We start from the raw sequence: 144,179 nt of genomic DNA on the forward strand, positions 1-144,179 counted from the left end.
ACCCCATGTAGCTGAGTTGTTAAAGGACTACAACTAATTTCGACATATTTTACCATATTTCATATTTTCAAAATTGTATGAGATCTGTTTACCTACCACTTCAGTCCAGTGAGAGGAAGGCTTTACTTTGCGTTATTCTGAATCAGTGTCTGCTGAGATTTAGTTTAATCACTATGTTTGAAAAGATAAGCACTTTCTAACTGGAAAGAATCAGGCCAGAAGAATTTACAGCAGCTGAAGATGGTACAGTCACTTGCCCGGTTCCGGATCACTGCTGTAGTTTTTGTGCCGCCATTTCTCGTAATCAGCACGAATAAGCTAATACTTGGTACCAATGGAAAGATTGATGTTTTGTCTACAAACGACCACAAGCTCAACCAGATCCAGCCGTCCTTGTGACCAGCAGAGGAATCAAAACATCCCAGTGTCTGCGGTGTGTGCTCTTTTTCTGACTCACTCATTCCTGCAAGTTTTAAAGTAACGATCTCTAAAACGTAGCAAAGGTGAGTTAGCTGTTTGGTGTTTTTGGTTCTAGAGTAGGAAAATACTTACTGACTTGGGTAGAAAATGTCAGTGTGTTATGTCTTGCTGTTTAATTGCTGCGCGCATTTATCTCCGACGTGAAAATTTGCCAGTTCCGGATCACTGAAGCAGCAGCCTCGTGTCTGTAGTTGTGAGTCATGTGGACTTTGGGGGTCATCGCAACATCACGAATGGACATGAATGTGGGGGCTTTTACTTTTTAATTCGGGAGAAATCTCACCTCCACACTTAATTTTTTGCTTGTAAAAAAGTATAACGGCGCTTTTCGAAACGAAGTAAATTCTCATTTAATAAGTATTATTTCTATCATTTTGTGTTCAAAACACATTCTCGGGCACACTGTGTATCATTCTGCATTAGAAGGGCTCCAGCCAGATGCCAGGAATGACCCCAAAGTGACGCAGAGTGTCGTGATCCGGAATTGGCAAAAGTGATCCGTTTCTGGCAGATGTTTGCACCACACATAATGTGGCTTCACACTTTAAGTAGAAGCGCTACTCCACCCAGACTTTTTCAGCTAAATAACATCCAAATACCAAATACAACAATACACAATAAAGGACATTCAGTTGCATTATGGCTCCGTATAGCGGGACTTTGAAAAAGGTGATCCGGAACTGGGCAACCGTCTGTATTATATCCACAGGAAGAAGGCCTGCTTAGATATAAATTTGTCTCCTGTGGTTTGCATCTTCTTCCACTCAGGTGGAGGCCTATAATCTGAAGAACCTCAGCTTTCTGAAGGCCTTTCTTGTCACATTCCTGGACACCAGACACACATCTGCCTTGACAACAGCAATGCCAGTATAAATAGCAATATTACACAAAAGAATCAGCTACAGGGATTAGTGTTTGATGTAAAGTTGATGTTGTTGTATGCAACAAATTTTGTATGCAAATTTAATTAAATATGAAATTTAATTAAATACATCAAAAGGGGCACCACCTATGTACGGCAGGAACTTGATCATGTTATGATTGATATGATTCAGTTTTTGATGTGAAAGTCATAAATTCTGGACATGACTGATTGAACATCTGTCTTCAACTGGAAACAAGACAACCAACTGGCATAACAGTAACAGATTTATTTAAATATGTGCAGGTACAAACAAAAGGGACTGAGGTTTTGACAATATGGGAAATGAGCAGAGATGGGACAAAGTCACTGTCAAGTCATTCTCAAGTCATTAATATGCAAGTCCCAAGTCTAATTTCAAGTCAGCTTGTAAACAACTGGTGGTCATTATGACTTGAGACTTGACTTTGGACTTGCTGATTCATGACTTCATGATGGCTTCATCCCACCTCTGGAAATGAGTCATAGTTGTCACTGTGATGATATGTTGATGATGAGACATGGAAAGCAAGAAAAATGAAAGACCAAAACATAGAAATTTAATAAGAATAAAGATCATGGGAATTTAGTGGTGAATTTTGGGTTCAGAAATTATTATTATTAATAGCGCGTTACCGGTAGGGATCCATGGGTTTGAGATTGGGTAGTGTTTATTAAATAGGTAGCTGACATTTTTCAAGGGTGGTAATAAATTGTGCAAAGTTTCTATAATGAGTTGGAAAGACATGTGAATCCAGAATGTTTTTAGAACCTTAGACCTCAACAGTTTTTTGAAGAAATCAACCCTTTCATTTCCTTGTAATTACATAATGTGTAATGTTAGTTAACTGTTTTAATATTTATGAATTGTTTAGATTCTTATCATATACACACTATTATTATCATAACTGTTACATTACTATCAGTATTATTATTCTTAGAATTATCATTTTATATTTACTTGTATTTTGTCCTTTTAGTTTTAAATGGACCATAATGGAAATAAGTGTTTTCACTTTCTTGTGTCATCCATGCATTTATTATGGATTTGCAATTATATGATGTACTTTCATTGAACTTCCTAAATGAAATCACACACACACATTTTTAAGAGCCAAAATCTGTAACTTTCAAATGGGTGGTGATGTGTCATGTTGACACATCACCACCCTAAAAAAAACTTCAATGGCCTACTGAAACATGATATATCATCCCCTTCTATAAACCATTCCAGAGTTACAGACTATGGCTCTTAATATATAGAAGATTTACCTCCCCAACTGGATTGGCATGTAAGTCCAGAATGTAAGTATCAGTGTCCATTGTTCAGTGTTGTTAGCTAATATAAGTGGCTCCTATCAAAAAAAAAAAGAAAAGTGGCTCCTATCAACGGTCGGTTTTGGATACATAATACATAAGGATACCAAATAGCAAATGTCAGCTCTCCCCAGTTTGTGCAAGATCAAATTTGCACATGTACGCACGCACACACGCCCGCCCGCATGCATACATGCATACATGCATAGCTGTTTTTTTGCATTCTGCTGTAAGCAGGTGCTTTGACAAACTGAAATGGTGGCGAAAGACATTAAAAGCAACACACATTTCACTCATGGTACCAACATAACACAGCTAAACTGACTAAACCAATTGAACTAGAAAAACACAAGAAATCAATAATACTGTCAACGCTGTTTAACATGAACCACAATAACATTTAAAACCCCCAAATCCCATGATGCATTGCAGCATAATGTCCATTTTTTATTCATTACCTAACATTGCTAATTTCTCCAAAAATATTTGTCCTATCAACGTTCAGTTTTTGCAGCATTCATCCTTGATGTGTAAGCATACCAAATGGCAAATATTAGCTCTCTTCAGTTTTTGTGTGATCAAAGCCACACACACACTCAGAGGCCACTTGGCTATTATAATATAGATTATTATAAAGAAGTTAAGAATATTAACAAACAAATCCACTTTGCATCATTGACAGCAATGACCATCGGACTACTTCAAGGTTCACTTATCTGGGTTCTTTGGATAGGTTAAAGTAAGCGGTCTGGTCCAGTTCCTGGTCTCCTTTAATTGACCTGCTTTGAGATAAGCCCACTGGGTCTACCAGATGATGACAGCCATGGAGCCTTCTAAAACTTGTGGAAGGCCAATCAAAAATCTTTGTAAAAATGTAGAAAAAGTTCAAGACTTTACAAAGAAAGTTGTGGAGAAAAAAAAAATCAAAGTTAACAAAAACACTTTTGGCATTGAGCGGAAAAATAAAGAATTTGGAGACTCGCAAATTTGCTCTTAATTTGAAAACTCGGCTCAGAAGTTGTCTTTAAAATTCAGAGAACTTGACTCATGCTCTAAAAGTTAATAAAAACTGTGCATCAAACAATGAAATTTGCAGAACAAAAAGAAACACAATGAAACAAAAACAATGATACAAAAGAAACAATGAAACAAATGAGTCTTAGAGAGTGAGGAAGAGAGCCAATGAGAATGGCGATCGGAAGAGAGTGAAAAAGCAAGATTAGAAGAGAATATTTCAAAACATAAGAAACATAATAGTTTACATTGGAATATAAATGTTGTCTTTGGTTAACTATAACAACAGGAACAGAAATTATAATTCCTCTCTTTTGTTAAAAGAAAGTACATTCAGGTATTGCATGGTCCATGTTCTTCCCAACAGGAGGCACTGTGGTTTCATCCCAGTGTTGGCTGTTTTTATGGCATTCGATCTTTTGTGTCTGGCTGGTTGAGATTCTAGGTTTATTGAACTGTTATCTGTAGGGAGCATCCTGTTGGTCCTGAGACATCCTCTGACTTTCGACAAGTTTAATTAAACTGACTAATAAATTCAGTTTGAACTGGACTTGTCCTTACCCATTTCAACAAGTATCTTTGATCCATAGGGACTGTTTGTTGAAGCTCTCCTGAGGTGTTGTAAATTTGGTGAGGGGATATTTTGGAAAACAGGTCACATTATGAGAAGGTGGGGGCTTTCTGTGCCTGACCCCAGGTCAAGTGATAAGAGTTAAGAATTAAGGTAATTTTTGATTCTGTAAAGATATGTTTGTGTCAGTATTCACAACAAGAGTTGTCCTGAAGCCACTGTTGATATTTTGGCAGTGTGCTTTGGGTCATTGTCCTGTTGAAGGATGAACCGTCGCCCGGCAGTCTGAGGTCAGGAGCGCTCTAGAGCAGGTTTTCATGAACTTTCCCTCCATCCTGACTAGTCTCCCAGTTCTTGCCACTGAAAAACATCCCCACACCATGATGCTGCCATCATGCTTCACTGTAGGGATGATGCCTGGCTTCCTCCAAACATGATGCCTAGCATTCACGCCAGAGTTCACTCTTTGCCTCATGAGACCAGAGAATTTTGTTTCTCATGGTCTGAGAGTCCTTCAGGTGCCTTTTGACAAACTCCAAGTGGACTGCCATGTGCCTTTTATTAAGGAGTGGCTTCCGTCTGCCAGCTCTACCATACAGACCTGATTGGTGGATTGCTGCAGAGATGGTTGTCTTTCTGGAAGGTTCTCCTCTCTCCACAGAGGAATTTTGGAGCTCTGACAGAGTGACCATCGGGTTCTTGGTCACCTCCCTGACTACGACCCTTCTCCCCTGGTTGCTCAGTTTAGATGAGCAGCCAGCTCTAGGAAGAGTCCTTGTGGATCAAAAGTTCTTCATATTTATGGAAGATGAGGTCACTGTGCTCATCGGGAATTTCAAAACAACGGAAATGTTTCTGTACCCTTCCCCAGATTTGTACCTCAGGACAATCTTGTCTTCGAGGTCTATAGACAATTCATTTGATTTTATGCTTAGGTTGTGCACTGACATGCACTGTCAACTGTGGGACCTTATATGTACACAGGTGTGTACTTTTCCAGATATTGTAAAATCAACTGAATTTACTCCAGGTGGACTCCAATTAAGCTGTAGAAACATGTCAAGGATGATCAGTGGAAACAGGATGCACCTGAGCTAAATTTGAGCTTCATGACAAAGGCTGTGAATGCATTTGTACCTGTGATTTATTAATTTATTATTTGCTATAAATTTGCAAGAATCAGCAAAATTCTGTGATGCGGTGGATGCAGCTACGTATGTCAAACCCACTGAGGTCCTTAGTTTGGGTCTCATTAACATAAGGTCACTGTCCTCAAAATCATTGTTGATTAATGATCTAATTATGGATCATCACATAGATATGATTGCGTTATGTGAAACCTGGCTGAAACCTACAGCTGTCCTCCCCTTAAATGAGGCCTGTCCACTGGCGTACACACTCAGTCACGTACCTCGTGATGAGAAACAAGGCGGGGTGTTGCTCTTAAATATAAATCTAGATTAAGTTTATTAGCTGTTGGGGGTCACAAATATAATTCATTTGAACATCTGATTGTCCACTCTGCCTACGATGCTACGTATTGCCAAGGACAGAAGAATAAAAATCAGTCGTATTACTTTGTCACTGTATATAGGCTCCCTAGCCCATACTCTGAATTCTTAGATGAATTTAGTGAGTTCATCTCTAACTTGTCAACGAGTGCAGATAACATTCTGATTATTGGTGACTTCAACTTTCATATAAATGATCCCAATTTCAATTCAGTTTCAATTTATTTTCATTTATATAGTGCCAAATCACAACAGAGTTGCCTCAAGGCACTTCACACAGGTAATGTCTAACCTTACTAACCCCCAGAGCAACAGTGGTAAGGAAAAACTCCCTCTGAGGAAGAAACCTCAAGCAGACCAGACTCAAAGCGGTGACCATCTGCTTGGGCCATGCTATAAACATAAATTACAGAACAATTTACGGACAAATACACAAGAAATGCTGTTGGTGCACAGGACAGGAGGGTCGCCCACACAAATACAACTCCCATCTCTGGATGGAACTGCACCTAAACTGGGAAGTCTCTTTATGAGTCCTGCATCTCTGATGGCTTCCACGCCTCTTCGACCCCGCCCTCTTGAAAAAGACACACCCAGGACAGCCACAGACTGCACCGATCTCCTCCACGGGCTGGTCCGGATCGGACAACTTCCGAGATGCAACAGCAGTCGTCTTGAATTCATTTTAAAAAATAATAATTAAAAATATAGAGAGGAAGAGGCGGCGAACTGTCTACAATCACCAGACACAAAACTCTGATGTTAGCGGCGGAGCTGATGATTGTGTATGTGTGTGTTCGAGATGCTGCAGCAGGCCCTCTGCAAATCATTTATAGAAATTATGGATGTATTAGGATTCCAGTGATGCATTCAAGATTTGACACGCATTAGTAGAAATACCCTGGATTTGGTTTTCGCAAGAGGTATTGCTGTCACCAATATTGACATCATGCCTCTTGCATCAGTGGTCTCTGATCACTCACTTATTAGTTTTACAGTGGTGCTGTCGTGTTTAGTGGAGCAACAACCATATTTATCATTGTGGCGACAAATCAATTCCTCAACTACTACAACTGAATTCGACGCTAGACTGCCTGATACCTTAGCTTCACATTTGAAAAATGCTTAATCAGTCTTGTGGACAGTGTAAACTCAGCGCTCAAAACTACAATCGGCATGATTGCACCACCTATATTAAAACCACGCCCCCCAAAACACAGTCACCTTGTTTCAATGATCACTTGGTTGACCTCAAGCATAAGGTTAGAGGTCTTGAACGAAAATGGCGCAGTCAAAATTAGAAGCTTATTTGATCCTATACCAACAAAACTGTTTAAAGACCCGTGGCCCACTCCAGGGCTGACTGTGCTAGAAATTATTAATTTCTCATTAACCTCTGGATCTGTTCCTAAATGTTTCCTAAATCTGCAGTGATTAAACCATTACTTAAGAAATCTAATCTTGACATAGTATATTGAAAATCTACAGGCTGATATCAAATCTATCATTTTGCTCTAAAATTCTGGAAAAAGTGGTTTCATAGCAAGTCGTGGACTGTCTTACTGAGAATAATCTTTTTGAGCCATTGCAGTCTGCTTTTAGAAAATATCATTCCACAGGGACAGCTCTCAATAAAGTGGTGAATGATCTGCTTGCAATGGATTCGGTCACCACTATGGTTCTGGTGCTGTTAGATCTTAGTGGTGTGTTTTGATACTGCAGTTCATCATATTCTACTCAATAGGCTGAAGATTAATTTCAGTATTACTGGGAATGCCCTTGCATGGTTGAAATCATATCTGACCAGTCGTTCTCACTGTGTTTTGTACAATAGCACTACCTCTACCCTTAGTGACTTGAAATTTTGGGTTCTTCCTTTATATAGCACCCTTTGGGCACATATTGCGGTGTTTTGGGATCACCTTTCATTGCTATGCTGATGATACTCAGTTATACATGCTGATAACTGCTGGTAATCTCATCCACATAAAATCCTTAGAAGATTGCCTTGCATCAGTGTAAAGCTGGATGTCTAGCAATTTCCTACTTTTAAACTCTGATAAGACTAAAATGATGGTTCTTGGTCCAGTGAGTCATCGGCATCAATTTGACCAGCTAACGCTTAGCCTAGGGTCGTGTGTCATTCAACACACTGACAAAGTGAGGAACCTTGGAGTAATTTTTGATCCTGCATTGTCCTTTGACCTCTACATTAGAGATATTACAAGGAGTGCTTTCTTCCATCTGCGAAATATAGTGAAGATGCATCCCACCCTGTCTATGGCTGATGCTGAGACCGATTCATGCATTTGTTTCTTCTAGCTTGGACTACTGCAATGTTCTATCTTCTGGTTTATCACAGTCCAGCATTAGTGGTCTCCAATGGGTTCAAATTGCTGCTGCCATACTTTAGACAGGAAGCAGAAAGTATGACCACATTACACCCTGTTACTAACCTATAAAATATTCATGGCCTGGCACCTCCCTACTTAGCTGACCTAATTAAACCCTACGTACCAGCCAGGGTCTGCGTTCTCAGGGTGCAGGACTACTTTGTGTCCCTAGGGTGAATAAAAAGTCTGAGGGTCACAGAGCTTTCTCTTGTTGTGCCCCTGTTCTGTGGAATGATCTCCCTGCATCAATAAAACAGTCAGATTCTGGTGAAACTTTCAAGTTCAGACTTAAGATGCACTTATTTTCCCTTTCGTATGGCTAGCATACTGGCATAGTATGTTACTATGCTTTTTACCCTTTAAATTAATTTTATTAGGAAACAGACTGGGTCGCGGCCTCAACTTTATCTAAAGTCTGGGTCTTTTACTGAAGTTTAGTGCTAGTGGCCGGCAATCACCTTAGTATTTCTTCTGTTTTTCTTGTTGCTTAATGCTGACACATTATACTGTATTTGTTGTCTTTCTGTTGCCTGATTGTTTTTTTTCTCTCTCTGTTTGAGGTGTGGCTTCATCCAGATGGGAGTGGTGTATTCTCTAAGTCTCTCGTCCTGTGCACCAGCATGGACTCCCAAAATTTCCTGTATATTCATATTGTCAATTTTGTGGTTAGCATGGCCCAAGCAGAGGCTCACCCCTTTGAGTCTGGTCTGCTTGAGGTTTCTTCCTCAAATTATCAGAGGGAGTTTTTCCTTACCACTGTAGCCTGTGTGCTTGCTCTAGGGGTTGGTAAGGTTTGACCTTACTTGTGTGAAGCACCTTGAGGCAACTTGGTTGTGATTTGGCGCTATATAAATTAAATAAATTGTAAATTAAATAAATTGTATGTCACCAGAACAGCCTCCCTCGATCTTTGGATAGAAACATAAGGGTAAAAAGCGAAGACCGTATAAGAAATGCTCCTTTTAATTAGTTTTTCCACTTATGGCCTTAGAAAATGAAGGGACTGCATCTAAAAAATGGCTGTTATTCCTCATTAGTAATGCAGTATTTTTGTTGAACCCTTTGACTTATCAGTTCTGGTGGTATAGAATAACACTGAAGTGTTTTATTGTACTCTCCTGAAACCGTGGAATCTTCCACTCTTTTTAAAACTCAGTTCACAAGATATATGGTAATAATTTCCAAACCTTCATCTTGAACCAACTGACCAAAGGTTTACAGGCTGAAAGAGCTACAAATATAAAATTTGCATGGAATACTGAAAGAAGTCCTGAAACAAACAAGAATTTAAATCTACCACACATTTCAAACAGGGTAATTATGATGTTTAAAAAGACAAACACACCACAAATGGAGAAAATTGATGGTACGATCATCTCCGGTGACTTTTTTTTTATTGCCCTGACACCTTCAAAAGCTCAGAGTTTCAGAAGCATGCAGCTGAACAGATGCACTGCCTGGATGCTCATTTTTGTTCCTCGGAGCGGATGTTTTCCCATTTCTGTTCTTTCAGGGATTTATGTTGTTAATCTAAAATGCAGCATACATAGGTATATCCAAGATCAACTTAGTTTTGTAGATGTAAAGTTATGAAAAGAAAATTCAACACATTCATTTTGAAAAGTAAAATTTTATTTCATGGAATTGTGTCATTTCTGAGCAATATTAACCCCATTTTAAATTAACATGTCAGTCCATTGGGATTTGTCATCATAGATTTTTATGTGCTTGAAGGTAGCCTAGAAATATAATTTTGGATCAAAGTTTGTATTTTGCATTTGTTTCTGAACACAATTTCTGAATACAGTTTCTGTACTGAAATTGTAGGGGAGCTAATAAATATGGCCATGTTGGACAGTATGCTCCATGACCTTATCCTTCGGACTATTTGATAACTTCATATCTCCTCTGGGGCGACAGGCCATGATGCATACTGCTTTTTGCTTATCACGCCACACAGACAAAACACAGTTTTGATATGACACATGCAGTTTCAGATAAACAACACAAGTAGGTCACCTGCATATAAAAATGTCAAATGCAACACTTTTCAACCAATCACATAGCTCTACTGATCCACGCACATGACAAAGGCCCACCCACTTGGGGGTGGGCTGAAAGCAGGCTTAAAAAAGGCAGGTTAACCTAATGGCAGGGCTCTTGTATGCAATGTTGTGTGGAACATTTGCTGCTGGAGTCCAATGCTGTCGTAATGACTCTCTTTTCATTCTGTGAAGGGACCTCTTTAATACACTCAACAAAAATATAAATGCAACACTTTTGGTTTTGCTCCCATTTTGTATGAGATGAACTCAAAGATCTAAAACTTTGTCCACATACACAATATCACCATTTCCCTCAAATATTGTTCACAAACCAGTCTAAATCTGTGATAGTGAGCACTTCTCCTTTGCTGAGATAATCCATCCCACCTCACAGGTGTGCCATACCAAGATGCTGATTAGACACCATGATTAGTGCACAGGTGTGCCTTAGACTGCCCACAATAAAAGGCCACTCTGAAAAAGCAGTTTTATCACACAGCACAATGCTACATATGTCGCAAGATTTGAGGGAGCGTGCAATTGCCATGCTGACAGCAGGAATGTCAACCAGAGCTGTTGCTCGTGTATTGAATGTTCATTTCTCTACCATAAGCCGTCTCCAAAGGCGTTTCAGAGAATTTGGCAGTACATCCAACCAGCCACACAACCGCAGACCACGTGGAACCACACCAGCCCAGGACCTCCACATCCAGCATGTTCACCTCCAAGATCGTCTGAGACCAGCCACTCGGACAGCTGCTGAAACAATCGGTTTGCATAACCAAAGAATTTCTGCACAAACTGTCAGAAACCGTCTCAGGGAAGCTCATCTGCATGCTCGTCGTCCTCATCGGGATCTCGACCTGACTCCAGTTCGTCATCGTAACCGACTTGAGTGGGCAAATGCTCACATTCGCTGACGTTTGGCATGTTGGAGAGGTGTTCTCTTCACGGATGAATCCCGGTTCACACTGTTCAAGGCAGATGGCAGACAGCGTGTGTGGCGTCGTGTGGGTGAGCGGTTTTCTGATGTCAATGTTGTGGATCGAGTGGCCCATGGTGGCGGTGGGGTTATGGTATGGGCAGGCATCTGTTATGGACGAAGAACACAGGTGCATTTTATTGATGGTATTTTGAATGCACAGAGATACCGTGACGAGATCCTGAGGCCCATTGTTGTGCCATACATCCAAGAACATCACCTCATGTTGCAGCAGGATAATGCACGGCCCCATGTTGCAAGGATCTGTACACAATTCTTGGAAGCTGAAAATGTTTCAGTTCTTGCATGGCCGGCATACTCACCGGACATGTCATCCATTGAGCATGTTTGGGATGCTCTGGACTGGCGTATACGACAGCATGTACCAGTTCCTGCCAATATCCAGCAACTTCGCACAGCCATTGAAGAGGAGTGGACCAACATTCCACAGGCCACAATTGACAACCTGATCAACTCTATGTGAAGGAGATGTGTTGCACTGCATGAGGCAAATGGTGGTCACACCAGATACTGACTGGTATCCCCCCCCAATAAAACAAAACTGCACCTTTCAGAGTGGCCTTTTATTGTGGACAGTCTAAGGCACACCTGTGCACTAATCATGGTGTCTAATCAGCATCTTGATATGGCACACCTGTGAGGTGGGATGGATTATCTCAGCAAAGGAGAAGTGCTCACTATCACAGATTTAGACTGGTTTGTGAACAATATTTGAGGGAAATGGTGATATTGTGTATGTGGAAAAAGTTTTAGATCTTTGAGTTCATCTCATACAAAATGGGAGCAAAACCAAAAGTGTTGCGTTTATATTTTTGTTGAGTGTATAACATCTGATTTTGAAGTCTGTTTCCTGTCAGTCTTTTGAGTATTTGAGTTCACTCACAACATTAAACCACCGGGGAGGGGTTCTGGAGGCAGAAAATCCCCTACAACCAAGATTATGATTAAAGACATGATCAGGATCAAAGATCTGTAGTCACAGTAAAATAAATTTTTCCTTATATTTTGCTCCTAAATCATAACATAGCCATGTTCATTATCTGTGAAATGCTTGGATTAGATTATGTTCTTAGGAGTGCTGGAGACACAGTATGTACATGTCTGCTAAAACCCATGTGGGAAGAAAGATCATTTGAACTATATTCATCATGGACATAACACACTGTCATATTTGCAACAGTCATTCACTGGACCTGCTGTAATGAACATGCAGCTGTGTTTTATAATGTAGTTTGCATTCTCTGTTCCCCATTAAATCCATTCCTCGAGACAGACTTCAACTTGTGACCCCTGTATTAGCCCTTGTGTACCCGGCCGAGTGATTAGAGGGACATTAGGAAATTAAAAGTAAATTGCATTACTATACAAACAGATGGAGTTGGTGCTGAGGAGCAAACATGCACGACATTAGACCTAATGACTTTCCATCCTTGCATCAGCCAATGCCAGCTCATATTTGTCAGATGACATGTTCTATTATTTTCTTTGAAATGTATTTTACCTGTGGTAACTATGGGGATATGATGGAAGATCTCATGTGGCGGTTCAGTTTCTGGCTATTCCTGTCTTTATGTATAAGTGCTCTGAAGTAGAAGAAAGAAGTGAATGAAAGTGAGTGAGCGTGACGCGTCAATATACATCGTAAGGTATGAATGCAATACAGAATCGTTCTTGCGGGATTTGACGCAATATTAAAGTAGAATTTATTTAGTAAGTTAAACTGACTGATATGTGTATGGTCCATGTTAAATGTGTTTAGACGTCTGTGAAGAAATTATATCAAGCAATTTGAAATAAGCAGTTATTTCAAATTGCTTGATATAATTTCCATATTTTTTCACTGTATTAACAAACCTGATTAATAAAAATCTAAAACTCTAAGGTAGTTAGTACTTTTAATAATACAGTCCCAGTTTTTCCTTCTAAGTGATATATACGAGGGCTGTCAATAAAGTAACGGTCCTTTTTATTTTTTTCAAAAACTATATGGATTTCATTCATATGTTTTTACGTCAGACATGCTTGAACCCTCGTGCGCATGCGTGAGTTTTTCCACGCTTGTCGGTGACGTCATTCGCCTGTGAGCACTCCTTGTGGGAGGAGTCGTCCAGCCCCTCGTCGGAATTCCTTTGTCTGAGAAGTTGCTGAGAGACTGGCGCTTTGTTTGATCAAAATTTTTTCTAAACCTGTGAGACACATCGAAGTGGACACGGTTCAAAAAATTAAGCTGGTTTTCAGTGAAAATTTTAACGGCTGATGAGAGATTTTGAGGTGATACTGTCGCTTTAAGGACTTCCCACAGTGCGAGACATCGCGCAGCGCTCTCAGCCGCCGTCGTCAGCCTGTTCAAGCTGAAAACCTCCACATTTCAGGCTCTATTGATCCAGGACGTCGTGAGAGAACAGAGAAGTTTCAGAAGAAGTTGGTTTCAGCATTTTATCCGGATATTCCACTGTTAAAGGAGATTTTTTTAATGAAAGACGTGCGGACGGGTCCACGCGTCGGGACGCAGCTGACGCGGTGAGGCGGCACAGGAAAAACACCTCCGTGTTGATAACCATTTGTAAAATCCAGGCAGCTTTTGATGGCTTTCAGTGGAGTGAGTATATGAGAAATTGTTTAACAGCAGGACATGTTCCAACTTGTCCTTAAGGCTTTCAACAGAGGTGTTTTTCCTGTGGCGGAGCGTCGCGGCGGCTGCGAGCCGACGCGCGGACCCGTCCGCACGTCTTTCATTAAAAAAATCTCCTTTAACAGTGGAATATCCGGATAAAATGCTGAAACGGACTTCTTCTGAAACTTCTCTGTTCTCTCACGACGTCCTGGATCAATAGAGCCTGAAATGTGGAGGTTTTCAGCTTGAAACAGGCTGATGACGCCGCCTGAGAGCGCTGAGCGACGTCTCGCACCGTGGGAAGTCCTTAAAGCGACAGTATCACCTCAAAATCTCTCATCAGCAGTTAAAATTTTCACTGAAAACCAGCTTAATTTTTCGAACCGTGTCCACTTCGATGTGTCTCACAGGTTTAGAAAAAATTTTGATCAAACAAAGCGCCAGTCTCTCAGCAACTTCTCAGACAAAGGAATTCCGACGAGGGGCTGGACGACTCCTCCCACAAGGAGTGCTCACAGGCGAATGACGTCACCGACAGGCGTGGAAAAACTCACGCATGCGCACGAGGGTTCAAGCATGTCTGACGTAAAAACATATGAATGAAATCCATATAGTTTTTGAAAAAAATAAAAAGGACCTATACTTTATTGACAGCCCTCGTATGTATGTAAACCTTTTCCTTATTTATTTATTTATTTATTTGGTTATATTTTGTGGTAGTAGTTTTTGCATGGACCTGTCATCAAAATGTTGAGAAACATTTTCATTATTTCATTATTACGAATTTTATACCTGATCCCAATCCATGTGAATTTAAAATTGCTGATACGAGTCCCGATCCGATACCTGCATCTTGCTAGATAATACACTTGCACAGGACATGCTGTGAAAACATTAAAAACCCAAATAAATAAAAAAAACTGCTTTTTATTTTTTATTTTAAATAACAAAGTAACCATTTTTTTTAATATGGCTCATATTATTTGCACTTAGTACAACATTGTAGAAGTATTCACTTCAAAGAAAGGGGATGTGACAATTATGGTGTTGTAATAGATAGCAATGTTAATTAATTGTGATATGCTTGAAGAGAAGGTAATAGTAGTATACGCACCTGGCCAGTGACGGTCAGTAATGCACTTACAAGTTGCCAGAACCAATAAACTCCACAGAACAACAAAAAGAAGAAAGGCTAGGAGAATCTACTGTGAGTCAGACTTGAGGTGTGAAGTTATTGTGAAATGTGTGAAGCCCCAGAACGCCTGAAGCTAATCCAAAATATTGACTGCTATTGGCGTACTTTCAAACAATTTAGATACCAAATTATACTGGGTACCTGAGACTAGACATGAAGGCAGACACTTCTGTTAGCAATTTGCGTCCAAAATGGAACACAGACACACTGTGGTAACACTTGTGTTTAATAATGCCAACACTAGTTGATTAAAATTAATAAATAAGTAAATAAATAAATACAAAACTTGTTTTGAGCCAATGCCGGATATTGTATCAGGACATCTTTATTAATTGTTTATATAATGAGTTCATTATTGTCTCTTATGATGTCAGTTATGCTGGCACACTTGGTTACTCTGCTTCCTTGCAAAACACAAGGTTCCTGGTTCAAGACCCCATGTTTCCTTTCTCCATGTAATGTGGGGTGTCCATACAATCATAATTACTGCTATGATAGTCTAGGTTCAACCTGTACACATTGGATGCAGGCCAGTAAAGTTTTTTTTTTAATTACATTAAGTTTTACAGCTCTGATGAAGTAGGCACAGGTTAAAACTGTGCTGCAAAGATTTTGAATGCTCATTGAATAGGAATAATTACAAAATCTACTTCATACCTTATACATAAAAAACAATTTCCAATGCATCTTCACTGCAAATGCTTTTCCACCATACTTTAACACGTGTATCTGCAGCAAGGTTTAAATTCATGTAACCAAAATTCTTCACATACTCCACATAAATTGTGGCCTTGCTCTTTATAATTGTGTTCATTATCAGTTTTGTGGACTCACAGGATAAAGGATATCTTTGTTATGCAGTTATATGCTCTTAGGTCTTACAAAAACTAATAAATATGTATTTGTAGTAGTCTGACTTGGCTGGTGTTGAGTGCCTGCAGTTAAGGGAGTTGTGCTGGCTCATTAACAGTGTGACAGGTTTAGTGCTGGAGGATTGTCAGATGCCTCTCTTGCCAAATATTATCCTCAGTATGTACTCAGAGATTTCCCCTGAGCCCACATCTCTTTAAAAACATAATGGCAGCATAACTGTTCAACCAAGGTGACATTTGTAAACACATGTTAAGGATTAATTTGCAGGTCCCATATTGCTAATCTGTATCTATACACATATCTGTATAGAGGATTTTCATTTGACATATCGGTCACGTCATTTTGTGTCCCGCGCCCATTCTGGATTACGACGTGGTGGCCGCTGCGATACGCTACGTGTATTTGGTGAACAACTGCAGAAGCTTCAACATCGGTGTGAAGAAGCCTCACGGCACCATGGCGCTGAGAGAAATCTGCCACTAACAGAAATCCACTGCTACCAGAATTTTATTTTATTTTATTCAGCAATAAAATTATATAAGAATACATAAAAAATACTGCTGAGGATAACACAAGAACACTTCTAGTACGGATGCTTATTTACATTGTGGTCCTCGAGCACCGAGCTGCTGATCCACAAGCTGCCCTTCTAGCGCCTGGTGAGAGAAATCGCTCACGACTTCAAGACGACCTCCCCTTTCAGAGTTCCGCTGTGATGCTCTGCAGGAGGCCGGCGAGGCTGACCTGGTCAGCAGCTTCCTAGTTCACAATATAGCAGTGTGACACTGTCGGCCAGTTTGTTACACCACTAAATTCACTATCTGGTATAAGATACGGATTCACTGAACCAACTGCTACACATCTATCACGATAAATAGCTTTATCTCGAGGCTTTAAAGCATCGTAATAACCATACATTCTCTTCATTTTTCTATCACGCGCCAGCCTCCTTGTAATCCAGAATGGAGATAGCACCTGTCCTGCAGAAAATCGGTCATGTGATTGAAAACCCTCTATATGAAGCTGCTCGCTTGCAGCTATCTCTTTAAGTAAGACACTGTGTAAGGACAATGTCTGTTTTCATGTTTTTTTTTTAATTTTTTTTATAGTAATATATTCTATCAGGTGAATGCTGCATTTAAGTCACCAGTACAAGACAAAGATGAGTCAAACTAACTCAGTGATTCATAGTACTGGAAACAACTGTGCAACAAAGATGCTAGCAGTATCATAAAGAAATGTTTCTAATTGCCATTCAAAGATATAGCAATTGATAAATGTTACTTAGCAGTGAGTATGAAGAAAAATTAAGAGTTTGTTTGTTCTCCTGATAATTTCTAACACTGGTCAGGAAAATGTTTGGTAACTTTGCCTGTAATGCAGTGATGGTATGCTAATTCTAGTGGGAGAAACATCTTGTTATAAATAAGCTCAAAGAATAGCTGAGGCCTACTTTAAGCCCTGCTCTCAGTTTCACTGATACTTATCCCAGAAGATCATGGTCTGTAACCATTACAAACTTGCACATGATTAGTAATAAGTGTGATTTAGCCCCATGTTTTATGTCGTAACCTCATGAGGTTGCAAACTGTGACCTTCCAGAGTACATGTGAAAGTGAAATTGGGGCTTTACACTCATCCAGCCTTTGTTCAAGTTAAAACTTGTACTATTTTTGAAGTATAATGTACCCTGCATGTACATGTCACATGCATGTCTGAACAAGCTGTTTTGGGCACAAATTTTATTTTGAAAAGGGTAGTTTCTAGACACAAAGACGTACAGTCAAGGCACTTTCAGCTCATAAACATAAAACCCCAAATGTATTTTACTCTCAAAGCTAAATAAAGCCAATTTTCTGCAGTATGGCCTCTTTAAATCCCTGTCATCTGCCCATTTCATCAATCCCTGATAAACCTCAAAGAACATGTAGGCCTTTTATAATGATTTACCCAATATGTAAGATCAAAGTAATAAATTCTTCCTCTTATTTACTGATGATTGGGTCACTTGCATATGGCTACTCAGAGTGCCTAGAAATGTGTTTGTGTGAATGCGATCTGGGTGAGATTGGCGAATGCAAAGACCCATGGCAATCACCACTCAGGGATAAGAGATAGCTTCAAAGTAAATCAAAGTGAAAAGACTCTTTCTTTCTTGAACATGTTCCCCCAGTGATTTTAAGCCATTTTATGGGGTTTTACACACACACACACACACACACACACACACACACACACACACACACACACACACACACACACACACACACACACACACACACACACACACACACACACACACACACACAAAAGCAGGAGGTTGTTTACCCCTCTCTTGCTTCCACTCACTTATTCCATCTTTTTTGTGCATGTGCATGTATACATCCCCACTTCAGTTTGCCTTAGTCAGGAGTTTTTATATATTCTCAGTGCATAGTGCCTTTGTATTAAAGTATTAAGACTCTATTGGTCCCACAGAACCATCTAATAGCCAATTTCATGCAAGAACGATGAAGACAAAAGTGGATGGTTATTAGTGGAAAAAGGAGAATCGTTTGGTGTCACACCTCAGGGACCTTTGATAAAATGTGAGCAGGGATAACTACGGACGGTTGATTGCATAACTGTCACTGGCTCCTTGTAACTTTGTGACCATGTAAATAAACCCGCAAGCAGGTGGAGACATGTCCTTCAGACACACACACACACACACACACACACACACACACACACACACACACACACACACACACACACACACACACACACACACACACACACACACACACACACACACACACACACACACACACACAGGAAAGGATTGGTACTCTTGTGGAGCTACTTCCTGGGTTGACATTTTAAAAAAGCACTGGTATACCAATTAGCCTCTTTACATCACGATACCCGTGAATGAAGAGTACACAGAACAAAGAAAAGCACTGTTGAAGGTACATATAAAGCCTTTTGAACAAAGCAGCCAATTTTGTGAATTATAATTAAAATATATTCATCAAAAGACATTTTGATTTGCTGCCAAGAAAAATCATACTCTAATAGGCATTTTCATGATGTTGATGACTTCTATCTGATGGTGAGTCTTGTCCTCCTAAATATGTTACTCCATTATTTATTTCAGTCCCAACATGGACATCTTTATATACAGCATTAATGAATGCTGGATATTACATATTTCATCCTGGGGGATGTTATTCTACAAGTGGGTGAGTGCCCTGTTCAGTTTTCTTCCTGTTTACTTTTATCCTCTGTGGAGTGAGGCTTTTGTAAAAGTATTATTTATTTATTATTACTTTAATATTATTTACAAGGTTGTTCCTTACTGGGTACAGTCGGGGGAATTTCCACACTGTCTACTCGCATAATAGCAGGATTGTAACAGCTGAGCGCTTGGTGCACAGCGTGTCATCATTTCAGCTGTGAGTGACAATAAACCTCTGTGAGATTGCCACACAGCATTCCCGTGCAAATCAGCATATCCTTGTAACTGTGAAGGCTGCACTTGACATTCCTGAGAGTGCAGCATGGCATTCGAGCAGCACTTTCACAATTTGTATGAAGACATCTTCGCTGATAGTCCGTGTGAAATATGGGTGACATTCAGACCACGTGTTGATGTGTCAGTTGTACCACTTCAGTGAGATATCAACTGAATTTGTTTCGTAGTTGAATGTTTGGTCACTAACTCGCATCTCCAACTACTCTCCTATGTATTTGAAGGTAAGCAACAACACTTTTGATTGATTCTAATTTATCATGGAAAATTAATATCTACATTAAAAAAAGAATTTTATTGGATTACATCAAATTGTTAGTTCTTGCCATAATAAAAAGTATTGTTCCTGAGTTGTATCTTGATGCATATCATATTGTTTTATAAGAGCTGCACACTCTAAAATTTATTGTCTAATCTCTGTTATTCCATGATGTAGTTTTTAATTCTTTCATTTTCTATACCCACTTACTCCAATTAAGGGTCACAGGGGAGCTGGAGCCTATCCCAGCGGTCATTGGGTGAGAGGCAGTGTACATGCTGGACAGACCCGTACATCTTAGTGCTACACCTAGACAAACTCATTTGCACTTTCGCACACAGCTACAGTAAATTTAAAGATTCTAATTCACCTCACCTGCGTGTTTTTGGAAGTGGGAGGAAGGCAGAGTACTGAGAAAGAACCCACACTAACATGGGAAGAACATGCAAACGCCACACAGACGGGACCAGGTGGGAAATGATCGCAAGTCCATTTTGCTATGAGGCAACAGTACTACACACCAAACCACCATGGTACCCTTGATGTTATTTTTGCAACTTTAAACCATCTTTTATATGCTTATATATATATATAAAAAAAATGGTATCAGGAAAAAAAAAAAACGTTTGGTCATTCAATGGGCCATATGCAAAGTTTGTTACCTCTTCTGGTTGATCTTGATGGATTTGGTTCCAGCAGGGACTTCATTGTCTCTTAATCGTCCTGCAGATGTGACTGAATTCATGTATGGAAGTGAAAGCAGAAGAATGGTGAGCTTCTGTAATGGATGGGTCTCATTTTTTTTCCTTTGAAATTAATGGTCTCTGAGACATCAGCCCATTTAGCACTTTCCATCTCGTCAGAAGGCAATAGCCAACATGATCAATGCAGCACAATGTTCATTTAAGGGCTCATTCTTAAAGAGAATTAAACCCATAAATAAGATATTCAAGGACCACAAACACCAGGAGTTTGATTAGCTCCCAAACAATGTGCATTTTTCATTCAGGTTCAAGTGCATGGACTAGGCCTGAAGATGCCATCTTTGACACAGGTTTTAAGATTGGTCATGAATGCATGCCACTCACAAAATAAAAATTAAGAGCAAATAAATGATTTGTTCATTGAGAAAGGGCTGAGAAATGATGGCAAGTGTCACAATCCATACAACAAGCTCAAGCAAAGGGACAGGAAAACCAGAACAAATGCCATTAGGCGAGATAACACAATCACTGACAACATAACTTACTAAAGGTTGAAAAGATGCAGAACAAAAGCAGAGCTCACGGGAGAGGTTGCATGGCATACCCCAAGACATCAAGCAACATAATCCAGCAACTAACTAACTGTGATTAAACAGGGATATGTGGGTATGAGCTGAGGGACATGGAGGAAGTCGGTGCAAGTAAAAAGGAAATGAAGCTCATATTAAACAAAAGAAAAAATAAAACTCATTCAACAATGGAGCATGATTCATTAAACACCAGAGTTTGTGTCAACATGTTTGTGTTTATAAAACAGACAAGAAGTTGACATACATAATGCAGTATGATAACACTGCAGTATTTAGTGATACTCAAAAACCCACAAATTGGAAAGAAAGACCAATAAACAAAATCCAACAGTACTAAGTAGTCAAGTAGTCTGATTTAAGTTGTGAGAACCATACACACACACACACACACACACACACACACATATATATATATATATATATATGAGGAAAATTAATTTCATCCATTTTGGAATAAGGTTGTAACATATAAAAAGATGTGGAGAATGTACAGTGCAGTGAATACTTTCTGGATGCACTATAATATATATATATATATATATATAGAGAGAGAGAGAGAGAGAGAGAGAGAGAGAGAGAGAGAGAGAGAGAGAGCTTCTGTGCAACAAGTGATCTGTTGAAAATGAAATGTTTGCACATTTTCTTCACTCATAAAAATAATGAATGTTTGAGTTCAGTGGTATGAATATTCCTTTTGCCTCGTTGACTGGTATGTTACAGCTTTCAACTCATGAAATATTTGTTCCATTGAAAGAATGTAAAAACATTCATTATTTGTTTTATATAATGGCTAAAATAGGTCCTTGTCATTTTATGTTTTAATTTATAAACAACAGAAAAGGGGCTTACATTTTGGTGCTCCACTGCTGCTGAAGTCCAAATTGTGACGTGTACTCCAGCGATGCTGTGCACTGACTTTGGACTTCCATAAAAAAAAGATTTTGTGTAGTTCCTCAGTCCAGCCAAAAATCACGTCAGCGTTTCATGTGAACAGCTCTTCATGCATCCAGATGGCTGTTGTCTTGTGCGTGCATGTGTGCATGTGTGTGCATGCACATACTCGTGCACACGCACAAAATCACAAGGATGTGCGCATGTGAGTGAGGCAGAGTGCAATGGTACCAAACGTATGGAACCAAATTTGCACTCTAAATGGAACCAAGCCACACACTAAATGCAATGCAACACAAATGGGATGAATTAATCCATGTCATGTGACATACAAAGCACCAATCAAATGACAAGGACCCACTCAGCTGTTATATACAAATAATGAATGTTTGAGTTCAATGGTACAAATATTTCATGAGGTGAAAGCTGGAATATACTATTCAATGAGGCAAAGTCGAGTTGAATAGTATATTCCAGCTTTCACCAAATTAAATATTCGTTCCATTGAAAGAATATAAAAACATTCATTATTTGTTTTACATAACAGCGAAAATAGATGCTTGTCATCTGATATTTTATTAATTTATAAACAGAAATGGGACTTACATTTTGGTGTTCCACTGCTGCTAAAGTCCAACAAGATCTTTAAATAGGAGTCCAAATTGTGACGTGTAGTCCGGTGATGCTGTGCACTGACTTCGTACTTCCAAAAAGACTTTGTGTAGTTCCTCAGTCCAGCCAAAAATCACGTCAGGTTTTCATGTAAACGGCTCTTCATGCATCCAGGCGGTTTACAGCGGAATGGATTTTGTATGTGTGTGTGGTGTTACAAGAACTAACACTGTCAGTTAGCTCAATCAAATTGTTGTCCCGTGCTCACACAGCCGGGACAGCACTTGTGCGCATGTACGAGGTCTGTTAGAAAAGTATCGGACCTTTTTATTTTTTTCAAAAACCTGATGGATTTGAATCACGTGTGCTTGCATGAGCAAACCTTGAACCTTCGTGCGCATGCGCGAACTTTTTCATGCCTGTCGATTGCGTCATTTTCTGGTAAGCAGCCTTTGTGTGGGACGTGTGCTGTGTGCTCAGTGGATTTTCATTTCAAGGAAAAAGACGGAACGACTGGAGCAGCGCCACATCAAATTTTGCCAGAACCTGGGCGACAGCCAGGTGGAAACCATTTGAATGATTCAGACGGCTTTCTGTGACTTTTCAGTCGTGTGACTATCCAATAAATTGTGGAAGAGGTGAGCATGGCACAACATGTCCTGTGAGACTTCAACACGGAGGTGTTTTTGTGCCGCCGTCAGCAGCAGCATGAATTTCACCACCAATCTTTTCATGGCCAAATCTTCTGTCACAGTGGAATGTACCGAAAAAGTGCTGATGTCCACCTGTTCCGCAATTTCTCGGATAGTCATACAACAGCGTTCATTTTGGAAATGATCTGGTCATTTCAGCATGTTGATGGCCGACCGGAGCGTGGCGCGCTCTCCACCATTGTGCGGCCGTCTTTAAACTGGTTGTACCGCTCCTTAATCTGTGTGATGCCCATAGGATCGTCACCGAAAGCCGTCTGAATAATCCGAATGGTTTCCACTTGGCTGTTGCCCAGTTTCTGGCAAAATTTGATGCAGTCGCGCTGCTTCAGTCGTTCCGTCTTTTTTCTTGAAATGAAAATCTGCCGAGCGCACTGCACATGTCCTCACACAAAGGCTGCTTACCAGGAGATGATGCAATCGACAGGCGTGAAAAAATTCACGCATGCGCACGAAGGTTCAAGGTTTGCTCATGCAAGCACACGTGATTCAAATCCATCAGGTTTTTTTAAAAAATAAAAAGGTCCGATACTTTTCTAACAGACCTCTTACTACCAAAAAAAAAAGATTCAGTGCAGCAAAACAGTCCAGCTTTTCATTCTAACGTCATGCTAACAGCCAGATGTCTTGCAGCGCAGTGGATTTGTTTGTGTGTGTATACAGAGTGCAATGGTACCAAACGTATGGAACCAAATTTGCACTCTAAATGGAACCAAATTGCACTCTAAATGGAACCAAATTGCACTCTAAATGCAATGCAACACAAATAGGACAAATTATCCATATCATGTGACATAAAAGCACCAATCAAATGGCAAGGATCCACTCAGCCGTTATATAATCCCATATACTGTAAGTTGTACTGTGTGGAGGTCTGGGTAAATGTCTATAAAACAGACCTGATAATTGTAACTCCAGGAAAGCGCTATTAGAATAATCAGTAAAGCTGGTTACTGTGAATCGACTAAGCTGTTATTTATTGGTTTCTACACCTTAAAATGTTTAGATACTGTGCACAGAAAAACATAATTTAGCGTTCTGAGTTTGGAATAAAACTCTGTTTGCATTGGGAAGAAATTAAGGGAAAGAATTATTGATTAACAGAGTGGTGTATTTTTAAAACATGTAAAGTGACACTGTGAGCCAATGTGTTTTTCATTACTTGGTGTTAACATATGAAAAGGATTGTTGTAAAAAAAATATACAATTTAGGTTTTTATTCACATAAATTATGTTTTTCTTGTAATTGCTGTAATTAATGAAGTTACAATATTTCAAGAATGTAGAAAAAACGTCTATGAGCATTCATCCAAATATTTCAACATTTAGGCAGAAGGTGCATTTTCTTGAACTATTAAAATTTTGTGTATATGTTACACGAATTAGTATTTTTCTCAGTTACTACTGTAATTGCACTATACACACACACCAGAATTCATTTACTTAAATTTTACAACAATAGTTAAGTTTTAGTTGTATTTTGCTGCACAGCTGTTGTGTAGCAAATATTTGTAATAAGACCATGCAGACTAAATATATTTTGGCTTGTCCTGTTTTGCTCAGGGCGGTCACATCGTATTTATCCACATGTCGATTTGGTGCAAATTTTATGACAAAGCCCTTCTTTTTGCAGTTCCAGAGGTACTTGCGGAATGGGCCAAGAGTGCCCCACTGGAATTTGCACATTTTTGAGATCAGTTTAAAAAGAAGATGATAAAAAGAAGCCACAGTACAGTCAGCCACAGTATACAGCCCATCCTGTTTCTGTATAAAGCGAGTGGGTAACTCTTAGTTGTACAAAGAGCAGCATGAAATGCAGCTGCTGTCTGTCTGAGAGAGAGTTGACAGGATTTCAGAGCATGGAGAATGGAAATGAGAAGTGCCATTGGAAGTGGCTGCTTCCTTCCTGGAGGAGTTATTGGTGTCTTCTCTCTGCCTCTGATTACCTCACAAGCCATATTTTCACAATTGCATGTGTGTTTACAGCCCATTTTTATTTGTATGGCTCATCAAACAATTTTTGTTGTATTTCATAAATACACGAAAATAGAAATTGTGGGTTACAAAGTTGAAACATGGAAAGCATTCTAACATAGTTTGTGCAGTACTATGCATCCATCCTTCTTTAATTTTAAAATGGACCTGGATTTGAATATACAGTTACGTTCAAAATAATAGTAGTGTTTAAAAAGGTAAATAATGCTCAAAATATTTCTAATAGCTTTTTTTCCATATACACAAATGCAGTGGGCACAGCGCACATTATATTTCAAATAAAAACATGAAGAAAAAATTACGAGGTCTATTAGATAATAAACCGACCCTTTTATTATTTTTTTTTAACCATATGGATTTGAATGACGTGCGATTACACCAATCATGCTTGAACCCTCGTGCGCATGCGTGAGTTTTTTCACGCATGTCGGTGATGTCATTTCCCTGTGGGCAGGCCTTGAGTGAGATGTGGTCCCGCCCTCTCAGCTGAATTCCTTTGTTTCACACGCTGCTCGAGATGGCGCGCGTTGCTTTATCAAAATTTTTTCTGGACCTGTGAGGAATATCCGAGTGGACACTATTCGAGAAATTAAGATGGTTTTCGGTGAAAAGTTTAACGGCTGATGAGAGATTATGGGGTGTTTCTGTCGGTGTAAGGACTTCCCACGGAGCGGGACGTCGCGCAGCGCTTCCAGGCGCCGTCGTCGGCCTGTTTCGAGTTGAAAACATCCTAATTTAAGGCTTAATTCACCCAGGACATCGTGAGAGAACAGAGAAGATTCAGAAGAGGCCGGCATGAGGACTTTATGCGGACATTCCACTGTTTAAGGACATTTTTTAATGAAAGACGTGCGCAAATTCGCCGAGTCCTTTCCGTGACGACTCGGCAAATCTGTGTGCGCCGCGACAGGAAAAACGACGGCTTTTGATGGCTTTCAACAAGTGAGTAACTGAGAAATTGTTTAACAGCTTGGGCATGTTCCAACTTGCCCATTAAGGTTTCCAACGGAGGTGTTTTTCCTGTCGCGACCCCCCGCGGTCGGGTCCGGCCCGACATGCGACTCTGCCCGCACGTTCTTTCATTACAAAATGTCCGTTAACAATGGAATGTCCGAATAAAGCCCTCATGCCGACTTCTTCTGAAAGTTCTCTGTTCTCTGACGACTTCCTGGGTCAACAGAGCCTGAAATGTGGAAGTTTTCAACTTGAAACGGCGAGACGCTGCCGCCTTGAAGCGCAGATCGCCGTCAGACGCCGTGGGCCGTCCTTACGGCGACACTACCAGACCAAAATCTCTCATCAGCCGTTAAAATTTTTACCGAAAACCAGCTGAATTTATCGAATGGTGTCCACTCAGTTGTGCCTTACAGTTTTGAAAAAATTTTGATCGAACAAAGCAGCAGTCTCTGAGCCATTCCTAAACAATGAAAAAATCGACGAGAGGGTGGGCGACTCCTCACTCAAAGACTGCCCACAGGCGAATGACGTAACCGACAGGCGTAAAAAAACTCTTGCATGCCCACGAGGGTTCAAGCATGTCTGATGTAATCACACGTGATTCAAATCCATATGGTTTTTGAAAAAAATAATAAGGTCGGATACTTTTCTAATAGACCTCGTATCAAATTTATTACTTTGCAGAAAGTAAAGAAAAAGCAACATTAGGCTGTTGCAAAAAAAAACAAAACAAAAAACAGTGTTTATCCAACAGTCATAGGGCGAGCGGTAGGGTACACCCTGGACAGGCCACTAACCTATGGCAGGGCCACATATAGACAGTCATTCACACTTACACACACCTACAGTGCATCCAGAAAGTATTCTCAGTGCTTAACTTTTTCCACATTTTGTCATGTTACAGCCTTATTCCAAAATGGAATAAATTAATTTTTTCCTCAAAATTCTACACACAATACCCCATAATGACAATGTGAAAAATGTTTTTTTGAGATCTTTGCAAACATATATATATATATATATATATATATATATATATATATACACTGTATATATACTGTATATATATATATATATATATATATATATATATATATATAAATCACATGTACATAAGTATTCACAGTCTTTGCCATGAATCGCAAAATTGAGCTTGGGTGCATCCTGTTTCCACCGATCATCCTTGAGATGTTTCTGCAGCTTAACTGGAGTCCATTTGGGGTAAATTCAGTTAATTGGACATGCTTTGGAAAGGAACACACCTGTTTACACTAACGAATTTTAATATTTAATAATTTGGCCTCTTTAAGATTAAGATGTGACTCACACAGCAGCATCAAAATAATGTAATGATTTCAATAATTATTAATAATTTGGCCACACATGACGGCACTATAAAAATGTAGCAATTTGAAACATTAGTAATAATCTTTAAGATTAAGATGCGATTGACTGTGCCTCACATACGAGGCACCAGAAAATGTAACAAAGTTTAATATTTAGTAATTATTAAGATCAAATGGGTGGACCAGAAAATGGAACACTTTTCATATATGTATTAATATTTGATATTGAAATGTCATCCTTAAGGGGACCTGGATGAGTCATGCATTATTAGAATTATCATTAATATTATTAATTTGGCAAGCACTGATGTGCTCATCATAAATTTATGTAATAAAAGTTAATACACTATTTAATTAAATATGAAACTGAATTAAACCTCAAATATGGGGGCACCACCTGTTTTAAGCACACAGGAATTAATCACTCTCTGATCTGACGAGTTCCCGATGCGATTGACCAAACTCTGTTTCAGCTGAACACAATCAAACCACTGGTGTAATATTTACACATTTATTTACATATATACAGGTATAAACAGGTGACTGACATTTTGAAAATATGACTGATGATTCATGATTTTATTACGACAAAATCTGTTACTCATGAGATGTTAGCAGTGAACAATAAAGTTTTTAGGAAGCTTTTAAGAATATAGGGAATAAATATTATTGGAATTACTGGCGTATTTGGTCACCAATAATATTATTAAGAAATTACCAAACAAATAAGTCTAAAAAACACTTTGTATCCATTGACAACAAAGCCCTGAGGAACCTTATTTGAGTCACTTAGCTGAGTCTGTCAGCTTGGAGGTTGTCCTGATGACCGATTTGGTGTGATTTTGTGATGGGCCTTTGTGGCCTAGCTTGTCTGTGTTTGGTTAATCCACCAGTTTTCCCAAGAGGCTACAGGCATTGGTCTGGCTTAGTTTGCCGGCAGGACTGCCCAATGCTGTGTGGGTCCATCAGTTGGTATCAGTTGAAGCAGCCCAGTCTCACATTTTTTTTTTTTTTTTTTTCGTGCTCCCGTGATGAAATGAGTCAAATTTTCGTGATGGAGCTTTTTTTAACTCACTATTCCTAACCCTACTCCCACCCCCAAACTTAACCTTAACCATAACCTAATCTTACGCTTTCCCACCACCCTAACCATAACCCCCCACCGCTTCACTTTTAATTTTGTGCAGGGATCACAGAATGAATTAGAATAAATTAGTGCTGCTGTGATGAAAATGAGGCACTTTTCGTCACAATATCACGAACCAATAGATTAATGTATATTTTGTGCTGCTGAAGCACGACTTGCCGTGAGACCAGGTTGTGTGAAGCATGCAGGAACTTTATCATCCTGAGAGGAGCCACCGAGTAAAACCAGGCTACACTAGGGGAAACTTTAAAATTACACCAGACAGACACTCAGAATTCAGGGTTTCTGCCTCCTTCTGTTTCAGTTAAATCTTATTCAGTTTGTTGACAAAGGGAACTTTGTGAAAAACCTGAGTCTAGATCTGACAATCCTCCGCAAGCTTGAGAAAAAGCAGAACACTAAACGGGGTTCTTTAAAAGTGTAGCATCATAAGGTGCTTTTCCACCGAGGATGAGCTACATATCTATAAAGTGTTTCCACTGCAGGAACCAGGTCCAAAATTCTGATGTATCAGATAAATTTAAGGCTTACTGTGCACCCTGATTGAAATGAGTGGAGTGCAAAGCACAAAATAGCAACAAATAAGAAACCAGAACTAATTTAGTTGCTTACATAAACACAAGAAGGGCATATACGAGGTCTGTTAGAAAAGTATCGGTCCTTTTTATTTTTTGTAAAAATCTGATGGATTTGAATCATGTGTGCTTGCATGAGCTAACCTTGAACCTTTGTGCACATGCGTGAATTTTTTCACGCCTGTCGATTGCGTCATTTGCTTGTAAGCAGCCTTTGTGTGAGGATGGGTGTAATCTCTTGTCATTTTTTCTTTGCAAGGAAATGGCGAAACGACTGGAGCAGCTCGACTGCATCAAATCTTGCCAGAAACTGGGCGACAGCCAGGTGGAAACCATTCGTATTATTCAGACGGCTTTCGGTGACGATCCTATGGGCATCACACAGATTAAGGAGTGGTACAACCGGTTTAAAGACGGCCGCACAACGGTGAAGAGCGTTGAAAGGATCACCACTTTTGTGAACAACTGTGTGAAAAAATAGTCCATCAGTTTAAGAACAATGTTTCTTAATGTTCAATTGCAAGGAATTTAGGGATTCCATCATCTACAGTCCATAATATAAAAAGAACATTCACAGAATCTGGAGAACTTTCTACACGTAAGCAGCAAGGCTGAAAACCAACATTGAATGCCCGTGACCTTTGATCCCTCAGGTGGCGCTGCATTAAAAATCAACCTCATTGTCTAAAGGATCTTACCACATGGGCTCAGGAACACTTCAGAAAACCATTGTCAGTTTACACAGTTCGCCTCTACATCTACAAGTGCATGTTAAAACTCTACCATGCAAAGCGAAAGCCATACATCAACAACATCCAGAAATGCCACCGCCTTCTCTGAGCCCGAGCTCATTTGAAATGGACAGACGCAAAGTATAAAAGTGTGCTGTGGTCTGATGAGGCCCCATTTCAAATAGTTTTTGGAAACCATGGACGTTGTGTCCTCTGGACAAAAGAGGAAAAAGATCATCCAGATTGTTACCAGCGCAAAGTTCAAAAGCCAGCATCTGTGATGGTATGGGGGTGTGTTAGTGCCCATGGCATGGGCAACTTACACATCTGTAAGTTTTGAACAGCTGAAGTCATACATCAAGCAAGAATGGGAAAGAATTCCCCCTACAAAGCTTCAAAAATTAGTGTCCTCAGTTCCCAAATGCTTATTGAGTGTTGTTAGAAGGAAAAGTGATGTAACACAGTGGTAACATACCACTGTCGCAGCTTTTTTGAAACGTGTTACAGGCATCCATTTCAAAATGAGCAAATATTTGCACAAAAACAATAAAGTTTATGGTTTGAACATTAAATATCTTGTCTTTGTGGTGTATTCAATTGAATATAGGTTGTAGAGGATTTGGAAATCATTGTATTCTGTTTTATTTACATTTTGCACAACATCCCAACTTCACTGGAATTGGGGTTTTGTATATATATATATATATGTGTGTGTGTGTGTGTGTGTGTGTGTGTGTGTGTGTGTGTGTGTGTATTCTATGGCCACAAGGAGTGCATATACAGTGGCTTGCAAAAGTATTCAGTATTTCACATACAAAAATGTGAAATACATATGTATTTCACATATTTTCATTTGTTTATGGCATTTCAAATACAAAAAGTAAATCAGGCTTCTCAATATAAAAATTTCTAAAATTATCTTAGACTCAAACTGAAAACAAATCTCTACAACTTAATATAAATTAATTAAAAATATAAAAGCCAAGATGATGGGTTGCATAAGTAATCAGCCCTTTTGGTATAATACCTGTAAATAATCAGTTAGTAATAATTATTCAGTGGATGGATACATGAATATTTCCAAGCCACTGAATATGTCTTGGACTTTATTTACATCAGTTATAAAAAAATACAAACGGTATGGCACTCTATGGTAAATCTGTGTGGAGTAGACAGTTCTCAAAAACTGAGTGACTGTGCAAGAAGGAGAAGAGTAAGTAAAGCCACCAAGACACCCAGACAACCCAAAAGAAGTTATAGGCTTCTGTGGCTGTGATTGGAGAAATTGTGCACAGTGTAAGCATTGTATTTTATATCCCCAGTTATACAGCTTCATGATGAAGTGGAGCAGAGGAGGATTTTCTTAAAAAGAAGACCTGAAAGTTCACCTACGATTTGCCAGAAGGTACATCTGAGATGCAAGCATAGATTTGATGTTTTAGTGAAAGAAGACCCTCGTCTATACCACTTCATCATGAAGCTTGATAACTGGAGATACAAAACGCAGAATTTGCACTGTGCACAATTTCTCCAATCACAGCCACAGAAGCCTAAAACTTTTTTCTGGGTTGTCTGGGTGTCTTGGTTGCTTTGCTTCTTGCAGAGTCACTCAGTTTTTGAGAACTGTCTACTACACAGATTTTCCATAGAGTGCCATATTGTTTGTATTTCTTTATAACTGATGTAAATAAAGTCCAAGACATATTCAGTGACTTGGAAATGTTCATGTATCCATCTCCTGACTTGTCTGAAGAAAAATGGCAAGTGGCAAGTGATTATTTACAGGTATTATACCAAAGGGGCTGATTACTTATGCAACCCATCATCTTGGCTTTTATATTTTTAATTAATTTATATCAAGTTGTAGAGTTTTGTTTTCCCTTTGAGTCTAAGATAATTTTAGAAATTTTTATATTGAGAAGCCTGATTTAGTTTTTGTATTTGAAATGCCATAAACAAATTAAAATGTGTGAAATACCAAGGGGCTGAATATTTTTGCAAGCCACTGTATTGTGCATTGGAAGTTAGATTAAGGTTAGTTTAAATTCCCACTAGATAAGATTAGATCAAGGTTAGATCAGTTGGTATTAGCATCACTAGTCTTAGTTAACTACACCAAGACCTGGAGAAACTGTATTTCGTTCTGCCTGTAAGGGTCGAGTGACAATAAAGTGAGCCTAAGTCTGAGTCTGAATGAATGAGTAGCTACTTTGATAATAATAAAGGTACAGTGTGAGTATTTGTAGGAAATTGAACTGTTAAATGCAGTGAACAAATAAAAGGACATAGAGTGTCTGACATCAATAGAATGAATTGTCTAGAGTGTTGCCTTGAAGAGGAAATAAGTATTTTATCCCAAATTATTTAAGTTCACTCTGTATTGCTGAGCTTTACTCAGCTACCTGTTCTACCGAGTCCTAGGTTTCAATCCCAGTCATGCTGCCTAACTGTGGCCTTGGACAAAACACTTAATCTGCATTGTCTCAGTCCACCCAGCTGTAAATGGGTAGCAGCCTTGGCTGGGAAAGTAACCTGTGACTGACTGGTGTCCCATACAGGCGGAATCATAGACTTTCAACTGGTTGACACCACAGAATCCAGAGGTAAGCACCAGCACCAGCGGGCCTCAAGGCCTATACAAGACTTACTTTACATGGGACCTCTTCTCGAACTTTATTGCAGCTATTTAAAGCGGCAGTGTGTAGGATTTATTGTCATTTAGTGATGAGGTGGTGAGGTTGTGAACTGCATTATGCCATTGCTGGTCGTGATTTCATTTCCCCTTCATGGTTTTTGCTTCTTTGGCAATGGGGATTCATGCTCCCTTACCTTCTCTTGTGATAAGGAATATGTATGATCCTCCATTTCACAAAAATGGTTGTTCTCCAATGTGTTAGCCTGCACTAGCAACAAGTAGGCAGTGTATAGGGGAGTAACCATTGATTCTTCTTGATTTGTTTCTTCAGTGTTTTGGCCACACTGCAAAATGAAAAAGGCAGAGCTCCTTTTGGGCTATTGTATCATCTTGGTAGTGCAACTTGGCGGCTTCCATGAGTGGCCCCTCAAGCTCATGAAAAAGCATTAATTCATTGTTGCATGTAAGTACACACCAATGAACTGATGGTTACGGATGCTACATTGCCTTTGTGCTAATAAATACACCTAAAGCTTACACACTTTAAGTTGAAAATTGTAATATTTGTTGATAACATTATTTGTTCTTACCTCAGAAATCCACAGGGCAAACATCAATCAATCTTAAACATCCAACAAGACACATTTGATCCAACTGGGAGGAGACCCAGGAGCAGACCAAGACCACACTGGAGGGATTACATGCCCCATCTGGTGTGGAAACAAGTCAGTATATCCCCAGGAGTATTTGTATGATATCTAGTCAACTGTACTCAACATGTTGTTACTGCAAACAGGAGATTGAACCTGAATATATGAAAGCCCAAACACCTTTCTGAGGAGAGCCTGATCAGCATACAAAAGGGTTGAAATATTATCCAGTGCTACCACCCTGCATAACCTGCACTGCATCTTATATTGAAGGAAATAGTGTGGCATAATATTTTATGTCTGATCTGGGCTTCGACAGGTGTGTTGAAGCTGAATTAAATTATGAATGGCAGAATTGTTTGTACTTTACTGACCAGTATGTGCTGTATTTCATATTGATATACTAATACCATACTTTGTGTGTGTGCATGTGTGTGATATGTGACTTTGTTTAAAACAAAGAAAAAAAAAACAAGCATATAAATAGACTTTCTTTATCATACACTCCTTAAAATTTGAATGGTTTTCTTTGTGATCCTACCAGTACCCAAAGAAAATTCAAAAATTTGCATCAATGGGGTTGTCCCTTCTAATATCAACTGCCAACTGGTCCACAAAATAGAGGCAAGGAAATTAAGGCTCTGCATCCACCTCTTTTCAACACTAAAGATGCAAAGAAAGAAAGAAAGTGTGTCCTAAGACAGCAGGGTAAGAGAATAAAATAGTTTTGTATTGTCATTGTACTTTATGGCCTAAAGTACAATGCAACAAAATTGGGGGTGCACCCACAGAACTACTGTACACCACAAAAGAAGCAAGACATCATATACACCATGAAAAATTGTTTAAATATGAAATATACTGTATACTGTATACTTGTGTGTGTGTGTGTGTGTGTGTGTGTGTGTGTGTGTGTGTGTGTGTGTGTGTGTGTGTGTGTGTGTATATATATATATATACATATACACACACACACACACACACGCACACTAGTGTGTTGCCCATGGGTGGGCTCCGGATTAGGTAGTGTTTATAAAATAGGTAGCTGACATTTTTCACGGATGATAATAAATTGTGCCAATTTCTATAATGAGTTGGAAGGTGTGTGAGGCCAGAATGTTTTTAGAGCCTTAGACCTCAACAATTTTTAGAAGATGAACTCAACCCTTTGATTTCCTGTTAATTATGAAAACTTTAATGATAATTTACTGTGTTAATATATGTAGAAATTGTTTAAGTTCTTATCATGTACACTTTATTACATCCGCCAAGGACTTAATAAAATCATTGGCGTTTATGTATTTGTCTGTCTGTCTGTTAGCAGGATTACGTCAAAACTACTGCATGGATTTCGACAAAATTTTCAACACAGATACATTTTAGGCCATGGAAGAACCCATTCAATTTTGGAGGCGATCTGGATTCTGGAACAAGTTTCACTTTATATAGGCTTTGAAGGATTATGTCAAAAGTACTTCATGGATTCTCATCAAATTTTCACCACAGATACATATTAGGCCATGGATGACTCCATTAAATTTTGGAGGTGATCCAGATCTGAATCTGGATTCTTGATGAAAATTCATTTTGTATAGGCTTTGAAGGATTATGTCAAAACTGCTTCATGGATTCTCACCAAATTTTCAACACAGATACATATTAGGCCATGGAAGACTCCACTGAATTTTGGAGTTGATCCAGATTCTGGATGAAGATTCACTTTCCATAGGCTTTGAAGGATTGCGTCAAAACTACTTCAGGGATTGTCACCAAATTTTCATAACAGATAGAGCATGGAAGACTCCACTGAATTTTGGAAGTGATCCAGATCTGCATCCAGATTTCTCTTTAATTAGGCTTTGAAGGATTACTTCAAAACTACTTAATGGATTCTCACCAGATTTGCACCACAGATAGATATTAGGGCATGGAAGACTCCACTGAATTTTGGACGTGATCCGGATCCGGATTGACAGACGTCAGAAATCTCTGATTGCTCTTGTTATCATGATTATTATTATTTTATTTCATTATTACTTCTATTTTGACATTTGATTTTTAAATGGACCACCGTGGAAATAAGTGTTTTCACTTTCTTGTGTCCTCTATTTTAACGTATTTACAATTATATTATGTACTTACATTGAACTTACTAAATAAAATCACACACTCACTCACACGTTTAATATAAAGATGATTTAATGACCCCTGTTGGAAAGCCATGTGGGTCCAGACTGTAGTTAGCAATGTTAGCTAATATCCATAGCTTCTCCAAAAATATTAGTCCAATCAATGTTCCATTTTGGCGGCATTCATCCTTGTCCAAACATACTGTACATAAGCATACCAAACGGCAAATGTCAACTGTCCTCAGTTTCAAGCATGCAGAGCTTTTTGTCTTTTCCACATTCTGTTGTAGGCAAGTGCTTCGAATTTTAGACAGAGATGCTGGCAGAAGACATCAAAGGCAACACTGTTAAACTAACATGAGCCACATTAACAACATTTATCACCTCCCCAACATTTGGGGAGGTGATGGTCTAGTGGTTAAAGCATTGAGCTTGAGACCAGAGGATCCTCGGTTCAGCCCAGCCTGACTGGAAAATCACTAAGGGCCCTTGGGCAAGGTTCTTAATCCCCTAGTTACTCCCAGTTGTTCTTAATCCCCTAGTGAGCGTCTTGCATGGCAGCAGCCTCACATTGGGGTGAAGGCAGTGATGTGTAAAGCGCTTTGAGCATCTGATGCAGGTGGAAAAGCACTATATAAATGCAGTCCATTTATTTAAAACCCCCAACTCCCATGATGCATAACAGCACAATGTCCATTGTTTACTGGATAGCTAAAATTGCTAATTTCTCCAAAAATATTTGTCCTATCATCTTTCCGTTGTCGCAGTGTTCATGCTTAACCCAAAATACATAAGCATACCAAAAGGCAAATGTCAGCTCTACCCAGTTTCTGTGTGAACAAAGCCATACACATGCATCCATGCCTGCACGCCCCCTGAGGCCACTTGGCCATTACATACAGTAGTGTTCAGAATAATAGTAGTGCTATGTAACTAAAAAGATTAATCCAGGTTTTGAGTATATTTCTTATTGTTACATGGGAAACAAGGTACCAGTAGATTCAGTAGATTCTCACAAATCCAACAAGACCAAGCATTCATGATATGCACACTCTTAAGGCTATGAAATTGGGCTATTAGTTAAAAAAAAAAAAAAAAAAAAGTAGAAAAGGGGGTGTTCACAATAATAGTAGTGTGGCATTCAGTCAGTGAGTTTGTCAATTTTGTGGAACAAACAGGTGTGAATCAGGTGTCCCCTATGTAAGGATGAAGCCACATAGTCACATAGCACTACTATTATTCTGAACACTACTATATATATATATATATATATATATATATATATATATATATATATATATATATATATATATATATATATATATGTACTGTTAAACCAGCACTGTCCTTATTCTCATTTATTCTTGCCATTGCAGGAGATGGAAAAACTTAAAACTATCTTCCAAAGGCATGGGTTTGCAGTATTAGTTGTGCAATTTTTGGTGCGTCTGTGTTATGTTTGCAAAGAATCAGTCATCCTGATTACCCAGCTGGACCAACTGCACTGAGTACAGAGGACTGTCTGTGGAGATTCCAAGTCAACCAGGTCATAGTATCTAACTTGGGTGAATACTTAATCCTTTTACAACATATCACTCTTCATCCAGAAAAGCTGTGGAACTGATGCACAGTTTCTGGATGTAAAGTGAAAAATTACTTGACCTGACTCAACCGGCTATGATATTTGAGCACAGAGTGAAGTAAGATGACAGGTTGTCCAAAAAAGTCATGCCAGCTATCGAACTTTTTTTTAATTCCTTCATTGGAAAACACTGGTTGGATCTCAGAAGAGCTTGGTCCTTTTCTGTATTTACTAAAAAGCTTCACTTCAGCCTGACCCAGAGTATACCAATCCAAACTGAAAACTCAAACAGAATGTTGCAGCTGCGAGGTTTCCCAGAGTTCCATTTCACTCCTGTAAGATGCAGTTCCTTGAAGCCTTGCACACAGCTTTGTCCTGTCTTGATCAGTGCATACAACATTTTCAGCTGAAGTTTGATTCCTGGGCACAATATCTGTCTGTGTCCTTGGACAAGACACTCTATCTGCATTGTCCTAGTCCACCCAACTGTAAAAATTGGTCAAAACTGGTATCCTGTGCATGTGGAGTTGCAGACTCTGATGTACCAATGTTTTTTTACAATCAAGACAGTGTTGAACAATACTTTTTCTCCTTCACGTCATATATAGGACACAAGGACAGGCCCTGTGCTGCTGGTGTAGAAAGACATTTTGCTGTTTTAAACTAACCTTTGCATGAGAGTATGATCTTGCTCTCAATAATTTTCATGAAATTGTCATCTCACACAAAAGCGGCACACTTCAAACTGCAAAGAAGCACCACTAGAACGCCAAAGCCCAGAGGCAACATCAGCTGTCAAACAACCTCTCCACATTCCATCATTTTTTTCTCAAAGCAGTAAATGCAGATATGCTTGGGTCACTTGAAGGAGGTTTTCTTTCTTTCTTTCTTTTCTTTTTCTTTCATACCACTCTTTTCTCTTGGTACACTGTAAAGGAAAAAAAAAAAAACAAGAGTATAGAATTTTCCAACAGCCATTTCTGATTACAATTTTAAAACAGCAGCTAAATCTAGTTTAGCTGCTGTTTGAATTCATGTTTTTAATCATATATGAAATGTTCAGCATTTGCATCCCCTGTCTTTCAGTAGCGCTTCTTTTGCCTTAAAAATGAAGACATTGAGGAAACAGTGACTTCAGGTAAGAAAACAATTTCTGTTTAATTTGCAGTTTAAAGACTGCTGCAGAGGGTCAAAACTGCCCTCCCAGGGATTCTTCTTGTGTGGCTTTCACAGATGAAGGCAGCCATATGTTTTTCCTCACTGTCAGCACTTGAGAGTAACCCCTAAGAGAAAACTGGAACAACAGGTGAAGGGAAGTGTTATCAGCATGAATGAGGTTATTTTGCCCACATCATTAGCAAGAGGGACATTCTGTGCATGTGATACCTTTCTGGACCCAGTCACATGTCTTCAAAGTCATTGTTTCATATCCCTTTTCGACAGGACCCCTGCGTAGGTGCCGATCAATTGTCTTTTCTCTGTCCTGTATGTATAAAGATGTTTCTTTCTTTCTTTCTTTCTTTCTTTCTTTCTTTCTTTCTTTCTTTCTTTCTTTCTTTCTTTCATTCATTTAAAAGAAAAAAAAACAGAAAAGCAGAAATAAAGCATCACAAATCACCTGAATGAAAAGGAGCAGAGAGATCAGAGAGAACAGATTGCATTTCTTTGACTTGTCACATACCACTGACTTATTTCATAATTATGACCATTATTTAGTAGATTACATATCTGACAGGTTACATTTTAAACTTAAAACATTTTAAACATTATTAACAGATTACATTTTTTGGCTTTCTCATAGCCCACTGACTTATTTCATAGTTTCATACTTACTTAATACATCTAGTTTAATATGTTTTTTAAATAACTTAAGCAACCTTAATTCTTTGATTTCTTTGTTGAGATTGTTCCATAATTTTACACCATTTACTGCAATACTCCTTTCCTTTACCTTGGTTCTGTATCTTAGTTTTTTAAAGACTTCTATTCCTTTCAATTTATAACTACTTACTCTTTTTTCAAACATATTTTGAATGTTTGTTGGTAAAGTATTTTTATTAGCTTGGTGCATTGTTTGTAATATTTTCAACTCGACTAAATCATGAAATTTAAGTACCCTATACTTAATGAACAATGGATTAGATGGATCTCTAAAACCACTGTTGCTAATCACTTTTAAAGCTCTTTTCTGCAGAATAAATAAAGGTTGTGTATAAGTTGTATATGTTGATCCCCAGATTTCTGCACAATAAGTTAAATATGGTACAATCAATGAATTGTACAATGTTAATAAACCATAACTATTTAATGAATATTTTACTTTATGCCATTTTATGTAATTTATGTGTGACTTCCATGTAAGATCTTCATCAATTATGACTCCTAAAAATTTCGTTTCTTTTACCCTTTGTATATCCATTCCATCTATTTGTAATGACACATTATTTTTTTTCACTCTGTCATTAAACAATATGAAATTTGTCTTATTAATATTTAGTGACAATCTGTTTATATCAAACCAATATTTAACTTTTTTCAACTCTGTATTTATCACTTGTGCTACTTCCTGTATATCTGATCCAGAGTAAAACAGCGTTGTATCATCAGCAAATAAAATGCTGCCAAGCACATTAGATACATTCACAAAATCATTAATATACAAAATAAACAGTTTGGGTCCAAGTACCGATCCTTGTGGTACTCCATAAATAATGTTACACAATTCTGATTTGGTATTATTCATCTGAACAAACTGTTTTCTATTTTCTAAGTAGCTTTTTACCCACTGATGTGCAATACCTCTTATTCCATATTGTTTAACTTGTGAAGCAATCTTGAGTAATCGATAACATCAAAAGCCTTTTTCAGGTCGATAAAAATACTTACAAAATAATCCTTATTTTCTATTGTTGTTGATATTTTCTCTATTAATTCCATAATTGCCATAGCTGTCGAATGTTTTGTTCTGAATCCATACTGAGCATTATTTAAAATATGATGTTTCTCAATAAATTTATCCAACCTTGTCACAAAAACTTTTTCCATAATTTTAGAAAACTGTGGAAGCAATGATACTGGCCTGTAATTAGAAAAAATTATGTGTGGGACTACCTTGGCAATTTTCATTTCATCTGGAAAAATCCCTGTTGACAGACAGATTACAAATATAAGTAAATGGTTCAGTAACAGTTTCTATTATACTTTTTACAGTCATCATGTCTAAATCTTCATGGTCAGTTGATCTTTTGCTTACACAGTTTTTTACAATATTTCTTATTTCATCTTTTTCCACACTGTCCAGGAAAATACTATTGACCGTATTTACAAGTGTATGTAATTTATCTTCTACTATTGGTTTATTTCCCACCAAACTTGATCCTACATTTGAAAAATAATCATTAAACCCATTTGCAACTTCTTTTATGTCATTTATTTCTTTATTTTCCTTGACAAAGTAATTTGGAAAAGTTGCTTTCGCTCCATCACTTTCAATCACACTTTTTATAATTCCCAAATTTCCTGTCCCATTTGTGTGTTCTGGCTGTATGTACAACAAAGATTTCTCGGCCCCCCTGGGGTGCTTTTCTCTGTCAGAACTCCTGTGAGGTAACGATGGGGTCGAGCTGTATAAATGTCTGTGACCTGTGAGTAAAACAATATGATGACGATGAAGCCATCAAAATGTAGAATTAATGTGAGAAATAAACTGCACGCGCTTGCATTGCCATCCATCCATCCATCCATCCATTTTCTTCCGCTTTATCCGGAGTCGGGTCGCGGGGGCAGCAGCTCAAGCAAAGCCGCCCAGACCTCCCGATCCACACACACCTCCCCCAGCTACTCCAGGGGAACCCCAAGGCGTTTGTAAGCCAGCCGAGAGATGTAATCCTTCCAGCGTGTCCTGGGTCTTCCCCGGGGTCTCCTCCCAATGGGACGTGCCCGGAACACCTCTCCAGCGAGGCGTCCAGGGAGCATCCGGAAAAGATGCCTGAGCCACCTCAACTGACTCCTTTCGACGTGGAGGAGCAGCGGCTCGACTCCGAGCTCCTCCCGAGTGACCGAGCTCCTCACCCTATCTCTAAGGGAGCGCCCAGCCACCCTGCGAAGGAAACTCATCTCGGCCGCTTGTACCCGCGATCTCGTTCTTTCAGTCATGAGCCAAATCTCATGACCATAGGTGAGGATTGGAATGTAGATCGATCGGTAAATCGAGAGCTTTGCCCCCCTACTCAGCTCTCTCTTCACTACGACGGTCCGATACAGCGACCGCATCACTGCAGACGCTGCACTGATCCGTCTATCGATCTCACGCTCCATCCGTCCCTCACTCGTGAATAAGACCCCGAGATACTTAAACTCCTCCACTTGTGGCAAGGACACTCCACCAACCTGAAGAGGGCAAAGCACCTTATTCCGGTCGAGAACCATGGCCTCGGATTTGGTGGTGCTGCTTTTCATCCCGGACGCCCCACACTCGGCTGCAAACCACCCCAGTGCACGCTGAAGGTCCTGATTTGACGAAGCCAACAGAACCACATCGTCCGCAAACAGCAGAGACGAGATTCTGTGGTTCCCAAACCAGACCCCCTCTACACCCTGTCTGCGCCTAGAAATTCTGTCCATAAAAATAATGAACAGAACCGGTGACAAAGGGCAGCCAGGCCAACGTGCACTGGAAACAGGTTTGACTTACTACCGGCAATGCGAACCAAGCTCCTGCTGTGGTCGTACAGGGACCGGATAGCCCTTAGCAAAGGACCCTGGACCCCGTACTCCCGGAGCACTCCCCACAGGGTGCCCCGAGGGACACGGTCGAACGCCTTCTCCAGATCCACAAAACACATGTGGACTGGTTGGGTGAACTCCCATGAACCCTCGAGCACCCGATGGAGCGTGTAGAGCTGGTCCAGTGTGCTGTGACCAGGACAAAAACCACACTGCTCCTCCTGAATCCGAGGTTCGACCATCGGTCGAATTCTCCTCTCCAGTACTCTGGAATAGACCTTACCGGGGAGGCTGAGGAGTGTGATCCCCCTATAGTTGGAACACACCCTCCGGTCCCTCTTCTTAAACAGAGGGACCACCACCCCGGTCTGCCAATCCAGAGGCACTGTCCCAGATCGCCACGCAATGTTGCAGAGGCGTGTCAGCCAAGACAGTCCCACAACATCTAGAGACTTAAGGTACTCAGGACAGATTTCATCCACCCCAGGAGCCTTGCCACCGAGGAGCTTTCTAACCACCTCGGTGACTTCGGCCTGGGTAATGGATGAGTCTGCCTCTGGGTCCCCAGTCTCTGCTTCCTCTTTGGAAGACGTGATGATGGGATTGAGGAGATCCTCGAAGTACTCCTTCCACCGCCCAACAACATCCCCAGTCAGGGTCAACAGCTCCCCACCCGCACTGTAAACAGTGCCGGTGGAGAGCTGCTTCCGCCTCCTGAGGCGTCGGACGGTTTGCCAGAATCTCTTCGAGGCCGAAGCGCTTCGAGGCCAAAGGCGCTTGCATTGCCAAAATGGTGAAATTGTGTCTCCTTTATTCATCACAACTTCTACAATACTGTACTTACAGTATGGGTACAGTCTAATAGGCAGGCATTTGTCTGCCATTCATTTTTACTTATGCCCATCACGCTATGAGGCCGAATGCCTTCCGAATGAAAATTCGACCCACATTCAGGAGGTGTCATGGTGTCGTGTGACAGAAGTCTGAGGGCAGTCTAAATAGTGCAGCAGATAACAGAATATTTACAGAGGAATCCTTCAAATGGTGATACAAGCACCAAATTTGGCTAAAGTACACATAGGGGTCAAAATATAAAAATGCTCCAGTCATATTGAAAATTATACCACATTATTTGTGATTGTAAAGATTCCAAAAATGTATAGTTAGGACTATCTATGATTGAATTCTGTAGAGTCATGGGGTAAAAACAACAAGAATGGTGACAAAGTTCAGTTTCAGTTTGGACAGGGGTCAAAAGTTAGAGTTGCTCCATTTTTGTTCAAAGGTTATGCAAAGTATTGATTGAGTTAATAAGGTTTCATAATGGAATAGTTTGCTCCATGTATCATGCTTAGTTATCACGTTACAGGGTAGTATATGTCACAGGTCAACTGGCAACTGGTCAACAATGGACATCATCATTATTTGACCTTTACTTTAGAGACCAAGCATTCAACATAGTCAAAACTATTCCATTTATTAATCCAAGTAGCTCAATCAACAATTTGCACCATTTTTTACTAAAATTGGAGCAACTTTAACTTTTGACCCCTGTACAAACTGAAACTGACCTTTGTCACCATTCTTAAGGTTTTTAACCCATAACTCCATAACATTCAGTCATAGATAGTCCAAACTATACCTTTCTGGAATCTTTATGATCAGACAAATAAGGTGTGGTATAGTTTTCAATATGATTGGAGGATTTTTATATTTTAACCCCTGTGTAATTCTTCAATTGACCCCTACATGGCCGCCTACTGAAAATTCAAGTGGCCCGTTGGTTTTTTCAAAAGAGCAATGTCTAAGGAGTATTTGTGCTGCATTTGGTGCTTGTATCACCATGTGAAGTATTGTTTGAGTTATTTGCTGCACTAAAACTGTTGAACAACTTCCTGTGGCTGGCCCGAATGCTTTGCACGTGCCAAACAGTCGAGGTGCGGTCGAGGTGGAAATTCATATGGCATAAAAATGGCATTCAAAGCAATCTGATTACGTTCGTGGGGCAGTTCGACATGATCCACCATGTTCCAAATGTCCCGACAGTGCCTGAACACACCACAAGTGCAAGCGCGAGTGCTGCTGGAATATATTTCCTCCCACCAGAAATCGGACCTCACTTGTTCGGCAATGTAAGTGCATTTGTCATAATCTCACTGCATTCTAACAGCTGTCTAGGTGATCCTAATGTGTTCCATATACATTTCTACTGCATTTGGAGGCTTAATGCGCACGACGTGTACACAGATCTTTCAGGGCGGATCGGACATAGTCTGTGTGGTCAGACGGCTTTCTTCCATAATCCTTATTCCCTCCCAGATGTGGCACAATTTTTTTTTTAACATTCCGCCTGGGTCTTCTTGATTTTTGCTAAGTGTGACAGGTTCCTCTGTTCTACTTCCAAAATTTTTTCACACAGTGATCTACTGAATCTCATTTTTCAATCTTTTATCTTTCAATATTAAACACCAAGGAGCCTTAAATCACATTTAACACACCACAAACATTGCATGTAATGACACCTACGACAGAAGTGATTCTACATTTCAGTGAGATTTTTATCCACTGCTGTCCTCTGACAGCTTAGATGTTTACACATAAAAGCCGATAAAGTGTGAGATTACATTTGACAGGTGCTCAAACTAGTAATGTGCAAAATAATTATGTTGACACAGAAAATTTGTATTTTTATCCAAGACCTCTTTCAGGCTGAAAACTAGACATTCATTGAGACATTCACTCTGACAGCTTAAGGAGATTCTCACAGTGTCCATCTAAAAGTGCTGTCACCCCACAGCAACAACATCCTGGTATTTTTAACTGGACCAGGAAAGTTCCAACATTTCCTATGGAGGTTGCATGAGTTGAAAAATCCCACTATCTCAAAACTGTTCACGGTTTTAAAAAAACACTTTGACATAAGTTGAAAATGGCTTGGTGGATTAGTGGTTAGCACTGTTGCCTTGCAGCAAGAAGGTCATGAATTTGATTCCCACCTGTGGCCTTTCTGTGTGGCGTTTGCATGTTCTCCCCGTGTTTACATGGGTTTCCTCTAGGTGCTCTGGTTTCCTCCCACATTCAAAGACATGCAGGTTAGGAACTGTCCAGGACTCCTTTGCAAAAGAGGTCTCGATCTCAATGGGACTAACCTGGTTAAAAAAATATTCAATTAAAATTAAAATACTTTTAAAATACACAATTTATATAATAATTAGAATAATGATAATAATGATGACTTTATTCCAAACTCAAGAGTATATAGATACATGATATGTTCATAGGTCCATATCTGGGCAGTTACAAACTTATACAGAGAAGTTCCTATGTAACATCCGTAACCAGCGGGTCTTAATCCTGGACCTATACTTTAAGATGGTGTCAAGAATTACACATATGATGGGATTCACAGACTTGTCTAAGGGCCCTGTCCCACTGGCGTTTAGGAGGATTTGCGTATGGATTGCACAAAAAATTGGCCCATATTCGCCAAACATCCGCAATATCCGTGTAACATGCCTGTATGAGTCGGCCGTCATGTTGTGAAAGTGTAGTGACACGGACCCACAACAGGGGGCGCAAATGAACGGTCAATAGATGAGCCAAAAAGTAACAATTTAATGTTGTGAAAGGTGCACAACGAATATACAGACAATCTCAGAATATGATTACAGTCAAATTACAAAGGTGACATGTGGGCAGGCTCAAGGATAGAAGACGTCTGTCCTGAGAAGGGCCGGAACCACACGATTTCTGCCACCACCGAACCTGGTGAATACTGGAGCCGCCAAGTCCCGAATTCCCAGGTGATCACCGTCTCCGACTGTCGGATCTGGTACTGCTGGCGAGAACAAAGACAGTCAAGTGTGGGTGTGTGTACACCCAGTAACAACAACGGTGGGAATGCCACCTCCACCTCTCACTCAATATGTGATGAGTACCACAGTGATTCCTCAGGGGAAAAGAGTGCCGTCCTGCACTCACTCAGCTTCCACAGATAGAGGAACCGGTACTCCTGCAAACACTCACAATATACAGATATATTGTAACACAAAACGGATGAGGATATTACCTTCAATGAAGTACGATATCTCGGCGATGAGGTGGAGATGACGTCTGGGTTTTATGGAGTGAGGTGATGAAGAATGAGTGACAGCTGTCAGGAAGTAATGAGTAACAGCTGTCACTCCCGGCTGTGTCCCTGGCGGCAGCGCCCTCTCGTGCCTGAAGCCTGCACTTCAGGCAGGGCGCCCTCTGGTGGTGGGCCAGCAGTACCTCCTCTTCTGGCAGCCCACACAACACGTCATCCGAACACGCCCGTGATCATCCACAGAGACCCGCACGTCCACAGCCAGGATTTTTGAACTGTTCAAAAATCTGGATGCGGATAATATCCGTTTTACATACTCCATATATACTCAATTCATACACAATACATACTCACTCTATGCTCTGTATACCTGCCGTTAACCGCTGATATCCGCAACTGACGGGGATTTGCGGCTAAGCAGCGGACTGGGACAGTGTGTAAAACATATATATCGTGCCTATCATGTCCACATCACAAACTAAAATATGTTGTAGGGAATGCATACAAATTGGCCACGAATAAAGTGTTTTTATTACATCTGCTTTGCAGCTGATTTGCGGACAATCTGTGAATGCATAACAAACACGTCACGTAAACCCAAAGTACTATATGTGGCAGAAAGCGACATACCTGCCAGTCAGTGCCGGTCCGGCTGTGGAGATTCACAAAGACGTAGCTGCTGCAATCCAGGACTTTTATTTAACATCAACAAAAGGAAGAGTTGCTGTTTATAGCCACAACTCACGCTGAAGTCTGTTTTCTGTGACACTCTGAAAAAAAAAAAAAAAAACACTGTCTCACACCCCGAGCGGCTTCCCCCCTCCCAATCCCCAAACTCATGAACAGTTAACCCTCGAATGACAACATGAACATTAACTCTGTGATCAACTTGTCCAAGTCCAGCAATTGCTCCAGAGGCTGTATTGTTGGTGTGAATAGTGATGCCAACGGCCCGAGTGAGCTTATGTTATGACCGCAATGCAGATGCCGTGCACGCGCAACACGTGCGCGATGCATTCATAATACACCCGTAATACTGCCGTGATAATCTCAATCAGTTTCTTCACTACATGCCTTATGTAACCGTGACTGTTCAACATATATTCGCTATATATTATTAATATATCCGTAATTCATACTGGGACATTTGTCATTTTTGGCCATTTTTGTTGCGGATGACAACAAACGCCCGCAATTTGTATACTTAATTCATGCGCAATTAATCCTCTCCCCAGTGGGACAGGGCCCTAAACGCTGCATGAGCCAATATACCTAATTTGTGATCACAGCCTGACAAAACACTGCATGTCAAAGACTGTACAGCATTTACTTGTACTCCCATATTTGGAAAACCCCATGAATAATTAAAAAATGTTATGGTAGGACACATGCAGTTTGTTTATAGAAAATTTCTTGTAGTTTCACCAAATCCGAGTTGTGTACATAGGAGAGCAGTATGAACGAAACAAACATCAAGATTACACATACAGTAGTGTTCAGAATCAATCAATCAATCAATCAATCAATCAGTTTTTTATATAGCGCCAAATCACAACAAACAGTTGCCCCAAGGCACTTTATATTGTAAGGCAAGGCCATACAATAATTATGTAAAACCCCAACGGTCAAAGCGACCCCCTGTGAGCAAGCACTTGGCTACAGTGGGAAGGAAAAACTCCCTTTTAACAGGAAGAAACCTCCAGCAGAACCAGGCTCAGGGAGGGGCAGTCTTCTGCTGGGACTGGTTGGGGCTGAGGGAGAGAACCAGGAAAAAGACATGCTGTGGAGGGGAGCAGAGATCGATCACTAATGATTAAATGCAGAGTGGTGCATATAGAGCAAAAAGAGAAAGAAACAGTGCATCATGGGAACCCCCCAGCAGTCTACGTCTATAGCAGCATAACTAAGGGATGGTTCAGGGTCACCTGATCCAGCCCTAACTATAAGCTTTAGCAAAAAGGAAAGTTTTAAGCCTAATCTTAAAAGTAGAGAGGGTGTCTGTCTCCCTGATCTGAATTGGGAGCTGGTTCCACAGGAGAGGAGCCTGAAAGCTGAAGGCTCTGCCTCCCATTCTACTCTTACAAACCCTAGGAACTACAAGTAAGCCTGCAGTCTGAGAGCGAAGCGCTCTATTGGGGTGATATGGTACTACGAGGTCCCTAAGATAAGATGGGACCTGATTATTCAAAACCTTATAAGTAAGAAGAAGAATTTTAAATTCTATTCTAGAATTAACAGGAAGCCAATGAAGAGAGGCCAATATGGGTGAGATATGCTCTCTCCTTCTAGTCCCTGTCAGTACTCTAGCTGCAGCATTTTGAATTAACTGAAGGCTTTTTAGGGAACTTTTAGGACAACCTGATAATAATGAATTACAATAGTCCAGCCTAGAGGAAATAAATGCATGAATTAGTTTTTCAGCATCACTCTGAGACAAGACCTTTCTGATTTTAGAGATATTGCGTAAATGCAAAAAAGCAGTCCTACATATTTGTTTAATATGCGCTTTGAATGACATATCCTGATCAAAAATGACTCCAAGATTTCTCACAGTATTACTAGAGGTCAGGGTAATGCCATCCAGAGTAAGGATCTGGTTAGACACCATGTTTCTAAGATTTGTGGGGCCAAGTACAATAACTTCAGTTTTATAATAATAGTAGTGCTATGTGACTAAAAAGATTAATCCAGGTTTTGAGTATATTTCTTATTGTTACATGGGAAACAAGGTACCAGTAGATTCGGTAGAGTCTCACAAATCCAACAAGACCAAGCATTCATGATATGCACACTCTTAAGGCTACGACACTGGGCTATTAGTAAAAAAAGTAGAAAAGGGGGTGTTCACAATAATAGTAGTGTGGCAGTCAGTCAGTGAGTTTGTCAATTTTGTGGAACAAACAGGTGTAAATCAGGTGTCCACTATGTAAGGACGAAGCCAGCACCTGTTGAACATGGTTTTCTCTTTGAAAGGCTGAGGAAAATGTAACGTTCAAGACATTGTTCAGAAGAACAGCGTAGTTGGATTAAAAAAGTTGATTGGAGAGGGGAAAACTTATATGCAGGTGCAAAAAATTATAGGCTGTTTATCTACAAAAACAAACAAACAGAGATGCATGGAAGAAAATGGAAAACAACAATCAAAATGGATAGAAGAATAACCAGAATGGCAAAGGCTCACCCATTGATCAGCTCCAGGATGATCAAAGACAGTCTGGAGTTACCTGTAACTGCTGTGACAGTTAGAAGACGCCTGTGTGAAGGTAATTTATTTGCAAGAATCCCCCGCAAAGTCCCTCTGTTAAATAAAAGACGTGCAGAAGAGGTTACAATTTGCCAAAGAACACATCAACTGGCCTAAAGAGAAATGGAGGAATATTTTGTGGACTGATGAGAGTAAAAAACACCCCTTTTTCTACATTTTTTTTTACTAATAGCCCAATTTCATAGCCTTAAGAGTGTGCATATCATGAATGCTTGGTCTTGTTGGATTTGTGAGAATCTACTGAATCTACTGATACCTTGTTTCCCATATAACAATATACTCAAAACCTGGATTAATCTTTTAGTCACATAGCACTATTATTATTCTGAACACTACTGTATAAAATTTACGTAGGATCATATTTCCCTTGAGCTTCTAGCTGCCTGCTTTGTCTGGCTATATCAAGGTCATCACTTAGGTCATTACTGATTATGTGTCCAAGGTATCTACATGAATCGGCTCCGTTCAGTACTTTATATAAGTCGGCCACATGTTTCTTCCATTCTGGCATATTAAATCTGCTCTGGTTCCCATCATTATTGAAGACCTGACTCCCAGCATTTTTAAGACACTTGATAATGTCGTATAATAATTTGACCCCATCTGCATGCTGGATATTGCTACAATTTATATCTCTGCAATACATACAATCATATACAGGAACATCCTTTAACAGAACATGAGTTATACAGGCATACACCACCAGATCCCGTTAAAGATCAAGGTTTCTTGCAACCTTGGGGAGACCTCTGTTTTTGTAACTCAGTAGACATAGTTTGCTGACCACTAGAAGTGTTGTTAAGATCCCCCTGACCACCCTCTGTAACACTGACGTCATCTCTCACGTCATTCTTCATACCAAGTAGAGCTGCCAATCCCAGAGCCTGCGTTGGTCTGTGGTCCCTCAACCATTGGACAAAAGCACACTCCGGCAACAGATTGTCAGTCATGAATACAGAAGGGTCTGTAAATTTACATGTCACATGAAAGGAAAATAGCTGTTGTACCTAATCTGCACCCTTTCCTTTCTTCAGCTTTCCTTTCAGGTATACCTCAAGATCAGAATTGGTGACATCACGACCAAACCAAGTAGCAAATGCACTGGCTACACATTTTCTTTCAGGTTTAGGCACAGTCTGAAGACTAGAACCGATTCTGGTTACAGCTCTGAAGGGACAGGATTCACAGTAGACCCTTCTGTTGACCCGTCGCAACGCGCTGTGCATAACATCCCTTAGCCAGATGCCATCTACTGGATGAGGGAGCAGCTCTAGCTTCACATGAATCTGCTGATGGAGTGACATCAACCAATTTCATTGATCTTTCACTGGCCTTTATTTTCTAGGTGTCTCACACGCGATTCAACTTTGGCCACCATGCTCCTCAAGTCGTTGCATGCACTATTTTGTAAGCTGACATAGGCTTTCAACATATCAGCTTCATCTTGAGTTGACTTTATTTGTTTCAATTGTGATGAAACATCGATACTGTCAAAGTTGACGGGTGTCAACTTACTCAAATCTATCGCCATGAAGACTGGCACGTCCGAACCCTTCTCTTGTAGTGGCTTGACAATAACTTCTAAGTTTTGTTAATTTTTCTTTGGTCCTTTCCTGATTCTCCTACGGGAATTGTTTTTGTCTGCACACTTGTCGAATAGCTTTATCTTGGAGCGCTCAAGTTCCTCATCGGCATATGTTGTCAAGAACAGCTGTACAATTGTGTCCGGAGGCAACAAATCCAGCTTGTTGGTAACGAAGCACAGCAACTCATCAATAAGGCAGCCATATTTTTTTACATCGTAGGTCGTTTCACCATCCGGTCTGGCACCACAGCCCACCATTGTCAAATGAGCCCATTTTCACAACATCCAAATGAGCTTAATATAAGTCACTTCTGAGACACAAGGACAGAAGAAATACATTCCCATGCTGTCTTCAGTATGTTACATCACTGATAGCCATACCATATAAATTCTGTGCCAGTTGCAAACAACAAATTTTGCAATAAATAAAAGTCATGATTGACTAGCCAGGTGAAGTTAACCCGGAACTGGGGGAAACTGGAATGATGTGTAATTTATGCTAATTTAGTGAAATAAGTTGCTTATGTTAAGATCAAATAAAGATAACAATTTGCATTGACTTTTCTGAGTAGAAAGGAAGTAAAACAAAAAAAGATAAAATATTTTAAATTAAATCATTTGGAATGGCAACCACCTAGGCAGACAACCAGTCCATCACCACCTCTCAAACGTAACCATGTATCTTCCGTACCTAGGTGAGACATGGGCAACACATTGCCCTTCTCTACTTACTGCTTTCCATCCAGGGCTGAAAGCAGTGCCATGCTGTGGTTGATATGATGATGTGTGTTGCCAAAGAATGCTCCCTGAGCTGGTCTACCAGTTTCATTGATGAACATTCAGTACAGCTCACAATTAATTTGTAATGCAATTCATCATTCGTTTATCGTGTGTAAATGTTTCACATGTCTACTCAATTCCAAATATTCAATGTATTTTTAATATTTAATGTAATTTAAAGAAAGATATTCCATTTAATAGCACACCTTTTGCTGTCAATGAGCATTTGTGGAATGAGGACATAATGTAAATGAAGGGCTCACTTTAGTTCCATTGCTACAACTGTATTGTGTGTCCGCATGACAGTGTCGCACATTGTTATTATGGTTGTTAGCTTGGACAGAGAACATTAGCATGACTAATCATTGCAAACGCTATATTGTTAACTACCATCCAGTCAAGACATATGAGAATTTTGTACCTGACTTGGTACTTTTCCACCCTTAGTAATATGAAATTGAATCAATACACCTGTACAAAGGTCACAATCTATGGTGTGGTCCACCAAGCTTTTTCTTATATTGATAGTGAATAATTGCTAACATTGAGTAAAAACATGTAAGCCCATATGTTGATTAAAAGTTTGGTCTTGGAGAAATTGGAGATTGACATTATATTTATTTAGAGGATGTGGACAACAGTGACCATAAAAAGTCTGTAGCCTTCAAACAAATGCAACTATTGGTAATTTTTTTAAAGTAGGTCAAGGTCACTGGTCTTCGAAACCATGCTAAGTACTCCTCCATGGCATGTACCCACCAAATATGAGGTTTCTGCGAGCAATAGGTGCAAAGCTACGTTGTGGTGAAGTATTTGACATTTGTGACCATTGGTGACCTTGAAAAATAGGTCAAGGTCACCGCCCTTCGAACCCATATGAAGTACTCCTCCAAGGCATGTACTCACCAAATATGAAGTTTGTGTGAGAAATAGGTACCGAGCTACGTTGCGGTGAATGAATTGCGGCCGGACAGCCAGCCAGACAGATGAACAGATGGACAGACGGAAGGATGGATGGATGGACAACCTGGATGCTATATGCCCCGCCTTGCGGCGTAAGTGCCACACAGGGCATAAAAAAAGTCTGTACAGAGATTCAGAAGCAGTCTTGTTTCTTCTGACAACAAAATGTCTGTCTATACAGTAAAGCTCCTCCCATAGTTGTCATGTTTTGCTTTCTGTGGTCAGAAGCAAACATCAATCAGATACCTCCCATGGTTACAACAGTTGGCCCAGGAACAAACAAAGCCCCAACAAAGATCAGTCAGGTAGTAAGAAGTCACCAGGAGGTCTAGATACAAATCACGCAGGTCGCTATAAACTGAAAGGACAGGATATTTGGGTGACCCCAAAGTGGCCATTAACTGAAACAACAGGGTGTCTGGTTAACCCCAAAGTAATCAAAGACAGAACAGCAAGGACACCCAAAAACAATCCAAGAGGAAAGTAATCAAACAACAGAACAAAAGACATTCCAACAGAATTTCCATTACAAAGTTCAAATTAAATCAAATCAAATATACTTTGTTGTCCCTGCAGAGAAAGTTTTCTTGGTCATAAGTGCTACACACTGCAGAACAGAGAGAGAAAAAAAAAACACAAAAAGACATACAGCATTGATAAAATCAAAAAATAATAGAAAGATGTAAACCAAACTATAAAACCTGCCTTAAAACAGCCTAAAAGATAACACAATCGATACAGTTTCCAACCCTATAAAAATTATTACTTTTAAAACCAATGTACAAATAAGTGCAAAAATGCTAAAGTGTTGAGTAAGGACATCCTATCTAGATGTGTATTTTCCTAATTAAGTAGTGTGGTGTATGTTGGGATGAGCTTACAATGGCTAGGGCCCCTTCACACATAGCACGAATAAGTAGGAATCAGGTAAAATCCCGGTGGAGCAGCCCGAGTGAGCAAATCACAAAAACATCAAGCCTACGTCAGGAGGGACACATGGTCGGACAGGCCTGAATGATCCCGCTGCAACAGTTTCATGCACAAAACCATCGCAGCGTGAACACAGTGCGAGCAGCTGGAGCGTGTGTAACCACATCATGCAGCTGCTGTGGGAAAAAAAATACATGCCACCTGTGGGATTCAAACCTGCAATTTAGAAAAGCTTTGATTAACAGACAGAAACTTTACCACTGCACTACCATCGCTGTCCTATAACCAGAGTGTAAAATGCCTAAAATCAACAAGAAGATAAATGTATTTTAAAAAAGAGAGAACTCAGATGAAGCAATCCAAGAGGAAGTCTTTAATTACAGCAAAAAAGTGCCGTAATTGCCACTGTTGTGGAGGAAAGAAAAAAAAACAGCTGGAACATGTTGCACCACATCTCGCCTCTGCTGTGGAGGAAAAATAAAACCACACAACATAAAAACCCCACATTTTATTGAATCCCTCTTATCGAGCGGACAATACAAGTATGAACCCTTTGTTCCTCTGTAGATGAACCATAGTCACAGACGTACAGTCATGACATGACATGAATGAAGCAGTGCGCTTTTATCATGTCCACATCTGCTGGCCCGGCGTGTCCAGCCCAACATGTGTGTCCTGTGGACAGCGTGCCGCAGGACAGACACCGAGTCATGTGTAACAGAGGTCACGGGGGTGACGTGACATTCAGATCGTCCACTGCGTGTTATGATCTGACGATCTGTTTCACCTGAGGCAGCCTGTCAATGTGTGCGCCGTGTGCTCGCTCACTGCAGATAGTCACAACAGAGATATATGGTTTTATGTATGTCCACGTAAGGACAGCAAGCAGAAACACCCACGTCACAGTGCACAGTTGTAAGGTCCTGTCCGTCTCAACACGGTACTTGTTCCCCAGCTGGGACATCCAGAACCAGAGATCTCAACAGCTGCTACTGTCAGCGACCACACCCCCTGTCAGTTCAACGCATACACTAACGTGTCGCTCTCTGTTATGTGATCATTATTTTTTTAGTTATTTGTTATGTAATTGTGTATGTAGGTAGTGTAGTACTTATTAATATACCTGTCCTGGCTGTGGTATCTGTGTTTTTAATGTGACACGTGTGCACTGAGCCGTCATATGCAGCAGTCAGTGAGTCTCTGGGAGGTGGCTTGCTGCGCGGTGTGCGCTCTGACGTGGCTGGCCGCTCCCCATCTGTACATCCATATCAGCAGTTCATGCAGGTGCTACCCCCCCCCCCCCCCGGCATGCCACGTGTTGTGGATGGGGGGAGCGCAACACACGCACAGCACATGTGTTGCAGGGGGATCCAACACACTGGCACGCCACATGTGTGTTACTTTTTGTAACGCCACACTAGTGGGGGCACTTAGTCAAATTTCGCATCCAGCTCAAAAGTGACCGTCTGCTCACTGTTTTCGTGCTGACAGCGTGAATGGCCATACATTTTCTAAGTGTCAAGTGAGCGGTGTTGGATGTTCGTCTGTGTCACGTGGAATTTGGCCGACACCTGCAGCGAGAGGGATCAAATGGGCTCTTATAGGACACTCTCTGTCTTTCACTGCTGGCGTGTCCGAATAATTGTAGCGACAGCTGTATGAGGTGTTGGAGGCAGCTCCGATTTTTAACGAATGACATGCAATTCCTCTTTTGTGCGCTCGCCGGCTTCAATTGTGTTATGTGTTGCTCGCTCAGTATTGTCTACCTGAAGGTAACAGGTTGTACTCAGAGAACAGAATGTGTGATGGGTCATTCAACATCCTACGTGCCAGCTTCATTACAAAAACCTTTGTGGTTGGCCTGAAGGAGAAATTCCGTCCTTCCGTATGTCCTTCTGTCAAACTTTCATGTCTTAAAATGCAAGAACCTTAAAACTCTCAAAATGATCATTTTTATACATTAAAAGTGGGAAGTCAAAGCTCTGCATGTCCCCCCCCCCCCCCCCCCCAAAAAAAAGATTGTGTATTTCTGCCTCTTTACTGAATATTGGGTTTCACAAGTAGTACCAGAAACCCTGAAATGCTCACATCACCTGCTAGACAGTGACAAAAGCTGCTCAAATGTGCGGCAAAGTCTCAACTGTTTATTCATTTGAAAATTTAACTGTTGGTGAAAATAAAATGGGCTGACAGACAAAAATAGACTAGAGTTGTGTCCCTTGCCGTTATGGCCAATGTGCTTGTAAATGTAAAGGTGGCAACGGAAACATTTGTATAATTTCTTGTTAAAATACCTAACCAACACTTCACACAAGACACTTTATACTTTACATTTTACACGTCACATTTTACTTTCCAAGTAAAATTTTAGTCAGACTTGTTTAGTAAGACTTGATAAGTTGTTTTGTGTCATAGGTGAGCGTTTTTTTTACCGTGCAATTTTAAGGCTGCTCCGTTATTTGTAAAAGATGGAACACATTCTAGTATGAGTAAAAAAAAAAAATAAAAAAAAAGTGTTTTCTCTGCTAATTTCAAGATCCCATTTTAATAAATCTTAGCAAGTGAGTTTTCACTTGTTCTACTGGCAGACTTTGAACATGAAATCAAGATTTTTTTAACTTGTAACTAGTTATGAAATTTGTAGTATGGAAAACGAGATATTTTATCTTCCTGAAAGTTACTTAAGTGTTTAATATAAACATATATTGTTATTTCCATATATTGACCTCAGCTTAAACATTCTTGGTACGATTTTGTTTTTATGTTGTGAAGCAGTTGACTTTGGAAGATTTTTTTTTTAAGAGGAAATATGCAAACCTGAGGGCACTATAATGTAATTATGAATAGGGAATATTTCTTCAACTGCAGGACTGTGTCTTTCAAACACTTTCCACCTATGTAATGCAATATTTGTCCACTGTTAATAAGGCCAAAAGGTTTCTTAATATGTGTAACTACACATTACTGACCTGTAATTTTTAATGAAGGGGGCAACTTTGTTTTTTATTATTGCCTTTGGAAGGATATTTATTAATTTATTGCATCCACTGTACTATGTTGTGTCTTGAGACCTGTATTTCTACCTTTCATTGTGTGAAATGATTACCACTTCAGAACAGGGATAATCCTTCATGATTGCTGGGTGTCAAATCCTCATTGTTCAATTTTTCCTTTGTGAAAAGGTATTTTTCAAGCAAGGTTTATTTAATTAGCATAATTTCTAAGCACTCATTGAGATGTAGTGGAACATATGCATCTCTAGGTGTAATACAGCCGCAAAAAAGAAGAATTCTCCACTTAATTGTCACCTCTGTTACTCAGGACTTATTGCTTGAATAAATAGCTGTGTAAAATCAGAAAATATTATCAGTTATCAAGTTGTTTTACCAATGAATATGGCTTTATACACGGCCTTAGGGTGTATGATTTTCTGAAGGGTGTATAAAGCCATATTCATTGGTAAAACAACTTGATAACGATTTTATCATATACCTATAAATGATAAATGCATGCAGAACACAATGTGCGTGCTCTCCCTTCGCTCACTGCCTCCAGGGGTACGGATGTGGGACCCGCAAAGAATCCAAGTCATGGCCACAGAGCTCTGCGGCTGCATTACCGAGACCATGAAGCGGGCGCTGCGCATCAAAACAGCGAGCGTCTCTGGACCTGTTGCTGCATGTAGCTCAGCACAGCAGACAGGGGGGCGGTGTGAGTGACCCACTGCAGCGCTTACCGAGCCCGCAGACTCAGTAAGTGCATCAGAGGCAGTGAGAGCAATCGCGGTGATGCCGACCGGTGTCACGTACAATTCTTTCCGCCTCGCTTAGGAAACAGCGCATGGAACTTGAGGTGGATGGATGATGAAAGAAGCAAAACACCTTCGCAATTTATGTCGATATTTTGATGAATTTTTGATGATTTCTTCATTTACAGCAGCTTCATTAAACAAAGGTACTCGAATGATTATCAGCACGACGGCGAGCTTACAGGCTAACCTCCGCTAACACTAGAAGACAGTTGCCAGTTATGGCTTCTGAAACAAGGGAGAAAAAAAAAAGAAACAGCACAGTTCAGCTGAAGCATGAGTGGACATACGTGACACCGGTGGGAAATACATACGTGGAACAAGAGGTGAAGCTCTTAACAGACAGAATATTTTACGTCCACTAATGCTTCAGCTGAATGGTGCTGTTTCTTTTTTTTTTCTCCCTTGTTTCAGAAGCCATAACTGGCAACTGTCTTCTAGTGTTAGCGGAGGTTAGCCTGTCAGCTCGCCGTCGTGCTGATAATCATTTGAGTATATTTGTTTAATGAAGCTGCTATAAATTAAGAAATTCATTGAAATATCGACATAAATTGCGAAGGTGTTTTGCTTCTTTCATCATCCATCCACCTCAAGTTCCAAGCGCTGTTTTCTAAGCGAGGCGGAAAGAATTGTACGTGACACCTGATTGGCTGATTACTCGGGTGGTATGAAAAATATTACCTGTCTGCAAAAAGGGTGTATTGCTATTTATTCTTTAGTGTTTTATCCAATCGTATTGGTATATCATTTATAGGTATATGATAATAGGACAGACAACTGGAAAGTTTGTGAGGAAGGGTTATTACCTATTTTCATATATCACTATGACATTTTTACAGATGATTCATATCATAATTGGCAAGAACAGATTAAATTTTCATACCCCATCACACATAGCCGGAATCACTCAGTGTGACGTCAGACTTATGAATCGGTGCACATCTGAAAAGTGTCGGATTTCAGTTCCAAAACGTTCGGACAGCCATCTGCGGAAGTCGACACAGTTGTTCAAAATCGGCTAGCAGCCCCGAGTGTGGTGCACATTTTCAAAACTCTCCTGGCGCAGTCGAGATGTCCGACAGCGGTCCATGTTTAATCTGAGGACCATCTAACTGCAATTTACATATTCTGATGGTAGCAAAATGGGATCTGAAACGATTTGAGTGCATCCGAGGGAACCTCGAGATGGATCTGTCACAAGGGAACCTTGAGATCGATCTGGCACTGCAAAGCCTGCCGGTATGACCTGAGGTGCCACGTACAATAATAACACGTCATTGCACACGTCAGGCGTAGAGATGAATGGATCTCACGCTGTAATAAATGATCACCTTCTAACTCTGTAGGAGATATAACATGGAATTTGTGCCAGGTCGTTACACCATTAATAAACATGAATTTCACCTCCAACAGTGGTCCACGAGTGTTTCACAGCGCCGACGTGGGCATTAAGCTGGGACAGCAGCCAGCAGTTAGAATCCTCTCATCCAAAAAAAAAAAAACATTACTTCCATGTGCTAATCCAACCATTGCGGTGTCCAGAATTGAGTTGTGCTCCTGAAGTGGGCAAAGAAGAAAAAAGAAAGTTCCCTGGAAGGCGCTTTGTCTGAGGGATTGCATGGCCCAATAAGCGAACCTGTCTAGTTGCAGGCGCATGCACTTAGTGGCCCATGCAGCGTTATGCACACACACACACACACACACACACACACACACACACACACACACACACACACACACACACACACACACACACACACACACACACACACACACACACACACACACACACACACACACACACACACGCGTGGCTGAGTGATCATTGCAGCCCTGTGCATGTGTGCATATCTGCACATACGCGTGCACATTTGTCATCCAGACATTTGGGGATCGGGCAGCCTGCAGTGCCTTTTATGGCCATCTGACAACAGTCTGTGTCGTCTACATACACTCTGGATGCAATCTGACAGGTGTGGACAAGGCAGTCTGTCTGTGCACCGACACTGCAGACCATGCCTCTTTTCCTCCCAACTATGTCGGATTATCACAATATTTGCAATATCGGGCATGCTTCCGGCACATTCTTGGTACGTGTGACCGGTGCTTTAAGTTCATATATCAAAAGTCAAATTCAGGAAAAATCTTGTAAAATTGTAAAAATCCCTATCTTTTAACACTGAATGAATTTAAAATAATAATAATAATAATAAATCCTAAGTCTGTCCAAAAAGATTCAGCTTCTTTCACTGAACTTCTCTTAATGAACACTGAACTTCTCTCGATGAATAGACTAAGTTTGGTCAGTATCTGATCGGTATTGCGGATTTAGCAGATATATATTATAATGGCCAAGTGCCCTCTGTGTGCATACGTGCATATGTGCGTGCGTGCGTGCATGCATGCATGCTCAGTATGGCTTCGATCACACAGAAACTGGAGAGTGCTGACATTTGACGTTTCATATGCTTATGTATTTTGGGTCAGAGATGAACACTGTGAAAATGGAACATTGATAGAACTAATATTTTTGGAGAAATTATCAATTTTAGCTAACCAGTAAACAATCGACATTGTGCTGCACCATGGGAGTTTGGGGGTTTTAAATGTTGTTGTGGTTCATGTAAGTTTAACAGTGTTTAACAGATTTATTGTGTTTTGGTAGTTTAATTGGTTTAGTCAGTTTGTCATGTTTTCATTACCATGAGTGAAAACTGTATTGCTTTTGATGTCTTCCGCCACCGTCCCTGTTTGTGCATGTGTAAAAAATAAAAGCATCTGCTCTCAGCAGCCGCTATCTCTGTGCATTGGTAAAAATTAAAAGCACATTCTTGCAGCAGCCACCATCTCTGTGTGTGTGTGTGTGTGTGTGTGTGTGTGTGTGTGTGTGTGTGTGTGTGTGTGTGTGTGTGTGTGTGTGTGTGTAAAAAAAAAGCACCTGTTTACAGTAGAACGTAGAAAAAACAAAAAGCTCTGCATGCGTGCGACTGGGGGCAGCTGACATCTTGTGTATTTTGGGTCAAGGATGAATAGCATCAAAAAGGAACATTGATAGGACTAATATTTTTGGAGAAACTATGGATATTAGCTGACGTTGCTAATTACATGCTAGACTCTCATGCCATTCCAGCAAGTGGTGGTAAATCATCTTTAAATTAAAAGCGTGAGTGCATGTATGCATGCATGATTTTATTTCATAAATTCAATGGAAGTAAATAATATAATTATAAATACATTAAAATCACATGGATGACACAAGAAAGTGAAAATACTTATTTCCATTGTGGTCCATTTAAAAATCAAATGACAAAATAGAAGTAATAATAAAATATAATATGAGCGAAGCTCACTCATGGTACAGGGCGTCCTAAACAGGAAGTGCCAAAATTCAAATCCACAGTAAAACAGGAAATGTCAAACACTTCCTGGATTGACAGATGAGATCCCATGGAATCTCAAGAGAACTCAGTGGCAAGCTCACACTCAAACACGAAGTGCCGAATTCTCAGTCACAGTGAAACAGGAAATGTTGAACACCTCCTGGCATGGGTGGAGCTAGAGTGGAGGCCGGGGTTTCACTGGACTCCCCTGAAATCTGATTGGACACAGATGATTGACATGTCACAGTACCACACGTCTGATTGAAAGACCTGCATTTTCAAATCAGTGAGTCACATTGACTGCTAGGTTCCTCCTGTCCAGTAGTTCTAGTTCTAATCCACCTTAGTAGAAGAAGAAAAATGTTTGCTTCAGATTTGAACTGAACACATCATTTGAACTCTGGACTTCTAATCACACCAAACTTATATCGGTGAGTAAACGACTATTTTATGCCAGAAATGAGGTCTAAGTTGTTAATTCAGGTTGCCTTATATACACATGTTTAAGCTAACAGACAGCATTTGGTTCATGCTCTGTTGGCTTTATTAGTGTAGCAGATAAGTGAAACAATCCTTCAAATGGTGATACAAACATCAAATTCAGCTCATATACAACTGGAGCAAAATTAATGGTGCAACTTTTGACCCCTGTACAAACTGAAACTGACCTTTGTCACCATTCTTGCTGCTTTTACCTCATAACTCCATAACGTTTAGTCACAGAATGTCCAAACTATATATTTTTTGGAATCTTTATGATCAGGCAAATAATGTGGTGTAATTTTCTATATGATTGGAGCATCTTTTAATTTTGACCCCTGTGTAATTCTTCAATTGATCCCTACCTGGCTGCCTATTGAAAATTCAAGTGGCCAATCAGTTTTCTGTTAAAGAGTTCACATCTATGGATTATTTGTGCTGAATCTGATGCTTGTATCACCATTTGCAGGATTCCACTCTAAATATTATCTTATCTGCTGCACTATATATGAGATGTAAGATGCTGCTCCTCAGTGTTTCTCAACTGGAACACTTGGAACACTTGGTATTTCACACATTTTAATTTGTTTATTCCATTTCAAATACATTTTTTTTTAAATGTTCTTCCTTAACTCAAACTGAAAGCAAATCTCTACAACTTGATATAAATTAATTAAAAATATAAAATCCATCTTCCTGATGAAGTGGTGTAGAGGAGGATGTTCTTAAAAAGAAGACCTGAAAGTTCAGCTACAATTTGACAGAAAGCAATTTGAGATGAAAACCTAGATTTGATGTTTTGGTGAAAGAAACTTTTGTATTTCTTCATAATTGTCCAAAGTCCAAGACATATTCAGTGGCTTAGAAATGTTCATGTTTCCATCACCTGACTTGTCTAAAGAAAACTGGCAATAAAACTGATTATTATTTACAGGTTTTTATCAAGTTTTAGAGATTTGCTCTCAGTTTGAGTTGAGGAAGATAATTTTAGAAAATTTTATTCTTTATTTTTTTTGTATTTCTTGTATTTAAAATGGCTTAAACAAATTAAAATGTGTGACATTCCAAGTGTTCCAATACTTTTGGAGGACACAGTATCCTAACCTTATGATGAGTGCAAAATGAGTGTGGTATTATTACTGTTTTGTTTAAGAATGTTTAATTTTCACTGTTGCTGCACTTTGTGTCAAATGATAGTCATATTGTATATCATATTGATATGAAAATTCAGTAAGATATATCTTCTATTATACATTCTAAATCTAAGGTGGAACTCTACTAGTGTTTACTAAGGTACACCTAAATATCTTAAAAAAAAAAAAAAAAAAAAGAGAGTAGATCCACTTAGGTGCCTGGTCTTGAGAACCAGGGATAGTAGTAGTAGTAGTAGGTTGAAAAGATTTTTTATCCCATGTTTACTCTCTCCCCCCCCAATTGGCTCAGGAATATGGACAGCATGTATATAAGTGACATTTACATGACAGTTTATATGACAATATTAAGATACGATAATTTGGCCCTATTGTACAGCGCTACTGTCAACTAGCTGAAAACCTTTAATATTAATTTCCATCTATGTTTAAAAAAAATGCTTAAAGTGGCAGGGGTTAAGAGGGCTGTAATTGGGGGTGTCAGCTGAAAAGCAAAAAAAGCAAAATGCTTAAAAAGGTGGGGAGTATGGGGGGCAGAGCCCCTCCACAAACTGAAAGGCAAAATAAGGAAAATGCTTAAAAAGGCGGGGGGTCTGGGGGAGCGGAGCTGAAAGATTTTAGTCATGCTCATGCTCCCAAGAATAATTTTACTTAAAAAAAAGTCTGAAGGACCTAAAGGACATGGTTAGATGGTGAGGAGCATTTCCAGACATGTGAGAGGCAAATAAAGAAAAATGCTTAAAAAGGCGGGGGTTCATAAGAAGCTGAAAGGTTTTAGTCATGCTAATGCTCCCAAGAACCATTTTACTGAAAAAGTCTGAAGGACCTAAAGGACATGGTTAGATGGTGAGGAGCTTTTCTAGGCATGTGAGAGGCAAACAAAGAAAAATGCTTAAAAAGGCAGGGGGTCTGGTGGGAGGGGGGCTCTGCCACCCCAGAAGCTGAACAGTTTTGCCATGCTAATGCTCCCCTTAAGCATTTACTCAAAATAAAGTCTGAAGGACCTAAATGACGTGGTGAGATGCTGCCGAGCTTCGTGTCCGTGACCTATGCATATTAATAGTGATGATGATGATAATAATAATAATAATAACACTGATAATAAAAATAGTGTGTATATGATAACAAGAACCTAAACAATTTATAAATACATTAAGACAATTTATTAAGATTAAAAAGATAAAGATTAAAAAATAATTGCCAGGAAATAAAAAGGTTGAGTTCCTCTTCTCAAAATTGTTGATGTCTAAGGTTCTAAAATCATTCTGGCCTCACACACCTTCCAACTCATTGTAGAAATTGGCACAATTTATTACCACCCTTGAAAAATGTCAGCTACCTATTTTATAAACACTCCCCAATCTAGAGCACGTGAATCCTCACGGGCAACACGCTAGTTTGATTTTAACATTGAAAAGGCCTTTTGATCTATATTTTGTACTATATTTTATCTTATGAGAAATCACTTCTAGCAGGGCTTTGACCTTGAAATTTGTTTCCAAGTTAAAAATTTGTGGATTTGGAAACCAGTGTTGGTGGAGGTTTGTGCACTGAGAAAGCGGTGCTCTAGTTGTGGGCTGTTTTAGAGGGCAACTCTTCTCTGCCACGTGGCCTGATGGCAATTTTCTGTGATTGAGAGACAACATAAAATGAACTCATAGGAGATGAGTTTCAAAAATTTCAGGTAGAACAAGAAGTCCTCTTGGGTTATATGTCTCTGCCAACACTTAAATACGTACATATTTTTACCCCAGGTTCCATAAAAAGAAATCTGAGGGAGAAGAAAATACTGGAAACATTTTGTGCTGTTGCCTTGGCGTAATGTGAACATTTATCGAAAGCTGGCTTCCTCACTAAGATTGGGTAAGTATAAGTTAACAGAACACAATAAAATGATGAAACTTTTATTGTCCGCCCCCTTAAAATTCACACATTGTTCCATAAAATTGGGATCTTACAGGAATCTGCACCAATTTAAATATATTGTTAAATGTCTCATAATGTGAATATCTGACTTTTTGTCCGATGATGGTCTATGTATTTTATTATGAGACCAAATTTCAAGAAAGTTAGTTCCATAGTTTCTGCATAATCCTGCTAAACAAATAGACAATAAAACAGCACTGAAGACATTACCCCCTTGGTGGAGGTAATTACACGTCCCCTGATAAATCAACAAATATACAATCAAGAAACCAAGATGATGTGTCAACACCGCCGTCCCATGGAGGTGTTTTCTGCACACCTGGCACGGTGCACAGCCCTGACCGACGAGCAATTAATAAAATAATCCCCTCTTGCTTACTGAGACAGAAACCATTGCATTTATGTCCACTTATAAGGCATCACAGCAACTAGAAGGAATGGGCCCCAAAGAGTAAAATAAATCAATGAAGAAAAATACTGTTGCACTTGCTGACCAACATATAACAGAAGAAACACCAAGACCAACATATAACAGAAGAAACACATACTCAATGACCAGAAATGTCTTGTGCTCGGTTGGGTAAGAAAATTGTAACAATTTTGTGCAGTTAACTGAATATTATGTTTCCCATTTAAACAACCAAGTTATCTGAGACCACTTGACATACCGACATAAAGTTAAAATGGCATTTAATGTTTTAATGTTTAGAAACTGGAAAACAGTGGCTAATATTTGCCAGTAGTTGCACAATCCCTGTGGATAAAGTCACTCTAATCTAACAGACATCTAAAGTCCACAAAAGCATTAACAACATAAAATATATATTTTACCGAATTCACTAATTTGAATAAATATATAAAATCTCCCATATAACAAGAGCTACATATTTTAGTAGGTTTCTTTAATCACAGTAATTATGAGCTATTATAATGTGTTGAATCATTAGTCTTTCCTTAGAGCAAATAATGGTAAAAAATACAGTTATTCCGGATAGAATAACTACATTAATATAAACTCTTAAATGTACAAAGTGATATATAACACAGAGCTGTTAATTTTAAAATAATGCACTAATTCTGAAGATTTGACCATTAATGCTGCTTTTACACATAACGACGACAAGTCACGAATGCCACGAAGTACACATTCTTGGCCACTGATCATGAATGTGATGATTCAGGGCAGAAGCATCAGGTGTCCTCAGGAACTGCTTGGGTGTTGCTCTTATTTATAAATCTAGGTTTAGCTTATTAGCTGTTGGGGGTTACAAATATCACTCATTTGAACATCTGATTCTCCGCTCTGCTCAGGATATTACACATTGCCAAGGTCAGAAGAATGAAAATCAGTCGTATTACTTTGTCACTGTATATAGGCCTCCTGGCCCATATTCTGAATTCTTAGATGAATTTGGTGCGTTCATCTCTAACTTGTCAACTAGTGTAGATAACATTCTGATCATTGGTGACTTTAACATTCATATAAATAAGCCTTCTGATCTCCTCTGCAAATCATTTATGGAAATTGTGGATGCATTAGGATTTTGACAATGCATTCGGGATTCGACGCACATTAGTGGAAATACCCTGATCTGGTTCTCGCACGTGGTATTGCTGTCACGAATATTGACATCATGCCTCTTACATCAGTGGTGTCTGATCACTCACTTATTAAGTTTACAGTTTCGCTGCCGTGTTTAGTGGAACAACAGCCTTATATATCTTTACGGCGATGCATCAACTCCTCAACTAAGACTGAACTCAAAGCTAGATTGCCTGATGTCTTAGCTTCACATATGACAAACACCCAGTCAGTAGACAGACTTGTGGATAGTTTAAACTCTGTGCTCAAAACTACACTCGACATGATTGCACCACCTGTGTTGAAACCGCGCTCCCCCAAATCACAGTCACCTTGGTTCAGTGATTACCTGCGTGACCTCAAGCATAAAGCAAGAGGTCTAGAACGGAAATAGCGTTGTTCAAAATTAGAAGTATTTCACCTTGCGTGGCGTGATGCTATCTTAGACTATAAGCATGCATTATTGGCTACAAAGCGGACTTACTACTCTGATTTGATCAACAATAACAATAAGCATAACTCAAAGTTCTTGTTCGACACAGTGGCAACACTTTTGCATGGACAACCACCTGTAGTTCGCTCTCCTTTTACAGCACAAGAATTCCTGGATTACTTTGGGAAGAAAATAGAAGACATCAGGTTAAACATATCCCGGCATGCCTTAATCCAGCAACTACACCCTGCTATTGATGTGGGAGCCACTACTGAGGTATTACCTAGATTTATAGAATTTGACAGTATCTCACTAGGCATGTTGACAAAACTCGTAATGTCAACAAAAAGCACAACCTGTTTATTTCATCCTATACCAACAAAACTGTTTAAGGACTGTGGCCCACTCTTGGGCCGACTGTGCTGGAAATTATTAATCTTTCTTTAACTTCTGGATCTGTTCCTAAATGTTTCAAATCTGCCGTAATTAAACCATTACTTAAGAAAACTAATGTTGACCCTAGTGTATTGACAAACTATCGGCCGATATCAAATCTATAATTTTTCCCTAAAATTCTGGAAAAAGTGGTGTCACGGCAGCTCATAGACTATCTTACTGAGAATAATCTCTTTGAGCCACTGCAGTCTGCTTTTAGAAAATATCATTCCACAGAGACGGCTCTCACTAAAGTGTTGAATGATCTTCTGCTTACAATGGATTCGGACACCACTATGGTTCTGTTGCTGTTAGATCTCAGTGCTGCATTTGATACAGTGGATCATCATATTCTACTAGATAGGCTGTAAAATCATTTTGGGATTACTGGGAGTGCCTTTGCATGGCTGATGTCATACTTGACCAGTCGTTCTCACTGTGTTTTGTACAGTAACACTACCTCTAACCTTAGTGACATGAAATTTGGGGTTCCACAGGGGTCTGTCTTAGGCCCCCTGCTTTTCTCCCTTTATATAGCACCCCTTGGGCACATATTGCGGAGTTTTGGGATTACCTTTCACTGCTATGCAGATGATACTCAGTTATACATGCCATTAACTGCTGGTAATCTCATTCACATAAAATCCTTAGAAGATTGCCGTGCAGCAGTGAGAAGCTGGATGTCTAGAAACTTCCTACTTTTAAACTCTGATAAGACTGAAATGATGGTTCTTGGTCCAGTGAGATATCTGCATCAATTTGACCAGTTAACACTCAGCCTCGGCTCGTGTGTCATACATCACACTGACAAAGTGAGGAACCTTGGGGTAATTTTTGATCCTTCATTGTCCTTTGGCCTCCACATTAGAAATATTACTAGGACTGCTTTCTTCCACCTGCGAAATATAGTGAAGATTCGTCCCATCCTGTCTATGGCTGATGCTGAGACCCTGATCCATGCATTTATCTCTTCTAGATTGGACTACTGCAATGTTCTATTTTCTGGTTTACCATTAGGGGTCTAGTTAGTCTAGCATTAGGGGTCTCCAATTGGTTCAAAATGCTGCAGCCAGACTTTTGACATGAAGCAGAAAGTTTGACCACATTACACCCATTTTGGCATCCCTTCACTGGCTTCCTGTCCCAGTGAGATCAGATTTTAAGGTTCTGCTACTACCCTATAAAATTATTCATGGACTGGCACCCTCCTACCTAGCTGACCTAATTAAACCTTACGTACCGGCCCGGGCTTTACGTTCTCAGGGTGCAGGACTACTTTGTGTCCCTAAGGTGAATTAGACTTCTGCAGGTCACAGAGCTTTCTCTTATCGTGCCCCTGTTCTGTGGAATGATCTCCCTGCGTCAATAAAACAGTCAGATTCTGTGGAGACTTTCAAGACCAGACTTAAGACAAACTTATTTTCCCTTTCATATGGCTAGCATACTGGTACAGTTTTATTTTAAGCTTTTTACTCTTTTACTTCATTTATTAGTAATTGGAGCCAGCCGCGGCCTCAACTTTACCTAAATTCTGGGTCTTTTATTGAAGTTTAGAGCTAGTGGCTGACGATCACCTTAGTATTTCTCTGTTTTTCTTGTTGTTTAATGCTGACAAATTATACAGTATTTCTTGTCTTTCTGATGCCTGATTCTGTTTTTTCTCTCTATTTAAGGTGCAGCTCCACCCAGAGATGGGAGTTGTGTTCGTGTTGGCGATCCTCCTGTCCTGTGTGCCAGTTGCATTTCTTGTATATTCGTCCATTCTGTGAATTGTTCTGTGAATTGTTCTGTAATTTGTTTTGTCGCATGGCTGAAGCAGAGGGTCACCCCTTTGAGTCTGGTCTGCTTGAGGTTTCTTCCTCAGAGGGAGTTTTTCCTTACCACTGTTGCTCTGGGGGTTGGTAAGGTTAGACCTTACCTGTGTGAAGCGCTTTGAAGCAACTCTGTTGTGATTTGGCGCTATATAAATGAAAATAATTTGAAGTTGAAGTTGAACTGGTGCAACCTGTTACCACGCGTTACGATTAATGGCACGTGTTGCTGGAGAATTATCAGGAACCATTATGCACAGTCAAGAATAGTGTTCCGTGTTGTTGTGCGCTATTGCGTGTAACAGCGCATCGTGAAGTTCTGTCACGTTGTGAATGAGGTGAATTGTCTCCACACACACACACCCATATTCATCCAACCGAATTCAGATCGCTCCAGTTTTTCAGAAGAACTTTGTGACTGCATGCGTAGTTGGGCTCTGTGCCATGGAGTGGCGCAGAGAGGAAGAGGAGACGGACAGAGCCAGATGTGTGGCTTCATGCGGTATCAGGCACATGCAGCAGGTGGAACACCTGCAGGAGCGCGCTGAAGAGCACTGAAATTAGACTTTTAGCTGACTTGGTGTCAGCAATCAAACTGAATGCGATGCAGCAGGGTTTAATTGTGCGCACGCTTCTTCCTCCGCCAGACTGGAGGATGTGCAGAGATGTCTGGCTGCACGTGAGTCTCCTCTCGCTCCTCTGGTTGCTCAGACTCGTTCTCCCGCTCATCGGTTACAACAGCAGGTGGAACACCTGCAGGAGCATCCTGAGGAGCTTCAGCAGGAACTGTGGAACGACATTTGGAGCCGAGTTTAATTGTGCGCACGTGACAGAAAACTGATTGGTCGTGGCGCGCAGTGAAATGTGACACTGCGTTACAAGTCGTGTCAAAACTTTACAGTTTCCGTGTCTCTTCGTAATAACGCATGACAGTTTGGGCTCCAAGAACCATCACAGGAACCACTACGAACGTTGTCACGTTCTGTTAAGGATCACTACTCATCAAGACGGATCAATACACTCAGTTGCGACCTCCACGACGTGAGACGAAATGAGGGTGGTGTGTGACATTCGTGGAAGATTTTTTGACAGGCAAAAACATGCTCCATGAATATCAAGAATATCACACACCAACACGCACTATTAAGAAACCTATTCAGATGCGTTAAGTCACATTAAGAATGTGTCACGAATGACAGAAAAATGACATTCGTAACGTGTCTTGGTTATGTGTAAATGCACCTTAACACACAGATCCCCAAAGGGGCTTATGGGTAACTAAGCCTCTGCTCATACTGATTGGTTGATTCATTAATTCTATGTAAAAAACAATACAAGTGAATTTATGTAACATGTTGGTGTTTACAAATTAATGTGCTTTTGTAAAATATGTCATTTTTTTCATTTGTATAAAAAAAGAAAGAGATTTTCAGGATCCCGCTAGACAGTGCCTAAGCGCACGCGTGATGATGTCACAACTCTATCAGGTTAGGGAGACAAGGTTTCTTTCAATAACAAGAACTGTCAAACTTTCTCATGTGTGGTTGGAATTGTGTGGCGATAGGAATCGCCTTTTGAATGCTTGAATAACAATGTCAGTCGCACAAAGAAATCAAATAATAGTGAAAACGTTCGGTGCGGTGTCATAACGCATCAATCAGTCGCTCCGTGAGTCGTCATAACATCAAGCCTGGTTCACATGGCAAGAGAATTAGGCTGATATCAGACCTGATCTTACGCTTCTGACAATCTTAAGGACACCCCAACAATCGTGATGACTCTAAATATAATCTTATTAGATATTCCTGCCATGTGTGGTTTGTAAGAGCACTGTGATCTGCTCAGAAGAACGTGAGGAGCTAAATGTGACATGCAGCCAATCAGAAAGCGAGGTGTCTGACCTGGGAATGTTCGTGTGTGAAATCTGTTTGTGTCTTGTTTTTACCGTGTGGCTGACACCACACACTTTACAACTAAACCTGTCAGATCTATGATTTGTTTTATCTCCACGTGTGGGGTCTCTCAGATTTTGGAAACTTACAGATCAATTTAAAATCCTGCGGTCAACAACACTATGATATAACCAGTCGCCAGTAGATGGCAGTGTTCTATGCATTTTGACACCGGTTATATCACACGGCCTGAATTACAATTTTGGCTTTTGGAAAAGCAACCTGGGCTTCTTCTGGCACTTTTATGTAAAACAAACACAATAACAATGTCCATAAACCCAGAGAATATATTCACGAGAGTTTTAGGCACAATATACAAAGAGTTTAATGCTGTTGTCTGTGTGGAGCCTGATCAGAGCATCTCAAATGCATTTCTCCTGTCGTTAACCTTTACCCATAATGCACTGCGCACACACTATGTCCACACTAAAACCTTCAAAATTAGTGCATTACTTTAAAACTAAAACATATATCTGATATTTTCACTTCATACGAGGTCTGTTAGAAAAGTATCCGACCTTTTTATTTTTTTCAAAAACCATATGGATTTGAATCACGTGTGATTGCATCAGCCAAGCTTGAACCTTCGTGCTCATGCGTGAGTTTTTTCACACCTGTCGGTTGCGTCATTCGCCTGTGAGCGGGCTTTGTGTGAGCAGTGGTCCACCCCTCTCGTCGGATTTTATTGCGAATAAATGTCTGAATGATTTGGAGCTTTGCTGCATCAATTTTTTCCAGAAAATGTGAGAGACCTCCAGGTGGACACCATTCGGAAAATTCAGATGGCTTTCAGGGACGATTTTATGGGGATTACACAGATTAAGGAGTGCTCCAGCCGGTTTAAAGACCGCCCACAGCTGCTGAGAGCGCGCCGTGCTCCGAGCGCCGATCGACAGGCTGAACCAACCAGATCATTTCCAAAGTGAAGGCTTTGTTGATCCGGGACGTCGTCTGACTTACACAAAAATGGCAGGAGACGTGGACATCAGTACTTTTTCGGCACATTCCACTGTTACAGGAGTTTTTTTCATGGAAAGAGAAGTGGAGGGATGCACCACGGAGCCGTTCATGGCGTGGCACAAAACCACCTCTGTGTTGGTGTCACAGGACGGCTTTGAGATGGCTTTCAGACGGCTTTCAGTGGCTTTTCAGTCGTGTGACTATCCGAGAAATTGTGGATGAGCCTGGACATGCCAGAACATGTCCTGTGCAGCTTCATCATGGCGTTGCTTTGCACCATGCGGCACCGCCGCGACGCACAGAATTCCTCCGCTCCTCTTTCCATGACAAAAACTCCTGTAACAGTGGAATGTGCTGTTTATTTCCAAACTGGACGCTGTGTTTTATCCAGGACATCGTCTGACTAGCACAGGAATTGCGGAAGACGTGGACATCAGCACTTTTTCGGCACATTGAGACAGATGTGCGGAGGAATTCCGCGCGTCGCGGCGGTGCCGCATGGTGCAAAGCAATGCCATGATGAAGCCTCACAGGACATGTTCTGGCATGTCCAGGCTTATCCACAATTTCTCGGATAGTCACACAACTGAAAAACCACCGAAAGCCGTCTGAAAGCCATCTCAAAGCCGTCCTGTGAGACCAACACGGAAGTGGTTTTGTGCCGCACCATGAACGGCTCCGTGGCGCATCCCTCCGCTTCTCTTTCCATGAAAAAAAAACTCCTGTAACAGTGGAATGTGCCGAAAAAGTACTGATGTCCACGTCTCCTGCCATTTTTTGTGTAAGTCAGACGACGTCCCGGATCAACAAAGCCTTCACGTTGGAAATGATCTGGTTGATTCAGCCTGTCGATCGGCGCTCAGAGCGCAGCGCGCTCTCAGCAGCTGTGGGCGGTCTTTAAACCTTAATCTGTGTAATCCCCATAAAATCATCCCTGAAAGCCATCTGAATTTTCCGAATGGTGTCCACCTGGAGGTCTCTCACAGTTTCTGGAAAAATTTGATGCAGCAAAGCTCCAAATCATTCAGACATTTATTCGCAATAAAAATCCGATGAGAGGGGTGGATCACCGCTCACACAAAGCCTGCTCACAGGCGAATGACGCAACCGACAGGCGTGAAAAAACTCACGCATGCGCACGAAGGTTCAAGCTTGGCTGATGCAATCACATGTGATTCAAATCCATATGGTTTTTGAAAAAAATAAAAAGGTTGGATACTTTTCTAACAGACCTCGTTAAACTTCAGACGTGACGTTAATTTAAATAACTTGTCCGAAATTAGTTTGGTTAAAATTCTAACCATAAGTTAAAACTCTATGCCTCTGGTTGACTTGGGTGCTATTGCCAGTGTATTAGTGCGGGGTCAAAATATATATATTTTTTTCCTACAAAAAACTATGTCTACATAATGTTAGCGGTCTAAAATTATTGGACCAAAACTTATCCGAAGATAATTGGGCTGATGATGGTTTTCAGAGTTATCTGAAAAGCTAATCTGATAATGAAAACATTATCTTCGATAATTAGCGGTTAGCTGGTTAGCAGAACTGTGCCCACCACTGCTAACCGCTAACAAAAATGCTAACCACTCCTAAGATTCACACAGGAGTAAAATGAGCTAAAATTTGCAGCTGGTGCACTTAAAAACTAATGTGTTAGACAGGTAACAGAAATAAAAGAAATGATTACAGCCTTGTATTAATTAGAATACCAAAAACACCCACACTACCAGTTTAGACATCTACTTACCCCCTGTTCAGTTCATGAACTGCAAAATCATATCAACCTGCTGAAAAAGCACTACACTCCCAGTGTTGGCCACCCATGTAATTCATGCTAAAGATTATCTGCTGTACTTCACACTTCCATCAATAAGAAAATATCTCAGAATTGTCTGTGTGATTGGCTGTTTTCTGGCCTTCCCTCCTCTCTACGTCTGAATCGTCTGTGTTCATGCAGCAAGCTCACATATGGGTTGTTTCCGAAGTTCAAAATGCTGAATGAATGACCTAAAAAAACATTTACCTGCTGATTTATTTCCAAATAGATGGTTTCTGTTGCCACTGTTGAACAGCATTAGTGTCTACATTTGTCTGCAGGAGAATAAAACCAATACCTGAGCTCAGGAGGTCAGATGACAGATTCTGCTTTAAATAGTTTCGGAGAGCTTATCTTGGGTTCTGTAACCTTTTCTATCTAATCCATTATGGAGGGAAGGATGTTAAATAAATTATTTCTCTCCACCTAATAATTGCTGTAAATGAACAACAAAAAAAATTCTAATAACTTTTAACTAATCTGTCTCAGTTCTGCATTAAGTTAATGTAGTCTCCACCTGAATTTTAGCAGCTTTCTCTAAATTATTTCTATATGAAAGATAAGGCATATGTTATACTATCTGATTCTGAGGATTTATGACTTATTCCTACACTTCTGCCTTCCTAAAAGAAGTGCTGCTCCAGCAAAATGTATTTCTTATCATCCTCACGCGAGTGATAATTTCAGCACACCAATTTAACCTTGCATTTTAATATTTAATCACGACTCAACCTATTAAAAATGGTTTTAATGAAATTACAAAAAAAAAGAATATTTCTTAACATTTAGAAGCACATTTTAATGAAACCTTTACACCATTTTTGTTTTGTTGTTGTTTCCATATAATATTCTTCTCCTTGTCAAAATAACAATAATACAATAACATGCTTTTGGAGGGCGGTATGCATTTTCAGAGGCCCGACGTCCATGCCCAGTCGCCCAAAATGACAGATATTCGCTCGAATTAGACGAGTCCGATTTTTCACGAGTGCCATTCGAATCCTCCTTCGTGCGCCATTAGCCCTCAGTCATGTTATATGTGAAGGGTGTTGTGAAAGTCTAGTGACACGGACCCACAACAGGGGGCGCAAATGAACGGACAATAGGAGAAGTTAAATTTGAACACTTTACTGTTGTGAATGCCACAACTACACACAGCAGATTATAGAATGAATACAAAGTCAATTAATAAAGGTGTCGTGTGGGCAGGCTCGACGATAGGAGACGTCCGTCTGGAGAAGAACCGGAACCACACGATTTCCTCCGCCACCGAACCAGGAGGATACTGGAGCCGCCAGGTCCCGAGTCCCCCAGGTGGACACCGTCTCCGCGTGTCGGATCTGGTACTGCTGGCGAAGAGCAAAAACAGTCAGGTGTGGGTGTGTGTACACCCCGTAACAAGGATGGTGGTTATTCCACCTCCACCTCTAATCACACACTTGTGCAGCTCCTGTCTAATTACTTATCTGGCAGAATGCAGAGCAAAGCAGTCGCAGCATACGCCGGTCCTTCAGGAAGACAGCTGCAACAATGTATCTACTGAAAACAACGTTAGGAATTCTCAGGCTGAGAGAGTTATCTCCTTGGAAGAACGATATCTTGGCGACGTGGTGGAGGTGTCGTCCTGCTTTTATTTGGGGTGAGGCGCAGATGATTGGTGACAGCTGTCATAGCCGATGAGTGACAGCTGTCAACCCGGCTGCTCTTGGGAGGTGGCAGCGCCCTCTCATGCCTGAAGCCCGCACTTCAGACAGGGCGCCCTCTAGTGGTGGGCCAGCAGTACCTCCTCTTCTGGCGGCCCACACAACAGGACCCCCCTCTCAACGGGCGCCTCCTGGCGCCCGACCAGGCTTGTCCGGGTAGCGACGGTAAAAATCGGCCAGGAGGGCCGGGTCCAGGATGAAGCTCCTCTTCACCCAGGATCATTCTTCGGGTCCATACCCCTCCCAGTCCACCAAATACTGGAAACCCCGGCCCATTCGACGGACGTCCAGGAGCCGGCGCACTGTCCAAGCCGGCTCCCCGTCGATGATACGGGCAGGAGGCGGCGCTGGACCGGGTGTACAGAGGGGTGAGGTGTGATGTGGTTTTAGTCTCGACACATGGAATACCGGATGGATCCGCAGTGAGGCCGGGAGTTGGAGCCTCACTGCGGCGGGACTGAGGACCTTGAGGATCTTATAGGGCCCAATGTACCGGTCCTTGAGTTTGGGGGAATCAACCTGGAGGGGGATGTCCCTTGTAGATAGCCACACCTCCTGCCCGGGCCGATATGCGGGGGCCGGGGACCGTCGACGGTCTGCATGGGTCTTTGCCCTCATCCGGGCCCTCAACAAGGCCGAACGGGCGGTGCGCCACACCCGACGGCATCTCCGCAGGTGGGCCTGGACCGAGGGCACACCGACCTCTCCCTCCACGACAGGAAACAAAGGGGGCTGGTACCCCAGACACACCTTGAATGGGGAGAGGCCGGTGGCAGAGGACACTTGGCTGTTATGCGCATACTCGATCCAGGCCAGGTGCTCACTCCAAGCAGTCGGGTGTGCAGATGTCATACAGCGCAGGGCCTGCTCCAGCTCTTGGTTAGCCCGTTCTGCCTGTCCGTTGGTCTGTGGGTGATACCCAGACGAGAGGCTCACGGTGGCCCCCAGCTCCCGACAGAAACTCCTCCAAACCTGTGAGGAAAACTGGGGACCATGATCTGAGATGATGTCTGTTGGTATCGCATGCAGATGTACGACATGGTGGACCAGGAGATCCGCTGTCTCCTGGGCCGACGGGAGCTTCGGGAGGGCCACGAAGTGGGCCGCCTTGGAGAACCGGTCCACTATCGTGAGGATGGTGGTGTGCCCCCGGGACGGCGGGAGGCCCGTGATGAAATCCAGACCAATGTGGGACCAGGGGCGATGAGGCACAGGAAGCGGCTGAAGGAGTCCCTGTGCCTTTTGGTCGTCCGCCTTGCCCCTGGCGCAGGTGGTGCAGGCCTGGATGTATGCCCGGACGTCAGCCTCCAGGGATGCCCACCAGAAGCGCTGCCGGACCACTGCCACGGTCCTTCGCACCCCTGGGTGGCAGGAGAGCTTGGACCCATGACAGAAGTCCAGGCAGCCCTGGCCTCTGGTGGGACGTACAGTTTGTTCTTTGGCCCTGTTCCGGGGTCCGGGCTCCGTGCCAGGGCCTCCCGGATGGTCTTCTCCACGTCCCAGGTAAGGGTGGCCACGATAGTGGACTCCGGTACGATGGGTTCCGGTGGATCCGACAGCTCGGTTTTGACTTCATTTTCATGCACCCGGGACAAGGCATCCAACCTCTGGTTCTTGGTCCCGGGGCGGTAGGTGATCCGGAAGTCAAAACGGCCGAAGAACAGTGACCAGCGGGCTTGCCTGGGGTTCAGCCGCCTGGCGGTCCTGATATACTCCAGGTTCCGGTGGTCAGTAAAAACCGTGAATGGCACTGACGCTCCCTCCAACAGATGTCTCCACTCCTCAAGAGCCTCCTTCACCGCTAGGAGTTCTCGATTGCCCACGTCATAGTTCCATTCTGCTGGGGTCAACCTGCAGGAGAAATAGGCACACGGGTGAAGGACCTTATCGGTCTCTCCGCTCTGGGATAGCACGGCTCCTATCCCTGAGTCAGAGGCGTCCACTTCAACCACAAACTGGCGACTGGGATCGGGCTGCACCAAGACGGGTGCAGTCGAGAAGCGCTGTTTCAACTCCCTGAACGCGGCATCGCACCGATCCAACCAGGTGAAGGGAACCTTTGGTGAGGTCAGGGCTGTCAGGGGGCTAACTACCTGACTATACCCCTTGATGAACCTCCTGTAAAAATTTGTGAAGCCGAGGAACTGTTGCAGCTTCCTATGGCTCGTAGGTTGGGGCCAGTCTCTCACCGCCGCGACCTTGGCCGGATCCAGGGCGACGGAGTTGGAGGAGATGATAAACCTCAGGAAGGACAAAGAGGTGCGGTGAAACTCACACCTCTCGCCCTTCACAAACAGCCGGTTCTCCAACAACCGCTGCAGGACCTGACGTACATGCCGTACATGAGTCTCAGGGTCCGGAGAAAAAATGAGTATATCGTCCAGATATATGAAGATGAATCGGTGCAGGAAGTGCAAGACGTCATTTACCAAAGCTTGGAACGTCGCTGGGGCGTTAGTGAGGCCGAACGGCATGACCAGGTACTCAAAATGACCTAACGGGGTGTTGAATGCCGTCTTCCACTCGTCTCCCTTCCGGACCTGAACTAGGTGATATGCGTTCCTAAGATCCAGCTTTGTGAATATTTTGGCTCCATGCAGGGGGGTGAACACCGAATCTAACAAAAGCAACGGGTCTCGGTTGCGAATCGTGATCTCGTTCAGCCCCCGATAATCAATGCATGGATGAAGACCGCCATCTTTCTTGCCCACAAAAAAGAAACCTGCTCCCATTGGGGAGGTGGAGTTCCGGATCAGCCCGGCAGCTAAGGAGTCCCGGCTGTAGGTCTCCATCGATTCGCGCTCAGGTCGTGAGAGGTTGTACAGCCTGCTGGACGGGAACTCCACGCCTGGAATCAAATCGATGGCACAATCGTACGGACGGTGCGGGGGAAGGGTGAGTGCCAGATCCTTGCTGAAAACGTCAGCAAGATTGTGGTACTCAACCGGCACCGCCGACAGATTGGGAGGGACTTTGACCTGCTCCTTAGCCTGGGAACCGGGAGGGACCGAGGATCCTAAACACACCCGATGGCAGGTCTCACTCCACTGAACCACTATCCCGGACGGCCAATCAATCCGGGGATTGTATTTTAACATCCATGGGAACCCCAGAATCACACGGGAGGTAGAGGGAGTCACAAAAAACTCTATCTCCTCCCGATGATTCCCTGACACCACCAGAGTTACTGGTAGTGTCCTGTGTGTGATTAAAGGGAGTAGGGTCCCATCCAGTGCTCGCACCTGCAATGGCGAAGGAAGCGCCACCAGAGGGAGCCCTACCTCCCTGGCCCATCTGCTGTCTAGCAGATTCCCTTCTGACCCTGTGTCTACCAGTGCTGGGGCCTGAAGGGTTAAATCCCCGCTACGGATTGTAACTGGGAGTCGTGTGGAAATATGTGTGTGTCCCACGTGAATTTCTTGGCCCCCCCTACGCCCAGTTTCTAGGGGCGGGCGTTGGTGTTTAACCGTTCGGGGCAGTCTCTCAATTGATGCTCAATTGAGCCGCAAACAAAACACGCCCCGCGGGGAAGCCTCCTCTGTCTGTTCGGTGGTCTGAATGTGGCCCTGCTCGTGTCCATAGCTTCATCAGCAGGGGGAGCTGTAGCCACACGGGGCGTAGAGGCCATGGAGCGTGGGAAGGGCGGACCTTTTTCGGACCCGGAAGGAAGAGGGACGGCGCGTGCCCGGCCACGCCCCTCGTCTCGTTCCCGACGGCGTTCCTCCAACCGATTGTCTAATCGTATAATGAGGTCGATAAGCCCATCTAATTCCCGTGGTTCGTCCTTGGCCAGCAGGTGCTCCTTCAGGACCGACGACAGTCCGTTTACGAAGGTGGTGCGGAGCGCAGTGTTATTCCAGCCGGACCTCGCAGCCGCAATGCGGAAGTCGACTGCATAAGCGGCTGCGCTCCGGCGTCCCTGTCTCATTGACAGCAGCACAGTTGAAGCGGTCTCTCCCCTGTTAGGGTGATCAAACACGGTTTTAAACTCCCTCACAAATCCAGTGTACGTATGAAGGAGCCGTGAATTTTGCTCCCAAAGCACCGTAGCCCAAGCGCGTGCCTCTCCTCGAAGCAGATTAATCACATAAGCTACCTTACTAGCATCAGACGCGTACATGATGGGACGTTGTGCAAAGACGAGCGAACACTGCATAAGAAAGTCCACGCACGTCTCCACACAACCTCCGTACGGCTCTGGGGGGCTTATGTATGCTTCAGGGGATGGTGGGAGGGGAACGTTTATATCCTGCACAGGGTCGGCAGGAGGAGGAGCTGCAGCAGCGCCCTGAGCGCTTGCTGCCACCTGTGCGGAGAAAGCCTCCACCCTGCGGTTCAGGAGGATGTTTTGCTCGGTCATCTGATCCAACCGAGCCGTAAAGGTGGTGAGGATGTGCTGCAACTCACCAATCACGCCTCCTGCACCCTGCTCTCCCATTGGCCGTTCAACTGCTGGGTGACGCCCCTCGGAGTCCATGATGCTGGCCGAGATATCCTGTTGTGAAAGTGTAGTGACACGGACCCACAACAGGGGGCGAAAATGAACGGACAATAGGAGAAGTTAAATTTGAACACTTTACTGTTGTGAATGCCACAACTACACACAGCAGATTATAGAATGAATACAAAGTCAATTAATAAAGGTGTCGTGTGGGCAGGCTCGACGATAGGAGACGTCCATCTGGAGAAGAACCGGAACCACACGATTTCCTCCGCTACCGCACCAGGAGGATACTGGAGCCGCCAGGTCCCGAGTCCCCCAGGTGGCCACCGTCTCCGCGTGTCGGATCTGGTACTGCTGGCGAAGAGCAAAAACAGTCAGGTGTGGGTGTGTGTACACCCCGTAACAAGGATGGTGGTTATTCCACCTCCACCTCTAATCACACGCTCGTGCAGCTCCTGTCTAATTACTTATCTGGCGGAATGCAGAGCGAAGCAGTCGCAGCATACGCCGGTCCTTCGGGAAGACAGCTGCAACAATGTATCTACTGAAAACAACATTAGGAATTCTCAGGCTGAGAGAGTTACCTCCTTGGAAGAACGATATCTCGGCGACGTGGTGGAGGTGTCGTCCTGCTTTTATTTGGGGTGAGGCGCAGATGATTGGTGACAGCTGTCATAGCCGATGAGTGACAGCTGTCAACCCGGCCGCTCTTGGGAGGTGGCAGCGCCCTCTCGTGCCTGAAGCCCGCACTTCAGACAGGGCGCCCTCTGGTGGTGGGCCAGCAGTACCTCCTCTTCTGGCGGCCCACACAACAAAGGGGCCCTCAAAGTCAAATCATAGGGCCTATTCACAAATAACATGAATAACAACAAATCAGGGCGAATTACAGTGAAACAGCTTGAATGAGCAAACCAAAAAACATCAAGCCGACATTGGGAGGAACACATGGTCGGGCAAGTGCGAATGATCCCACTGCGATGGTTTTGTGCATGCTCGCACGCATGCAGAAACACAGTGCAAGTAGCTGGAACATGTTGCACCACCTCGCGCTTCTGCTGTGGAGGAAAAAAGAAAGAAAACCAGACACCATAAAAAACACCGCAATTTCTAATATTTAATCCCTCTTATTGAACAGACAATACAAGTATGATCCCTCTGTGCCTCTGTATATGACCCATAGTCATAGACGTACAGTCATAAAATGACATGAATGAAGCAGTGCGCTCTTATGTCTTATTATGTCCAGTCGGGTATATAAATAATTACTACAGGAAGTACATAAGAATTCTATACCAAATAACTAAAATAATTAATCACAGAGCAAAGAAAAGGAGAGTGACAGTTCTATGGGCTGAAAAGCCAGATGGGCATGTCCGCGCTTGCCGCTGCTATTGAGATCTCTGGACCTGGACGTCCAAGCTGGAGAACATGTACTGTATTTTGAAGGACATGACCTTACAACTGTCCTCCATGAGGAGCGTGTCTGTGCCTGCTGTCCTCACATGGAACACAAGCGCACCTCCGCAGGCTGCTCCATGTGAAATGGACAGTCAGAGCAAGTGAACACGCAGCAGGCGATCTGAATGTCACATGTGTCCAACCCCACATGCGTGTCCTGTGAGAGGTGCGCAGCAGGTGTTGAGGGGGAGAGCCGACACTGGCCCCATTTCCTAAGTGCTCCGCAAGTGGTATTGGATGTTAGTGTGTGACACACGGAATTTGGTTGACACCTGCCGAGATAGGGGTCGAATGAGCACTCGCAGGGCACTCTCTGTCTTTCGGCCACTGCAGTGCACGAATGGTTGTTGCGACAGGTGTAAGAGATGTTTGTGGTGGCGCCGATTCTTCATGAATGGCATGGTTGGCTTGAATTGTGTTATGTGTCAAGGGGCCCTTAGGTTATCATCTACAGTCTATATCAATATCTTCAAAATGAAAATGAAAATTTCGATCAGACTTGGTGGATAAACGCAGTGGACCATCCTGTTACAACACAGGTGATATCAAGCTCATGGATCAAAGGTCAATGTAAAATCAGATCTCATCATCTACTGTTGACATCGATATCTCCAAAACACAAAACGAAATTTCAGTCCAACTTGCTTGATAAACTCAGTGCACCATCCTCTTGCAGTATAGGTCATGTAATATCATAGGTCAGAGATCAGTGTCAAAACAGAGGTCATCATGCAAAATACATTAATGAATGTACTAGTAACAGGAACTACAGTTGTGCTCATACATTTACATACCCTGGTAGAATTTTTCTGAGAATATTAAAGTTAGACCTTACTTGTGTGAAGTGCCTTGAGAGAACTTTGTTGTGATTTGGTGCTATATAAATGAACATAAATTGAAAAATTAGAATGAATAGTAAGTCCCTTCGGCTGCTCCCTTGTTTGCACTCGGGGTCGCCACAGCCAATCCAAAGTGGATCTGCATGTTGAATTGGCACAGGTTTTACGCCGGATGCCCTTCCTGATGCAACTCCACATTACATGGAGAAATGTGGCAGGGGTGGGATTTGAACCCGGAGCCTTTAGAATGAATGATGACAGAAAACATTTTTTTTCACTCATGGTTTGTGGTTGTGTCAAGCCATTTATTGTCAAACAACTGTGTTTACTCCTTTTAAATCACAATGACAACAGAAACTAACCAAATGACCCTAATCAAAAATTTATATACCCTGGCGATTGTGGCCTGATAACATCCACACAAGTTGACACAAACGGAAAAGGTCACTGAGTTTCTGGGCTCCAGACAGACCCTTGCATCTTTCATCAAATGCTGCACTGACATTTCTAGTTTCTGAGTCATAGGGAAAGCAAAGAAATTGTCAAAGAATCTATAATCGAACTACATGAAAAAGGAAAGGGATATAAAAAGATATCCAAAGGTCTGAGAATACCAATCAGCAGTGTTCAAACTCTAATTAAGAAGTGAGAAATGAGGGATTCTGTTGGAACCAAACCACAGTCAGGTAGACCAAAAAACTTTCAGCAACAACTGCCAGGAAATTTGTTCTGGATGCAAAGAAAAACTCACAAATAACGTCAGCTGAAATCGGACTCTGAAAAAAGTGATGTAGCTGTTTCAAGATGCGCAATAAGAAGGCACTTCAAGAAAAATGGCCTGCATGGTTGAGTCACCAGAAGAAAGCCATTACTACACAAATTTCACAAAGTATTCTGCTTACAATATGCCAAACAGCACAGACAAGTAATTTGGAGTGATGAGAGCAAAATTAAACTTTTTGGCCATAACCATAAATGTTACATTTGCAGAGGATTCAACAAGGCCTATGATGAAAGGTACACCATTACTATTGTCAAACATGGAGGTGGATTGCTGATGTTTTGGGAATGTGTGAGCTACAAAGGCACAGGAAACCTGGTCAAAATTGATGGCAGGATGAATGCAGCATGTCATCAGAAAATACTGGAGGAAAATTTTCACTCATCAGGCCAGAAGCTGCACATGGGACATGCTTGGATGTTCCAACATGACAACAATTCAAAACACAAGGCCAAGTTGACCTGTCACTGGCTACAGCAGAATGAAGTGAAGGTTCTGGAGTGGCCATCTCAGTCTCCTGACCACAAAATCATTGAGCCACACTGGGGAGATCTCAAATGTACAGTTCATGTAAGACAGCCCAGGAATTAACAGGAACTGGAGGCTTTTTGCCAAGAAGAATGGGCAGCTTTACCATCAGACAAAATAATGAGCCTCATCCACAAGTACCACAGAGTGCAAAGAATCTCAAAGGTACAAAGATATTTATTAATAAAGATTATACTGATGCTGTACGTTTAAAAAGAAAAGAATGTCAAAACTGAAAGCTGCATGTGAAAGAGGTGATATTGCTTATCTCAGACATGATAAGCTTATCATCCGTCCTCGTTCCAGCACTCCAGAGTAATCTCACAACTTCAAGATTATGATGTCATAAAAAAGGCGTTTGTTATTTTTATATGACTGATACAATCACATCACAACATGGATTACTGAAGAGGGGGTTCAGAATTGTGCATATTAACATTAATAGTCTGAGGAACAAAACTGGTGAGGTTACTAATCTGCTTTGAGTCTGGTCTGCTTGAGGTTTCTTCCTCAGAAGGAGTTTTTCCTTACCACTGCAGCTCTGGGTGTTAGTAAGGTTAGACCTTACTTGTGTGAAGATTTAGTTGCTTTTTATATTCAAGATCACTTACCAACACAAATTAGAAATGATATGATGAAATTTAATATTGAAGTGTTATGGCTGCAAATTTATGTACCTCACCGTAAGCCGATTTTGCTGGGTTGTTATCGACCACCAAATGCTAATTGTGATTATTTAGATACAATCTGTGAAATGTTGGACACCTATACTGCTGTGGGTCATGATACATACCTTATGGGTGATTTCAACATCGACTGGTTTGCTAAAAACTGCCATTTAAGATATAAGTTGTTTACTGTCACTGCTGCATGTGGATTTACTCAGGTCATTAATAAACCCACAATAATATGTGTTAAGAATGATGGTAACAAAATATCAACATGTATTGCTCATATGTTTACCAATTCTCCTGAGCGGTGCAGTAAGGCAGTTTCTGTTCCCATTGGCTGTAGTGATCATAACCTGATCATAATTGTATTAGCCGCAATGGTAGGTGGACCTGGACCAACAGTAATATTCAAGAGGTCATATAAAATGTTAGAGAGAATAATACCCCACCTCTTGTCATACGTTTGATGGATGACGTCACAGCCAATCAGAATCGACGATGTCACTAAGCCCCACCCCTAACCCTCCCTTATCCTGCTCCCATGACGTGGCACAGCCAATCAGAATTGACTGTCACTAAGCCCCGCCCCAACCCCTCCCTAATCCCGCCCCATGACATGTCACAGCATATCAGCATGAGCCCGCCCCTAACCCCTCCCCTAATCCCGCCCCTATGATGTCACAGCCAATCAGAGTGAGCCCGCCTCTGGAGTCCCGCCCATCCATAATTAGTTCATACACAGGTGTCATTCCGCCCATCCATAATTAGTTCACACACAGGTGTCATATCAGCCTAATTTGCATTGAATGCTGGTCTGAGCATGGATGGGCATGTCTGCCCAATTTGCATCGACTGGGGTTCACCCCTTCCATGAGTCTCTGATGCTATAATATAATATATAAAATAAAGATTTATAAAATGTAATTATTTAATTCTTTATAAAATGTAATTATTTAATTCATTAAACAATTGTTTAGTCTGGGAGCCCTGTGGGATTAACCCTTTAAAAAACAGTTCTGACAGAAACACTCATTGCAGGTGATGTGGTGGTGCTGAGGTGGAATATCTCGCTTTTCAAACCGCGATGGCCCGACGTGTTTTAACTTCGCGCTGCATAGCCGAAACTCTGGTAAATATTACAATGGTCTCTAACGATGGGGCAGCGCCTAAGAAGGTAAAATTATACATAAATCGTGTAAAACCGCCTCTACCGCTCGACCACCTGGCTGGGGTAGTGAATTTTGAGTCAGGAGCCGGCCTGGGGTATATTTTTGAAGCGTATAAAGCAACCCTGAATTTTTACATGTTTTACGTCGGGGGTCAACCTACGGGTCCGGCGGAGGTCTGGGGTGAAACATCCCTCCCACTCCACCTGATACAAGAAGCGCTGTGTGGCGAGACGTGTGTCACACCAGTCATCGGTGACCAGCCGGACAGACTTCTCTCTGAAGAATTTTTGAAAACAACGAAACTGGCCATCATCCATCTGCTGGCTGGAGTGATTGCGAATTGTAGAAAGGAACTCTGTTACAGCTGTCAGGTTGAGCATCCGAGTCAGATGCAGCACGAATGCCTGGAAGAGGTATCTGAATTCTTTTACCCAATCAATTTCCATCGTGTGATAAAAAGCCTCTGGATGGAATGGTTTATTCCTACAGTGCTCAAATTGCTGGTGGGCCATTACATATTTCCCTCACCGAAGAGAGTCCAGGGTGTGGCTGAAAACATCTTGAACGAGATGAAACACTGATAATTTTGGTGGAGTGTTGAAGCAGATATCCAGCTGTTTGGAGCATGAAAATCCCACTCACATTCATGAAATGGAGGATGTCTGGCATGGCCTGATGTGATCGTCACCTGCAGAGCTTTTTGCTTTAATATATATATCAAATCAAATCAATTTTATTTATATAGCACCAAATCACAACAAACAGTTGCCCCAAGGCGCTTTATATTGTAAGGCAAAGCCATACAATAATTACGGAAAAACCCCAACGGTCAAAACGACCCCCTGTGAGCAAGCACTTGGCGACAGTGGGAAGGAAAAACTCCCTTTTAACAGGAAGAAACCTCCAGCAGAACCAGGCTCAGGGAGGGGCAGTCTCCTGCTGGGACTGGTTGGGGCTGAGGGAGAGAACCAGGAAAAAGACATGCTGTGGAGGGGAGCAGAGATCAATCACTAATGATTAAATGCAGAGTGGTGCATACAGAGCAACAAGAGAAAGAAACACTCAGTGCATCATGGGAACCCCCCAACAGTCTAAGTCTATAGCAGCATAACTAAGGGATGGTTCAGGGTCACCTAATCCAGCCCTAACTATAAGCTTTAGCAAAAAGGAAAGTTTTAAGCCTAATCGTAAAAGTAGAGAGGGTGTCTGTCTCCCTGAACCGATTTGGGAGCTGGTTCCACAGGAGAGGAGCCTGAAAGCTGAAGGCTCTGCCTCCCATTCTACTCTTACAAACCCTAGGAACTACAAGTAAGCCTGCAGTCTGAGAGCGAAGCGCTCTATTGGGGTGATATGGTACTATGAGGTCCCTAAGATAAGATGGGACCTGATTATTCAAAACCTTATAAGTAAGAAGAATAATTTTAAATTCTATTCTAGAATTAACAGGAAGCCAATGAAGAGAGGCCAATATGGGTGAGATATGCTCTCTCCTTCTAGTCCCTGTCAGCACTCTAGCTGCAGCATTTTGAATTAACTGAAGGCTTTTCGGGGAACTTTTAGGACAACCTGATAATAATGAATTACAATAGTCCAGCCTAGAGGAAATAAATGCATGAATTAGTTTTTCAGCATCACTCTGAGACAAGACCTTTCTAATTTTAGAGATATTGCGTAAATGCAAAAAAGCAGTCCTACATATTTGTTTAATATGCGCATTGAATGACATATCCTGATCAAAAATGACTCCAAGATTTCTCACAGTATTACTAGAGGTCAGGGTAATGCCATCCAGAGTAAGGATCTGGTTAGACACCATGTTTCTAAGATTTGTGGGGCCAAGTACAATAATTTCAGATTTATCTGAGTTTAAAAGCAGGAAATTAGAGGTCATCCATGTCTTTATGTCTGTAAGACAATCCTGCAGTTTAGCTAATTGGTGTGTGTCCTCTGGCTTCATGGATAGATAAAGCTGGGTATCATCTGCGTAACAATGAAAATTTAAGCAATACCGTCTAATAATACTGCCTAAGGGAAGCATGTATAAAGTGAATAAAATTGGTCCTAGCACAGAACCTTGTGGAACTCCATAATTAACTTTAGTCTGTGAAGAAGATTCCCCATTTACATGAACAAATTGTAATCTATTAGACAAATATGATTCAAACCACCGCAGCGCAGTGCCTTTAATACCTATGGCATGCTCTAATCTCTGTAATAAAATTTTATGGTCAACAGTATCAAAAGCAGCACTGAGGTCTAACAGAACAAGCACAGAGATGAGTCCACTGTCCGAGGCCATAAGAAGATCATTTGTAACCTTCACTAATGCTGTTTCTGTACTATGATGAATTCTAAAACCTGACTGAAACTCTTCAAATAGACCATTCCTCTGCAGATGATCAGTTAGCTGTTTTACAACTACCCTTTCAAGAATTTTTGAGAGAAAAGGAAGGTTGGAGATTGGCCTATAATTAGCTAAGATAGCTGGGTCAAGTGATGGCTTTTTAAGTAATGGTTTAATTACTGCCACCTTAAAAGCCTGTGGTACATAGCCAACTAACAAAGATAGATTGATCATATTTAAGATCGAAGCATTAAATAATGGTAGGGCTTCCTTGAGCAGCCTGGTAGGAATGGGGTCTAATAAACATGTTGATGGTTTGGATGAAGTAACTAATGAAAATAACTCAGACAGAACAATCGGAGAGAAAGAGTCTAACCAAATACCGGCATCACTGAAAGCAGCCAAAGATAACGATACGTCTTTGGGATGGTTATGAGTAATTTTTTCTCTAGTAGTTAAAATTTTGTTAGCAAAGAAAGTCATGAAGTCATTACTAGTTAACGTTAATGGAATTTTCAGCTCAATAGAGCTCTGATTCTTTGTCAGCCTGGCTACAGTGCTGAAAAGAAACCTGGGGTTGTTCTTATTTTCTTCAATTAGTGATGAGTAGAAAGATGTCCTAGCTTTACGGAGGGCTTTTTTATAGAGCAACAGACTCTTTTTCCAGGCTAAGTGAAGATCTTCTAAATTAGTGAGATGCCATTTCCTCTCCAACTTACGGGTTATCTGCTTTAAGCTACGAGTTTGTGAGTTATACCACGGAGTCAGACACTTCTGATTTAAAGCTCTCTTTTTCAGAGGAGCTACAGCATCCAAAGTTGTCTTCAATGAGGATGTAAAACTATTGACGAGATACTCTATCTCCCTTACAGAGTTTAGGTAGCTACTCTGCACTGTGTTGGTATATGGCATTAGAAAACATAAAGAAGGAATCATATCCTTAAACCTAGTTACAGCGCTTTCTGAAAGACTTCTAGTGTAATGAAACTTATTCCCCACTGCTGGGTAGTCCATCAGAGTAAATGTAAATGTTATTAAGAAATGATCAGACAGAAGGGAGTTTTCAGGGAATACTGTTAAGTCTTCTATTTCCATACCATAAGTCAGAACAAGATCACGCAAAGTGAATAATGTGTAAATAATTTAGAGGCGATTCAGCAGAAGTAGTGCTTTAGTTAAGGCACGTAAAGATTACACTGGGAAACAAATCGTAATCTAGATAACTAGATCAATCTAACTGCGCAGATTAAACAGCTAACAGATACAGAAAAACACCGCTGTGCTCCGGAACAGGAAGTGATACAATACCGCAGTGAGAGCCAACCACCAGTAGAGGCAAGCAAGAGAGAGCCATAAGTCAGAACAAGATCTAAGGTATGATTAAAGTGGTGGGTGGACTCATTTACATTTTGAACAAAGCCAATCGAGTCTAACAATAGATTAAATGCAGCGTTGAGGCTGTCATTCTCAGCATCTGTGTGGATGTTAAACTTGCCCAATATAATTATCTTATCTGAGCTAAGCACTAAGTCAGACAAAAGGTCCGAAAATTCACAGAGAAACTCACAGTAACGACCAGGTGGACGATAGATAACAACAAATAAAACTGGTTTTTGGGACTTCCAATTTGGATGGACAAGAGTAAGAGTCAAGCTTTCAAATGAATTAAAGCTCTGTCTGGGTTTTTGATTAATTAATAAGCTGGAATGTAAGATTGCTGCTAATCCTCCGCCTCGGCCCGTGCTACGAGCGTTCTGGCAGTTAGTGTGACTCGGGGGTGTTGACTCATTTAAACTAACATATTCATCCTGCTGTAACCAGGTTTCTGTAAGGCAGAATAAATCAATATGTTGATCAATTATTATATCATTTACTAACAGGGACTTAGAAGAGAGAGATCTAATGTTTAATAGACCACATTTAACTGTTTTAGTCTGTGGTGCAGTTGAAGGTGCTATATTATTTTTTTCTTTTTGAATTTTTATGCTTAAATAGATTTTTGCTGGTTATTGGTGGTCTGGGAGCAGGCACCGTCTCTACGGGGATGGGGTAATGAGGGGATGGCAGGGGGAGAGAAGCTGCAGAGAGGTGTGTAAGACTATCACTCTGCTTCCTGGTCCCAACCCTGGATAGTCAGGGTTTGGAGGATTTAAGAAAATTGGCCAGATTTCTAGAAATGAGAGCTGCTCCATCCAAAGTGGGATGGATGCCGTCACTCCTAACAAAGACCAGGTTTTCCCCAGAAGCTTTGCCAATTATCTATGAAGCCCACCTCATTTTTTGGACACCACTCAGACAGCCAGCAATTCAGGGAGAACATGTGGCTAAACATGTCACCCCCGGTCCGATTAGGGAGGGGCCCAGAGAAAACTACAGAGTCCGACATTGTTTTTGCAAAGTTACACACCGATTCAATATTAATTTTAGTGACCTCCGATTGGCGTAACCGGGTGTCATTACTGCCGACGTGAATTACAATCTTACCAAATTTACGCTTAGCCTTAGCCAGCAGTTTCAAATTTCCTTCAGTGTCGCCTGCTCTGGCCCCCGGAAGACATTTGACTATGGTTGCTGGTGTCACTAACTTCACATTTCTCAAAACAGAGTCGCCAATAACCAGAGTTTGTTCCTCGGCGGGTGTGTCGCCGAGTGGGGAAAAACGGTTAGAGATGTGAATGGGTTGGCTGTGTACATGGGGCTTCTGTTTAGGACTACGCTTCCTCCTCACAGTCACCCAGTCGGCCTGCTTTCCCGGCTGCTCCGGATCTGATGGAGGGGAACTAACGGCTTCTAAGCTACCTTGGTCTGCACTGACTACAGGGGCCTGGCTAGCTGTATTTTCCAAGGTGCGGAGCCGAGTCTCCAATTCACCCAGCCTGGCCTCCAAAGCTACGAATAAGCTACACTTATTACAAGTACCATTACTGCTAAAGGAGGCCGAGGAATAACTAAACATTTCACACCCAGAGCAGAAAAGTGCGGGAGAGACAGGAGAAGCTGCCATGCTAAACCGGCTAAGAGCTAGTAGCTGCGCTAAGATAGCGGATTCCTAAATACACACAAAGTGAATAATGTGTAAATAATTTAGAGGTAATTCAGCAGAGGGAGTGCTTTAGTTAAGGCACGTGAAGATTACACTGTGAAACAAATCGTTATCTAGTTAACTAGATCAATCTAACTGCGCAGATTAAACAGCTAACAGATACAGCAAAACACTGCTGTGCTCCGGAACAGGAAGTGATACAATACCGCAATGAGAGCCAACCACCAGTAGAGGCAGTAGAGATAGGATAGGATAGGATAGGATATATATATATATATATATATATATATATATATATATATATATATATATATATATATATATATATATATATACGAGGTCTGTTAGAAAAGTATCGGACCTTTTTACTTTTTTCAAAAACCTGATGGATTTGAATCACGTGTGCTTGCATGAGCCAACCTTGAACCTTCGTGCGCATTTTTTTCACGCCTGTCGGTTGCGTCATTTGCTTGTAAGCAGCCTTTGTGTGAGGATGGGTAGAGTCTCTCGTCGTTTTTTTCTTTGCAAGGAAATGGGGGAACGACTGGAGCAGCGCGACTGCATCAAATTTTGCTACAAACTGGGAGACAGCCAGGTGGAAACCATTCTGATTATTCAGACGGCTTTCGGTGACGATCCTCTGGGCATCACACAGATTAAGGAGCAGTATAACCGGTTTAAAGACGTCCGCACAACGGTGGAGAGCGCGCCGCATCAACATGCTGAAACGACCGGATCATTTCCAAAGTGAACGCTGTGGAGATGTGGGACCGTTGTGTGATTATCCGAGAAATTGCAGAAGAGGTGGACATCAGCATTTTTTCAGCACCTTCCACTGTGAAAGAAGATTTTGCCATGAAAGAGTGGCAGCGAAATTCATTGGCACGAAGCTGATGGCGCAGCAAAAGCAGCTCTGTGTTGAAGCCTCACAGGACATCTTCCACAATTTCTCTGGTAGTCAGACAACGTCCCGGATCAACACAGCCTTCACTTTGGAAATGATCTGGTTGTTTCAGCGGGGTTTCAACCTGTCAATCGCCGCTCGGAGCGCGCCGCGCTCTCAGCCGCTGTGGGCACTCTGTAAACCGGCTGTAACACTCCTTAATCTATGTGATCCCTATAAAATTGTCTAAAAACCTATGTTATCCCTCACAATTCCAGAATTTGCAATCAGGAAAATCTGTTTCTGGGGGTCATGCCGAAATACGTCGTCCTGGGTATGGTGAACCACAATGCTTTCAGCGGAAAAAGGGATTTATCCCCGTTTAACTTCTGAAACGACGATGTGGAATATCTGGCTCTAAGCCAAAATGGGAGACAGGTGCCTTTTTAACATGTTCAACACCTTGGAAAATCTCTAGCTGCTGCTGTTTAGAAAATACATCTGTATTTGAAGTAACACTTGGGATGAAAAAGGGTGTGACCATTTAGGGCTGTTAGTCCTGGACAGAGATTTTGGCACATATCTCAAGTTGTTCATTGGGGTCATATTAGTCTGGAACAGGTGAGTTAACCTCTCCTAAATGATGTGCACGCATCTCAGCTAGGTCCTCTACTAAGTCCACTATTTCATCATGAATCACAGCGAGCCACCTGACCACCCAACCCAAATTACCACCTGCCACATCTGCACACTCAGAATAATCAAAATAACAGTCGAAACTTTGACTACAGCCCACACAACATGTAGAAACTGAATATAAGAAACTGGTCCTGATGTTTAGTTTCTTCACATTTTTCCTGGAAGTATGTTATTTTGCTGACAAAGAGTCACCTTTAGGGTTTGGTTTTATGATCTGACATCACAGTAACGGCAGTTTAAGAAGTAATGCCAAGCTCTGATAGAAGTGAATAAAAGTTTTTAGCACTATATTTTATTTTTAACGAAATTGTTGTGGTACTGCCAGGTTTTTATTTTATACATGTATGGAAGAAAGTTGTATTCACTTTAATAAAAAAAAAAAAGAGAAAATGTGTTTGTCAGATTTGTTTAATTATTATTTTGTTAATGGAGATGACCATTTCAGAGAGGGAAGTAATTGAACATGTATTCCTTCAATGCCATCGTTGTCCTGCTCCCACCGGAACGGCTCTGCATCAAGACCTGTGATCCAGGCTGAGGAGACATGCCATCAAAGTGACCAGCGTTCTCCAACCAGTAGCCCCCTCCACCTTCACTTCAAAATCCATGAAGTGTTTTCTACTGTTACACAGAGTGAGCTGAGGTTCACATGAACAGATTTCTCCTCTGGGGTCAGATCTGTACAATTTATGTGGCCTTTCAGCAACCAGTCATGGAGTGGATCTGCAAGGTCACCAATGATTTGTAGCCGTACGTCTTCGCCCTCAGTGTTTTTCACACACTAAAACAAAAAATGGTTATGTATTTTAAAATTCTGATGCTTAATGAGCAATTATATCCTTAAGAATAAATCAGGGGAAAAAAGCACAGGGTGTAGTGGATATGACTTTTTTTTCTCTCTTAAAAGTTTGAAAGGTACCTTGGCAGTTGAGCTCTCAAAAAGTTCTGAATGGCACAAAACATTGGAATCTTGGGTTTTTCCAGGCATTTTGCAACTGATGTTCCAAAATCTAAAAGCAAACAACTTGTTTTAGTTGAGTAAAGTAAGTAGGAAATGTAAAAAGACCTCACACACAAGGTTTGTTTCATTTATTCATGAAACTGATTTATTGTCATATTTTGAAATGGCTCATTGTTTAAAATAAGTTTTGTGAGATTTCATAGTGGACTCTACCTAAAAGCCAGAAAAAAGTTAGCTAAAATCATAAAAGTGGCAGCTGTGACGTTATTGATTGTGAGTCAATAGACGTTCAGAAATAACCTACCTGCATGTGTCTGTATGTCCTGTCAGTTAGTCCCATTATTTGAGGGATATGATGTTTCCTCAAAGCTCTGTCTGATCTCCAAGGCTTCATTTTCATTTGGCTCGTAAATCAGCTGTTTAATCCGTTGGTGTTTTCATTACGGCTTTACTTACCGTGCTCCGTGCTACATCACGTAAAAACACATTCCGCCGTGCTTGTTTCTTTCTGAACAAGTCCTGAAGAAGAAGCATGTTCCTCTGATGCTGCAGTTTCAAAAGAAATGCGCAAAGAATAGCAGTAATCTTGATTACGCCGGCTAACAAATCCATTGTTTATACGGGCGGCTTCCGGGTACAACTCATTTGCGTATGTCACAAGCGGCAGACGTCACAACGCAAAGCATTATGGGATTGCTCTACTGACTGAATCAGATCGTAATCACGGTGCATGTAAACACGCACAGCAAGCGGATCACTTTAGGGCACGTTCATGTAAACAGGACAATCTGATCCACCAATCGGATAGAATTCAATCAGATCAGAAATAAAGTGTCCATGTAAACATAGCTATTGTCAGGAAATTGGCTGATCGACTGCAGCTTTGCTTCATCAAAATTTTTTCAGAAAGTGTGAGAGACAGCCAAGTGGAAACCATTTGGAAAATTCAGATGGCGGTGAAGATCTTATGGGGATCACACAGATTAAGGACAATTACAACTGGATTAAAGATGGCCCACAGCGGCGGATGGCGCGCCACGCACCGAGCGGCGATCAACAGGCTCAAATGACCAGATCATTTCCAAAGTGAACGCTTTGTTGATCCGGGACGTCGTCTGACTACCAGAGAAATGGCAAGACAGCTGGACATAGCACTTTTTCGGCACATTCCACTGTTACAGGAGTTTTTGTAATGGAAAGAGGAGCAGAGTAATTCGCGCGTCGGGACGGAGGCGCAGGGCACAGAACAAAAAGCAACGCCGTGATGAAGCCTCACAGGACATGTGGCATGTCCAGCTCGTCCACAATTTCTCGGATAGTCACACGACTGAAAAGCCACCGAAAGCCGTCTGAATTTTCCGAATGGTGCAAGAGCTGGGCATGTTAGGGCTTGTCCTGTGAGACCAACACGGAGGTGCTTTCATCCCGCGCCATGAGCGGCTCCGTGTCGAATTTCTCCGCTCCTCTTTCCATTACAAAAACTCCTGTAACTCCTTGTTTTTTTGATCTGCAGCTTATCACGTGGGTTTTTAAAGAGCACCATATAGCTTGTGTTGAGACTGATTGTTCTGCTGTATTTTGCCTGATGAAACACATTCTGAGTTATTAAAATTGACATATTCCTATGGTGTCTGTACTGTGTAAATACTCTCACAACTCTGTGGTCATCAGCTGCCTGAAAAATGAGATCGTCCAATATTATCAGGTGTGACTTACCAGAAGGAAAAAGGCTTTCGTCTTCAAAAGAATCAGGCAGACCTTGCACAAATTTAATGTTTTTATTCTTTGCCCTCAGTTCAGAGTACATGGGTTGGAATGAGCTGTAAATCCATATGTTTCTGTGTAGGCTCTCAGTTGTCCAGGTGGTTTCCATAGTAGAGAAGCTTGAATCTTCGACTGGACTGGGTTGCTTGACGTGAGGACGTTTCGCTTCAAATCGCAGAAGTTTCCTCAGCTAAAATTCTTGCTCTGGTAGTCTGACTTCTGTCTTGACTCTTGTAGAGAAGAATAAACAGAAGCCAACAAAAGGTGGAGTTTTTTTTTTTTTAAACTTAACCAGACCCCTCCAACCGAGAGGCTGACTGCTATAGGCTAGTAACTAAACAATAGCTCTAATTAGCACCTATTGTGCTCTAGTTAGCACCCTCCTAATGGGGCAGCTGTCCCTCCTAATGATGGGACGGAAGCCTCTCCTGATGGCTCCCTTGACGGCTCTCCTGATTCATTACCATGAACAAAAGACTGAAACTGCTTTGACCTGAGTACCCCATTGTAAACAGGGGACAAAGCGTGTCTCAGACCCCCTCCCCGGTTAAGGCTGGGTTTCAACTGTTTCACATAGAATGCTTCCTTGACACCTCTCTCAAACCATTTCTTCTCTCTGGCTAAGATTTTAACTTCCTTGTCCTCAAACGTGTGGTTAGTGTCTTTCAGGTGGAGATGAACTGCAGACTGAGGTCCATTTGCACCCTCTCTGCAGTGCTGGTATAGCCTTTTGTGTAAAGGTTGCTTAGTCTCACCTATGTAGTGTTCATTACAGTTTTTCTGACATCTGATTGAATACTCTACATTGCTCTGTTTGTAACTAGGGATCCTGTCATTACGGGCAACTAATTTCTGTCTCAAGGTGTTAACTGGTTTAAAGTAAACTTGGATTTTGTGCTGTCTGAAGATCCTCTGTAGTTTTTCCCCTACTCCTGCTAAATAAGGGAGAGACAGGTCTCTTTGTTTTCTGGGACTTCTGCACTTTGTCCAGGGACCATCGTGGGTACCCATAAGTTAGAGCTTGTAGTGCAGTGGAGTTAGATGTTACAGGCACTCCAGATGAGGTTAGTGCTGGGCCAGCTAGCAAGCCCATTAGCATCAGCCTAGAAATGCCGGCTGTGGAGGATGGTTTTTGAACTGTGGCGAGGCGGAGGAAGCCCCGTAGGGCTTGGTGCCCGATTGTGGCACCCCAATCACACTCGCCACTGCGAACTGTGAATCGGTTCTCCCCCTTGGATTTACCTGATGTAAATTCTCCGAGCCCACAAGTGACTTCCACTCTATCTCCAGGCCGAAACACCGGACTTTAGTGATAGGGGATTCTATCACCCGCAAAGTCAGGTTACAGACGCCGGCTGATGTTAAATGTATTCCTGGGGCCAGAGCTCCCGACATTGCATCCCATCTTAGGGTGCTGACATTGCAGAAGGGAAGACAGACAACGGAACATGACATGAGATATAGTCATGGCACCAATGATATCAGGATGAAGCACTCAGAGGTCACAAAAATGGACATACAGAGGACTTGTGACCTTGCCAGAAAGATGTGTCGGCATCGATGAATAGTCTCTGCCCCTCCCCTCCGGGGGTACTGATGAGGCGTTTAGCAGGCTGACATCATTAAATAGGTGGCTGGCGCAGTTTTGTCAACAGCAAGGCTTTAGCTTTATTGATAACTGGCCTTTGTTCTGGGGCCGCCATGGCCTGCTGATGCCGGATGGCCTCCACCCTGCTGGGGAAGGCGCCACTATCTTGTCTGTGAACATAGATAGGGCTCTACAGGGAGGGTAACATTAGGAATCTACAGCAGGCCACGGAGCAGGTGATTAGAGACCCTGCAAGGCTTATGACAAATGTGAGTGTGGAATCCATTAGCATAGCAGAGAAATTAGTGCAGAAAATCCACTATGGTGATAGTGCAGCTTATCTGCCAGGGAGGGAAATTCAACAAGTTGCGACTGTGGGACAAGTTGGGACATGCCTATCTCGGCTTTCAATACTTACCAGTCCAGTAAGTATCAGAGAAATTGCGGAGAGCTGGGCTTGTCCTAACTTGTCCTCTGACATGCCAAAACGGAGGTGTTCCTTTGTCTCACTCAAACAGCGAATCGGTCATTACGCACGAAGCCTCCGAGCGGCTTTCCATGACAAAATCTCTTGTTAAAAGTGAAATGTGCCGGAAAATGGCTGATATCCAGCTCTTGTGATAACCAGAGAAAGTGCACACGACGGTCTCATATCCACAGAGCCATCAGCTTAGAAATGATCTGCCGTTTTCTGCCTCATCATCGCAACTCGGAGCACGGCGCACCGGGCGTCCTTAAAGCCGTCCTTAAAGCTGTAGTAACAGTCCTTATTCTCTGTGAAGCCCGTAAAATTTTCACCGAAAGCCAGATAAATTTTTCAAATGGTTTCCAGGTGTCAGTCTCTAACAGCTTCTGAAAAAATTCTGATGGAAAAAAGTCCAAATCATTCCGCCATTTCCAGACAATGAAAATTCGACGAGGGGGCGGGACCACTCCTTCCACAAGGCGTGCTCACAGGCGAATGATGTCACCGACAGGCGTGGAAAAACTCACGCATGCGCATGAGGGTTCAAGCTTGTCTGACGTAAAAACATATGAATCAAATCCATATAGTTTAAAAAAAAAATAAAAAGGACCATTACTTTATTGACAGACCTCGTACCCTGGATCTGGTTCTCATACGTGGTATTGCTGTCATGAATATTGACATCAGTGACTCTGATCACTCACTTATTAAGTTTACAGTTTCGCTGCCGTGTTTAGTGGAACAACAACCTTATTTATCACTGCAGAGATGCATCAACTCCTCAACTAAGACTGAACTAGAAGCTAGACTGCCTGATGTATTAGCCTCACTTTTGACAAATACCCAGTCAGTAGACAGACTTGTGGATAGTTTAAACTCAGTGCTCAAAACGACACTCGACATGATTGCACCACCTGTGTTGAAACCGGGCTCCCCCAAATCGCAGTCACCTTGGTTCAATGATTACCTGCGTGACCTCAAGCATAAAGCAAGAGGTCTAGAATGGAAATGGCATCGTTCAAAATTAGAAGTATTCCACCTTGCATGGCGTGATGCTATCTTAGACTATAAGCATGCATTATTTGCTACAAAGCGGACCTATTACTCTGATTTGATCAACAAAAACAAGCATAACTCAAAGTTCTTGTTCGACATGGTGGCAACACTTTTGCATGGACAACCACCTCCTTTTACAGCACAAGATTTCCTAGATTACTTTGAGAAGAAAATAGATGACATTAGGTTGAACATATCCCAGCATGCCTTAACCCAGCCACTACACCCTGCTATTAAGGTGGGCACCACTACTGAGGTACTACCTAGATTTACAGAATTTGATAGTATCTCTCTAGACATGCTGACGAAACCCATAACGTCAACAAAAAGCACAACCTGTTTATTTGATCCTATACCAACAAAACTGTTTAAGGACTGTGGCCCACTCTTGGGGCGATTGTGCTGGAAATTATTCATCTTTCTTTAACTTCTGGATCTGTTCCTAAACATCTCAAATCTGCAGTGCTTAAACCATTACTTAAGAAACCTAATCTTGACCCTAGTGTATTGAAAAACTATCGGCCAATATCAAATCTATCATTTTGCTCTAAAATTCTGGAAAAAGTGGTGTCATGACAGCTCGTAGACTATCTTACTGAGAATAATCTCTTTGAGCCACTGCAGTCTGCTTTTAGAAAATATCATTCCACAGAGACGGCTCTCACTAAAGTGGTGAATGATCTTCTGCTTACAATGGACTCGGACACCACTACGGTTCTGCTGCTGTTAGATCTCAGTGCTGCATTCGATACAGTGGATCATCATATTGTACTTGATAGGCTGGAAAATCATTTTGGGATTACTGGGAGTGCCCTTGCATGGCTGACGTCATACTTGGCCAGTCGTTCTCACTGTGTTTTGTACAGTAACACTACCTCTAACCTTAGTGATATGAAATTTGGGGTTCCTCAGGGGTCTGTCTTAGGCCCCCTGCTTTTCTCCCTTTATGTAGCACCCCTTGGGCACATATTGCGGTGTTTTGGGATTACCTTTCACTGCTATGCAGATGATACTCAGTTATATATGCCAATAACTGCTGGTAATCTCGTTCACATAAAATCCTTAGAAGATTGCCTTGCAGCAGTGAGAAGTTGGATGTCTAGAAACGTCCTACTTTTAAACTCTGTAAAGACTGAAATGATGGTTCTTGGTCCAGTGAGACATCTGCATCAATTTGACCAGTTAACACTCAGCCTAGGCTTGTGTGCCATACATCACACTGACAAAGTGAGGAACCTTGTGGTAATTTTTGATCCTTCATTGTCCTTTGGCCTCCATATTAGAAATATTAGTAGGACTGCTTTCTTCAACCTGCGAAATACAGTATAGCGAAGATTCGTCCCATCCTGTCTATGGCTGATGCTGAGACCCTGATCCATGCATTCATCTCTTCTAGATTGGACTACTGCAATGTTCTATTTTCTGGTTTACCGCAGTCTAGCATTAGGGCTCTCCAATTAGTTCAAAATGCTGCAGCCAGACTTTTGACACAAAGCAGAAAGGTCGACCACATTACACCCATTTTGGCATCTCTTCATTGGCTTCCTGTCCCAGTGAGATCAGATTTTAAGGTTCTGCTACTAACCTATAAAATTATTCATGGACTGGCACCTCCCTACCTAGCTGACCTAATTAAACCTTATGTACCGGCCCGGGCTTTATGTTCTCAGGGTGCAGGACTACTTTGTGTCCCTAGGGTGAATAAGAAGTCTGTGGGTCACAGAGCTTTCTCTAATCATGCCCCTGTTCTGTGGAATGGTCTCCCTGTGTCAATAAAACAATCAGATCCAGACTTAAGACCCACTTATTTTCCCTTTCATATGGCTAGCATATGGGTACAGTTTTGTTTTACGCTTTTTACTCTTTTAATTCATGTCATTAGTAATTGGAGCGGGCCGCGGCCTCAACTTTACCTAAATTCTTGGTCTTTTAGTGAAGCTTAGGGCTACTGGCCGGCGTTCAACTTAGTATTTCTTCTGTTTTTCTTGTTGATTAATGCTGGCAAATTATACAGTATTTTTTGTTTTTCTGATGCCTGATTCTGTTTTTTCTCTGTTTAAGGTGCAGCTCCATCCAGAGATGGGAGTTCTGTTTGTGTTGGCGTCCCTCCTGTCTTGTGCACCAAGAGCAATTCTTGTATATTCATCCGTGAATTGTTTCTGTAATTTATGTTTGTAGCATGGCCCAAGCAGAGGGTCACCCCTTTGAGTCTGGTCTGCTTGAGGTTTCTTCCTCAAAGGGAGTTTTTCCTTACCACTGTTCTCTGGGGGTTGGTAAGGTTAGACCTTACCTGTGTGAAGCACCTTGAGGCAATTCTGTTGGGATTTGTCACTATAGAAAGGAAAATAAATTGAAATTGAAATTGAAAATTGGAAATCCCTGACGATGATTTTTGGATGTCCTGTGGGGTATGTGAAATTTACGTTAACATAAGGGTACAACGACGTCACATCAACATAATGAATCTGTTCACGCTGAGCTGATGTGTACCGCAGACGCGCAGGGTCTGTCCGTCCCCCGTCTCTTGGTTCGAGGGGTTTCGGGGCTCGGTACTGCTGGAGAAATTGTCGGACTGTCTGATTATTTTTTTGATGTTATTCCATTCGTGCTCCCAGATAATGGTAAGACTGACACCCTCCATCGTCCGCAAAGCTACTAATTTCATCTGACACACCGCATACAGCTGACCGAATGTGGTGTTCAGAAGAGGATTTTTTTCATGGGCCAGAAAACAGGTTGGACAACCGTGATAAAAGCAATCAAGGAATTCCCAGACATTTTTCACCCCGTTAACCTCCGCATAACTATCAACGGTATACGCCCCCAGCTTTTTCTCACCCTGGTTCAGTGTGTGAGCGATTGTAATATTTCGGTTCTCCATTTCCCAATCTAACCATTGAATTGAACCGTCTGAAACACTGAAAACGGAGTTCTGTCTGGTTTTGTACCACGCATCAGATTCCCGTTTTTCTGTCTCAGACATTTTCGCCACGCCATACGCAGTGGGATAAGGATATGGACCGATATAATCCAAATTTTTTGCTGAGCTGAACAGGTGGCCTCCACGTCGATACCCATAGCTTTCGGCATTTGAGCGAGGCCCATGGTTAAAAATGACAGCGAATCAGTGTACTTCTGCCTGAACGCCCGATCAGACATTTGCAGAGGTTTACTCCCTGTCATAATCAGTTCAGGAGTGATACCCTGACTGATTAAATATTGCAGAAGGAGATAACCGTCGAATCCTTTAGAATTGTGCGCCATGAAGATGTGATCCTCGAATTTCTTTGCTCTAAAATGTTTGAAAAATTCAGTAACGCAATCAGTCCCCCATGCTTTCCAGATGTGGCCAGTCATCGTCTGGGTGCTGACATAAAAAGGGACGTGTTCTCCAACATCATTCATAAATGTTTCAAAGTCATAAAACACGTATTTGTCAGAATAAGACTCTGCTGGTTTGATTGGTGTCATATAGCACAAGTGGGGCTCGTCTGTCTCCTCAAGCTTTTCACCGCATATCGGACATGACGAGTGCTTACAGATGTGAGGGCTGCTTTTTTTAGAGAAGGGTACATAATACTCTCTTCTGCATTTAAGACATATTTTCCTGCAATCACATAGGCTTACAGATTTACCTGCGACAGGTCGCAACCTCAGTTCTTTATGCCTGACATAGCATAGATCAGACCGACAGTTCTTGTTACAATCACCGCAGGAAATAGGGTGTTTATCATTGTCTCCACAGTTAGGGGTCTCGCATACACCGCAGTGCCGCGAGCAGGAGTGCCCCCGCTGACACTCATATCCAGTAAAGTAAAAATCACAGAAATATTTCACCCCCAGGAACTGTTTCAGCTTCATGATACCGTAATAGTGGTTGTTGAAAAGAAATAGAAATGCTGTTTTTTCAGGGGAGTGATTAATCTTTCTTTCCCCGTCAGATCTAAAAAACACCACAATTTTGCAATCGAGAGCCAATTCAAATTTTCCAATGTGGTCAAACGACATGGGTGTGCTCGTCGATAATCCAACGGAACTTTGTAACTCGTACGCCCTGGCGGTGGCTTCCTGGGTAGTGAGATGTCGGTTTAATAATTGGAAGAGATTTATTGCAAAACATAGCTGATTATCAACATTACGCACAATGTTGAGACACCGGGCCTTTTTCACTATCAGCTCATCATTGAGAAGGCTGGTTATTTTATGCTTCTATTTCAATTCAATTCAGTTTATTTTAATTTATATAGCGCCAAATCACAACAGAGGTGCCTCAAAGCGCTTCACACAGGTAAGGTAAAATAAGTGCGTCTTAAGTCTGGATTTGAAAGTCTCCACAGAATCTGACTGTTTTATTGACGCAGGGAGATCATTCCACAGAACAGGGGCACGATAAGAGAAAGCTCTGTGACCTGCAGACTTCTTATTCACCTTAGAGACACAAAGTAGTCCTGCACCCTGAGAACGTAAAGCCCGGGCCGGTACGCAAGGTTTAATTAGGTCAGCTAGGTAGGAGGGTGCCAGTTAGGGCTGTGCAATTAACCGAATTTCGATTGCGATATCGATATTTGTATCAAACGATCTCCAATCTCGTATAATCGAGTGAAACAATTTAAGGGCCTTTCATCAGGCCAATCCGTCAACCTGTCCCAAGACGCATGACATCAGACGTGTCGCTTCAGAAGCGGCAAGGGGGCAGGATTGCTACGTCACACTCACAACCTTCCACAACCTGAAAAAAGTTCAGCGATCGCCTTCTTGAATTTGCGTTGCCTGAACCACAAAAAAGCTTTAAAAAACAGCAGTAGAACGATTCTCCCATCACCCTGCTGGGAGAAGCTTTTTTTCAGCTACATTTCGGAGTGACGCCGACCGAGGGAGGACTGACGACTTGGTGGGATATCGATCGAACCGCAACAGCGGGCCGACCCGCACAGAGAAGCTGGCCTTCAGACATCATTCCTGGGCAGAGCGAGGCAGGCAGCCGGGGTGATGGAGCAGACCCACTCACTCCGAAATCTCCCACTTTTTGGATATATGCGAAGTCCCAGTTTGCCCAACGGAGTTTAGTTCTGCAGCTTTATCGAGGTGAGAATAATGTAAAAATAAAACATGACATTTACTGAACTGCTGTGAAAGTTTAATGATCGGCTAACATTAGCTTAGCCTTTTAGCACAGTTGATCTGAGTGAACGCTTTAATTTGTAAATGGTTCAGTCTTTTTTACTTTTACTAAATAAAGCTACAGCTTTTTTCAGACACCACAAATCTTAACTTTAAATAACTTATTTTTTCAGGCTTTTTGTTGTGAAAGTGACGTGACACGGACCCACAACAGGGGGCGTTAATGAATGGACAATGGATAAGCCAAAAAGTAACAATTTAATGTTGTGAATCGCACAACAACGTACAGACAATAACAATATGGTGGACTGTCAATCATACACCAGGTGACGTGTGGGCAGGCTCGACGATAGAAGACGCCTGGAGAGAGAAGAGCTGGATCCCCACACAGCTTCCACCACCAACGGAGCTGAAGAACACCGGAGCCGCCAAGCCCTGCGCCCCAGGTGGCCGCTGTCTTCAGCAGTCAGACCCGGTACTGCTGGCAGAGAACAGAGACAGTCCAGATGAGTGTGAGTTCGCACACTCAATAATCCCACAGTCTGTATTAAGTAAAGGAGGGAAAACCTCCACCTCCAATCACACACACTCGTGCAGCTCCTGGTCAACCACTTATCTGAGTTGGGGTGTGAGGCGAAGCCGTCGCTGTCACACCAAACGCCAATCCTCCAGATAAGACAACACTCCAGGAAAACGGCTGCAATAGAAGTTCAAGTTATTACACACACAGTGTTAGTCAGCAGAGAATTTACCTGAATGGTAGTTGATTTCTCGGCGAGGAGGTGGAGTTGCAGTCCCGTCTTTGTAGTGGTGGTGATGGGTGACAGCTTGTGTTGATTGATGACAGCTGTCACCTCCAGCAAAGCCGATGCGCTCTCGTGCTTGAAGCCCGCACTTCAAGCAGGGCGCCATCTTGTGGTGGTGGGCCAGCAGTACCTCCTCTTCAGCGGCCCACACAACACTTTTTTTTCCATCGTTTTTCCCCGTTTTTTATATATAAACTATTTAGTGTTTCTTTATATTTAAAGAAATATTTTTATTTGTGCTAATCAGGAACATTTGCTGTGCAGACAACCAAACTTCCATTGATGAGCTGAACACCACGTCCAGTTGAAAGAAACAGCACCAGAGTTCAAAGCTGCAGAAGAGACCTTCATCTGGTCCCGAGAATCAGCATAACATCACCTGCTTCTAAATAAAAGGCTCTTTCAAAGGCACTATTTTATTATTTTTAAAATGCTGTTTCATTTTATATTTTAACAATAAATGAACGGATAAGGAGATAAGGAGACATGGTCAATTGAATGATGACAAAAACACAAACTAATGAACATAAACTGAAGCAAAAACAATGCAGCCACACTCTGTCCTAGTAGCACAAGTCAGGGAGATGCCCAAAGAAAATGATCAACTGGTCAGTGACAACAGGGAAGGGAGAGGAAAACAAAAAATAATATGATATTTTTAATATTTATTTTATTCATTTTATGTTTTATACAGGTAAGGTACAGTACATTTTCAATTTGGAGGTTTTGCGCACATTGTCTATAACAATTTTTTTTTAGAGTGTGAGAAATGCTGAATAAATGCATTGTGTAACAAAAAAAAATAATTTGAATAATCGTGATTTCAATATTTACCTAAATAATCGTAATACTGATTTTTTTCCATAATCGAGCAGCCCTAGTGCCAGTCCATGAATAATTTTATAGGTTAGTAGCAGAACCTTAAAATCTGATCTCACTGGGACAGGAAGCCAGTGAAGGGATGCCAAAATGGGTGTAATGTGGTCGAACTTTCTGCTTTGTGTCAAAAGTCTGGCTGCAGCATTTTGAACCAATTGGAGACCCCTAATGCTAGACCGCGGTAAACCAGAAAATAGAACATTGGAGTAGTCCAATCTAGAAGAGATAAATGCATGGATCAGGGTCTCAGCATCAGCCATGATGCTGATTGGCTGTGATGTCATAGGGGCGGGATTAGAGCAGGGGTTAGGGGCGGGCTCACGCTGATTGGCTATGAAACGTTATAGGGGCGGGGTTAGGGGCGGGGCTTAGTGACAGTCAATTCTGATTGGCTGTGACACATCATAGGGGCGGAATTAGAGGAGGGGTTAAGACATAGTCGATTTTGATTGGCTGTGACGTCATCCATCAAACTTTTGACAAGAGGTGGGGTATTATTCTCTCTAATGTTTAATGATGTGAAATTTGTTGATGATGTGAAAGCTATTCGTTGATCTGAGGTGTTATCTATTCATAATCTTGAAATCGCACTTGCAAGATTTAATAGTTTATTCATGCCTTTAGTGGAAATTCATGCTCCCTTGAGGAGGTTTACTGTCAGGAACATTGTCACACCCTGGTTGGATGATGAAATTAAAGATTATATTAAAATGAGAGATGAGATGAAAAAAATGGCAATTATAACAGGAAATAAATCTGACTGGGATCTTTATCGTAAAATGAGGACCTCTGTCATCCTTACTTCAGGTAAATAATAAATTCATAACAAAGCCAGTAGATATTGCTAATTATATTAATGATTACTTTATAAGCAAACTAGATAAATTAAGAGAAAATATGTCTAATCTGAGTAATGTTCATTCCTATCTATTGATAAGAAATAAAATTATGAATAATAAAAACATCAGGTTTAAATTTGAAGAAGTAAGTATAAATAAGGTCAAGGAATGTTTCTGTGTAGGCTCTCAGTTGTCCAGGTGGTTTCCATAGTAGAGAAGCTTGAATCTTCGACTGGACTGGGTTGCTTGACGCGAGGACGTTTCGCTTCAAATCGCAGAAGCTTCCTCAGCTAAAATTCTTGCTCTGGAAGTCTGACTTCTGTCTGACTCTTGTAGAGATGAATGAACAGAAGCCAACAAAAGCTGGAGTTTTAAACCTAACCAGACCCCTCCTACTGAGAGGCAGACTGCTGTAGGCTAGTGACTAAACAATAGCTCTAATTAGTAACTATTATGCTCTAGCTAGCACTCTCCCCTACGGGGCTTCCTCCGCCTAGCCACAGTCCGAAAGCCGTCCTCCACAGCTGGCATTTCTAAGCTGATGCTAATGGGCTTGCTAGCTGGCCCAACACTAACCTCATCTGGAGTGCCCATAACATCTAACTCCACTGAGCTAAGAAGCTGCTCTAACTTATGGGCACGGCTCTCTAAGAGAGCCACCCTATCTTCCAAAATCATGCAGGATTTACGGAGGGTGTAAAGTACAATTAGTAGTGTACCTTGTGCTCTAAGAAATTCAAGAATGTAGCCAAGCAAACACGAGCTAACCAATAATTGATAAGCTAACCACTCCTAAGACTCACACAGATGCAAATAAATGAATTAAAATTCACAGCAGTTACACTGAAAAACTAGCAGAAGTACAGGTAAAAAAGCAGCAGCTATAAAATACACTAAAAAGTTAATTAACAGGAGTGTAAAAAAATAAAATGAAAAATGATGACGGGGTTCAAAAATAGCTAACACAATCTAACTGCTAGCGAAAATGCTTGCTGCTTCTAAGATTTTACACAGGAGTAAAATAATTACTTAAAATTCACAGCAGTTCTACTGAAACACGAACAGAAGTATTAAACAGGTAAAAAAGAAACAGCTATTAAAATTAACGATGGGGGGAGGGGAGGAGTCGAGTCGACCTAGCTAGCAAAAGCTAACCGCTAGCAAATGCTAAACTGCTAGCGATTCACAACAGGACTGTTGTTAAATAACGTTCAGAGTAGATACAATTAATAACCAGAAGAGTGCTAAACAGAAATAAAAGAAGCGTATACAACCGGGTGAGGTTCAGAGTGGCGTCACAGCAACAAACACTCCGTCAGAAGCAAGTTGCCAGATCTGTGAAAATCTGTGTTTAGAAAAATCATGGAGTCTATTGTATATGAGCAAATCAGTAACTGTTTTTCGTCGAATAAGTTAATCACAGATATCCAGCATGCATATAGAAAGAGTCACTCTTCTGCCACGGCATTGACTCATGTCTGATGATTTGCTCAGAGAGGTTGATAAGAATATAGTGGGCACTGTGTTTCGTGATTTCTCTGCTGCGTTTGATATCATTGATCATAATTTGTTATTGGAAAAACTTCCTGATTATGGTTTTGAGCGATCAGCTCTTACTTAGTTTTATAGTTATCTATCTAACAGGACACAGACAGTGTTTTTAATGGCAGTTTCTCTGGCACCAGGGGCCTGTACTACGAAGCGGGGTTACTGACTTATCAGGGTAACTTCGGGAGTAAGTTGATGATGTGTGGAGTAACTTCCCGGCTAACCTGTACTACGAAAGGTGGATAGGTTTCCACCGAGGCATGCTGCCACGGCAACTTACGCCGTGCAGCAAACCTGCTCCGAGCAGGTTATGTTCCAGGATTAGCGTGAGGTTTGCGCTTAACCACACCCCTTATAAGTACCGCCCATCCACCTGCAATCACTCCGAGGACAATGCCGGCCTACCTGGATGATCCGTGTGATATTGGAGCACAAATTGTGAGGGGATCTCTCCGCAGGGCGAGGGCATTTAAAGACCGCCGGAATCCGCTGGCATACCCGGACAATATTCTCTATGAAAGATATAGATTCTCAGCCGAGGGAATTCGTTATCTTTGTCAGCTGATCGGGCCAGAAGTCTGTAACATCACTCATCGTACACTGTAAAAAAAGACTGTTGTTTTTACAGGAAAACGATGGCAGCTGTGGTTACCAGGGAATTCCTGTAAAAAATACAGCAGTTAAATGTACAAAAAAAGAGAGCTCTTGTTTGTAGATTTAACAGTTCTTTTAATGTCAGTCAGCCGTGGTTCATTCACTGTAAATCCATATACATATTATGTCTGTAATGTTATCTACTGTGCTGCTACATGTTTTACAAGAATTCCCTGGTAATGACAGCTGCCAGCATTTTCCTGTAAAAACAAGTCATTTTTTACAGTGTAGCAATGCCCCGACGATTGAGCAGATAATGTGCCTTGTGCCTATTTTTCCAGTGGACAATTTATGTATTCCATCAGTGATGCTGAACATCTGAGCAAGAATACTGTATGTCGTATGATTCGCAAGGTAGTACTTGCTCTATCTAAACTGTTGGATGCATTTGTCGTTTTCCCTGGCCAGTTATCCATAATGCAAATCAAAGAAGGGTTCTATGCAATCGCGGGTAATTACTAATATCAAAATAGGTCTAATGCATGTCCATTAATTAGGCGAAGTGCGGCTTATCAAGCAATGAATATAAACCTACTGTTCTGAAGGATGTTTTTATATTTCATCTTCACCTGCTGCCAGGTGCGTTTGGCACTGCTATTGCATCTGAAATATTGACAGGATTAGGAATAGCAATCATACAGTCAAGGTAGCCTATTTAGGAAACATTTAATTAACCTAACATTTATTAGTAGGCCTATGCCCACTTCTGAATCGTGCTGTATCTGGGCGTAGTTAATGAAAGAAAGTCATTTTTTTACACATACTAGACATTCCACAGGTTAATCATCTGTAACAGATTTGGGGAACAATTGAATTGTACGTACGCATTTACCCGATCAGCAATACATTGCCAACAAGCCTGTCTTGCTTTATTGGCAGACGATGTGTTCGATTTCCCCCTTAACATTAATTTAAATTCCTCGTAGCTCCGCATAATAATCGTGCATTCTTCTTCGGTAAAGTACGGTGACCGCGGCATCATTGAAAAATGGTGACGTGTGCTGCAACCTGCCCCTTTTATGTGAACGCGCACAAACTCCAATTAGGTTAACACAGGTTCAACAAATCAACATCTTATTCAGCATCGTAGTACCGATTAACACCACTTGAGGGAACCAGGTTTGTCAATCCCGGTTTAGGAGGTTGACCCTGGGTTCATCTGAGGTAAGTTAACCCCGCTTCGTAGTACAGGTGTGTAGTATGTGAAGTGCCACAAGGGAGTTGCCTCAGTCCACTATTATTTACAATTTTCACAAATGATTTACCATATATTTTTGATAAAGTTAGTATAGTGATGTATGCAGATTTTTCAACTATTTATGCATCAGCAAGCTCACACAATGATTTAGAAGCTGTTTTAAATATGGAACTGCACAAGGTAGTTGACTGGGTTACGTCCAATAAGTTAGTGTTAACCCCTTAACACCCGAATTTATATAGCTGTATATAAAAAATGTTTTGTGTGTGTTTTGCCTTTAAGTAGATGGTAAATAATGTGGAGATTATTAATTTCACTTTGCACAAAATCTAGATAGTAATATTGGGTATTCTGGTAATGACTTTATGTTATAATGTTATAATAATAATGATGGTATGTGCAAATTTGCGACAACGGGCATACAGGTCAATTTGGTAAGTTGCATATTTGAGTCAGAGATTGTAGCATATACGACGATGGGAGTTAAGGGTTAAATATAGTAAAGACTAATTGCATGATTATTGGCTCTAGTCGTGTTATTATGACAAATCCACTACATAAACATTAAAATTAATAATATGGGAATAAATCAAGTACAGGAGACTAAGCTTCTGGGTGTAAGGGTAGATTCAAAATTATCATGGAAAAAAACATATAAATATTTTTGTAAATATGAGCAGGGATATATTGATTATGACGAGACATGCAAGGTTTTTAAGTTGTACAACATTGAATTATGCTATTAAAGCATTATTACTAGTATACCTGGATTGTTGCCCAGCAGTTTGGTCAAATGCTTCTGGTGAAATGATAAATAAATTACAGATTATTCAAAATAGGGCTGCTCATATAGCACTCAAATGCAGTTATGGGACTAACATTATTACAATGCACAAAAGTTTAAACTGGCTGTTAGTCAAAGACAGACATTTAAATTAAGAGATTAATTGAAAGCTTATTGTCACTAAGTTACCTCATATTTTGTTTAGGAATTTCTCTTTCAGTTCAGAAAATGATAAATACATAACCAAACATGCTATGGTGGGAAATTTTACGTTACCTGTGTTTAGGACTAAGGCCATAAAAACATATTATTCCTTCATATTGTATGAAGGAATAATTAATGAAGGAATTAATGTTCTTTTAAGGAACTTCTAAAGCAGTATTTGCTGACGTAGCTATTTTTTTTTTTTTTTTGATCATTTACAGACAAATTTTTCGTGTATATGGATTGACTAGATGTGTTGAATAATTTGACTGGAAGTTGATTGGTTTTGTTTGATTTTTTCCTTTGTTATTTTATTTAATTTTTTGGAATGCATTTTTGATTATTGTATATTGTGGTTGTTGTTTTGTGTGTACTCCAGGAAGAGTAGTTGCAGCTTTGCTGCAGCTAATGGGGATCCTAATAAATAAACAAATAAACAAAAGACTCCAAGCTGTCATTGATCTTAAAGGGGGCAATACATGGTATTAAGAACTGAGATATGTAAACTTTTTGATCAGGCTCATTTGGGTAATTTCTATTGTCATCATGATTTATAAAAAGTAAACACAGTTTGACAATAAATGGCTTCACTCAACCACTAACCATGAGTGGAAAAAATGTTTGTGTGTGTGTGTGTGTTTTGTTCCCCAGAGAATTCATATTCTCTGAAAACAGGCAAAAATTCTGAAAGGGTATGTAAACGTATGAGTACAACTGTACGTAAGATGTCGAAACACAGCTTTGTGCATAGCCTACTCCCTTTGATCAAGCAAAATGTATAAGATTTAATACATCAAGCAAAGTCAAAGGATTAGCTGGCAGTGGCGAGACACTGCAATCATCTGGATGCATGAGACCCAGATTGCCCTTGTGCATATGTTCTATGTTACATTTGTTTTGAATATGTACGTTAACAGACACTTGACAAGCATGAGTTTTCATCAGAATTGAGAAATGATATTGAGCAATCTACACCAAACCTCAAACAACCTGCAAACCTCAAAAATGTTCTTTTTTGCACATGCTTAGATCAGAATCAGAGGACACCTTAATAGGTGGAAATAAACATGTTTAAAGGCCCCTTCACACATAGTGTGAATATGTACAACCAGGGTGACACCTGTCAGAGCAGCTGGTATGTGCGCATCACCAAACATCACGCCGACAGTCAGGCGTGCACGATGCTGGTGTGACAGTTTGTGCACCTGGGAACACAGTTAGTGTGAAGAAAAAAATAAATAACAAATGAAAAAAATACATACTGCGACGGTTCCTTGCATGCGGAAACACAGCAGCTGCGCAATGTGGTCCCGTGCCTTCCAAAAGTTTCTGATTGCAGTCAGAAACTTTACCAAGTGAGCTACCATCACTGTCCTGTAAAAGATACTGAACACTGCCTCATATCAGGAAGCACATGGACGTATTAAAAAAAAAAAAAAAAAAAAAACATAAAAAAAAAACAACGCACCATATGAAAACATTGCATTGTATTAAATCCCTCTCATCAAGCGGGCAATACAAATATGATCCATCTGTTCCTCTGTAGGTGACCCATGGTCACTGATGTACAGTCATGAAATGACATGAATGAGAAGCAGTTCGCTCGTCTCATTCATGTCCACATCTGCTGGTGCATGTCCTGCCGGCCTGCATGTGCCTTGCCGACACGCGTCTTGTGGATGGCGTGCTGCAGGACACCACGTCATGTGGAACAGCGCTGACGTGGGTGACGTGACAGTCAGATCGCCTGCTGTGTGTTATGATCTGACGGTCCGTTTTAACCTGGGGGCAGCCTGTCCATGTGTGCGCCGTGTGCGCGCACTCGCTTGCTGCAGCCTGTCGCCACAGTGATATATGTTTTATTTATGTCCACTTAATGACGGCAAACAGACACGCGCATCACACTGGTCAGTTGTTAGTCCATGTCCATCCAGACACAGTGCTGTCCAGCTGGGATGGCGAGAATGACAGATCTCCACAGACACTTCTGTCATAGCCACACCTCCTGTCAGTTCAGCGCACACACCAAAGCCACACTCGTGGGGCACTTAGACAAATTTCACTGCGAGTACGACAGTGATTGTTTGCAGTCTGTTGTCATGTTAATGCTGCGAATGGCCACATATTTTCTAAGTGCCATGCGAATGGTGTTAGATGTTCGTGCGTGTCAACTGCAATTTGGCCGACACCTGCTGTGAGAGCGTTCGATGGGCTCGCACAGCACACATTCTGTCTTTCAGACGCTGGTGTGCGCAAATAGTTGTAGCAACAGATGTACGAGGTGTTAGTGGCAGGGACGACATTACATGGTTTGCTTACCATTCCTGCTTATTGCGCACTTAATGCGCAATTTGGCCAAATTTGCACAATGTGTGGGGGCCCTAACCTGTGAGCTCTAACGTCCAAAATACTGCAGTCGTACAGGAATAAATGGCACACTAATATAAAAAATTGAATGAGACATATTCCATAGTGAATTAAATGTCACAAGCCTCAGACCACAACATTTTTTCCCCTTACTGCTACACACATTATGGCTGTCACATCTCTGGGATTACTAGCATTATTTATTTATTTACCTTTATAGAAAGCAGTCATCAATCCCATGTGACAAACATACAGTGTAGTCAGCTCCCCGAAGGCTCCGTGACTAATGAAATACGCTATATACCTGTCCTCAGCTGCTTTTCCCTCTGCTCTCACAGCTACTGGCCATTTGCAAATGTTTGGGGTAAAGCAAAAAATCATTCAAAAATGTGCTTCAGCCACATAGAAATGTTATCATGAACCAGGTTTTCTTTCCCTTTGCATCCATGGCTCAAATGCTCACATTTTTTACTGTCAGGCTTGAGATTAATCAGGTTTAGTGGTGAATAAATGGCAACAAGCTGTTATCTCCGTGAAGCTGGTGGAAAACACAGATGGGCATTCGCTGTGTGGGCAGTTCAAATGTTAACATACCTTGTAATACAATACTCCGTCAGCGAAACGAGGCTTAGCGGTGATTCATTTTATGTCAAAAGGAACAAATCCTCATGCTTAATGGAAGTACTTAAAGTGTTGCTGAGACAATGTTGCCAGTGTGAAGTGCATCATTGAAACAAAAGTGTTTTGTTTCTTTACAGGTTGCAGTGTCTCTCACATTCTCCTGTTTTTGGCTGGCAATGACAAAAGGAGCATGAGACCCAGATGGATTGTTAGTTAAGTGTCCTCCAAGAATTTAGAAAGAATTAGCTTCCAAAATCATGAAAGGAAAAGTGAATTTAAATAGCTCCCAGTCTGTTTGCTTTGAAGGATTCCATCCTTTATTTTGGACAGTTAGCTGTTTTCAGCAGATTAGTACTCAAACCTATCCCACCTACCTCAGTTTTCTGTCAACTTTTTTGTATAACCAACACTTTGAAGTGAGGAATGGGCAATTCTATGTTGACTGGGGGGAAATGAAAACCATTGATTCTTCAGAATCAAAGAGAATCATACATTACACCATCCAAAATAGTCTGTGCTGCATTTGGCTGTAGAAGCAGTAGTAGTAGATTCAGAATACAGCCATTAGAGTTTTGACTGCATTTATGAAATTTAATCCTCCCTGTGCCCATGCAGCATTTTTTCCACTCCTGCAAAAGGACATTAAGGGTGCCAAGAAATATTAAATCCCAGTGCTTCATCAGTGCTTTCTTAAGAAGGAAAAGCGCTCCTTGTGGAATTTGAGTCTGTAGCAACAATAAACAGGTAAGGACTCTCTTCTAATGACTACAGTGATAAAAGAACTCACCTTCAGTAGGCACCTAGTGTATGTCTAATCTGCTATCACAGACAGGTTTTTTTTTTTACCTGAGGCCAAAATATGGCCATTGGGTATTGCGAAGGCTTTTTGTCCATCCGTCTGTCTGTCCGTCTGGCCGCCCATCTGCCCGTCCATCTGTGCTCAGCATAAGTCCAGTCTAATTACTGCCAGGGTCTTCAAATTCACAGGGAGCATTCTTGGGACACAGACCTTGGACAGGTTCAAAGATGGCCAACCTTGACGTATTTTTATGCTCATACGGCATTTGACTGCATACAGAGATGGCAAATACTAGTTTCTCCTTCTGTGCAGGTAACAAGTTTCGTCTGTCTGATTGGTTGCCTGAAAAAGCACTGCAGTGTTAAGACAATGCCTTTCTGAAAAGTGCAGCGATTTCAACTATAGTGCTCAGAGTGACCAAACAAAAAAAGGCAAAGCGTTCTGAAAAATGAAGCTGGGTGTAATTTTTTTTTTTCCTCCCTAGATGGTCGCATGCTACTGCATACCCTCCATTCTGATTTAGAGCAATTTTAAAAAAGATGCTGGTGCTCCGACAAGAATGCTATACAGACACCATACCCATGTGTTGGTTCACCTACAATGACTCCCTGTAGTGACAACAGCAGACTTTCAATTTCAATTTATTTTCATGTATATAGCGCCAGATCACAACAAAGTTGCCTCAAGGCACTTCACACAAGAAAGGTCTAAGTAAGGACTTTGAGGTCTTGTTGATGACATATATAGATAATATTTTACTCATGCTTAAGCCATAGCAACTTGAGCAGTGTGACATCAGTCCAGTCAATGGTTGTGCATGGCACAACAGGCAATCAAGTATATAGTGTTGAATGGGTGTGCACTTGCTTTCCTTTCAGAAAGTGTTAAGCCTTATGTGCCATCATGTGTTCTGCAGTCTCACAATGCAGGCCTACTGTGTATTCCTAGTGTTAATACAAGGCTAAATTTAACAGGTTTCCCAAACTGTTGAACTGTTGCTATGTTACATGGAATATCCAAATACCAAATCCAGCAAGAAAAGTAAGCTAATGAAATTCAATGCAATTCATACAGTTTACTATACTTTTTTCTTTTAATTTTGTTCATCTGCTTCACTTTGTAAATCCAGATACTAAGTGGAGGACTTGGGAAACTTGTAAATGTCTCTTGATATCTTGCACACTTAAGTTTTTCGAGGAAACTGATAAAGTTGTATTATTGTTGCTGTAGTTGTATTTTGGACACAATGGTTATGAAAATGAAAACTTTGCTATAAGTTGAATTAATCTGTCATTTGGAGTGAGCCCAGCACAGTAACCAAGTGTGGGTAATGGGGACTATAACCGTCCCCTCTGTTCTCCTATTCACCTCATCTCCTACCTTCTGTGTAACTGTCCATCTCTTGTCCCCCTGGGAATCCATTCCATCACAGCCCGTAATGGCTTTCCTGTTGTGCACATAATGGAGGATGAACTCAAACTTTCTCATGTCTTGATGAGCCTTACAGGTCTTAAAGTGTGTATGTGTGACTTCTGGACTTCAGGTTAGAGTCAAATTATGAAAATTACTTGAATCATAAAAAAGAAATAATAATTTCAGTTTGTAAATAGATGTGGTTCTTAGAAGTTGTAATTGAAATATAATTTTCTGACAAAAACATCATGGTCCTTGTGTTTAAAATTGATTTGGAAATCAAATAGCAACCACGTAGCTGGATAAATTATCTTTAGACTATTAGGATGTACTCTGATATTTTTTCTTATCAAGAACATGTCTAATGTTACAATTTTCCTTATCCTTAATTGATTTTTGAGGGTACTGTGTACAAAAACAGATAGTTGTAACTCTTCTTCCCTTCACATGGCATTCCATCATTCCATTAGAGGTTATGCAGCGTCATCCACAGAAATACAAACAATAATATGATGGCCACCTTGTTACAAAACATTTATATGTGTTGCATGTCAGACCAGTGTCCCCTGGTTATACAGTGCCCAGTGTCAGACAGCACTCACTATCACATTACTGACATAAAACGCATCTGTGTTGTTATTGTGAGACCTGGTTGTGTCTAAAATAATAAAGGTTGAGGATGTGCAGCAATGCCAGCTGGACTGTTTCCAAACACACACACTCACACACACCCCACACACACACACACACCACACACACACACACACACCACACACACACACACACACACACACACACACACACACACACACACACACACCTTCAACCACTTAGTCCAATTAAGGACCATTTAAGTCCAATAAGGGTCTTGGGTGGCTGGAACCTATCCCAGCCATCATAGAGCACGAGGTGGGGTACGCCCTGGACAGGATGCCAGTCCATTGCAGGGCCACATATAGAAAAAGAAGAGAAAAAAGAAAAAACTCTATTTCAAACATCTAATTCTTGTTTTATAAATTCTTGTTTTCAGTGAGAGCAGTAGGTACATGGAACATCCTGCCAGAGGACATAGGAACAGCACAGAGTGTAATCAGTTTCAAAAATAGATTAGACAAATACTGGAGAAATAATGATAGTAAATAAACAGATGTCTTGAAGCTGCTTACAGTAACTTAACCTTTGTGGCTGATTTAATTTCATTTTGCACTTATTGTCATTAACATATTTCCATACTCATTTCCATACTGCTGGCTATCAATTGCACATTTACTCTTCATAACTCACCCCCCAAAACTGTCTCCATATTGTGTTCTGTCAGTTATGTTGTGTTTTTTTTTAACTTTTAATTCACTTTGTTCAGCTTTTTTAAGCTGTATTGTGTGAAGCGCCTAGAGGCGACCCCATCATGAAATGGCGCTATATAAATGAATAACATTTTCATTTGAACTTGAATTTATGTCTGTGCCTTTTATATGTGTGTGTTGTGTGTTCCCCTGCTTGTGTTTTAGTCTGGGTGTGTGTGTGTGTGTGTGTGTGTGTGTGTGTGTGTGGTGTGTGTGTGTGGTGTGTGTGTGTGTGTGTGTGTGTGTGTGTGTGTGTGAGCGTGTCCCCAGTTCATGTTGGAAGATGGTTCATGTCTGTGTCAGGCTGTCATCCATGTGTGCTCTGCCGTGTCTGTATCTGGTGTATGTGTGTGTGCCCTGGGATCGTATTTGGGTCGTACGAGTGTGTGTGTGCCGGTGCTCCATTTCTGTCTATTTCTGGTGTTTATGGTGATCAGTACTTGGTCTGTAGCTGTAGTCTGTCTGTCTTGTGTTCCTTCCGTGGTTTGGGTCTTTGTACTTTGTGGTTATGTGTTCTGTGTTTTTCATGTTGCTGTGAGTGTTGTGTGGGCCGCTGAAGAGGAGGTACTGCTGGCCCACCACCACCAGAGGGCGCCCTGCTTGGAGTGCGGGCTCCAAGCACGAGAGGGCGCCAGACCCAGAAGAAGTGACAGCTGTCACTCATCCTCTGCACCAGCTGTCACTCGTTATCATCACTACCATAAAGCCGGACTGCAACTCCACCTCCCGCCGAGAAATCGACTACCAGAACCAAGGTAATTTCTCTGCTGACTAATACGCTGTCTAACTTTATTCTGTGTGCAGTCGCATTCCTGTGAAGACCCAGAAGAGGGACAAACAGGAGCTGCACGAGTGTGTGTGATTTGGAGGTGGAGGTGCTCCCTCCTAACGGTATCTGGACTATAGATCACTGAGTGTGCGGACTCACACTCACACATCATATTTCTGCTTTCTGCCAGCAGTACCAGGGTCGACAGTCGAAGACAGAGGCCACCTGGGGACTCGGGACTTGGCGGCTCCGGTGTTCTTCAGGCCGTTGGTGGTGGAAGCCGTGTGGGACGCGGCTTCTCTCTCGTCGGGCGTCTTCTATCTTCAAGCCTGCCCACACTTCACCTGGTGTTTATTGACTGTGAAATTACGACACGTTTCGTTGTGTAATATCACAACATTAAATTGTTACCTTTTGGCTTACTCATTGTCCGTTCATTTGCGCCCCCTGTTGTGGGTCCGTGCTACGACACCTTCCCAACAGGATTTCTCGGCCAACGTCATGGACTCCGAGGGGCGTCAACTCCAGCTTGAACGGCCAATGGAAGAGCCAGGAGCGCAGGCGTCAGCGGGAGTCGGGTTGAGTGAGCTGCAGCAGATCTTAACCCCCTTCAAGGCCCGGTTAGAATTAGTGACCGAGCAGAGTGTCCTCCTTAATCGGAGGGTGGAGGCTCTCACCGCCAGGGTGGAAGCGTCCGATCAGGGCGCTGCTGCAGCCACTCCTCTGGCTGGTCCTGGGCCTGTATCATACGTTCCACTGGTCGTTCAACGAACCCCCCCACCGTCCCCTGAAGCATACATAAGTCCTCCGGAACCATACGGGGGCTGTGTCGAGACGTGCGCGGACTTCCTCATGCAGTGTTCGCTCGTCTTTTCACAGCGCCCCGTCATGTACGCATCAGACGCTAGCCGGGTGGCTTATGTTATTAATTTGCTTCGAGGAGAGGCACGCGCATGGGCTACGGCGCTTTGGGAGCAGAATTCACGGCTCCTAACGTCTTATACTGGGTTCGTACGGGAATTCAAACAAGTGTTTGATCATCCCAACAGAGGCGAGACAGCTTCGAACGTGCTGCTGTCGATGAGACAGGGGCGCCGTAGCGCAGCCGAGTATGCAGTCGACTTCCGCATCGCGGCAGCGAGGTCCGGCTGGAATAACGTTGCGCTCCGCGCCGCCTTTGTAAATGGACTGTCCCCGGTCCTTAAGGAGCACCTACTGGCCAAGGAGGAACCGCGGGAATTTGACGGGCTGATCGATTTGGTTATACGCTTAGACAACCGTTTAAATGAGCATCGTCGGGAGCAGGCCGGGGGGCGTGACCGGGCACGAGCCGTCCCTCCCCCTTCCGGTTCCGACAAGGTGACGTCGTCCCCACGCTTCACTGCCAGAGGGCTCCGTGTGGCTACGGCTCCCCCTGCTGAGGAGGCTAGGGACACGAGCAGGGCCAAATTAAAATCAAAAATCAGACAAAGGAGGCTGGCCCGCGGGGAGTGTTTTGTCTGCGGCTCTTGCGAGCACATGCAGAAGGACTGCCCTAAAACGGTCAAACTACAACACCCGTCCTTAGAAACTGGGCTAAGGGTGGGTCATAACACGCACGCGGGAAAACCCCGCAAATCTGCACGAATCCCAGTAACAATCCTTTGTGGGGATTTAACCCTTCATGCCCCAGCACTGATAGACACAGGGTCTGAAGGGAATCTGCTGGACAGCAGATGGGTAAAAGAAGTAGGGCTCCCTCTGGTGGCTCTGCCGGCACCATTGCAGGTGCGAGCACTAGATGGCACCCTGCTTCCATTAATCACACATCAGACACAACCAGTGACTTTGGTTGTGTCTGGGAATCACAGGGAGGAGATAGTGTTCCATGTAACACCTTCTACCTCCCGAGTGATTTTGGGCTTTCCATGGATGGTGAAGCACAATCCCCGGATTGATTGGCCGTCTGGGTTGTGACGCAGTGGAGCGAAACCTGCCACCGGGAGTGCTTAGGATCCTCGGTTCCTCCCGGCACTATGGCTAATGAGGAGGTCAAAGTTCCCCCCAATCTATCGGCGGTGCCAAAGGAGTACCACGATCTTGCTGACGTTTTCAGCAAAGATCTGGCACTCACTCTTCCCCCGCACCGACCGTATGATTGTGCCATCGATTTGGTCCCGGGCGCTGAGTACCCGTCCAGTAGGTTGTACAACCTCTCACGTCCGGAACGCGAATCAATGGAGACCTACATCCGGGACTCCTTAGCTGCCGGGCTGATCCGGAACTCCACCTCCCCGATGGGTGCTGGTTTCTTTTTTGTGGGCAAGAAAGACGGCGGACTCCGTCCATGCATTGATTACAGAGGGCTGAACGAGATCACGGTTCGCAACCGATACCCGTTACCTCTGTTGGATTCAGTGTTCACGCCCCTGCATGGAGCCACAATTTTCACAAAATTGGATCTTAGAAACGCGTACCACCTGGTTTGGGTCCGGAAGGGAGACGAATGGAAGACGGCATTCAACACCCCGTTAGGTCATTTTGAGTACCTGGTCATGCCGTTCGGCCTCACTAATGCCCCCGCGACGTTCCAAGCTTTGGTAAATGACGTCTTGCGGGACTTCCTGCATCGGTTCGTCTTCGTATATCTGGACGATATACTCATCTTTTCCCCGGACCCTGAGACCCATGTGCAGCATGTACGTCAGGTCCTACAGCGGTTGTTGGAGAACCGGCTGTTTGTGAAGGGCGAGAAGTGCGAGTTCCACCGCACTTCTTTGTCCTTCCTGGGGTTCATCATCTCCTCCAACTCCGTCGCCCCTGATCCGGCTAAGGTTGCGGCGGTGAGAGATTGGCCCCAACCAACAAGCCGCAGGAAACTACAGCAGTTCCTAGGCTTTGCAAATTTCTACAGGAGGTTCATTAAAGGTTACAGTCAGGTAGTTAGCCCCCTGACTGCCCTGACCTCCACCAAGGTCCCCTTCGCCTGGTCGGATCGGTGCGAAGCCGTGTTCCAGGAGTTGAAACGCCGGTTCTCGACTGCACCAGTTCTGGTGCAGCCTGATCCTGATCGCCAGTACATAGTAGAAGTGGACGCCTCTGACTCAGGGATAGGAGCCGTGCTGTCCCAGAGCGTGGAGGCTGATAAAGTCCTCCATCCTTGTGCCTTTTATTCCCGCAGGTTGACCCCAGCTGAACGGAACTATGACGTCGGCAATCGGGAACTTCTTGCGGTGAAGGAGGCTCTTGAAGAGTGGAGACACCTGCTGGAGGGGGCATCGTTGCCCTTCACGGTTTTCACAGACCATCGGAACCTGGAGTACATCCGGACCGCCAAGCGGCTGAACCCCAGGGAAGCCCGCTGGTCTCTGTTCTTCGGGCGCTTTGACTTCCGGATCACGTATCGCCCCGGGACCAAGAACCAAAAACCAGATGCATTGTCCCGGGTGCACGAAGAAGAAGCCAAAGCGGGGCTGTCGAACCCCACCGAGACCATCATCCCCGAGTCCACTGTCGTGGCCACCCTCACCTGGGACGTGGAGAAGACCGTCCGGGAAGCCCTGACAAGGAGCCCGGACCCGGGGACTGGCCCCAAGAATAGACTGTACGTCCCACCAGAGGCAAGAGCTGCCGTATTGGACTTCTGTCACGGTCCAAGCTCTCCTGTCATCCCGGAGTGCGTAGGACCGTGGCAGTAGTCCAGCAGCGCTTCTGGTGGGCGTCCCTGGAAACCGACGTCCGGGACTACGTCCAGGCCTGTACCATCTGCGCCAGGGGCAAGGCAGACCATCGGAGGACGACGGGACTCCTCCAGCCCCTGCCAGTGCCTCATCGCCCCTGGTCTCACATCGGCCTGGACTTCATCACGGGCCTCCCGCCGTCCCAGGGCAACACCGTTATTCTCACCATAGTGGACCGGTTCTCCAAGGCGGCCCACTTCGTGGCCCTCCCGAAGCTCCCGACAGCCCAGGAGACGGCAGACCTTCTGGTCCACCACGTCATGCGGCTGCATGGGATACCATCGGACATCGTTTCAGATCGTGGTCCCCAGTTCTCTTCGCAGGTGTGGAAGAGTTTCTGTAAGGAGCTGGGGGCCACCGTGAGTCTCTCGTCCGGGTACCACCCCCAGACCAACGGCCAGGCAGAGCGGGCTAACCAGGAGTTGGAACAGGCCCTTCGCTGCGTCACCTCCGCGCACCCGGCGGCCTGGAGTCACCATCTGGCCTGGATCGAGTATGCCCATAACAGCCAAGTCTCATCTGCTACCGGCCTCTCCCCTTTTGAGGCATGTTTGGGGTTCCAGCCCCCATTGTTCCCGCTGGTGGAGGGAGAGGTCGGTGTGCCCTCGGTCCAGGCCCACCTCAGGAGGTGCCGCCGGGTGTGGCGGACCGCCCGCTCTGCCCTGTTAAAAGCCCGGACGAGGGCCAAGACCCATGCGGACCGCCGACGTTCCCCGGCCCCAACATACCAGCCTGGGCAGGAGGTGTGGCTCTCGACCAAGGACATCCCTTTGTGTGTCGACTCCCCAAAACTGAAGGACAGATTCATCGGACCCTTTCGTATCCTCAAGATCATCAACCCGGCCGCAGTGAAGCTTCAACTCCCGGCTTCACTGCGGATTCACCCTGTCTTTCATGTCTCCCGTCTCAAACCATACCACACCTCGCCCCTCTGTACTCCGGGACCTACGCCGCCTCCTGCCCGGCTCATTGACGGGGAGCCTGCCTGGACAGTCCGCAGGCTCCTGGACGTCCGTCGTAAGGGCCGGGGTTTCCAATATCTGGTGGACTGGGAGGGGTATGGACCTGAAGAACGCTCCTGGGTGAAGAGGAGCTTCATCCTGGACCCGGCCCTCCTGGCCGAATTCTACACAAGACATCCGGACAAGCCTGGTCGGGCGCCAGGAGGCGCCCGTTGAGGGGGGGGGGTCCTGTTGTGTGGGCCGCTGAAGAGGAGGTACTGCTGGCCCACCACCACCAGAGGGCGCCCTGCTTGGAGTGTGGGCTCCAAGCACGAGAGGGCGCCAGACCCAGAAGAAGTGACAGCTGTCACTCATCCTCTGCACCAGCTGTCACTCGTTATCATCACTACCATAAAAGCCGGACTGCAACTCCACCTCCCCGCCGAGAAATCGACTACCAGAACCAAGGTAATTTCTCTGCTGACTAATACGCTGTCTAACTTTATTCTGTGTGCAGTCGCATTCCTGTGAAGACCCAGAAGAGGGACAAACAGGAGCTGCACGAGTGTGTGTGATTTGGAGGTGGAGGTGCTCCCTCCTAACGGTATCTGGACTATAGATCACTGAGTGTGCGGACTCACACTCACACATCATATTTCTGCTTTCTGCCAGCAGTACCAGGGTCGACAGTCGAAGACAGAGGCCACCTGGGGACTCTGGACTTGGCGGCTCCGGTGTTCTTCAGGCCGTTGGTGGTGGAAGCCGTGTGGGACGCGGCTTCTCTCTCGTCGGGCGTCTTCTATCTTCGAGCCTGCCCACACTTCACCTGGTGTTTATTGACTGTGAAATTACGACACGTTTCGTTGTGTAATATCACAACATTAAATTGTTACCTTTTGGCTTACTCATTGTCCGTTCATTTGCGCCCCCTGTTGTGGGTCCGTGCTACGACACCTTCCCAACAGTGAGTTTCATTTATTTTTCCATGATCCAGTTTACAGTTGTTGCTGTTTGATTATTGATTACCTCCATTTGTGTTTCAATTGTTTCACTTCATGTGTTTGTTTATTTGGTTATGGATTATGGTTTAGTTCTTGTTTATCTCTGATTGCCTTTGGGTTAATTTTGAGTCCTCCTTGTCAGCTTGCCCTTTGTTGCACTCAAATTTTAGTTCTCCAGTTGTTTTTCATTGTTGTGTATTTCATGTCTTGGTTTTATGTCCCTTGATCAGATTTTATTTCCAAGCTCCTCGTGATGTCTGTTTAGTCAACTTTTATTCCATTGGTTTCCATGTCTCGTTTCCTGTCTGTTATGATTATTGCACCTGTTGTTTATTAGTTCTTTTTGCGTTTATATCACACCTGTTTCTGTTTGCCAGTCACTTGAAGATGTCATATTTCTCATTGCTCTCTCCCGTGGTTGCTATCTTCATAAGTAAGCTATGATTGATTATTACTTTGTGTCCCAGCCATCTGTAACTTTGCCCACTTCTTTGCATCTCCTGTTTGATCTCCGCCCTGTGTTAGTGTTGACCTCTTTTTTGTATTCTCATTCTTGCACCTGGTTTGTTTGGTTTTATACAGCTGGATTACTAAAGCACAGTGAATTTTTGCAAACACCTCTCCCTGTATCCTGGCTGCCTGCATACTGGGGTCCTCTCACATTTGTTGTCAGCTACAAATGATAACACTCCACCCAGATGCGCAAACGAAGGAATTGCCCAAACAAAATTTGCCACTCATTACATTAGCATTAAAAGATAATAGAAGGGAAAGCAGCTCACATCCGGATTTGAAGAAATTCTTGTTTTCAGTGAGAGCAGTAGGTACATGGAACATCCTACCAGATGATGTAAGAACAGTACAGAGTGTAATCAGTTTCAAAAATAGATTAGACAAATATTGGAGAAATAATGATAGTAAATAAACAGATGTCTTGCAGCTGCTTACAGTATCTAACCTTTGTGGCTGATTTAATTTGTTGTCGGCTACAGATCATAACACTCCATCCAGATGGGCAAACATTTGAATTGCCCAAACAAAAATTGCCACTCATTACCTGGAATTTTCATAAATAAGGCCCTAAGTGTTTTGTTTGAAAATCTTATTTAATCAGTGGAGAATTGGAAATGATCTGTGACTAAAAACTAATCCAATGTGAACTGTGGGTTTTGTGATCCATTCCACCCCTCCCATTAAGTTATGAATACAGTTGTGCTCAAAAGTTTACATACCCTGTCAGAATTTTTGCTTTCTTGGCCATTTTTAAGAGAATATGAATGACAACACAAAAACTTTTTTTTCACTCATGGTTAGTGGTTGGGTGAAGCCATTTATTATCAAACAACTGTGTTTCCTCTTTTTAAATCAAAATGACAAGAGAACTACACAAATGACCCTGATCCAAAGTTTACATATCCCTGTTCTTAATACTGTGTATTGCCCCCTTTAACATCAATGACAGCTTGGTGTCTTTTGTGGTAGTTGTGGACGAGGCTCTCTGATGGTAAAGCTGCCACTGAATATGTTTCAGACTTTATTTACATTAATTACAAAGAAATACAAACAATATGGCACTTTACGGTAAATCTGCATGGAGTAGACAGTTCTCAAAAACTGAGTGACTGTGCAAGAAGTAGAAGAGTGAGGAAAGCCACCAATACACCCAGACAACCCAGAAGAAGTTATAGGCTTGCATGGCTGTGATTGGATAAATTATGCACAGTGCAAGCTTTGCATTTTGTATTTCTGGAGATGATTGATTGTCAGGCAAATAATTGTGATTGACGATTGACCCTGGGGTGGATGAAATCCATCCTGAGTACCTTAAGTCTCTGGATGTTATGGGGCTGTCTTGGCTGACATGCCTCTGCAACATCGCGTGGCGATCGGGGACAGTGCCTCTGGATTGGCAGACCGGGCTGGTGGTCCCTCTGTTTAAGAAGGGGGACCGGAGGGTGTGTTCCAACTATAGGGGGATCACACTCCTCAGCCTCCCCGGTAAGGTCTATTCCAGAGTACTGGAGAGGAGAATTCGACCGATGGTTGAACCTCGGATTCAGGAGGAGCAGTGTGGTTTTCATCCTGGTCGCGGCACACTGGACCAGCTCTACACGCTCCATCGGGTGCTCGAGGGTTCATGGGAGTTTGCCCAACCAGTCCACATGTGTTTTGTGGATCTGGAGAAGGCATTCGACCGTGTCCCTCGGCGCACCCTGTGGGGAGTGCTCTGGGAGTATGGGGTCCGGGGTCCTTTGCTAAGGGCTATCCGGTCCCTGTACGACCGCAGCAGGAGCTTGGTTCGCATTGCCGGTAGTAAGTCAAACCTGTTTCCAGTGCACGTTGGCCTCTGCCAGGGCTGCCCTTTGTCACCAGTTCTGTTCATTATTTTTATGGACAGAATTTCTAGGCGCAGCCAGGGTGTAGAGGGGGTCTGGTTTGGGAACCACAGAATCTCGTCTCTGCTGTTTGCGGACGATGTGGTTCTGTTGGTTTCGTCAAATCAGGACCTTCAGCGTGCACTGGGGCGGTTTGCAGCCGAGTGTGAAGCGTCCGGGATGAAAATCAGCACCTCCAAATCCGAGGCCATGGTTCTCGACCGGAAAAAGGTGCTTTGCCCTCTTCAGGTCGGTGGAGTGTCGTTGCCTCAAGTGGAGGAGTTTAAGTATCTCGGGGTCTTGTTCACGAGTGAGGGATGGATGGAGTGTGAGATCGATAGACGGATCGGTGCAGCATCTGCCGTGATGCGGTAGCTGTATCGGACCGTCGTGGTGAAGAGAGAGCTGAGTAGGGGGGCAAAGCTCTCGATTTACCGATCGATCTACGTTCCGATCCTCACCTATGGTCATGAGATTTGGCTCATGACCGAAAGAACGAGATCGCGAGTACAAGCGGCCGAGATGAGTTTCCTCCGCAGGGTGGCTGGGCGCTCCCTTAGAGATAGGGTGAGGAGCTCAGTCACTCGGGAGGAGCTCGGAGTCGAGCCGCTGCTCCTCCACGTCGAAAGGAGTCAGTTGAGGTGGCTCGGACATCTTTTCCGGATGCCCCCTGGACGCCTCGCTGGAGAGGTGTTCCGGGCATGTCCGACTGGGAGGAGGCCCTGGGGAAGACCCAGGACACGCTGGAGGGATTACATCTCTCGGCTGGCTTGGGAACACCTTGGGGTTCCCCCGGAGGAGCTGGAGGAGGTGTGTGTGGATCGGGAGGTCTGGGCGGCTTTGCTTGAGCTGCTGCCCCCGCGACCCGACTCCGGATAAAGTGGAAGAAAATGGATGGATGGATGGATGGATGGATTATATTGTCTATTTTCTTTTCTTTTTTTCCCTTCTTTATATTATACTATCGTGGTATGACACAACTTTGGAAGAACGTTTGGCTTCTCTGAGTGGAGAAACCGGGAATAGTGCAACATTTTTATTTTTATCTTCATTTTACATATACTTGTAGTCCCAACTTTTTCTGATTTGTGGTTGTATCTGTTGTGTTTCTGAAATTACAGAACTGCTATAAAGAAAAGTGTGAACATTTTATTGTGTTTTAAAACTTTGTGGAGCAAACGCAAACACCAAACTCTTATAAAGAAGGAAAAAATACCTGGACATGTGCCGGAAAACTGATATAAACTTAACAGAACAATGCAGGCTGATTTGACTCCCCATATATATATATATATATATATTTTGTATAAATAAATCAGAATACAATAAGAGGTAACTCACTTTGAAATAATTAAGACATACAGCTACAGCTTAACTTTGAAAAACAACAGAAATCAGCAGCTTGTATTTTTATTCTGACTCCAGTTCATTTTAGTGTGATGAAGTCATCCTTTTTTCTCATCAGTCACATTTTGTGCTTGAACACTACATTAAGCTCAAGATTGAACAAATACATACCTTTGGAAAATAACAGCTGATAAAGTTCAGCTTTTTGTGATCTGTACCTCTGAACATCACTGCACAGCTTTTCTGTAATTTTTGCTCAGTTCATTTATATATTCTAATTTTTTAAGGATGTTTTTAAGGATATTTGTTTCATATTTGTTTTATTTCATCTCATGATCTCATAAATTCAGTATGCGACGCGCACATGGTGTGAACAGGACGGTGCCATCAGAACCGCACTGGTAGAGAAAGTACAGAGAGTAAAGGCAGCTCCACAGTTTGGTTTTGTTTTTTTATATATATGTTCACTCGGGTTAAAATCTTCTCTCTCTGCTCCGCGTTCGCTGTCTCACGTGATGCTTCACAGCAGAACATAACGTCTCATGCTTCTGTTCAGGAATCTCGCTCCCTCAGTCTGCATTGACTCAGCGCACGTGCGCACGCACACACACACACACACACAGAGCTCCTTCAGTAAACTGCGCATTTTAAAAGGCTTTGAACAAGACGACTGCTGTTTTAATTGGCCGTCTTATTCAAAATTTGAATGTCCAAATGACGGCAGGACGGCTTGCTGCCTAAAACTATGAATTGAGAGAAAAATCAAAGACTTAAAGAAAAAAAAAAGACTCGCTGACTACTAAATTAGTTGTTAGCGATTTCAATCGTCGACGTAGTCGTGACTAGTTGAGCCAGCCCTACAAAACTGAATTGCATCCACAGTGGCGTGTGGCTTTGGAACCAGAACCTCCTCACGCTCCATGTTATTATCCAAGCCTCGCTAAACCATCCAACCAAGAAGAGAGGAAACAGAGTAATTGAGGCAGCATGCGGCTGCTGCTGCATGATGACGTCAGATTCCGAGTCGTTCATGCAACTTTGTTGATAAAATAAATAATTCACGGTAATCGCAATTATGAAAAATATTTGCAAATATGAAAAATAATCGTGATTGGCGAATATTGTAATAATTGTGACTGCCCTAGATAGCGGTGGTCGGTACACGAGTAAGTAGTCCAGGAAAAGCAGCAGTACAAAAAACATCAGGCAAACAGGCGTGGTCAAAGCATCAGGCTGGAGGTCAGGTACACACAAAGAGGCAGGCAGGACTATGGAACACAGGAACAGAGCTGTAATGAGGGCACAAGACACGACAAGCTGGCGAGGAACAAACACACCCGGTGAGCTTAAATAACCACAGGTGGTAATCAGCAAATCAGGAACAGGTGTGCATAGAAAGCACCAGAACTAGGACGTGGCCAAAGAGCGAGAGAGAAACACCCATCACCAAGATCCAAGGGAGAGAGACAAGAGAAAGACAGGCAGACCCAAGCAGAAAAACCCCAGCAAGAGAAGAAACCAACCAAACCCAACGAAATGCAAAAATAACAAACAGAACAAAATATAGCAGAACACCTAGCAAAACTCAAACCTTGACATAAATGGCTTCACCCAACCACTAACCATGAGTGAAAAAAAATAAGTTTTTGTGTTGTCATTCATATTCTCTTAAAAATGGCCAAGAAAGCAAAAATTCTGCCAGGGTATGTAAACTTCTGAGCACAACTGTATGTGTGCTGGGTGCGGACAGCATATGTTAGCGGCAGCCTCTCCTAGCAGCTGGTCAGAAACTGTGGACTTGGCTGTGTTTTTTTCTAATCATTTTATTACAAATATCTGAGATCAAATGGCGTACTGTGTGGTTAATTGTAAGAACAGACCACTGAGTGAAATTGTAGTATTTTTTTTATTTTCATATTAGCACTTTAAACACTAATCAGCAGACACTACTACTATTAGCTACAGTGATTTTGCCATAGTTTCTGAGGCAGCTTGCCGGTCATAATTTTTAATGCCTGCACCCATCCCACATGTTATGAAAACCAACGAACAATCTGCAAAAATATGCCTTAATCATAGACCCGGTAAGAACCCATGGTTACAGAGCCTGTTATCCAAAGCTAGTTTCACACCTTCAAGATTGTGGCCATGTTTGGGCTTAATTTGTCCCACCCAGGTGTCAGTCTTGAAAATGCTCTACCTCCATTTAAGGATTAGCCCAGAGTTAGGTGTTGTCGAGCGCTGTCAAAATGAAAAGCATCTCAAGTCCACCATTTAAGATACAAACCTGCTTTTCAGAGGATTTATCTAGTATATGTGGAATCTATACCCCCCCCCCCCCCCCCTTTCTATGATTGCAGTCAAACTGGTGAAAACTGAAATCTTCTCTCAGATGCTCTCTTGCATAGAGAATTTCATTTGTAGCACACATGCTGCAAGAATATTTATGAGAATATCTGTTTTGTAGGTGTATTGTCATATGATTACATTAATTATGTTATAATTCCTGTTTTACATATCCAGCATGTACCCTTTTATCCTTGCAGCAGAGGCTTGATAAGAGTGAATAATCCTAAAATTTAAAAAATTCTGTTTGAACCTTCTTTTAGGCTGATGTGCAGAATACTTAAACTTTATATATAAAACTGAGGAACTCATGGTGCTGTGTTTTTCTTCCCCAGAAGAGGGCAATCAGGCTATTTACACTTTATTCCCTGACATTTGGCCAGCAGAACTCTTTTAACTCTACACTTGTGAAGGTTTTATATTCACACACATACATGTTATACATGTTGCTTTCTGTATTTTGAAGAATAGCATTTTACTGAAAGTGATGTTCTATGAATATGGTATTTAGTCAAGAAATGCTGATCCAGTTCTGTTAAATAAACCTTTGGATCAATGCGCAGAATTAAAAGGCCTCATGTTTACTGAAATCCATCCTTGCATCTAAACCTAATTAAGCAGGATTTAGAGGAAGCCCTTTCTTATTATCTTTTTGGAGCTTCTCGGGCTCATCGAGGTTTTAATTGTGCTTGACTGGTGGAACCCTGATGGCCTTTTGCAAGCGCTTGATCTTCCGTCTTTTTCATGTTGCAGACAAACACTTCATTATTTCTCTTCACTTCTCCATTTGCAGCCCTTTCTTAGATGAAGGAAGCATACATGTGTACATTTTTGTTCTTCCTCAGATGGCAGTGTCCACTTACAGGATATATGCAAAAGCACAATTTTTGAAAACAGTCATCAGTGTGTCCAACGTGTACGGTTGTTACAAAACAAGAGTTTTAATCTCAATACTGATACCCAGGAAATTTCTTGATATTCAGTCCCATTTTTGATAGCATGGGGGCATCACAAAAAGTTAAGAGGGATAAAACATAGAGCAGAATACAAAAAACTAGAAGCACTCGGAGAGCACAAACCTTCGCCAAGGCCATAGGGTCACTGACATCACATGGAATACCCTTTGGCAAAAAGACTTATCCCACAGTGTTTCACACATCTACTATCATGTTTCAGATTCAGTGGTTAAACCATTAGATCTTCAGCAAATGTATTTATAAAGAGAAACTGCATGAACTACAAACGTTTTTTTTATTTTCTACTAACAAGTTTATTCATTGAGAAGAAACAAATGCTAAATTATTGTTGTGTCGTAACTTAATTTTTGTTCAGCCTTTGTGACCCGTCTTCATGAAGTTAGATGCAAAAATGTTGAAATTGGCCCTATCCTCCAATGATAAAGAATCCTTAAAAAAAATACTGGATCTGGATCGTGTTCCGGATCATTACCAAAATTTAATGACTTCTAAGTTAGGCCAACTTGGTAAAAATGTAATTGAAATCTGTTGAGGCTTTTTGAGTAATCCTGCTAACAAACCAACCAACCAACCAACCAACCAACAAACAAACGTGACTGAAAACATAACCTCCTTGGCGGAGGTAAAAAGGTTGTCTGAGGTCATGCAAAACAAAAATACAGTAACATAACTGTAATATATATATATATATATATATATATATGCCAAAATTTTGTAGTATATTTTATATAGGTAATGCAACAGAGAGGCTAGTTTTATATTCATATGATCCCGTGTGCATCCATATTGTTTTGTCATCACACAGTTGTTATAACTCAAGACGTTTCCAACTTATGATTTCCAAACCATCTTAAATGCAGTATGAGGATGACACTTCAAGTATGAAGCACTGAGCAGAGATGTGAGTCACAGCTTTGACACCAAACAACACTTAAATGAGACACAGTTAAATCTCATCATAACTAGCAAACAGCTTTCTTTCTTTTTTTTAAACCAATGATAACATTGTGTTGCAGCTGGCTGATATCATGTCTGAGCAAGGTCCTTCAAAGCATTGGTTCATTGTCTGCTTCAAACTGTAATGAGAGCAGTCAGAGCATGTTTTTTTGTTTGTTTGTTTTTGATCCCCACAGTGTAGCAAACCACCACCCAGTGTGCAAAATATGCATTAATCAAGTACTATTTCTGGGTTGACTGGGAGTTAGGTGGAGCAAGGCACTACCAACATTTGAGTTTTAAACTCACTCTTTGGAAAACTTATGGTGACATCACAGAGAGGTTGTCCAGGATATATAGAGTCTGTGGTAGTCTGAGATATTTGTTTAAATCTGCCTTCACACATCATGACTTATCACAGCATGACGCATGATGTCAACTTTGGGATGCATTTGTTAGTGTCGCTGAACTTGGTGCATGTGGACAGTGGTAGCAATTACAGATCAAATCAAATCAATTTCATTTATATAGCGCCAAATCACAACAAACAGTTGCCCCAAGGCGCTTCATATTGCAAGGCAAAGCCATACAATAATTACAGACTGTCAAAACGACCCCCTGTGAGCAAGCACTTGGCGACAGTGGGAAGGAAAAACTCCCTTTTAACAGGAAGAAACCTCCAGCAGAACCAGGCTCAGGGAGGGGCAGTCTTCTGCTGGGACTGGTTGGGGCTGAGGGAGAGAATCAGGAAAAAGACATGCTGTGGAGGGGAGCAGAGATCAATCACTAATGATTAAATGCAGAGTGGTGCATACAGAGCAAAAAGAGAAAGAAACACTCAGTGCATCATGGGAACCCCCCAGCAGTCTAAGTCTATAGCAGCATAACTAAGGGATGGTTCAGGGTCACCTGATCCAGCCCTAACTATAAGCTTTAGCAAAAATGAAAGTTTTAAGCCTAATCTTAAAAGTAGAGCAGGTGTCTGTCTCCCTGATCCGAATTGGGAGCTGGTTCCACAGGAGAGGAGCCTGAAAGCTGAAGGCTCTGCCTCCCATTCTACTCTTACAAACCCTAGGAACTACAAGTAAGCCTGCAGTCTGAGAGCGAAGCGCTCTATTGGGGTGATATGGTACTATGAGGTCCCTAAGATAAGATGGGACCTGATTATTCAAAACCTTATAAGTAAGAAGAAGAATTTTAAATTCTATTCTAGAATTAACAGGAAGCCAATGAAGAGAGGCCAATATGGGTGAGATATTCTCTCTCCTTCTAGTCCCTGTCAGTACTCTAGCTGCAGCATTTTGAATTAACTGAAGGCTTTTCAGGAAACCTTTAGGACAACCTGATAATAATGAATTACAATAGTCCAGCCTAGAGGAAATAAATGCATGAATTAGTTTTTCAGCATCACTCTGAGACAAGACCTTTCTAATTTTAGAGATATTGCACAAATGCAAAAAAGCAGTCCTACATATTTGTTTAATATGCGCATTGAATGACATATCCTGATCAAAAATGACTCCAAGATTTCTCACAGTATTACTAGAGGTCAGGGTAATGCCATCCAGAGTAAGGATCTGGTTAGACACCATGTTTCTAAGATTTTTGGGGCCAAGTACAATAAATTCAGTTTTATCTGAGTTTAAAAGCAGGAAATTAGAGGTCATCCATGTCTTTATGTCTGTAAGACAATCCTGCAGTTTAGCTAATTGGTGTGTGTCCTCTGGCTTCATGGATAGATAAAGCTGAGTATCATCTGCATAACAATGAAAATTTAAGCAATGCTGTCTAATAAAACTGCCTAAGGGAAGCATGTATAAAGTAAATAAAATTGGTCCTAGCACAGAACCTTGTGGAACTCCATAATTAACCTTAGTCTGTGAAGAAGATTCCCCATTTACATGAACAAATTGTAATCTATTAGATAAATATGATTCAAACCACCGCAGCACAGTGCCTTTAATACCTATGGCATGCTCTAATCTCTGTAATAAAATTTTATGGTCAACAGTATCAAAAGCAGCACTGAGGTCCAACAGAACAAGCACAGAGATGAGTCCACTGTCTGAGGCCATAAGATCATTTGTAACCTTCACTAATGCTGTTTCTGTACTATGATGAATTCTAAACCCTGACTGAAACTCTTCAAATAGACCATTCCTCTGCAGATGATCAGTTAGCTGTTTTACAACTACCCTTTCAAGAATTTTTGAGAGAAAAGGAAGGTTGGAGATTGGCCTATAATTAGCTAAGATAGCTGGGTCAAGTGTGGCTTTTTAAGTAATGTTTAATTACTGCCACCTTAAAAGCCTGTGGTACATAGCCAACTAATAAAGACAGATTGATCATATGTAAGATCGAAGCATTAATTAATGGTAGGGCTTCCTTGAGCAGCCTGGTAGGAATGGGGTCTAATAGACATGTTGATGGTTTGGAGGAAGTAACTAATGAAAATAACTCAGACAGAACAATCGGAGAGAAAGAGTCTAACCAAATACCAGCATCACTGAAAGCAGCCAAAGATAACGATACGTCTTTGGGATGGTTATGAGTAATTGTTTTTCTAATAGTTAAAATTTTATTAGCAAAGAAAGTCATGAAGTCATTACTAGTTAAAGTTAAAGGAATACTCGGCTCAATAGAGCTCTGACTCTTTGTCAGCCTGGCTACAGTGCTGAAAAGAAACCTGGGGTTGTTCTTATTTTCTTCAATTAGTAATGAGTAGTAAGATGTCCTAGCTTTACGGAGGGCTTTTTTATAGAGCAACAGACTCTTTTTCCAGGCTAAGTGAAGATCTTCTAAATTAGTGAGATGCCATTTCCTCTCCAACTTACGGGTTATCTGCTTTAAGCTGCGATTTTGTGAGTTATACCATGGAGTCAGACACTTCTGATTTAAGGCTCTCTTTTTCAGAGGAGCTACAGCATCCAAAGTTGTCTTCAATGAGGATATAAAAATATTGATGAGATAATCTATCTCACTCACAGAGTTTAGGTAGCTACTCTGCCCTGTGTTGGTATATGTCATTGGAGAACATAAAGAAGGAATCATATCCTTAAACCTAGTTACAGTGCTTTCTGAAAGACTTCTACTGTAATGAAACATATTCCCCACTACTGGGTAGTCCATCAGAGTAAATGTAAATGTTATTAAGAAATGATCAGACAGAAGGGGGTTTTCAGGGAATACTGTTAAGTCTTCAATTTCCATACCATAAGTCAGAACAAGATCTAAGGTATGATTAAAGTCGTGGGTGGACTCATTTACATTTTGAGCAAAGCCAATCGAGTCTAACAATAGATTAAATGCAGTGTTGAGGCTGTCATTCTCAGCATCTGTGTGGATGTTAAAATCGCCCACTATAATTATCTTATCTGAGCTAAGCACTAAGTCAGACAAAAGGTCCGAAAATTCACAGAGAAACTCACAGTAACGACCAGGAGGACGATAGATAACAACAAATAAAACTGTTTTTTGGGACTTCCAATTTGGATGGACAAGACTAAGAGACAAGCTTTCAAATGAATTAAAGCTCTGTCTGGGTTTTTGATTAATTAATAAGCTGGAGTGGAAGATTGCTGCTAATCCTCCGCCTCGGACGTGCTATGAGTATTCTGGCAGTTAGTGTGACTCGGGGGTGTTGACTCATTTAAACTAACATATTCATCCTGCTGTAACCAGGTTTCTGTAAGGCAGAATAAATCAATATGTTGATCCATTATTATATCATTTACTAACAGAAGAAGATGGTAGAAGGTGGCAGGGGTGGTGGCCAAGTGGTTAATGCGCTTGGTTTCAGTTCAGAAGGTTCTGGGTTCAAATCCCACCCCTGCCACATTTCTCCATGTGATGTGGAGTTGCGTCAGGAAGGGCATCCGGCGTAATCAACATGCCAAATCAACATGCAGATCCACCTTGGATTTGCTGTGGTGACCCCGATTGCAAACAAGGGAGCAGCCGAAGGGACTTACTTACTAACAGGGACTTAGAAGAGAGAGATCTAATGTTTAATAGACCACATTTAACCGTTTTAGTCTGTGGTGCAGTTGAAGGTGCTATATTATTTTTTCTTTTTGAATTTTTATGCTTAAATAGATTTTTACTGGTTACTGGTGGTCTGGGAGCAAGCACCGTCTCTACGGGGATGGGGTAATGAGGTGATGGCAGGGGGAGAGAAGCTGCAGAGAGGTGTGTAAGACTACAACTCTGCTTCCTGGTCCCAACCCTGGATAGTCACGGTTTGGAGGATTTAAGAAAATTGGCCAGATTTCTAGAAATGAGAGCTGCTCCATCCAAAGTGGGATGGATGCCGTCTCTCCTAACAAGACCAGGTTTTCCCCAGAAGCTTTGCCAATTATCTATGAAGCCCACCTCATTTTTTGGACACCACAGCCAGCAATTCAAGGAGAACATGCAACTAAACATGTCACTCCCGGTCCGATTGGGGAGGGGCCCAGAGAAAACTACAGAGTCCGACATTGTTTTTGCAAAGTTACACACTGATTCAATGTTAATTTTAGTGACCTCCGATTGGCGTAACCGGGTGTCATTACTGCCGACGTGAATTACAATCTTACCAATTTTACGCTTAGCCTTAGCCAGCAGTTTCAAATTTCCTTCAATGTCGCCTGCTCTGGCCCCCGGAAGACAATTGACTATGGTTGCTGGTGTTGCTAACTTCACATTTCTCAAAACAGAGTCGCCAATAACCAGAGTTTGTTCCTCGGCGGGTATGTCGCCGAGTGGGGATAAACGGTTAGAGATGTGAACGGGTTGGCGGTGTACATGGGGCTTCTGTTTAGGACTACGCTTCCTCCTCACAGTCACCCAGTCGTCCTGCTTTCCCGGCTGCTCAGGATCTGCTGGGAGAGAACTAACGGCGGCTAAGCTACCTTGGTCCGCACCGGCTACAGGGGCCTGGCTAGCTGTAGGATTTTCCAAGGTGCGGAGCCGAGTCTCCAATTCGCCCAGCCTGGCCTCCAAAGCTACGAATAAGCTACACTTATTACAAGAGAGGGAGAGACAGGAGAAGCCGCCATGCTAAACCGGCTAAGAGCTAGTAGCTGCGCTAAGCTAGCGGATTCCTAAAAACACGCAAAGTGAATAATGTGTAAACAATTTAGAGGTGATTCAGCAGAGGGAGTGCTTTAGTTAAGGCACGTGAAGATTACACTGTGAAACAAATCATTATCTAGTTAACTAGATCAATCTAACTGCGCAGATTAAACAGCTAACAGATACAGCAAAACACCACTGTGCTCCGGAACAGGAAGTGATACAATACCGCAGTGAGAGCCAACCACCAGTAGAGGTTCCAGTAGAGATGACTTGTAGGAAACATGCAAACCAGCACACCAATATGAACAAGATCGAAATGACCACTGTTGCCACCTTTTGCTTCATTGAGTATTGCCAGCAATTTAATTCGCCATCGGAGCCCCCCCCCCCCCCCCCCCCCCCCCAAAAAAAAAAAATCCACAGATTTCAATGTTTAACCAGTCAGCCTTTTGATTTTGCAAGGGAATGGTGGCCAAACTATAAAAGGATATGTCCTACAAAACCTTAATAGTAAAGATGACCTGAATGTCTTTTTCTGACGAGCTGAGCCACTGTGTCACAACAACTCTGTTTTGCACATGGCCAAAACTTCATGATGGATCCAGAATGCTCTGATGTTAGGTTTTCTACTTGACACACACTGACATGCACTGAACATTACTTTATGGAAAAATGGCACAGAATTATGAGTTTTCAGCAGAACTAAAATGCAAACAGTTTTACTACCAACTTTATGAATTTTAATGTTCTCCTTTAGATAAGTTGGTTATATAAACTAAGACTACATTTACAGTTTGTTTAAAAAACATCACAAAGGTAAGTTAGGGTTATTATCATTTCAAATTGCATTTCAAAGAATGATAACACCAGTTGACTTTATATGTTTTCTTTACATTTGGCTCCCTGCAGCAGCTCTTGAACATGTCTGCTTTATGATTTGGCACATGTTTTACACTGGATGCCCTTTCTGAAACAACTCTGGCTCTACATGGAGAAATATGCTCACAGCTCCTGGTGTTCCCAAATGATCTCCAAGGCTCCAAGCAAAGTGGTAATCAGGACCTACTCTGCTTCTACTTCTGAGATCTGACAGGATCAGGTGTGCACAGAATAGCATGTCTGTTGCCTAACTGGAAAACAGTTCTATTTTAAAATTCGGATATGCCAGACACAGCAACACAACATACGTGCTGCATCTAAAACTACACCAGCCAGAGGGAATAGCTGACCAAAGGCATCACATCCAAAAGCATCACTGTATCCTAATGCAGAATGTGTATCTCCATAAGTTATAGCTACTGATATCCTAAATAAATAAATACAGTACATTGTAGCAGGAGGAAGAATATAATATGTGTTTTAGGATATTTGAAATTATCACTTGTGGATAATTTTACCTCGAATATTGGGGCACCACCTATGACTGAATGATATTATAACAAAGTTATAATATCTATGATTTTAGGGTCAGTCAATAGGAAATATTAAAATCAATCTCTTATCTTCAGTCGCAAGTTCTACATATCAAGTCTGATCCCCTCTGTAAAACCATACAAAATCACAGACAACTTCACACGTTTAAGATATTTATTTAACTTAGGCAGGAGTTAAATAACAGGACATATCACAGTAAGCAATCTGATGATGATGAATTTCACTGAGCAATTATGGTATGACGTTCAGATGATTTGGTTTAGTTGCGTTAGTTTAAGAATGAAGTCCATCTTAATCATCAGGGAATTTGCTTTGGAATTTATTAACAACAGATGGTTAATGGCAGTGAATAAAATTAAATAAAGCCACTCTGTTTATGTCTGACATCATGCCCCAGTCTTACTTGGATCATATGCTGTGCAGCTGGTTTCCGTGAGGTCCGATGCTGGGAGCCATCTGGTATTCAGTCGAGGGACCGTCCGTCTGCACAGCTGTCTCTGGTACCTTGGTAAAGGGACTCTGCCAGTCACCGCGCCCAGTTTTGTGGGTTACCAGGGGCGCTTTCAGTCGTAATTGCTGTGACTTGCGATGGCAGTTCACGCTCTGTTGCAGCTTAGCTGACCTGGATGTTTTATTTCTGCAGCGCTTGTAGTCTGGCATCATCAGAATAAAGGCTTGAGTGTCTTTATTTTTTCTATTCGCTAAAACAAAAATTTGTCTTTCGTCCTCGTCTTTAGAAGCCGGGTCAAATCAAAAACTCAATACAAAAATAGTTGACTTTGTCAGAAAAATGTTCACGACAGAAATTTGGAGTTTAAAAAGAAAAAGGTTTTAATTTGAAAAATTGTCAAAGGAAGTTAAATACACCTGCGCATTTAACTTAACAAAAGTTGAAAAGTTATTTGTAGAAAAAAAGGAAAAAGTAATTTCTTGTTGGCACACATAAACAAGAAATAAGTTTACACAGCACGTGGTTGCAGTCAAAGGGTCATAAAAAAATTCGGATGGCTAGGCAGTGTCTCAAGACCCAAGAAGAGAGAGCATAAGAGAAGAGAGTGCAAGAGCCCGATTCCCCGGGGGTGCCTGCTTTTAAAGGCTTAAAAGCTCCACCCCCAAGAATTCTGGGTACTGTAGTTTTCTTCTTCGTTCCTTTGTCCAGTTTTATAATAAATCAGCATCTGTTATTGTTAAATTCCTGCTTACAAACCAAGCAAGTCCTGTATTTCAAAACTCTAGTAAACAAGGTCCTTAGAAATATCACTCACACGATTATATATGAAAAAGCACATTAGATAAACTTTCTACAATCTATGATCAGAGCACAAAATACCAGATATATCAATTTCATGCGGGAGGTTAAACAATCACGTTTGTTTCCTTTTCCTCTTTTTTTCTTCTGGTTACAAAAGCAAAGTACACTTTTTAAAGGTGGTCAAACTTTATAATACTGTACAAGTTAGTTACCTGCCCTTCCCCAATTTGTCCAACGGGGTCACTCTTGGTTCATGGACTGGAAGGGCCTGGTTTTTGGATTTCAGTTAAAAATATTATATTTGTCAATTCTGCATCAATTTGAACCAGACAAAATGCAGTGTGCTTCCCAAGTTGATGGTTCGCCTGTGGTATGACCTTTACTGGGATCTTGCTGTAAAACATAGTTCTGAAACTTTTGGGAGAAAGTATGTTGTTCTGGTGTCTGTGTTTTTGATGAGAAAGGAGTGGTCAACATCTGGTCTGAAATCTGATAAAGGATTTACACTCTTGTGAGGAATGCACTTCGGGGTTTATGACACCGAGCCATCCTGTGTTGGCTCAGAGGGTCTCCCTTTGACACCTGGAGATATACCAGGCCTTGCTGTGCTGGGTTCTTCTTTGTGAAAAAATTTATGGCCTTTGCTTAATGCAAACTTCGGTCGTTGAATGTTGGTACAGTTTTTTGCTACAACATAATTATTGGCGGTATTACGCATCATTTTGCGGTGCTTTCCGTATATCCAACACACATCAGCTGTAGCTTTTATTCACATGTACTTATGTGCTCACGTTTGAGTATAGTTGCTGTGGTCAGTACACTCTGATCATGATTATGGTACCTGACATCTATTAATATATATTATGTGTCACCCTGTTTTCACAGGTGTGTGTGTAACCATTGGTCATATCCCATTCAGTGTATGTGCTGCAGCTGATGTGCTGGGTGTGTCATAGTGACACTGGTACATCATTGTATCATCACATGATAGGGCACACAGGGTGGTAATGGTGTTTATTGGTGACCCCGACATCACATGCAACCCTATATGTAGTGTACATGTGTCATGTATCATCCAATCCACACCCACCGCAGTATGTGTTGGCAGTGTGTGATGTACATCCAGCTATTGGTGGGTGACAGGGCCACAATGACGGGGTGGTGTACATGTGGGGCCGTGGTGTCACTCTGTGTGGGTGTCACAGCACGTGGGTTGGGGTGGGTGTGGAGGGTGATGGGCAGATACAGTGGAGGGGAGATAGACATGTAGTGGTCATGGTTACAGGTGGTGAAGAGGGGAGGGTGGTATGTGTGGCTGTATGTGCACAGCTTTGTGACGACATTGCATGTTGTGAAGAGGGCACATGGATGTGGCATGTGGGTTTGTCAACCATCCACCACATGGTCCTGCCAAGGCACGGCACCAACCAAGTTATTGAAGTAGTGCTTGAGGGCTTCGCGCTGGCTCCTCCCAGCTCTGGTGTTGCAACGGCCACTTGCCATATGCTGCATGTTGGCGAGCTGTGCGTCTTGTCTCCTGGCCCCTGGCACAAGGTTGTGCTCCTCATCCGTCTCATCCACCATGCCGATGTGGAGACCTGGGTACCACATCCTCATCAGGTTGTGCAAGCACACACAACACTCGATGATGTCCTGCACGGTGGATGGCTCTGGCTGCAGGGTGGTGAAGAGGATCTGCCATCTCTGGGCCAGGATCCTGAATGTGTTCTCCACCACACATCACCCCCTGGAGATCCGGTAGTTGAAGATGCGCTCTTCCCTCTGGAAGTTTCAGTGGCCATAAGGCTTCATCAGCTAAGTCCTGATTCAGAAGACATCATCACCCAGGATGAAGTGTGGCATGGCCACGTCATCGTGGGGTAAGGAGGATGCTTCGGGGAAGCCCACACTCCCATCTTCCAGGCACTGCTTCAGCTCTGAATCATTGAAGATGTGGGTGTCTGACATACTGCACCATGCCCCAATCTCCACCAAGAGGAAGTTGTAGTTCCCATCTACAAGGGCCATCAGGACCACTGAGAAGAACCCCTTGTAACTGTGGTACAAGGAGCCACTCCTGGCTGGTTTCTTTATGGCCACATGCTTCCCATCCAGGGCACCCGTTGCATGGGTGATCTGCCACCTGCTCCAGAAAACCTCCTCAATGGGTGTCCATTCCTCCAGTATGTTTGGGCAGGCTATGACCATATTCTTATATTTATCCATGATGGCCTGGCAGACCTCGGGATGATGAGGCTGATGGTATTGTGTGCCACGTGGAAGCTGTACATCAGGCTGGGGTATTTGTCACCTGACACCAGGTACCTGATGGTGATAGCCAGCTTCAATCCTGCAGACAGTGCCTTCCTCATGTGAGTGTCCTGCCTCTGGATCCTTGGCCCCTCCATCTGCACCAATTCATCAAGCATGGCAGGCTCCGTCCTCAGGTATTTGTGGAAGGCCTGTGGGTCTTCCACTTGGAGCTCCTCCATGAGTCTGGTGTAATGGCTGTACACCCTCCTCCTCTCCTCTTCCAGCCATGGCCGGGTCTGGTATGATCTGTGTCTCCTCCTCCTCCTTATCGTTCTGCTCCTGGCCTCCATAAGCTGCTACAGCAGCTGTTACTGGAGGACAGCAATTTGCAGCAGTGCTACACAGTCCACGTGGTCCATACTGTCAGTAGTCTGGGAATGATGACTCATTTACAATGGGTGGGCCTTTATACCTTGGCAGGCACCATTCCACCGGCATTCTTGGTACAGTCGGGACATTTGTGTCACATTCAGAGTATGTTCCTGTTATTCTGGATGCTTTCCTATATGTTAGGCACACATTTGGCGCATATTCCGGGGACGTTCTGGCTGCCTTTGAGCTCCATTTGTACAGCATTCAGGGCGCCTTCTGAGTGTCCCCCAGGTGTTATTCGGCCTGTGTTTGGGCCACTGTCATACGGCATTCAGGATGCATTCTGTATATTCCTACCGCATCCTGCCTACACTCTAGGTATTCATACTGTGTTCCAGGCACATTTGACCTGCATTCGGGAGCTACTGCACACGGAACATGCATGAATCATTCGAGGCAGCTTTGGTCCACATTCTATGTATTCGAACGGCATTCCTACACAGCTGTCGGAATATATGTATGTCCCTCCTGAATGTGTCTCGAGGTTTGACTTTTTTTTTTTCCATTCTGACAGATTCTGCTTGATTCCTGCTCATTCGTAGTAGGTGTGACAGGACCCTAACATGGCTAACTTACACTTCCCATATGTTTTATTCCCCTTTCTCTTCTTTATCCCTTTTTGCACCATCACTTACCGGATTGTGTAACTGTGTAATGATGATATCTACCATTATGCAGAAGTCTTCTTTAAATTGTAAAGATAGCCCTTCTTGTTGTGCTGAAGGTCCCCTACAAAATGTAGCATGATTGTGATTCCCTACTTTGAAATCACTTTGGATAAAAGCTTCAGTGAAATTAAAGTAATATGATGTAAAGTCAGCCTATTCTGTGTGATTAGAGTGTGTAATTTATTTTTCTATCAAAGCTCACGTTGTTATGCATCTTGATGATTATCTGCATCTACAATATGTTTTCATTTCAAACCATGTTTAAAGTCTCGACCCCCAAAAGAAAACTGAATGTCACGCTATTGGTCCACCTGGTCTCTACATAGCCCCAGTTGCAGTGAGGGTGAACTATAGCATTAAATATTTTGTGCCCAAAGTGGGACCTGTGGGCCATGTTTACCCCATATTTTCAACGCTTTGGTCTGCCAAGGCAATTGCTGGGATTTCTGCAAATTAATTAACATTAAGTAATAATGGTGATTAGTGAGTAGAATAGAGTACAATTTTTTATTATCTTATAATTTCATATTACATTCGGAATATTAATCTTGAAGAAAATACAGAAAATAAATATAATGCATCTATTGGAAGTAGTTTTACACAGTGAAAATTTATTTTAGGCCCATGGTCTTCAATCCAGATTAATTTATGACCCTTCAAGGGAAAGAATTTTGGCACCTATGCTTTAAATTTTGTTAAAAGTGGTATTTATGGTATTAAGATGTGGTAATAATGATTTTGCTTCTTTTTTTTTCTTTTTGCTTTGTTTGTTTTCTTTTTTACTTCAGTGAGTTTTATGCAGTGATGCCGGTAACGCGTTACTTAGTAACGCGTTACTTAGTAACGCGTTACTCTAATCTGACCACTTTTTTTAGTAACGAGTAATCTAACGCGTTAATCTTTCCACATCAGTAATCAGATTAAAGTTACTTCTTCATGTCACTGTGCGTTACTATTATTTTTCATTGTGGGTCGATAGCAGCATTAAACTTGGTCCGTGGGCAGGAGGTCGGGGTTCGACTGAACTGCCCACTTTAAGTGAGCTGTGAGCTTTTAATCCGCGGTTTTTTGCAGCTGCTCGACTCGTCCTCACCTCTTAAAGCGCGGTGATCAGCACACCTGCACTGAACTTTACAAAGACATTTTTATACTTTTTTTCCTCCTTTATTTATAATTCTGAGCTGAGCCGCTCCGTATCTGGTCGTTAAAAACAGCTGATCCTCCGCGACGCGTCAACAACTAACACTATTTTCCACTCAAATGCACCTAAACTCTCTTTCTGAGGACCACATGATGTGAAAACACAATAAAACTTTCTTACCTGTAAATCTGGTCATGTTTTCTGCATAAATAAATGTTATCCATTCTTTGTGCTCAAACGCCAAAGCAGGGGCGAATCCAGATGGAATGGGGACGTGGGGCAGGGATGTGCCCCCCCCACAACACCCCTAGATTAAAGGTGCAATTTTGAAGCCGTTTTTTACTACAACTAATATTGCTTAAAATAATAATAATTTCGACAAGTAAAATGTTTAGGGAGAATTTAAATGTTAGAAAAATGTTAGAATTTAATAGTTACCTTTATAAACAATGTAGGCTCGAAATTGCAAGTTTTACTGTTACAGTGCTGTCAACAGTTAAATATGAGGTCAAGAAAGACGTCTTTATTTTACTTTTTATAAAACAAGTATTTATTTTCATTGAAGTCAAGAAAGGGTGACTATAAAGTGAGTTTTGGCAAAACAGGTATCATTGTCATGTTGAGGTGGCAGAGGGTTGTTGTCGGCAGCTGGGAAAAGTAACTAAAAAGTAACTAGTAATCTAACTTAGTTACTTTTACAATTGAGTAATCAGTAAAGTAACTAAGTTACTTTTACAATTGAGTAATCAGTAAAGTAACTAAGTTACTTTTTCAAAGTAACTGTGGCAACACTGGTTTTATGTCAGGGTTAATTTTTGCGTTCATGGTCCCCCAGTGTGCTGATGTGGTTCACTATTCACAGAGTATACAGTGCATCTGGAAAGTATTCACAGTGTTTCACTTTTTCCACATTTTGTTATGTTATAGCCTTAGTCCAAAATGGATGAAACTCATTTTTCCACAAAATTCTACACACAACACCCAATGACAATGTGATTTTTTTTTAGATGTTTGCAAATTTATTAAAAAAAACAAACAAAAAAAACTAAGAAGTCACATGCACATAAGTATTCATAGTCAATGCCTTGAAGCTGAAATTGCCAATTTGGGCTTCCACTGCATCCTGTTTCCACTGATCATCATTGACATGCTTCTGCAGCTTAATTGGAGTCCATCTGAGGTAAATTCAGTTGATTGGACATGATTTGGAAAGACACACGCCTGTCTGCATATAAGGTCCCACAGTTGACAGTGCATACCAGAGCACAAACCAAACATGAAGTCAAAGGAATTGTCTGTAGACCTCTGAGACAGGATTGTCTCATGTCAGAAATCTGGGGTAGGAGACAAACATTTCTGCTGCTTTCAAGGTCCCAATGAACACAGTGGCCTTCATCATGCATGAATGGAAACAGTTTGGATTCTGTGAAAAAAGTGCACCAGATCTCTTCCTAGATCTGGCCACCCATCTAAACTGAGTGATCATAGGAGGAGGGTCTTAGTCAAGGAGGTGACCAAGAACCTGATGGTCACTCTGTCAG

This window comes from Thalassophryne amazonica, chromosome 8, assembly GCF_902500255.1.
Source record: "Thalassophryne amazonica chromosome 8, fThaAma1.1, whole genome shotgun sequence".
NCBI classification, from domain to species: domain Eukaryota; kingdom Metazoa; phylum Chordata; class Actinopteri; order Batrachoidiformes; family Batrachoididae; genus Thalassophryne; species Thalassophryne amazonica.